Source organism: Leuresthes tenuis, unplaced genomic scaffold (genome assembly GCF_036924035.1).
Source record: "Leuresthes tenuis unplaced genomic scaffold, fLeuTen1.0.hap1 SCAF_23, whole genome shotgun sequence".
NCBI lineage: Eukaryota > Metazoa > Chordata > Actinopteri > Atheriniformes > Atherinopsidae > Leuresthes > Leuresthes tenuis.
In genome coordinates, this window is record NW_027325377.1 from 12,125,161 (window position 1) to 12,269,339 (window position 144,179).

Below are 144,179 nucleotides of genomic sequence, written 5' to 3' on the forward strand. Positions count from 1 at the left end.
CGCTGGGATCATTTTTGAAATATGATAGTCTGAGACGATAGGACTGCTTTTTAGTTTTTATTTGAATAAAAGAGGGTTTCCCGGTTGTGTCATTAGTGAGACAGAGATTTCATGGGTAAGTGAAACTTTTGAAGCAGTCCGAAGAAGTGTGAAGTACTCCGAAGAAGTGTGAGTACAGATTAAGGTCCTCATTGGAGACGTCCTTTGAGTGAAGGAATATATTTCCCCATTCCAAGTCTGAGAATTGGAAACAGTAGGTCTCAGACTTTTGACCCTACCGGGGGACCTAAGCATGATGAAATGAAAAAGACATATGGTCCAGAGGTTTTCCACCAGAAGGTTCTTTTAGTATGTTAGAAATAAGAAAATTAGAAGAAAAGTTTTGCAAATATGAGAAAGAGATGAAGCAAAAAAAAAGAAAATTAAGTTTAAATAAGAAGTAAGAAAGGTATAGAATTTTGGAAAAAATAAAGTGTATTAAGAGAAAGAAAGGAAAATGTTAAACAAATGCCATGACGGAATGATGATAATAATTTAGTATTACCTGTGCCGGATCTAGACCTGGACTCCTGCCCTCCACGACGCCTGCAACAACAACAGCCAGCCCTGCCACAAGCCTCTGGCTCTCGGGAAGAAGGGACTTCTTCCATCCTCCCTCGGGAAGAAATTCCATCATTCTCACAACATCAGCTACATAGGTCTGATGATGAGGAAAAGGAAGACGTTTGGTTCTCCAGCGTACCTGCCCAAGAACTTTTAACGCAAGTGACAAAAATCCTTTACCCACAATCTGGACTTCAGAGATCTAAACGTGAGAAAAAACAAAACCAGATTCAAACCATGCCTATGGTTAAAGTTGCAGTTCCCACTGGACCATTACTGGTTTATCGACCCTGGACTGAGACTGACATCATGGAAGCATAACAATGCTTACCAGATCCAGAGATTTCTGGACCCCATTTTGCTGACGAGTTGCGAGATTTCTGCGCACAATTCTGCCCGACTGGGGTTGAATTGCATCGCATATTGGCAAAAAAGTTCAAACCGTCCGACCTCTGCAAAATAGAGGCCAGTATGCTACAACTGGATTTGCGACCTACCAACAGTGAACGAGGACATAATGATAACGCTCAATATGAAGCAACCAACCAAAGACTGTGTCAAGCCATCACCACTCAATTTCCAACCAAAATCAATATGTCCCACATTTACACCTGCAAACAGAAACCCGGTGAAGGGACTGATGATTTTGTACACCGCCTCCTTGAGGAAGTCAGCAAGCACAGCGGTCATCAGAGACCAAGGGATTTGGGTAATGAATCAGGACCATGGGAGAGTATTGCATGCAATGCAATAATTAAAGGCCTCATGCCAGATGTCGCCACTGAAGTAAAGAACATTTACGTGGGATGGTGTGAGGGTCCTCGTTTGGCTGACGTTCGCCGATATGCTCGCCATGCTCATAACCAAGTTGAGACGCGTAAGACAACCAAAAGGGACAAGTGTGAAAAGGAGCTGCATTTGGCAGCCATGACCATGTATTACGCAGTTGGTGTAAACAGAGGACGAGGCCGAAGTCGAAGACGTGGACGTGTGGGATCAGAGCTATGATCCGAATATTTGTTTTTACTGTGGCCAGACTGGACACTGGAAGAAGGACTGTCCACAGCTGAAAAGTGATGAAATTTAGGAGGAAAGTTAGAAGAACAATCAACTATCAACCAAAGACAGATGACGTGATGAGCGGGCAATATAACTGTGTGTTTTTGCTTCAGTGGTCAGAGCAACTCTGTATTCTGTACTGTGTTGTTCTCTCTTTCAAGATATTATTTTTAAAGCCTCTTATCTCCTCAGAAGAAAATATGCCAGATGTCGCCACTGAAGTAAAGAACATTTACGTGGGATGGTGTGAGGGTCCTCGTTTGGCTGACGTTCGCCGATATGCTCGCCATGCTCATAACCAAGTTGAGACGCGTAAGACAACCAAAAGGGACAAGTGTGAAAAGGAGCTGCATTTGGCAGCCATGACCATGTATTACGCAGTTGGTGTAAACAGAGGACGAGGCCGAAGTCGAAGACGTGGACGTGTGGGATCAGAGCTATGATCCGAATATTTGTTTTTACTGTGGCCAGACTGGACACTGGAAGAAGGACTGTCCACAGCTGAAAAGTGATGAAATTTAGGAGGAAAGTTAGAAGAACAATCAACTATCAACCAAAGACAGATGACGTGATGAGCGGGCAACCAAAGAAATTGGGCAAAAGGCTGACTGAGGGTGGGAGGCAGGTTCTGGACGTCACGCGGCAGCGGAGCCTCCACTAATGGGTGATAGCACAAACACACTCACACATTTTTCCTGCTCTGTGTAGTGAAGAAACGCTTGCCGACTGTGATTCACGTAATAAAGTTTTGCATGCTATTTCCGTCCTAGAGCAAAGATATTTCTCTCAGAATATGGGAACTTATGTTCATCAGTAGTGACGTCAGGGGAGTTTTATTGTCCTCCAAAGTTAAGTGGAAACCACGTTTACTGTATGTCTGCCTCAGGCCAGGTTGTGAAGGAGAAAATGACAATGCCCATTGCGTGTTGTCACTCCCGATGAGCTCTCCTTCAAACACTCATTTTTGTTATCAGAGTTGTGTCCCATTAACCTGATGGGCTGTGATCTCATGTGTAAATTAGGCATTATTTTAAGTTCTACACCAGAGGGTGTTAAGGTTATGTTACAGCCTGACAAAGTTTTCACAGCAGTGCAGTTTGATTCATCGGCACTTACATATGCTTATGAGTGGAAACTTCCCAGCTCTCCTTTTTCACAACAACTAGTGGAAGAAGCAAAAGTGTTAGTTTCACCCCTTTCTGATTTCATGCAACCTACTGATTTGCACTGCACATCACACATTTCTTTGGGGCCTGACAATGACTATGAGAAGAAGTGAAAAAATATGTGCGCCTACTTTATTGGCTGTGTCGCTCACTCCAGAGCACTTCGATTTTTTTAATGTTTGTGGTACTCGCCCTCACATTTCCTTGGCCAAACGTACACACTGGCAGTGACAAGGTGTGGGAGAGTTTGTTGCTACATGTCAGAAATAAATGGAGTGGACTGTTTCACCTGCTGATCCAAATTTGATGTTTTCTGAACGATTGTCAGCATAGAAAAAAACATTTTTGAGTACAATGCATTGTCAAAGAACTGTGGACTTAATTCCTACCACAGAATCACATTTTGAAGCATGTTTTTTATCTGAAACAGATTTGTCTTCGATACCCATGTTGGCTGAAGTGCCCAATGATCTTTGGGCTAAGAGCAAATATGATGTGGGGTTGATAAAAGGCTGTGAACCAGTAATTGTCACCCCTAAATCAGACTTTTGTCCATGTAAAAAACAATACCCTTTTAAGCCTGAAGCAATTAAAGGGATTAAACCTGTTTTTCAATCTTTTCAGAAAACAGGCGTTATTGTTCCTTTTGAAAATTCACCTGTGCTTACTCCATTGTTTCCTGTTAAAAAGATTAAAGATGCTGGCCAGCCAGATGAATGGCGTTTTGTACAGGACCTCCAAGCGGTGAATGCTGCAGTTCAGCCACATGCTCCTACTGTGCCCAACCCACACACTATTTTGTCTCAAATTCCATCAGATGCACAGTTTTTCTCACCCTGATAGCCCATTTTGGTTTGCTTTTTAGTTTGAAGGGAGATCTTGGACTTTTACCCGGTTATGCCAGGGGTACTGTGAAAGTCCCACTATTTACAATGCTGCCCTCAAAGCTAGTCTGGATTAACTTCAATCAACCACAGGCTCTGCTCTTTTGCAGTATGTGGATGACATCCTTTTATGTGGTCCATCTAAACAACAGTGTGAAAAAGACAGTGAATCTGTTGAAACATCTTCCTTCTTATGGCCATAAAGCCAGCCTTTCTAATTTACAGTTTGTACAGGACGAAGTCACCTTTTTGGGTCATGTGATTTCTAAGGATGGGCGCTCACTTTCTCCTAAACATGTTGCTGCAGTTCAGATCATTCCTAAACCGGTTACTAAAAAACAGCTTATGTCATTCTTAGGTATAACATCTTACTGCAGGAACTTTATTCCTAACTACTCTTTTCTCGAAGCTCTCTTAGGTGCTCTTATCCATGGTAAAGGCAGCTGCAGTTCTGACATGCAGCTCCAGTCAGCTGATCGTGTTCCATGGACTCCTGAGGCTGAATCAGCCTTTAGTCAGCTTAAGCTGGCTCTTCAAACAGCACCAACACTTGGCATTCCAGATCCTCATAAACCTTTCATACAGGCAGTTGATGAGAAGCATGGTTGTATGACATCTGTTCTTATGCAGGAACATGGGGCAGGCAAAGGCCAGTGGCTCATTTCTCAGCAAAACTGGACTCTGTGGCTGCAGGCCTGCCTGGTTGTCTTCGTGCTGTTGCAGCTGCAGAGAAAGCTGTCCTGGCCTCCCAAGATATTGTGGGCTACGCTAATTTGACTGTTTTGGTTCCTCATGCTGTTGCCATTATTCTTCTCGAGCAGAAAACTTCACATCTTTCAACTGCTTGTTGGCTCAGATACACCTCTGTGCTCCGTGATATGCCAAATGTCACTGTTAAACATTGTACTGTTCTGAATCCTGCTACTTTGCTTCCGACTCCTGAGGATGGGGAGCCTCATGACTGTGAAGCTGTTTTGGAACAAGTTTGTACACCCCGACCTGATCTTTTAGAGACTCCTCTTCCAAACTCTGACATGATTCTTTTTGTAGATGGATCAGCTTTGCGTGATCCAGCCACAGGTACTAACTGTGTTTGGTTTGCAGTATGTTCTTCACATGACACTTTGTTGTCTGGTTCTCTTCCTAAACATTTCTCTGCTCAAACTACTGAGCTTATTGCACTTACTGAAGCTTGTAAGTTGGCAGCTGGTAAGTCTGTCACTATTTACACAGATTCCAGATATGCTTTTGGTGTTGTTCATGACTTTGGTGCGCTGTGGAAACACAGGCATTTCCTTAAATCAGATGGTAAAACTATTCTGAACTCCAAGCAGGTTTCTGATCTTCTTGATGCGATCCTTTTGCCTACAGCAATCTCGGTCTGTAAGTGTACGGCTCACACTAACTCAGACGATCCTGTTGCTTGTGGCAATGCCAGAGCTGATGCTGCAGCTAAGCAAGCAGCTAATTTTTTTCCTGTTTTCGCTTCCCTCTCTTTGCAGGCAGAAGACTCCCTCACAGATCTCCATGCTTTGCAAACTTTTGCCTCTGCAGATGAAATTTGGTCCTCTGGACGCATTTGGTCCTCTGTGGGTGCAACTCATATGGATGGTGTTTGGATGGGACCTGATGGTAAACCCTGTCTACCTAAACATTTTTTTCCTCATTTTTCAAAATTGACACATGGGTTGAACCATGTGTCAAAAGGGGGGATGCTGAATGCACTCACTGCTCAGTGGTTCACAAAAGGGTTCAGTTCATATGCGCAAAAATACTGTCAGTCATGTATGGTTTGTGCCACACATAATGTAGGAAAGGCATTACACACATCGCAAGTTGCACACCCTCCACCAGAGAAACCTTTTGAACATTTGATGATGGATTTTGTTGAACTCACACCAGCTGAAGGAAAGAAATATGCACTAGTAATAGTGGACGTGTTTAGTAAATGGGTTGAAGTTTTCCCTGCAAAACATGCAAACAGTAATGCAGTGACTAAAGCACTGCTAAACAGAAATCATTCCTAGATGGGGCATTCCAGAGAAGATCAGCAGTGATAATGGCACACATTTTGTAAACACTGCATTGACTGAGGTTGGTAAATTCCTGGGAATAAGCTTGCGCACACATTGTGCTTATCATCCACAGAGTGGAGGTGCTGTGGAAAGAGAAAATGGTACATTAAAGTCCAAGTTAGCCAAATGTTGTGAAGAAACAGGTCTGCCATGGACAAAAGCATTACCTATTGTGCTTACCTACATGAGAATGAGAATCAGAGCTCAAGTGAATCTCAGCCCATTTGAAATTTTATTTGGCAGACCTCCTAACCTGGGATTGGGACCTGTAACCAGACCCCTCCCTTCCACAACTGTTTGTGATGATGCTATGTTGTCTTACTGTCGAAACCTTTCCACTGTTCTATCTCAAGTTTCACAGGCAGTAAAAGCAGCCCTTCCAGCCACAGAAAACACACCACTCCAACCAGATGACAGGTGGTGAAGGAACTTCGCAGGAAACATTGGAAGTCCAAACGTTGGCAAGGCCCGTTCCAGGTGCTACTGGTCACTCACACAGCTGTTAAAGTTGCAGAGAGAGCAACCTGGATTCATGCCAGTCACTGTAAGAAGGTACCAGAACCAGTAGATGACTTCCACCCTGACATACATCAGCCTAACCAACACGCCCGGAAGGACAAAGATAAGAGTCAGCAGTAAAAGCTGTACTCCACCGGTGTGTTAAGTGCTAGTAACCTCTGACACCGAAGATTGAAACATCCTTACTGAGACCAGCGATGAAGATGATCATACACATGCTGTGAACCATGGAAGAAACTGTTTGTTGTTTGTATTTTCTTATTTGTAACCAGCATGTGCACATTGTATCTTGATTTCACAGGAAGCAATAATACAGGGCTGCTGTATTTCCCCACGACCCGAGTGACCACCAGACGCCCGAAGCCACAGAGCCCCCCCCAGCACACACCCAACCGCCCAGAGCGACGGGACAGCAACCCACCACCACCACTATGTGATCAAGCTAATCAGAAGGGACCAGAGAGAATTAAATTCAGCCAATTGATGTTTTGAGGAAGCAGACATTGTTTCCATGCTAATATAATCTAAAAGAAAATTTCTAAACTGGTTAATACACAGATTGTTCTTCGCTTTCCAGTTCATGAGAATAGTTTTCTTTGCTATACATAACACTGTGAGGATCATGTGTGCTAAGCTAAATTCCACATTGATGTTGTCTAAGTCACCCAGTATGCACAGTGTGGGGCATGCAGGAATGCTACACTTTAGTCATGTTGATAGGTCCGCACAGACTTCAAGCCAGAACCTCTGGACAGGCGCACAAAACCACAAAGCGTGTGCATAATCATCAGGTGTGTTATCTGTGCAATGTGAGCAGATGTTTGAGTGTGTTAGACCCATCCTGAACATCCTTTGTCCTGTATAGTGTGTTCTATGAAGAATTTTGTATTGTATGAGCTGTAAATTAGGATTTCGAGTCATTCTGAAGGTGTTCAAACATATATGTGGCCAGAAGCTATGACTAGAACTGATGGATAAATCTGCCTCCCATTTTGAGGACGGTAGAGACATTGTGTCATCTATCTTAGACAATAATTTATATATTTTTGATAGTAGTTTTGGGGTGCAGATGCTTAGAAATTCTACTACCCTAATCGGGAGTTGTAAGTCTGGTTGGTGGAGGATATATTTCTTTGTTATTATAGACTTAAGTTGTTGATATTCTAGGAATTTATTGCTGCCTATCTCATGTTGTGATATGAGCTCATCAAATGAAATAAAATGTCCATTTTGGATTATATGTTCCAGATGTTTGATTCCTTTGATCTTCCACAGAGTAAAGTTTAGCATTTTTTTGTTTTGCAGGATGTCAGGATTGTTCCAGATGGGTGTAAGCTTACACGGGACAAGTGAAGACTTTGTTATTTTAAGAAATTCCCACCAGGCTGTCAGAGAGGTGCTGATGTTAATGCTTTTGAAACATTTGTGATTTTTTACGTTTTGACTAATAAGTGGCAGGTCAGAGATTTCCAGATTATCACACAATGCTTGTTCTATATTTATCCATGTTCATCTATTGGGCTAGGTTTAAACCATTTTGATATATACCGTAACCTATTGGCTAAGGAATAGTGCTGAAAATTAGGTAAATCTAATCCACCACTGTCCTTGGTCTTCTGTAGGGTTTTTAAACTAATACGTGGTGGTTTGTTTTTCCACAGAAATTTGGAGATGCATGAATCTAGTGACTTAAACCAAGTAGCAGGTTGGTTTTATGGGGATCATTGAGAACAAATAGTTAACTTTTGGTAGTATCATCATTTTAATGGTTGTAACTCTCCCCATAAGTGATATAGGTAAGGACTTCCAACGAGAGAGATTGTCCTCTACTGTCTTTAATACTTGCACATAAATTAGCTTTGTTAGCTCTGAGAGCCTGGAGGAAATGTTTATGCCTAAATATCTAATATTTCCTGACTGTAAAGTGATCGCAGGTATATTCTGGACCCTACAGTTAATGGGCAGAACTGTGGTCTTAGACCAATTGATAGAGTAGTCAGAAAGTGCTGAGAATTTATTTATGAGTGTGATCGTGAGTGAGAGACGTCTGTGAGTTCTGAAGGAAAAGTAATACATCATCAGCATAAAGACTTATTTTATGCTCAATATTTTGGGGTTGGATGTCTTTAATATTTCTATCTTGTCTGATAGCAGCTGCTAAAGGTTTGATGAAAATAGCAAAAAGTGAGGGAGAAAGTGAGCAACCCTGTCTTGTACTTCTCTGCAGACTGAAGCTTGGAGAAGTTTGATCATTTGTCCTGACACTTGCATTTGGGGAGTCAGTTATTTTCTTGTGAGGAGATAAGAGGCTTTAATAATAATATCTTGCAAGAGAGAACAACACAGTACAGAATACAGAGTTGCTCTGACCACTGAAGCAAAAACACACAGTTATATTGCCCGCTCATCACGTCATCTGTTTTTGGGTATAATTGATTGTTCTTCTAACTTTCCTCCCCAACCATCAGTTGAGGTTACCCAGACACACTCGTAAATACCAGCCTAACCCTGTCCCCCCTAAAGTGCAGCTATCTCATTATAACAAGCCCACCATTGTAAAGAGGAATTTAAGAAAACAGGGCAGGGTGGTACCTTGCAGCTCGGTCATTTGCAGGTTATACACAGTAACACTCAATACAATGCATATAAGAATTATTTTCCATTACATTCCTCCCTTTTGATTATAATAATACCATTATATTAATCAACCCAAAAGAAACAAGGAAAATAATAACTTTATCTGTAAAACATCAGCCTGCATTTGCACACAACGTGAGTTTAAAATGCAGGCATCATAGTAATAAAGGGTCCAATGATAAACAATCAAAACATGAACAATTAAACATGATTATCTTCATCCCTCTCTAAGTCAGCGTCACTAGAGGAAAGATTTTGAAAGCAAGAAAGTTATTTGAGTCATTTGGTCTTTTTCACACTGTTGTTTAGATGGACTACATAAAAGGATGTCATCCACATACTGCAAAAGAGCAGAACCTGTGGTTGATTGAAGTTAATCCAGACTAGCTTTGAGGGCAGCATTGTAAATAGTGGGACTTTCACAGTACCCCTGGCATAACCGGGTAAAAGTCCAAGATCTCCCTTCAAACTAAAAAGCAAACCAAAATGGGCTATCAGGGTGCACTGGCGACAAGTCAACCACTGAGAAAAACTGTGCATCTGATGTAATTTGAGACAAAATAGTGTGTGGGTTGGGCACAGTAGGAGCATGTGGCTGAACTGCAGCATTCACCGCTTGGAGGTCCTGTACAAAACGCCATTCATCTGGCTGGCCAGCATCTTTAATCTTTTTAACAGGAAACAATGGAGTAAGCACAGGTGAATTTTCAAAAGGAACAATAACGTCTGTTTTCTGAAAAGATTGAAAAACAGGTTTAATCCCTTTAATTGCTTCAGGCTTAAAAGGGTATTGTTTTTTACATGGACAAAAGTCTGATTTAGGGGTGACAATTACTGGTTCACAGCCTTTTATCAACCCCACATCATATTTGCTCTTAGCCCAAAGATCATTGGGCACTTCAGCCAACATGGGTATCGAAGACAAATCTGTTTCAGATAAAAAACATGCTTCAAAATGTGATTCTGTGGTAGGAATTAAGTCCACAGTTCTTTGACAATGCATTGTACTCAAAAATGTTTTTTTCTATGCTGACAATCGTTCAGAAAACATCAAATTTGGATCAGCAGGTGAAACAGTCCACTCCATTTATTTCTGACATGTCGCAACAAACTCTCCCACACCTTGTCACTGCCAGTGTGTACGTTTGGCCAAGGAAATGTGAGGGCGAGTACCACAAACATTAAAAAAATCGAAGTGCTCTGGAGTGAGCGACACAGCCAATAAAGTAGGCGCACATATTTTTTCACTTCTTCTCATAGTCATTGTCAGGCCCCAAAGAAATGTGTGATGTGCAGTGCAAATCAGTAGGTTGCATGAAATCAGAAAGGGGTGAAACTAACGCTTTTGCTTCTTCCACTAGTTGTTGTGAAAAAGGAGAGCTGGGAAGTTTCCACTCATAAGCATATGTAAGTGCCGATGAATCAAACTGCACTGCTGTGAAAACTTTGTCAGGCTGTAACATAACCTTAACACCCTCTGGTGTAGAAGTTAAAATAATGCCTAATTTACACATGAGATCACAGCCCATCAGGTTAATGGGACACAACTCTGATAACAAAAATGAGTGTTTGAAGGAGAGCTCATCGGGAGTGACAACACGCAATGGGAATTGTCATTTTCTCCTTCACAACCTGGCCTGATGCAGACATACAGTAAACGTGGTTTCCACTTAACTTTGGAGGACAATCAAACTCCCCTGACGTCACTACTGATGAACATAAGTTCCCATATTCTGAGAGAAATATCTTTGCTCTAGGACGGAAATAGCATGCAAAACTTTACTACGTGAATCACAGTCGGCAAGCGTTGCTTCACTACACAGAGCAGGAAAAATGTGTGAGTGTGTTTGTGCTATCACCCATTAGTGGAGGCTCCGCTGCCGCGTGACGTCCAGAACCTGCCTCCCACCCTCAGTCAGCCTTTTGCCCAATTTCATCACTTTTTAGCTGTGGACAGTCCTTCTTCCAGTGTCCAGTCTGGCCACAGTAAAAACAAATATTCGGATCATAGCTCTGGCGTGGCCCATTTCGACCTCCTCTCCCACACGTCCACGTCTTCGACTTCGGCCTCGTCCTCTGTTTACACCAACTGCGTAATACATGGTCATGGTTGCCAAATGCAGCTCCTTTTCACACTTGTCCCTTTTGGTTGTCTTACGCGTCTCAACTTGGTTCTGAGCATGGCGAGCATATCGGCGAACGTCAGCCAAACGAGGACCCTCACACCATCCCACGTAAATGTTCTTTACTTCAGTGGCGACATCTATATAATATTGTCTGGGTCCCGTTAAAACATGTATTTTTCCCATCTAATTCCTTGTTTGCTTTAAAACAAGTATTCCCCATTTTCTATCCCTTCAGTAGCCAACCAGTTTGTATGGAGTACACTGGAGCAACTTGACTGATCAGTAAAACACTGCTTTTGTTGTCACCGCAAGGCTTCCCCCGTCGGTTGTTTCACTGAGACACTACTGAGTAACTATAACTCAACACAGTTTATACACATAACATTCATATACATACTAACAAACAAACAAACAATAATTTATCGCAATTTTCTCATCTCTGTTTGAACGTACACCCAGGTAAATATTCCTGTAGTCTTCTCAGACCGACTATGGACCCATTCATTGTTTAACTTCACTGTTTTGCAAATCCTAATTGAATATTACACATTGACATTGAACTTTACTGGATAAGCAGGTCTTCATTGCATTCAGCAGCCTATATGTGAGCATCTATGTGTAAGCTGTTCTTCTTTGCATTTATCAGCAGCAAGCAATTCTTCACTGCACATGCATATGTAAATAGTAAAACAATTCCAATGTGTTAGCGAAACCTTCTATATCACAGTGGTTTCTAAGATCTATTTTAAGTTCTTTGCCATCAGTGAGATGACATAGTTTACAAAGTGTGTCAAATTATCACTGAAGATCTTTTCAGGAATTTCAAATCTAGAAATGAGTTATTTTACGCGTGATTTTGCTACTGAGAGTGCATCTGCTTGTGCACATGGAAATATTTCAGACCATTTGGTAAAAACCTCTGTTGTCACTGAGCAGAATCGTTTCCCTTAACATTAATTTAGTTCAATGAAATCTACACAATAATGAAATAATGAAATCCAAACAAATATGTTGAAAAAGATACACTGGCTTAGGGAATTATCTTCGTTTTGGTCTTAGATTGCCCTGTGGAATGTATTTTGCACATATTTGACCTGCTAGACAAAACTTTATTCATTTATTTATTCTAAAAAAAAAAATTCAATAATTAGTAAAACCATATGCTGTAAAAACCTTGTTCATTATTGCTTCCATCCCTCCTGTTGAGACATGACATGGTCCGTGGCTCAATACTGCAGCATATTTAAACAAATTCTTTGGCAGTATGGTTTTCCTTCCGGTCATTCATACGAGTCTATTGTAGATGGCAATTGAATAACATCTAATAATGCTAAAATATTTGTAGTTTATACATTTAGCTGTGGATGTCAACATACCTGTTTTTCCAATGCTGTGTTAACACATGTACAGTTGAGAAGGCATACTGACTGTCAGTGTAAACGTTAACAACCTTTTTGTTATTTAATTTACAAGCTTCAGTTAAAGCTACCAATTCGACTGCTTGAACAGAGTAATTTTTTGGTAGTGGTTGTTTTAAGAAAACTTCAGTTTCTGTTACTACTGCAAATCCTGTAGCATTTGTGCCATCAGGGTTTTTTGCTTGACCTGTTGAATAAATATAGTTATTTCTGCATTTTCATAACGTATATCAGTTAAGTCTGGCCTGGGTAAAACACTGATGGTTATTTCTGACATGCAATCATGAGGCTTTCCATCTGTGGGGTAGGTAGCAGTGTGGATGGATTAAGTGTAGCACATCTCTCGACAACAAGGTGTGGCTGTGAAAGAAGAACTGTTATGTAGGAGAGATGTCTGGTAAAGATATTTTGTTAAGTAACCATATCACAGCCACTGCATGAGGTACCTTAAGTGTTAATGGGTGAAATAACACCATTATTGTTGATGCCTGCACTGCCAATGGCTTCTGGCCATTGATTCAAAAGTACGATCTCGTCCCTGTTTCCCCCTTTCAGTGGACACTGGCCCCTAATTACCGCAATTCAGCAGGGGGTCTTTCATTAGGAGTACTGGACTCCCCCGTGCACGGTTTCAGCTCCGACCCTGGAAAGCGGAAAAAACGTTGAGATCTGGTTTGAGGACCCAATTGTTGAGAAAAGTCTCTCAATGAGACTCAGAGTTGCTGGAGTCAGTTAATGCAAATGTTTAATCTTGCAGCAAGTTCAAGAATGTGTGTGTGTATGGGTGTATGTGTGCGAACGTGTGTGAGTTTGTGTGTGTGAGAGTTTAAAGAACCTGTTATCCACAGGCAGGTCTTAACTAGTATGGCACAGGTCCAGCCTGTCTCATCTTTTTTGGAAGGTCCAGCGCTCGGCCGTAACCCTTCTGTCTGTTTGGACTCTCACATACATTCGGTTAATCATAGAAAAACGAGAACAAAACTTTTTAGCCCCTTAAATTCATAAAACAGACATGGTGCAGTTATTTCCATTCTAGAAAATAAGAGTAATCACCACCATTCCTATAAATTCTGGATATTCTAACAATCTGAATCTTTTTTAAATGTTCGATGAAGCCCTTTGCTGTTCTGTTTAGAGACTCAGCTGATCATAAACCAAGTTTTGCTCTTGAACCAAGCTTCTAAACTCTTCACCTTTTTCATTTCTCAGTTAGTATTCACTTTAAAACTGATTAAAAGAAAAATTAAATGAATGCCTATCAACAAATGTGGGATCTAAACTCTAGTGCTTTCTCTAAAATAATTTCCTTTCTCAATTCAGAAATGTGTGTGTGTAAGTCACAACACCCGTGACACCAAAACGGCTTTCTTTTCTCTCTTTTCTCTACACTCTGCACTGTGAGCACACACACCAAATCAGAAAGGCTTTTTTCTCTCTTTTCTACATTATGGACTGTGGGGACACAAAACCGCTCTCTCTCTTTTTTTTTTTGATTGTGTGCCAGGGCGTTGTCTCACGTATTAGATTATGCTTAAGATACGAATGGGTTTATCAGTCACATCAGAATCCATACATACTGATCCTCCCGTAATAAAATGGTCGGATCTTATCAAACACACTTTGTTTCTTGTGACAAGTCAGCGAAACAGCGTATACACGTCAAGACACTGAATCAAGTTTGCCACAAGAACTCATAAGTTTGGCAGTATTGCTCTGCCGTCAGCAATCATACACCCATTTTATTTTCATGAGACATGTGCAGGCACCTGTTCATCTACTGTTCTATCACTATGAATTAGTTTATCTATTATCAATAAGGATACTTCTACAACTACTATCAAAGTATGTCCGGACTTCTTATGTTGTCAGTTGCTATATATGAATAAGTGGGTTGCTACTGAAAAGCATTAAGCATGTCACACAGCCCAAACATATAACATTTCAGGACACACCACACAGTTAACAACCACAGTGAAGCGTGTCAAAGCCCAAACATGTAACATTCAACAGGACACTTACACAACACATTCAAATCAAACAGTCAGACAACATACAAGAACATATACCCCAGCCGGCATTGCTCCCTGCCTATTTTCCTACAACTCACTATGTGTGCGCACACCTTTATTCACAAACTCTTCAACTTATACTCTTTTACCGAAGCTGCTACAGCTCGATTGGCCAAATACCCTTAGATCCTATTTCGGTGAATTTGACATCTGCCTTGTATGTAACAGATTAGCGGTTTAGCAGTTTTAATTTAGTTTGAGTGAAGGAATTCATTTTATAGCAAAATCCGAAATCGTGAAGAACTCATGAAAGTAAGCTTATTCTCGGATTCCTGAAACTTTAGATTTGCTCTTTCTTTTACTGCAAAGTACAACGTTGAGCAGCACTAATGAGTTGTTTCTATTTTTGGCAGGCTTTACCTTTGCGGATGAAGCCCTTTCTGTCTGTGCAAAAGAAATCTTGTTACTGTGCAGAGTGACTTCTCTGAGTAGAGTCGCCTTACTTGTTGCGACTGTGCCGATGTTCGAAGCTGGAGTGCAAAGTTGTTGCTTGAATGGTGCTCGCTGGAGCGTGTGGTAGTGTAAAGTTATACCATTTAAAAGGGCTGAAGAGTGCTCAGTGCAGCGGGTGGGCGGAGGTGCAAAGTGACACTATGGCCATAAAAAGAACACCGCTACAAGTGCGCATTGTGCCAGGAAGGGCCCTCGGACGTGAACCAGTGGACAGTTATCGCTTCTCGGCCTTTTGGCTAAGATCAAGTGTAGTATCTGTTCTTATCAGTTTAATGTCTGATATGTCCTCTATGCGAGACTACATATTAAATGGATTTGTATCGATAGGAGTTGAAAAAGGAGCTTGCTCCGTTCACTCCAAGCATCGACCCGGTACTGCAGTGCCGCTGGGAACGGTGCGCTCTCCTCTGCTCTTGTGAAAAAGCAAACAGCGGTGCAGGATGGAAGTTTCAGGGAGCCTAAGATGAAACTTTCTTTTAATCTGCTGATAAAAGAGAGTGAATGCGAAGCAGACTTTAACACGGTTCTGGGAGCGAGCCGAGTGCGGGCTAACTGGGAGAATTGCTTGAAAGAAACGCGACACCGAATGAGCAGTCAGATCAAAGCCTCAACACGGTGTTCCCGTGTTGTTTGTGGCTGCCTTGTCTTTTGCACAGAGTAAAAGACAAGGCAGCCATCGAATATGGCCCGATTGTTCCTACTTGGTCAGCCGAGGAGCAAGGGGGGGGAGCAAGCGTCTCAACCAAGCAAAGCTCACCATGGGGAAGGTGGCTATGCCAACTAGCCTGATGCCCTGCTCCCGCAGTGATGGATAATCATACACTGGTTTCTCTTCATAATGTACAAGTCTTTCGCCTTTTACTAAAGACTTCCGTGTAGAGCAGCACTAATGAATTGTTTCTATTTTTGGCAGGCTTTACCTTTGCGGGTGAAGCCCTTTCTGTCTGTGCAAAAGAAATCTTGTTACTGTGCAGAGTGACTTCTCTGAGTAGAGTCGCCTCACTTGTTGCGACTGTGCCGATGTTGCTTGAATGGTGCTCGCTGGAGCGTGCGGTAGTGTAAAGTTATACCATTTAAAAGGGTTGAAGAGTGCTCAGTGCAGCGGGTGGGCGGAGGTGCAAAGTGACACTATGGCCATAAAACGAACACCGCTACAAGTGCGCATTGTGCCAGGAAGGGCCCTCGGACGTGAACCAGTGGACAGTTATCGCTTCTCGGCATTTTGGCTAAGATCAAGTGTAGTATCTGTACTTATCAGTTTAATATGTTATATGTCTATGCAAGGACTACATATTAAATGGATTTTTATCAATAGGAGTTGAAAAAGGAGCTTGCTCCGTTCACTCCAAGCATCGACCCGGTACTGCAGTGCCGCTGGGAACGGTGTGCTCTCATCTGCTCTTGTGAAAAAGCAAACAGCGGTGCAGGATGGAAGTTTCTTTAATCTGCTGAGAAAAGAGAGTGAATGCGAAGCAGACTTTAACACGGCTCTGGGAGTGTGCCGAGTGCGGGCTAACCAGGAGAATTGCTTGAAAGAAACGCGACACCGAATGAGTGGTCAGAACAAAGCCTCAATACGGTGTTCCTGTGGTGTTTTTATAAAATGCGGTGTAAAAAAAGGTGTGAATGCCCCATAGAAAACTAAAAGGTGGAGCGGAAGTGTTCGGCTGCAAGAAGGTGTGAATGTCCGACTATATTTGGTGAAAAGCAGGTGAAGCAAGGTCTGAATGCCCAACCTTACATCATCAAAAGCGAGATCAGAGGTTTTTGGCTGCAAGAAGGCCATAGTTTGCCAAAAGCGTGTAAGGTGCGAATGATCGGCTAAATATCAACAAAAGTGGGGGCGGAGGTCTTCGGATGCAAGTGGGTGTGAATATCCCACCATACAAGTATGGTGGAGAGGAAGCTGTGAATGGCCGACCATAGTTTGCAAAAAGCGGGTGAGAAAAGGTGCGAATGTCCAACCATACATGATCAAAACAGGGAGCGGAGGTGTTTGGCTGCAAGAAGGTGTGAATGTCCACCCATAATTAATGAAAAGCGGGCAACAAGTAGGTTCGAATGCCCAACCATACATCATCAAAAGCAGGAGTGGATGTGTTCGGCTACAAGAAGGTTTGAATGTCCGAGCATAGTTTGTAAAAAGCGGGTAAGAAAAGGTTCGAATGCCCGAACATACACCATCAAAAGAGGGAGCGGAGGTGTTCCGCTGTAAGACGGTGTGAATGTCCGACCATAGTTGGTAAAAAGTGGGTATGAAAAGGTTCGAATGCCCAAATTCGGCCGGAAAAAAACTGTGTTCGGCTGCAAAAAGGTGTGAATGTTCGACTAAATTTTGTAAAAAGCGGGTAAGACAAGGTGCGAATGCCTGACAATCTATGATCAAAAGCGGGAGCGGAGGTGTTCAGCTGCAAGAAGGTCTAAATGTCCATTTTTAATTAATAGAAAACATGAAAGAAAATTTTCGAAAATCAATCCGCACATGATCATAAGTGGGAGAGGAGGTGTTCAGCTGCAAGAAGGTGTGAATGTCCTACCATAATTGCTGAAAAATGTGTTAGAAACGGTAAGAATGCCGGAATATACATCATCAAAAGCTAGAGAGGTGGTGTTCGGCTGCAAGTAGGTGTGAATGTCTGACTAAAGTTCAAATATATTAACAAAAGCGGGAGGAGAGGTCTTCGGATGAGTGGTTGAGAATTTCCAACCATAATCTATAAAATGCGGTGAAAAAAAAGGTGTGATAGATACCTAAAAGGTGGAGCGGAAGTGTTCGGCTGCAAGAAGGTGTGAATGTTATATATATAGTTGGTGAAAGGCAGGAAAAGCAAGGTCTGAATGCCCAATCTTACATCATCAAAAGCGAGATCAGAGGTGTTTGGCGGCAAGAAAACGGGTAAGGTGTGAATGATCGACTAAATATCAACAAAAGTGGGGGCGGAGGTCTTCGGATGCAAGTGGGTGTGAATATCCCACCATACAAGAATGGTGGAGAGGAAGCTGTGAATGGCCGACCATAGTTTGCAAAAAGCGGGTGAGAAAAGGTGCGAATGTCCAACCATACATGATCAAAACAGGGAGCGGAGGTGTTTGGCTGCGACAAGGTGTGAATGTCCACCCATAATTAATGAAAAGCGGGCAATAAGTAGGTTCGAATGCCCAACCATACATCAACAAAAGCAGGAGTGGATGTGTTTGGCTACAAGAAGGTTTGAATGTCCGAGCATAGTTTGTAAAAAGCGGGTAAGAAAAGGTGCGAATGCCCGACAAAGTATGATCAAAAGAGGGAGTGGAGGTTTTCGGCTACAAGAAGGTTTGAATGTACGACCATAGTTTGTAAAAAGCGGGTAAGAAAAGGTGCGAATGCCCGAACATACACCATCAAAAGAGGGAGCGGAGGTGTTCCGCTGAAAGACGGTGTGAATGTCCGACCATAGTTGGTAAAAAGCGGGTATGAAAAGGTTCGAATGCCCGAATATATACCATCAAAAGCGGAAGCGGAGGTGTTCGGCTGTAAGAAGTTGTGAACGTCCGACCAAAGTTTGTAAAAAGCAGTTAAGAAAAGGTTCGAATATCCAACCAAACATAATAAAAAGTGGGAGTAGAGCTGTTCGACTGCAAGTAGGTGTGAATGTCCAGCCATAATTCCTGAAAAATGGGTAAGAAAAGGTGCGAATGCCCAACCATACATCATCAAAAGAAGAAGTGGATGTGTTCTGCTACAAGAAGGTTTGAATGTCCGACCATAGTTTGTAAAAAGTGGGTAAGAAAAAGTTCGAATGCCCGAACATACACCATCAAAAGAGGGAGCGGAGGTGTTCCGCTGTAAGACGGTGTGAATGTCCGACCATAATTGGTAAAAAGCGGGTAAGAAAAGGTTAAAATACCCGACTGTACACAATCAATAGCGGGAGCGGAGTTGTTCAGCTACAAGAAGGTGTGAAAGTCCGACCATGGTTTGTAAAACGCGGGTAAGACAAGGTGCGAATGCCCGACAATGTATGATCAAAAGAGGGAGCGGAGGTGTTCGGCTGCAAGGTCTGAATTTCCAACCATAATTTGTAAACACCGTTGAAGAAAAGCCTCGAAAGCCCGACTATACACCATCAAAAGCGGGAGCAGAGGTGTTCAGCTGCACACAATCAGGTTTTTGCAAATTATGATCTGACATTCACACATGCTTTTGATGATGTATGGTTGGGCATTCGCACCTTTTTTTACCCATTTTTCAGGAATTATGGGTGTACATTCACACCTTCTTGCAGCTGAACACCTCCTCTCCCACTTATGATCATGTGCGGTTGGATATTCGAAAATTTTCTTTCATGTTTTCTAGCAATTATTGATGGACATTCAGAGCTTCTTGCAGCTGAACCCCTCTGCTCCCGCTTTTGATGGTGTATAGTCGGGCATTCGAGCCTTTTCTTCCCCGGTTTTTACAAATTATGGTTGGACATTCAGACCTTCTTTTAGCCGAAAACCTCCGCTCCCTCTTTTGATCATACATTGTCGGGCATTCGCACCTTTTCTTACCCGCTATTTACAAAAAATGGTCGGCCATTCACACCTTCTTGTAGCCGAACACATTCGCTCCCGCTATTGATTGTGTACAGTCGGGTATTTTAACCAACTACGGTCGGACATTCACACCTTCTTATGGCGGAACACCTCCGCTCCCTCTTTTGATGGTGTATGTTCGGGCATTCGAACCTTTTCTTACCCGCTTTTTACAAACTATGCTCGGACATTCAAACCTTCTTGTAGCCTAACACATCCAGTCCTGCTTTTGATGATGTATGGTTGGGCATTCGCACCTTTTTTTTTACCCATTTTTGAGGAATTATGGGTGGACATTCACACCTTCTTGCAGCTGAACACCACCTCTCCCACTTATGATCATGTGCGGTTGGATATTCGAAATTTTTTTTTCATGTTTTCTAGCAATTATTGATGGACATTCAGACCTTCTTGCAGCTGAACACCTCCGCTCCCGCTTTTGATGGTGTATAGTTGGGCTTCCGAGCCTTTTCTTACCCGGTTTTTACAAATTATGGTTGGACATTTAGACCTTCTTGCAGCCGAAAACCTCCGTTCCCTCTTTTGATCATACATTGTCGGGCATTCGCACCTTTTCTTACCCGCTTTTTACCAATTATGGTCGGATATTCACACCTTCTTACAGCGGAAAACCTCCGCTCCCTTTTTTGATCATTTATGGTCTGGCAAAACTACCTTTTCGTACCCGTTTTTGAGTAATTATGGCTGGACATTCACAGCTTCTTGCAGCCGAACACCTCTTCTTCCGCTTTTGATGATAAATGGTCCGGCATTCTTACCTTTTCTAACACATTTTTCAGCAATTATTGTCGGTCATTCACACCTTTCTCATCAGCTTTTTGCAAATTATGATCTGACATTCACACCTACTTGCAGCCGAACACCTCGGCTTCCGCTTTTGATGGTGTATATTTTGGCATTCGAACCTTTTCTTACCCGCTTTTTACCAACTATGGTCGGACATTCACACCTTCTTACAGCGGAACACCTCCGCTCCCTCTTTTGATGGTGTATGTTCTGGCATTCGAACCTTTTCTTACCCACTTTTTACAAACTATGCTCGGACATTCACACCTTCTTGTAGCGAAACACCTCCGCTCCCTCTTTTGATTGTGTATGTACAGGTATTCGAACCTTTTCTTACCTGCCTTTTACAAACTATGCTCGGACATTCAAACGTTCTTGTGGCCGAACACATCCACTTCTGCTTTTGATGATGTATAGTTGGGCATTCACACCTTTTCTTACCCATTTTTCAGTAATTATTGGTGGACTTTCACACCTTGTAGCTGAACAACTCCGCTTCCGCTATTGATTGTGTACAGTCGGGTTTTTTAACCTTTTCTTACCCGCTTTTTACCAACTATGGTCGGACATTCGCAGCATCTTACAGCGGAACACCTCCGCTCCCTCTTTTGATGGTGTATGTTCGGGCATTCGAACTTTTTCTTACCAACTTTTTACAAACTATGGTCGGACATTCAAACCTTCTTGTAGCAGAACACATCCACTTCTTCTTTTGATGATGTATGGTTGGGCATTCGCACCTTTTCTTACCCATTTTTCAGGAATTATGGGTGGACATTCACACCTACTTGCAGTCGAACAGCTCTGCTCCCACTTTTGATTATGTTTGGTTGGATATTCGAACCTTTTCTTAACTGCTTTTTACAAACTTTGGTCGGACGTTCACAAGTTCTTACAGCCGAACACCTCCGCTTCCGCTTTTGATGGTATATATTCGGGCATTCGAACCTTTTCTTACCCGCTTTTTACCAACTATGTTCGGACATTCACACCGTCTTTCAGCGGAACACCTCCGCTCCCTCTTTTGATGGTGTATGTTCAGGCATTCGCACCTTTTCTTACCCGCTTTTTACAAACTATGCTCGGACATTCAAACCTTCTTGTAGCCAAACACATCCACTCCTGCTTTTGTTGATGTATGGTTGGGCATTCGAACCTACTTGTTGCCCGCTTTTCATTAATTATGGGTGGATATTCACACCTTGTCGCAGCCAAACACCTCCGCTCCCTGTTTTGATCATGTATGGTTGGACATTCGCACCTTTTCTCACCCGCTTTTTGCAAACTATGGTCGGCCATTCACAGCTTCCTCTCCACCATACTTGTATGGTGGGATATTCACACCCACTTGCATCCGAAGACCTCCGCCCCCACTTTTGTTGATATTTAGTCGGTCATTCACACCTTACCCGTTTTCTTGCCGCCAAACACCTCTGATCTCGCTTTTGATTATGTAAGATTGGGCATTCAGACCTTGCTTTTCCTGCTTTTCACCAACTATATATATAACATTCACACCTTCTTGCAGCCGAACACTTCCGCTCCACCTTTTAGGTATCTATCACACCTTTTTTTTTCACCGCATTTTATAGATTATGGTTGGAAATTCTCGACCACTCATCCGAAGACCTCTCCTCCCGCTTTTGTTAATATATTTGAACTTTAGTCAGACATTCACACCTACTTGCAGCCGAACACCACCTCTTTAGCTTTTGATGATGTATGGTCCGGCATTCTTACCGTTTCTAACACATTTTTCAGCAATTATGGTAGGACATTCACACCTTCTTGCAGCTGAACACCTCCTCTCCCACTTATGATCATGTGCGGATTGATTTTCGAAAATTTTCTTTCATGTTTTCTATTAATTAAAAATGGACATTTAGACCTTCTTGCAGCTGAACACCTCCGCTCCCGCTTTTGATCATACATTGTCAGGCATTCGCACCTTGTCTTACCCGCTTTTTACAAAATTTAGTCGAACATTCACACCTTTTTGCAGCCGAACACAGTTTTTTGCAGCCGAATTTGGGCATTCGAACCTTTTCATACCCACTTTTTACCAACTATGGTCGGACATTCACACCGTCTTACAGCGGAACACCTCCGCTCCCTCTTTTGATGGTGTATGTTCGGGCATTCGAACCTTTTCTTACCCGCTTTTTACAAACTATGCTCGGACATTCAAACCTTCTTGTAGCCGAACACATCCACTCCTGCTTTTGATGATGTATGGTTGGGCATTCGAACCTACTTGTTGCCCGCTTTTCATTAATTATGGGTGGACATTCACACCTTCTTGCAGCGAAACACCTCCGCTCCCTCTTTTGATTGTGTATGTACAGGCATTCGAACCTTTTCTTACCTGCCTTTTACAAACTATGCTCGGACATTCAAACGTTCTTGTGGCCGAACACATCCACTTCTGCTTTTGATGATGTATAGTTGGGCATTCACACCTTTTCTTACCCATTTTTCAGTAATTATTGGTGGACTTTCACACCTTCTTGTAGCCGAACAACTCCGCTTCCGCTATTGATTGTGTACAGTCGGGTTTTTTAACCTTTTCTTACCCGCTTTTTACCAACTATGGTCGGACATTCGCAGCATCTTACAGCGGAACACCTCCGCTCCCTCTTTTGATGGTGTATGTTCGGGCATTCGAACTTTTTCTTACCAACTTTTTACAAACTATGGTCGGACATTCAAACCTTCTTGTAGCAGAACACATCCACTTCTTCTTTTGATGATGTATGGTTGGGCATTCGCACCTTTTCTTACCCATTTTTCAGGAATTATGGGTGGACATTCACACCTACTTGCAGTCGAACAGCTCTGCTCCCACTTTTGATTATGTTTGGTTGGATATTCGAACCTTTTCTTAACTGCTTTTTACAAACTTTGGTCGGACGTTCACAACTTCTTACAGCCGAACACCTCCGCTTCCGCTTTTGATGGTATATATTCGGGCATTCGAACCTTTTCTTACCCGCTTTTTACCAACTATGTTCGGACATTCACATCGTCTTTCAGCGGAACACCTCCGCTCCCTCTTTTGATGGTGTATGTTCAGGCATTCGAACCTTTTCTTACCCGCTTTTTACAAACTATGCTCGGACATTCAAACCTTCTTGTAGCCAAACACATCCACTCCTGCTTTTGTTGATGTATGGTTGGGCATTCGAACCTACTTGTTGCCCGCTTTTCATTAATTATGGGTGGATATTCACACCTTGTCGCAGCCAAACACCTCCGCTCCCTGTTTTGATCATGTATGGTTGGACATTCGCACCTTTTCTCACCCGCTTTTTGCAAACTATGGTCGGCCATTCACAGCTTCCTCTCCACCATACTTGTATGGTGGGATATTCACACCCACTTGCATCCGAAGACCTCCGCCCCCACTTTTGTTGATATTTAGTCGGTCATTCACACCTTACCCGTTTTCTTGCCGCCAAACACCTCTGATCTCGCTTTTGATTATGTAAGATTGGGCATTCAGACCTTGCTTTTCCTGCTTTTCACCAACTATATATATAACATTCACACCTTCTTGCAGCCGAACACTTCCGCTCCACCTTTTAGGTATCTATCACACCTTTTTTTTTCACCGCATTTTATAGATTATGGTTGGAAATTCTCGACCACTCATCCGAAGACCTCTCCTCCCGCTTTTGTTAATATATTTGAACTTTAGTCAGACATTCACACCTACTTGCAGCCGAAAACACCACCTCTTTAGCTTTTGATGATGTATGGTCCGGCATTCTTACCGTTTCTAACACATTTTTCAGCAATTATGGTAGGACATTCACACCTTCTTGCAGCTGAACACCTCCTCTCCCACTTATGATCATGTGCGGATTGATTTTCGAAAATTTTCTTTCATGTTTTCTATTAATTAAAAATGGACATTTAGACCTTCTTGCAGCTGAACACCTCCGCTCCCGCTTTTGATCATATATTGTCAGGCATTCGCACCTTGTCTTACCCGCTTTTTACAAAATTTAGTCGAACATTCACACCTTTTTGCAGCCGAACACAGTTTTTTGCAGCCGAATTTGGGCATTCGAACCTTTTCATACCCACTTTTTACCAACTATGGTCGGACATTCACACCGTCTTACAGCGGAACACCTCCGCTCCCTCTTTTGATGGTGTATGTTCGGGCATTCGAACCTTTTCTTACCCGCTTTTTACAAACTATGCTCGGACATACAAACCTTCTTGTAGCCGAACACATCCACTCCTGCTTTTGATGATGTATGGTTGGGCATTCGAACCTACTTGTTGCCCGCTTTTCATTAATTATGGGTGGACATTCACACCTTGTCGCAGCCAAACACCTCCGCTCCCTGTTTTGATCATGTATGGTTGGACATTCGCACCTTTTCTCACCCGCTTTTTGCAAACTATGGTCGGCCATTCACAGCTTCCTCTCCACCATACTTGTATGGTGGGATATTCACACCCACTTGCATCCGAAGACCTCCGCCCCCACTTTTGTTGATATTTAGCCGATCATTCGCACCTTACCCGCTTTTGGCAAACTATGGCCTTCTTGCAGCCAAAAACCTCTGATCTCGCTTTTGATTATGTAAGGTTGGGCATTCAGACCTTGCTTCACCTGCTTTTCACCAAATATAGTCGGACATTCACACCTTCTTGCAGCCGAACACTTCCGCTCCACCTTTTAGTTTTCTATGGGGCATTCACACCTTTTTTTACACCGCATTTTATAAAAACACCACAGGAACACCGTATTGAGGCTTTGTTCTGACCGCTCATTCGGTGTCGCGTTTCTTTCAAGCAATTCTCCTGGTTAGCCCACACTCGGCTCGCTCCCAGAGCCGTGTTAAAGTCTGCTTTGCATTCACTCTCTTTTCTCAGCAGATTAAAAGAAACTTCCATCCTGCACCGCTGTTTGCTTTTTCACAAGAGCAGAGGAGAGCGCACCGTTCCCAGCGGCACTGCAGTACCGGGTCGATGCTTGGAGTGAACGGAGCAAGCTCCTTTTTCAACTCCTATTGATAAAAATCCATTTAATATGTAGTCCTTGCATAGACATATCACATATTAAACTGATAAGAACAGATACTACACTTGATCTTAGCCAAAAGGCCGAGAAGCGATATCTGTCCACTGGTTCACGTCCGAGGGCCCTTCCTGGCACAATGCGCACTTGTAGCGGTGTTCTTTTTATGGCCATAGTGTCACTTTGCACCTCCGCCCACCCACTGCACTGAGCACTCTTCAGCCCTTTTAAATGGTATAACTTTACACTACCACACGCTCCAGCGAGCACCATTCAAGCAACAACTTTGCACTCCAGCTTCGAACATCGGCACAGTCGCAACAAGTAAGGCGACTCTACTCAGAGAAGTCACTCTGCACAGTAACAAGATTTCTTTTGCACAGACAGAAAGGGCTTCACCCGCAAAGTTAAAGCCTGCCAAAAATAGAAACAACTCATTAGTGCTGCTCTCCATGGAAGTCTTTAGCAAAAGGCGAAAGACTGGTACATTATGAAGAGAAACCAGTGTATGATTATCCATCACTGCAGGAGCAGGGCATCAGGCTAGTTGGCATAGCCACCTTCGCCATGGTGAGCTTTGCTTGGTTGAGACGCTTGCTCCCCCCCCTTGCTCCTCGGCTGACCAAGTAGGAACAATCAGGCCCTATTCGATGGCTGCCTTGTCTTTTAATCTGTGCAAAAGACAAGGCAGCCACAAACAACACGGGAACACCGTATTGAGGCTTTGTTCTGACTGCTCATTCGTATCTTAAGCATAATCTAATACGTGAGACAACGCCCTGGCACACAATCAAAAAAAAAAAGAGAGAGAGCGGTTTTGTGTCCCCACAGTCCATAATGTAGAAAAGAGAGAAAAAAGCCTTTCTGATTTGGTGTGTGTGCTCACAGTGCAGAGTGTAGAGAAAAGAGAGAAAAGAAAGCCGTTTTGGTGTCACGGATGTTGTGACTTACACACACACATTTCTGAATTGAGAAAGGAAATTATTTTAGAGAAAGCACTAGAGTTTAGATCCCACATTTGTTGATAGGCATTCATTTAATTTTTCTTTTAATCAGTTTTAAAGTGAATACTAACTGAGAAATGAAAAAGGTGAAGAGTTTAGAAGCTTGGTTCAAGAGCAAAACTTGGTTTATGATCAGCTGAGTCTCTAAACAGAACAGCAAAGGGCTTCATCGAACATTTAAAAAAGATTCAGATTGTTAGAATATCCAGAATTTATAGGAATGGTGGTGATTACTCTTATTTTCTAGAATGGAAATAACTGCACCATGTCTGTTTTATGAATTTAAGGGGCTAAAAAGTTTTGTTCTCGTTTTTCTATGATTAACCGAATGTATGTGAGAGTCCAAACAGACAGAAGGGTTACGGCCGAGCGCTGGACCTTCCAAAAAAGATGAGACAGGCTGGACCTGTGCCATACTAGTTAAGACCTGCCTGTGGATAACAGGTTCATTAAACTCTCACATACACAAACTCACACACGTTCGCACACATACACCCATTCACACACACATTCTTGAACTTGCTGCAAGATTAAACATTTGCATTAACTGACTCCAACAACTCTGAGTCTCATTGAGAGACTTTTCTCAACAATTGGGTCCTCAAACCAGATCTCAACGTTTTTTCCGCTTTCCAGGGTCGGAGCTGAAACCGTGCACGGGGGAGTCCAGTACTCCTAATGAAAGACCCCCTGCTGAATTGCGGTAATTAGGGGCAAGTGTCCACTGAAAGGGGGAAACAGGGACGAGATCGTAGTTTTGAATCAATGGCCAGAAGCCATTGGCAGTGCAGGCATCAACAATAATGGTGTTATTTCACCCATTAACACTTAAGGTACCTCATGCAGTGGCTGTGATATGGTTACTTAACAAAATATCTTTACCAGACATCTCTCCTACATAACAGTTCTTCTTTCACAGCCACACCTTGTTGTCGAGAGATGTGCTACACTTAATCCATCCACACTGCTACCTACCCCACAGATGGAAAGCCTCATGATTGCATGTCAGAAATAACCATCAGTGTTTTACCCAGGCCAGACTTAACTGATATACGTTATGAAAATGCAGAAATAACTATATTTATTCAACAGGTCAAGCAAAAAACCCTGATGGCACAAATGCTACAGGATTTGCAGTAGTAACAGAAACTGAAGTTTTCTTAAAACAACCACTACCAAAAAATTACTCGAATTGGTAGCTTTAACTGAAGCTTGTAAATTAAATAACAAAAAGGTTGTTAACGTTTACACTGACAGTCAGTATGCCTTCTCAACTGTACATGTGTTAACACAGCATTGGAAAAACAGGTATGCAGACATCCACAGCTAAATGTATAAACTACAAATATTTTAGCATTATTAGATGTTATTCAATTGCCATCTACAATAGACTCGTATGAATGACCGGAAGGAAAACCATACTGCCAAAGAATTTGTTTAAATATGCTGCAGTATTGAGCCACGGACCATGTCATGTCTCAACAGGAGGGATGGAAGCAATAATGAACCAGGTTTTTACAGCATATGGTTTTACTAATTATTGAATTTTTTTTTTAGAATAAATAAATTAATAAAGTTTTGTCTAGCAGGTCAAATATGTGCAAAATACATTCCACAGGGCAATCTAAGACCAAAACGAAGATAATTCCCTAAGCCAGTGTATCTTTTTCAACATATTTGTTTGGATTTCATTATTTCATTATTGTGTAGATTTCATTGAACTAAATAAATGTTAAGGGAAACGATTCTGCTCAGTGACAACAGAGGTTTTTACCAAATGGTCTGAAATATTTCCATGTGCACAAGCAGATGCACTCTCAGTAGCAAAATCACGCGTAAAATAACTCATTTCTAGATTTGAAATTCTTGAAAAGATCTTCAGTGATAATTTGACACACTTTGTAAACAATGTCATCTCACTGATGGCAAAGAACTTAAAATAGACCTTAGAAACCACTGTGATATAGAAGGTTTCGCTAACACATTGGAAATGTTTTACTATTTACATATGCATGTGCAGTCAAGAATTGCTTGCTGCTGATAAATGCAAAGAAGAACAGCTTACACATAGATGCTCACATATAGGCTGCTGAATGCAATGAAGACCTGCTTATCCAGTAAAGTTCAATGTCAATGTGTAATATTCAATTAGGATTTGCAAAACAGTGAAGTTAAACAATGAATGGGTCCATAGTCGGTATGAGAACACTACAGGAATATTTACCTGGGTGTACGTTCAAACAGAGATGAGAAAATTGCGATAAATTATTGTTTGTTTGTTTGTTAGTATGTATATGAATGTTATGTGTATAAACTGTGTTGAGTTATAGTTACTCAGTAGTGTCTCAGTGAAACAACCGACGGGGGAAGCCTTGCGGTGACAACAAAAGCAGTGTTTTACTGATCAGTCAAGTTGCTCCAGTGTACTCCATACAAACTGGTTGGCTACTGAAGGGATAGAAAATGGGGAATACTTGTTTTAAAGCAAACAAGGAATTAGATGGGAAAAATACATGTTTTAACGGGACCCAGACAATATTATATAGATGTCGCCACTGAAGTAAAGAACATTTACGTGGGATAGTGTGAGGGTCCTCGTTTGGCTGACGTTCGCCGATATGCTCGCCATGCTCAGAACCAAGTTGAGACGCGTAAGACAACCAAAAGGGACAAGTGTGAAAAGGAGCTGCATTTGGCAACCATGACCATGTATTACGCAGTTGGTGTAAACAGAGGACGAGGCCGAAGTCGAAGACGTGGACGTGTGGGAGAGGAGGTCAAAATGGGCCACGCCAGAGCTATGATCCGAATATTTGTTTTTACTGTGGCCAGACTGGACACTGGAAGAAGGACTGTCTCCAGCTAAAAAGTGATGAAATTGGGCAAAAGGCTGACTGAGGGTGGGAGGCAGGTTCTGGACGTCACACGGCAGCGGAGACTCCACTAATGGGTGATAGCACAAACACACTCACACATTTTTCCTGCTCTGTGTAGTGAAGCAACGCTTGCCGACTGTGATTCACGTAGTAAAGTTTTGCATGCTATTTCCGTCCTAGAGCAAAGATATTTCTCTCAGAATATAGGAACTTATGTTCATCAGTAGTGACGTCAGGGGAGTTTGATTGTCCTCCAAAGTTAAGTGGAAACCACGTTTACTGTATGTCTGCATCAGGCCAGGTTGTGAAGGAGAAAATGACAATGCCCATTGCGTGTTGTCACTCCCGATGAGCTCTCCTTCAAACACTCATTTTTGTTATCAGAGTTGTGTCCCATTAACCTGATGGGCTGTGATCTCATGTGTAAATTAGGCATTATTTTAACTTCTACACCAGAGGGTGTTAAGGTTATGTTACAGCCTGACAAAGTTTTCACAGCAGTGCAGTTTGATTCATCGGCACTTACATATGCTTATGAGTGGAAACTTCCCAGCTCTCCTTTTTCACAACAACTAGTGGAAGAAGCAAAAGCGTTAGTTTCACCCCTTTCTGATTTCATGCAACCTACTGATTTGCACTGCACATCACACATTTCTTTGGGGCCTGACAATGAAGAAGAATGAGAAGAAGTGAAAAAATATGTGCGCCTACTTTATTGGCTGTGTCGCTCACTCCAGAGCACTTCGATTTTTTTAATGTTTGTGGTACTCGCCCTCACATTTCCTTGGCCAAACGTACACACTGGCAGTGACAAGGTGTGGGAGAGTTTGTTGCTACATGTCAGAAAGAAATGGAGTGGACTGTTTCACCTGCTGATCCAAATTTGATGTTTTCTGAACGATTGTCAGCATACAAAAAAATATTTTTGAGTACAATGCATTGTCAAAGAACTGTGGACTTAATTCCTACCACAGAATCACATTTTGAAGCATGTTTTTTATCTGAAACAGATTTGTCTTCGATACCCATGTTGGCTGAAGTGCCCAATGATCTTTGGGCTAAGAGCAAATATGATGTGGGGTTGATAAAAGGCTGTGAACCAGTAATTGTCACCCCTAAATCAGACTTTTGTCCATGTAAAAAACAATACCCTTTTAAGCCTGAAGCAATTAAAGGGATTAAACCTGTTTTTCAATCTTTTCAGAAAACAGGCGTTATTGTTCCTTTTGAAAATTCACCTGTGCTTACTCCATTGTTTCCTGTTAAAAAGATTAAAGATGCTGGCCAGCCAGATGAATGGCGTTTTGTACAGGACCTCCAAGCGGTGAATGCTGCAGTTCAGCCACATGCTCCTACTGTGCCCAACCCACACACTATTTTGTCTCAAATTACATCAGATGCACAGTTTTTCTCAGTGGTTGACTTGTCGCCAGTGCACCCTGATAGCCCATTTTGGTTTGCTTTTTAGTTTGAAGGGAGATCTTGGACTTTTACCCGGTTATGCCAGGGGTACTGTGAAAGTCCCACTATTTACAATGCTGCCCTCAAAGCTAGTCTGGATTAACTTCAATCAACCACAGGCTCTGCTCTTTTGCAGTATGTGGATGACATCCTTTTATGTAGTCCATCTAAACAACAGTGTGAAAAAGACCAAATGACTCAAATAACTTTCTTGCTTTCAAAATTTTTCCTCTAGTAACGCTGACTTAGAGAGGGATGAAGATAATCATATTTAATTGTTCATGTTTTGATTGTTTATCATTGGACCCTTTATTACTATGATGCCTGCATTTTAAACTCACGTTGTGTGCAAATGCAGGCTGATGTTTTACAGATAAAGTTATTATTTTCCTTGTTTCTTTTGGGTTGATTAATATAATGGTATTATTATAATCAAAAGGGAGGAATGTAATGGAAAATAATTCTTATATGCATTGTATTGAGTGTTACTGTGTATAACCTGCAAATGACCGAGCTGCAAGGTACCACCCTGCCCTGTTTTCTTAAATTCCTCTTTACAATGGTGGGCTTGTTATAATGAGATAGGTGCACTTTAGGGGGGACAGGGTTAGGCTGGTATTTACGAGTGTGTCTGGGTAACCTCAACTGATGGTTGGGGAGGAAAGTTAGAAGAACAATCAATTATACCCAAAAACAGATGACGTGATGAGCGGGCAATATAACTGTGTGTTTTTGCTTCAGTGGTCAGAGCAACTCTGTATTCTGTACTGTGTTGTTCTCTCTTGCAAGATATTATTATTAAAGCCTCTTATCTCCTCACAAGAAAATAACTGACTCCCCAAATGCAAGTGTCAGGACAAATGATCAAACTTCTCCAAGCTTCAGTCTGCAGAGAAGTACAAGACAGGGTTGCTCACTTTCTCCCTCACTTTTTGCTATTTTCATCAAACCTTTAGCAGCTGCTATCAGACAAGATAGAAATATTAAAGACATCCAACCCCAAAATATTGAGCATAAAATAAGTCTTTATGCTGATGATGTATTACTTTTCCTTCAGAACTCACAGACGTCTCTCACTCACACGATCACACTCATAAATAAATTCTCAGCACTTTCTGACTACTCTATCAATTGGTCTAAGACCACAGTTCTGCCCATTAACTGTAGGGTCCAGAATATACCTGCGATCACTTTACAGTCAGGAAATATTAGATATTTAGGCATAAACATTTCCTCCAGGCTCTCAGAGCTAACAAAGCTAATTTATGTGCAATTATTAAAGACAGTAGAGGACAATCTCTCTCGTTGGAAGTCCTTACCTATATCACTTATGGGGAGAGTTACAACCATTAAAATGATGATACTACCAAAAGTTAACTATTTGTTCTCAATGATCCCCATAAAACCAACCTGCTACTTGGTTTAAGTCACTAGATTCATGCATCTCCAAATTTCTGTGGAAAAACAAACCACCGCGTATTAGTTTAAAAACCCTACAGAAGACCAAGGACAGTGGTGGATTAGATTTACCTAATTTTCAGCACTATTCCTTAGCCAATAGGTTACGGTATATATCAAAATGGTTTAAACCTAGCCCAATAGATGAACATGGATAAATATAGAACAAGCATTGTGTGATAATCTGGAAATCTCTGACCTGCCACTTATTAGTCAAAACGTAAAAAATCACAAATGTTTCAAAAGCATTAACATCAGCACCTCTCTGACAGCCTGGTGGGAATTTCTTAAAATAACAAAGTCTTCACTTGTCCCGTGTAAGCTTACACCAATCTGGAACAATCCTGACATCCTGCAAAACAAAAAAATGCTAAACTTTACTCTATGGAAGATCAAAGGAATCAAACATCTGGAACATATAATCCAAAATGGACATTTTATTTCATTTGATGAGCTCATATCACAACATGAGATAGGCAGCAATAAATTCCTAGAATATCAACAACTTAAGTCTATAATAACAAAGAAATATATCCTCCACCAACCAGACTTACAACTCCCAATTAGGGTAGCAGAATTTCTAAGCATCTGCACCCCAAAACTACTATCAAAAATATATAAATTATTGTCTAAGATAGATGACACAATGTCTCTACCGTCCTCAAAATGGGAGGCAGATTTATCCATCAGTTCTAGTCATAGCTTCTGGCCACAAATATGTTTGAACACCTTCAGAATGACTCAAAATCCTAATTTACAGCTCATACAATACAAAATTCTTCATAGAACACACTATACAGGACAAAGGATGTTCAGGATGGGTCTAACACACTCAAACATCTGCTCACATTGCACAGATAACACACCTGATGATTATGCACACGCTTTGTGGTTTTGTGCGCCTGTCCAGAAGTTCTGGCTTGAAGTCTGTGCGGACCTGTCAACATGGCTAAAGTGTAGCATTCCTGCATGCCCCACACTGTGCATACTGGGTGACTTAGACAACATCAACGTGGAATTTAGCTTAGCACACATGATCCTCACAGTGTTATGTATAGCAAAGAAAACTATTCTCATGAACTGGAAAGCGAAGAACAATCTGTGTATTAACCAGTTTAGAAATCGCTCTGGGCGGTTGGGTGTGTGCTGGGGGGGGCTGTGTGGCTTCGGGCGTCTGGTGGTCTCTCGGGTCGTGGGGACCGGGTTGGTCATTGTTGGGGGGGACTGTGTGTCGGGCTTGGAGGGCAGTTTTGGGGGCTTGCGGGTGGGGCTGTCTTGCGGTGTGGGGCGGGGTCCCTTAGGGGCCTTGGGGTGGTGGCTGCTGGCTCTGTACCGGGTGACCGGGCCGCTCTGGCGTGGGTGGTGGAGCTGGGCCTGGACCTGGTGGCTTGCCGCTGCCTTGCGCCCGGGGCGGGGCCCTGCCTGTGCCTGGGGGGTCTGGGTTGCCCTGGACATGCCACAGTATGCGTGGGTTGGTGCAGGTCCTGGTGCCGGCCTTGTTGCTCTGGGAACTCCAAGGTGTCCGCAGGTGGTTGTTTTTTTTAGGGTGTTGGGGCGTGCGGTGAGGAGGAGGGGGTCTGTATGGGGGTGTGCTTTTCCCCAGTTGGGGGGGGCCTGGGGGGGCCTGGGTGATGGTGGGTCTCAGGCCCGGGCTGCTGCGACTGGTGTAACCGGGTGATTTGTTTGTTTGTTTGTTTGATTTTTGTTGTTTTTTTGTTTTTGTAGAGGTCCTCCGGGGTGGGGTTGGGTTGAGTGGGGTGGGGCGGGATGGGTTCCTTCTGGGGGTACAGTAGCTCCCGGAATATGGTGACTGCAGGCCCCGAGCCTGGTGGACATCAGGCCCTCCTGCCCTGTGTTGGGTCCCAGGTAGCGGGGATGCCTATTGCAGCCAGTCTCTGGCTGCCCTCTCTGGGGTGGGAGGGACAAGGAGGATGAATTAATTATTCTACTAGTTTATATATTGTAAACATAAACAATAAACATTTATAAAACTTCCCTTGGCAAAGCAAATCTGTTTGGCATAAAGGTATTCAGACTACAATTCTAGTGCAGCAAGTTCAAGAATGTGTGTGTGTATGGGTGTATGTGTGCGAACGTGTGTGAGTTTGTGTGTGTGAGAGTTTAAAGAACCTGTTATCCACAGGCAGGTCTTAACTAGTATGGCACGGGTCCAGCCTGTCTCATCTTTTTTGGAAGGTTCAGCGCTCGGCCGTAACCCTTCTGTCTGTTTGGACTCTCACATACATTCGGTTAATCATAGAAAAACGAGAACAAAACTTTTTAGCCCCTTAAATTCATAAAACAGACATGGTGCAGTTATTTCCATTCTAGAAAATAAGAGTAATCACCACCATTCCTATAAATTCTGGATATTCTAACAATCTGAATCTTTTTTAAATGTTCGATGAAGCCCTTTGCTGTTCTGTTTAGAGACTCAGCTGATCATAAACCAAGTTTTGCTCTTGAACCAAGCTTCTAAACTCTTCACCTTTTTCATTTCTCAGTTAGTATTCACTTTAAAACTGATTAAAAGAAAAATTAAATGAATGCCTATCAACAAATGTGGGATCTAAACTCTAGTGCTTCCTCTAAAATAATTTCCTTTCTCAATTCAGAAATGTGTGTGTGTAAGTCACAACACCCGTGACACCAAAACGGCTTTCTTTTCTCTCTTTTCTCTACACTCTGCACTGTGAGCACACACAACAAATCAGAAAGGCTTTTTTCTCTCTTTTCTACATTATGGACTGTGGGGACACAAAACCGCTCTCTCTTTTTTTTTTTTTGATTGTGTGCCAGGGCGTTGTCTCACGTATTAGATTATGCTTAAGATACGAATGGGTTTATCAGTCACATCAGAATCCATACATACTGATCCTCCCGTAATAAAATGGTCGGATCTTATCAAACACACTTTGTTTCTTGTGAAAAGTCAGCCAAACAGCGTATACACGTCAAGACACTGAATCAAGTTTGCCACAAGAACTCATAAGTTTGGCAGTATTGCTCTGCCGTCAGCAATCATACACCCATTTTATTTTCATGAGACATGTGCAGGCACCTGTTCATCTACTGTTCTATCACTATGAATTAGTTTATCTATTATCAATAAGGATACTTCTACAACTACTATCAAAGTATGTCCGGACTTCTTATGTTGTCAGTTGCTATATATGAATAAGTGGGTTGCTACTGAAAAGCATTAAGCATGTCACACAGCCCAAACATATAACATTTCAGGACACACCACACAGTTAACAACCACAGTGAAGCATGTCAAAGCCCAAACATGTAACATTCAACAGGACACTTACACAACACATTCAAATCAAACAGTCAGACAACATACAAGAACCTATACCCCAGCCGGCATTGCTCCCTGCCTATTTTCCTACAACTCACTATGTGTGCGCACACCTTTATTCACAAACTCTTCAACTTATACTCTTTTACCGAAGCTGCTACAGCTCGATTGGCCAAATACCCTTAGATCCTATTTCGGTGAATTTGACATCTGCCTTGTATGTAACAGATTAGCGGTTTAGCAGTTTTAATTTAGTTTGAGTGAAGGAATTCATTTTATAGCAAAATCCGAAATCGTGAAGAACTCATGAAAGTAAGCTTATTCTCGGATTCCTGAAACTTTAGATTTGCTCTTTCTTTTACTGCAAAGTACAACGTTGAGCAGCACTAATGAGTTGTTTCTATTTTTGGCAGGCTTTACCTTTGCGAATGAAGCCCTTTCTGTCTGTGCAAAAGAAATCTTGTTACTGTGCAGAGTGACTTCTCTGAGTAGAGTCGCCTTACTTGTTGCGACTGTGCCGATGTTCGAAGCTGGAGTGCAAAGTTGTTGCTTGAATGGTGCTCGCTGGAGCGTGTGGTAGTGTAAAGTTATACCATTTAAAAGGGCTGAAGAGTGCTCAGTGCAGCGGGTGGGCGGAGGTGCAAAGTGACACTATGGCCATAAAAAGAACACCGCTACAAGTGCGCATTGTGCCAGGAAGGGCCCTCGGACGTGAACCAGTGGACAGTTATCGCTTCTCGGCCTTTTGGCTAAGATCAAGTGTAGTATCTGTTCTTATCAGTTTAATGTCTGATATGTCCTCTATGCGAGACTACATATTAAATGGATTTTTATCAATAGGAGTTGAAAAAGGAGCTTGCTCCGTTCACTCCAAGCATCGACCCGGTACTGCAGTGCCGCTGGGAACGGTGCGCTCTCCTCTGCTCTTGTGAAAAAGCAAACAGCGGTGCAGGATGGAAGTTTCAGGGAGCCTAAGATGAAACTTTCTTTTAATCTGCTGATAAAAGAGAGTGAATGCGAAGCAGACTTTAACACGGCTCTGGGAGCGAGCCGAGTGCGGGCTAACCGGGAGAATTGCTTGAAAGAAACGCGACACCGAATGAGCAGTCAGATCAAAGCCTCAACACGGTGTTCCCGTGTTGTTTGTGGCTGCCTTGTCTTTTGCACAGAGTAAAAGACAAGGCAGCCATCGAATAGGGCCCGATTGTTCCTACTTGGTCAGCCGAGGAGCAAGGGGGGGGAGCAAGCGTCTCAACCAAGCAAAGCTCACCATGGGGAAGGTGGCTATGCCAACTAGCCTGATGCCCTGCCCCGCAGTACACTGGTTTCTCTTCATAATGTACAAGTCTTTCGCCTTTTACTAAAGACTTCCGTGGAGAGCAGCACTAATGAATTGTTTCTATTTTTGGCAGGCTTTACCTTTGCGGGTGAAGCCCTTTCTGTCTGTGCAAAAGAAATCTTGTTACTGTGCAGAGTGACTTCTCTGAGTAGAGTCACCTTACTTGTTGCGACTGTGCCGATGTTGCTTGAATGGTGCTCGCTGGAGCGTGCGGTAGTGTAAAGTTATACCATTTAAAAGGGTTGAAGAGTGCTCAGTGCAGCGGGTGGGCGGAGGTGCAAAGTGACACTATGGCCATAAAAAGAACACCGCTACAAGTGCGCATTGTGCCAGGAAGGGCCCTCGGACGTGAACCAGTGGACAGTTATCGCTTCTCGGCCTTTTGGCTAAGATCAAGTGTAGTATCTGTACTTATCAGTTTAATATGTGATATGTCTATGCAAGGACTACATATTAAATGGATTTTTATCAATAGGAGTTGAAAAAGGAGCTTGCTCCGTTCACTCCAAGCATCTACAAGAAGGTGTGAATGGCCGACCATTTTTTGTAAATAGCGGGTAAGAAAAGGTGCGAATGCCCGACAATACACCATCAAAAGCGGGAGCAGAGGGGTTCAGCTGCAAGAAGGTCTGAATTTCCAACCATAATTTGTAAAAACCGGGGAAGAAAAGGCTTGAAAGCCCGACTATACACCATCAAAAGCGGGAGCAGAGGGGTTCAGCTGCAAGAAGGTCTGAATTTCCATCAATAATTGCTAGAAAACATGAAAGAAAATTTTCGAATATCCAACCGCACATGATCATAAGTGGGAGAGGAGGTGTTCAGCTGCAAGAAGGTGTGAATGTCCACCCATAATTCCTGAAAAATGGGTAAAAAAAGGTGCGAATGCCCAACCATACATCATCAAAAGCATGTGTGAATGTCAGATCATAATTTGCAAAAACCTGATTGTGTGCAGCTGAACACCTCTGCTCCCGCTTTTGATGGTGTATAGTCGGGCTTTCGAGGCTTTTCTTCAACGGTGTTTACAAATTATGGTTGGAAATTCAGACCTTGCAGCCGAACACCTACGCTCCCTCTTTTGATCATACATTGTCGGGCATTCGCACCTTGTCTTACCCGCGTTTTACAAACCATGGTCGGACTTTCACACCTTCTTGTAGCTGAACAACTCCGCTCCCGCTATTGATTGTGTACAGTCGGGTATTTTAACCTTTTCTTACCCGCTTTTTACCAATTATGGTCGGACATTCACACCGTCTTACAGCGGAACACCTCCGCTCCCTCTTTTGATGATGTATGGTCCGGCATTCTTACCGTTTCTAACACATTTTTCAGCAATTATGGTAGGACATTCACACCTTCTTGCAGCTGAACACCTCCTCTCCCACTTATGATCATTTGCGGATTGATTTTCGAAAATTTTCTTTCATGTTTTCTATTAATTAAAAATGGACATTTAGACCTTCTTGCAGCTGAACACCTCCGCTCCCGCTTTTGATCATACATTGTCAGGCATTCGCACCTTGTCTTACCCGCTTTTTACAAAATTTAGTCGAACATTCACACCTTTTTGCAGCCGAACACAGTTTTTTGCAGCCGAATTTGGGCATTCGAACCTTTTCATACCCACTTTTTACCAACTATGGTCGGACATTCACACCGTCTTACAGCGGAACACCTCCGCTCCCTCTTTTGATGGTGTATGTTCGGGCATTCGAACCTTTTCTTACCTGCTTTTTACAAACTATGCTCGGACATTCAAACCTTCTTGTAGCCGAACACATCCACTCCTGCTTTTGATGATGTATGGTTGGGCATTCGAACCTACTTGTTGCCCGCTTTTCATTAATTATGGGTGGACATTCACACCTTGTCGCAGCCAAACACCTCCGCTCCCTGTTTTGATCATGTATGGTTGGACATTCGCACCTTTTCTCACCCGCTTTTTGCAAACTATGGTCGGCCATTCACAGCTTCCTCTCCACCATACTTGTATGGTGGGATATTCACACCCACTTGCATCTGAAGACCTCCGCCCCCACTTTTGTTGATATTTAGCCGATCATTCGCACCTTACCCGCTTTTGGCAAACTATGGCCTTCTTGCAGCCAAAAACCTCTGATCTCGCTTTTGATGATGTAAGGTTGGGCATTCAGACCTTGCTTCACCTGCTTTTCACCAAATATAGTCGGACATTCACACCTTCTTGCAGCCGAACACTTCCGCTCCACCTTTTAGTTTTCTATGGGGCATTCACACCTTTTTTTACACCGCATTTTATAAAAACACCACAGGAACACCGTATTGAGGCTTTGTTCTGACCGCTCATTCGGTGTCGCGTTTCTTTCAAGCAATTCTCCTGGTTAGCCCGCACTCGGCTCGCTCCCAGAGCCGTGTTAAAGTCTGCTTTGCATTCACTCTCTTTTCTCAGCAGATTAAAAGAAAGTTTCATCTTAGGCTCCCTGAAACTTCCATCCTGCACCGCTGTTTGCTTTTTCACAAGAGCAGAGGAGAGCGCACCGTTCCCAGCGGCACTGCAGTACCGGGTCGATGCTTGGAGTGAATGGAGCAAGCTCCTTTTTCAACTCCTATTGATAAAAATAAAACTTCTCTGAGTAGAGTCGCCTTACTTGTTGTGACTGTGCCGATGTTCGAAGCTGGAGTGCAAAGTTGTTGCTTGAATGGTGCTCGCTGAAGCGTGCGGTAGTGTAAAGTTATACCATTTAAAAGGGCTGAAGAGTGCTCAGTGCAGCGGGTGGGCGGAGGTGCAAAGTGACACTATGTCCATAAAAAGAACACCGCTACAAGTGCGCATTGTGCCAGGAAGGGCCCTCGGACGTGAACCAGTGGACAGTTATCGCTTCTCGGCCTTTTGGCTAAGATCAAGTGTAGTATCTGTACTTATCAGTTTAATGTCTGATGTGTCCTCTATGCAAGGACTACATATTAAATGGATTTGTATCAATAGGAGTTGAAAAAGGAGCTTTCTCCGTTCACTCCAAGCATCGACCCGGTACTGCAGTGCCGCTGGGAACGGTGCGCTCTCCTCTGCTCTTGTGAAAAAGCAAACAGCGGTGCAGGATGGAAGTTTCTTTTAGTCTGCTGAGAAAAGAGAGTGAATGCGAAGCAGACTTTAACACGGCTCTGGGAGCGAGCCGTGTGCGGGCTAACCGGGAGAATTGCTTGAAAGAAATGCGACACCGAATGAGCGGTCAGAACAAAGCCTCAATACGGTGTTCCTGTGGTGTTTTTATAAAAAAAAAGGTGTGAATGCCCCATAGAAAACTAAAAGGTGGAGCGGAAGTGTTCGGCTGCAAGAAGGTGTGAATGTCCGACTATATTTGGTGAAAAGCAGGTGAAGCAAGGTCTGAATGCCTACCCTTACATCATCAAAAGCGAGATCAGAGGTTTTTGGCTGCAAGAAGGCCATAGTTTGCCAAAGGTGCGAATGACCGACTAAATATCAACAAAAGTGGGGGCGGAGGTCTTCGGATGCAAGTGGGTGTGAATATCCCACCATACAAGTATGGTGGAGAGGAAGCTGTGAATGGCCGACCATAGTTTGCAAAAAGCGGGTGAGAAAAGGTGCGAATGTCCAACCATACATGATCAAAACAGGGAGCGGAGGTGTTTGGCTGCGACAAGGTGTGAATGTCCACCCATAATTAATGAAAAGCGGGCAACAAGTAGGTTCGAATGCCCAACCATACATCATCAAAAGCAGGAGTGGATGTGTTCGGCTACAAGAAGGTTTGAATGTCCGAGCATAGTTTGTAAAAAGCGGGTAAGAAAAGGTTCGAATGCCCGAACATACACCATCAAAAGAGGGAGCGGAGGTGTTCCGCTGTAAGACGGTGTGAATGTCCGACCATATTTGGTAAAAAGTGGGTATGAAAAGGTTCGAATGCCCAAATTCGGCTGCAAAAAACTGTTCGGCTGCAAAAAGGTGTGAATGTTTGACTAAAGTTTGTAAAAAGCGGGTAAGACAAGGTGCGAATGCCTGACAATGTATGATCAAAAGCGGAAGAAGAGGTGTTCAGCTGCAAGAAGGTCTAAATGTCCATCATTAATTGCTAGAAAACATGAAAGAAAATTTTCGAAAATCAATCCGCACATGATCATAAGTGGGAGAGGAGGTGTTCAGCTGCAAGAAGGTGTGAATGTCCTACCATAATTGCTGAAAAATGTGTTAGAAACGGTAAGAATGCCGGACCATACATCATCAAAAGCTAGAGAGGTGGTGTTCGGTTGCAAGTAGGTGTGAGTGTCTGACTAAAGTTGAAATATATTAACAAAAGCGGGAGGAGAGGTCTTCGGATGAGTGGTTGAGAATTTTCAACTATAATCTATAAAATGCGGTGAAAAAAAAGGTGTGATAGAAACCTAAAAGGTGGAGCGGAAGTGTTCGGCTGCAAGAAGGTGTGAATGTCCGTCTATAGTTGGTGAAAAGCAGGAAAAGCAAGGTCTTATTGCCCAATCTTACATCATCAAAAGCGAGATCAGAGGTGTTTGGCTGCAAGAAAACGGGTAAGGTGTGAATGACCGACTAAATATCAACAAAAGTGGGGGCGGAGGTCTTCGGATGCAAGTGGGTGTGAATATCCCACCATACAAGTATGGTGGAGAGGAAGCTGTGAATGGCCGACCATAGTTTGCAAAAAGCGGGTGAGAAAAGGTGCGAATGTCCAACCATACATGATCAAAACAGGGAGCGGAGGTGTTTGGCTGCGACAAGGTGTGAATGTCCACCCATAATTAATGAAAAGCGGGCAACAAGTAGGTTCGAATGCCCAACCATACATCAACAAAAGCAGGAGTGGATGTGTTTGGCTACAAGAAGGTTTGAATGTCCGAGCATAGTTTGTAAAAAGCGGGTAAGAAAAGGTGCGAATGCCCGACAATGGATGATCAAAAGAGGGAGTGGAGGTTTTCGGCTACAAGAAGGTATGAATGTCCGACCATAGTTTGTAAAAAGCGGGTAAGAAAAGGTGCGAATGCCCGAACATACACCATCAAAAGAGGGAGCGGAGGTGTTTCGCTGTAAGATGGTGCGAATGTCCGACCATAGTTGGTAAAAAGCGGGTAAGAAAAGGTTCGAATGCCCGAATATATACCATCAAAAGCGGAAGCGGAGGTGTTCGGCTGCAAGAAGGTGTGAACGTCCGACCAAAGTTTGTAAAAAGCAGTTAAGAAAAGGTTCGAATATCCAACCAAACATAATCAAAAGTGGGAGGAGAGCTGTTCGACTGCAAGTAGGTGTGAATGTCCACCCATAATTCCTGAAAAATGGGTAAGAAAAGGTGCGAATATCCAACCATACATCATCAAAAGAAGAAATGGATGTGTTCTGCTACAAGAAGGTTTGAATGTCCGAACATAGTTTGTAAAAAGTGGGTAAGAAAAAGTTCGAATGCCCGAACATACACCATCAAAAGCGGAAGCGGAGGTGTTCGGCTGCAAGAAGGTGTCAACGTCCGACCAAAGTTTGTAAAAAGCAGGTAAAAAAAGGTGCGAATGCCAGAACATACACCATCAAAAGAGGGAGCGGAGGTGTTCCGCTTTAAGATGGTGTGAATGTCCGACCATAGTTGGTAAAAAGCGGGTAAGAAAAGGTTCGAATGCCCGAATATATACCATCAAAAGCGGAAGCGGAGGTGTTCAGCTGCAAGAAGGTGTGAACGTCCGACCAAAGTTTGTAAAAAGCAGTTAAGAAAAGGTTCGAATATCCAACCAAACATAATCAAAAGTGGGAGCAGAGCTGTTCGACTGCAAGTAGGTTTGAATGTCCACCCATAATTCCTGAAAAATGGGTAAGAAAAGGTGCGAATGCCCAACCATACATCATCAAAAGAAGAAGTGGTGGTGTTCTGCTACAAGAAGGTTTGAATGTCCGACCATAGTTTGTAAAAAGTGGGTAAGAAAAAGTTTGAATGCCCGAACATACACCATCAAAAGAGGGAGCGGAGGTGTTCCGCTGTAAGACGGTGTGAATGTCCAACCATAATTGGTAAAAAGCGGGTAAGAAAAGGTTAAAATACCCGACTCTACACAATCAATAGCGGGAGCGGAGTTGTTCGGCTAAAAGAAGGTGTGAAAGTCCGACCATGGTTTGTAAAAAGCGGGTAAGAAAAGGTTCGAATGCCAAAATATACACCATCAAAAGCGGAATCCGAGGTGTTCGGCTGCAAGTAGGTGTGAATGTCAGATCATAATTTGCAAAAAGCTGATGAGAAAGGTGTGAATGACCGACAATAATTGCTGAAAAATGTGTTAGAAAAGGTAAGAATGCCGGACCATTCATCATCAAAAGCGGGAGAAGAGGTGTTCCGCTGTAAGATGGTGTGAACATCCAACCAAAGTTTGTAAAAAGCATTTAAGAAAAGGTTCTAATATCCAACCAAACATAATCAAAAGAGGGAGCGGAGGTGTTCCGCTTTAAGATGGTGTGAATGTCCGACCATAGTTGGTAAAAAGCGGGTAAGAAAAGGTTCGAATGCCCGAATATATACCATCAAAAGCGGAAGCGGAGGTGTTCAGCTGCAAGAAGGTGTGAACGTCCGAAAAAAGTTTGTAAAACGCGGGTAAGAAAAGGTTCGAATATCCAACCAAACATAATCAAAAGTGGGAGCAGAGCTGTTCGACTGCAAGTAGGTTTGAATGTCCACCCATAATTCCTGAAAAATGGCTAAGAAAAGGTGCGAATGCCCAACCATACATCATCAAAAGAAGAAGTGGTGGTGTTCTGCTACAAGAAGGTTTGAATGTCCGACCATAGTTTGTAAAAAGTGGGTATGAAAAAGTTTGAATGCCCGAACATACACCATCAAAAGAGGGAGCGGAGGTGTTCCGCTGTAAAACGGTGTGAATGTCCGACCATAATTGGTAAAAAGCGGGTAAGAAAAGGTTAAAATACCCGACTGTACACAATCAATAGCGGGAGCGGAGTTGTTCGGCTACAAGAAGGTGTGAAAGTCCGACCATGGTTTGTAAAACGCGGGTAAGACAAGGTGCGAATGCCCGACAATGTATGATCAAAAGAGGGAGCGGAGGTGTTCGGCTGCAAGGTCTGAATTTCCAACCATAATTTGTAAACACTGTTGAAGAAAAGCCTCGAAAGCCCGACTATACACCATCAAAAGCGGGAGCAGAGGTGTTCAGCTGCAAGAAGGTCTGAATGTCCATCAATAATTACTGAAAAATGGGTAAGAAAAGGTGTGAATGCCCAACTATACATCATCAAAAGCAGAAGTGGATGTGTTCGGCCACAAGAAGGTTTGAATGTCCGACCATAGTTTGAAAAAGGCGGGTAAGAAAAGGTTCGAATGCCCGAACATACACAATCAAAAGAGGGAGTGGAGGTGTTTCGCTGCAAGAAGGTGTGACTGTCCGAGCATAGTTTGTAAAAAGTGGGTAAGAAAAGGTTCGAATGCCAGAACATACACCATCAAAAGAGGGAGCGGAGGTGTTCCGCTGTAAGAAGGTGTGAATGTCCGACCATAGTTTGTAAAAAGCGGGTAAGAAAAGGTTAAAATACCCGACTCTACACAATCAATAGCGAGAGCGGAGTTGTTCGGCTAAAAGAAGGTGTGAAAGTCCGACCATGGTTTGTAAAAAGCGGGTAAGAAAAGGTTCGAATGCCAAAATATACACCATCAAAAGCGGAAGCCGAGGTGTTCGGCTGCAAGTAGGTGTGAATGTCAGAGCATAATTTGCAAAAAGCTGATGAGAAAGGTGTGAATGACCGACAATAATTGCTGAAAAATGTGTTAGAAAAGGTAAGAATGCCGGACCATTCATCATCAAAAGCGGGAGAAGAGGTGTTCGGCTGCAAGAAGCTGTGAATGTCCAGCCATAATTACTGAAAAACGGGTAAGAAAAGGTAGTATTGCCAGACCATAAATGATCAAAACAGGGAGCGGAGGTGTTCCGCTGTAAGAAGGTGCTAATGTCCGACCATAATTGGTAAAAAGCGGGTAAGAAAAGGTTAAAATACCCGACTGTACACAATCAATAGCGGTAGCGGAGTTGTTTGGCTACTAAAAGGTGTGAAAGTCCGACCATGGTTTGTAAAAAGCGGGTAAGAAAAGGTGTGAATGCCGGACAATGTATGATCAAAAGAGGAAACAGAGGTTTTCGGCTGCAAGAAGGTCTAAATGTCCAACCGTAATTTGTAAAAACCGGGGAAGAAAAGGCTCGGAAGCCCGACTATACACCATCAAAAGCGGGTGCAGAGGGGTTCAGCTGCAAGAAGGTCTGAATGTCCATCAATAATTGCTAGAAAACATGAAAAAAAATTTTCGAATATCCAGCCGCACATGATCATAAGTGGGAGAGGAGGTGTTCAGCTGCAACAAGGTGTGAATGTCCACCCATAATTCCTCAAAAATGGGTAAAAAAAAAGGTGCGAATGCCCAACATACATCATCAAAAGCAGGACTGGATGTGTTCGGCTACAAGAAGGTTTGAATGTCCGAACATAGTTTGTAAAAAGCGGGTAAGAAAAGGTTCGAATGCCCGAACATACACCATCAAAAGAGGGAGCGGAGGTGTTCCGCCATAAGAAGGTGTGAATGTCCGACCATAGTTGGTAAAAAGCGGGTAAGAAAAGGTTAAAATACCCGACTGTACACAATCAATAGCGGGAGCGAATGTGTTCGGCTACAAGAAGGTGTGAAAGTCCGACCATGTTTTGTAAATAGCGGGTAAGAAAAGGTGCGAATGCCCGACAATGTATGATCAAAAGAGGGAGCGGAGGTTTTCGGCTAAAAGAAGGTCTGAATGTCCAACCATAATTTGTAAAAACCGGGGAAGAAAAGGCTCGAAAGCCCGACTATACACCATCAAAAGCGGGTGCAGAGGGGTTCAGCTGCAAGAAGGTCTGAATGTCCATCAATAATTGCTAGAAAACATGAAAGAAAATTTTCGAATATCAAACCGCACATGATCATAAGTGGGAGCGGAGGTGTTCAGCTGCAAGAAGGTGTGAATGTCCACCCATAATTCCTCAAAAATGGGTAAATAAAATGGTGCGAATGCCCAACCATACATCATCAAAAGCAGGACTGGATGTGTTCGGCTACAAGAAGGTTTGAATGTCCGAGCATAGTTTGTAAAAAGCGGGTAAGAAAAGGTTCGAATGCCCGAACATACACCATCAAAAGAGGGAGCGGAGGTGTTCCGCCATAAGAAGGTGTGAATGTCCGACCGTAGTTGGTAAAAAGCGGGTAAGAAAAGGTTAAAATACCCGACTGTACACAATCAATAGCGGGAAGGGATGTGTTCGGCTGCAAGAAGGTCTGAATGTCCAACCATAATTTGTAAAAACCGGGGAAGAAAAGGCTCGAAAGCCCGACTATACACCATCAAAAGCGGGAGCAGAGGTGTTCAGCTGCAAGAAGGTCTCAATGTCCATCAATAATTGCTAAAAAACATGAAAGAAAATTTTCGAATATCAAACCGCACATGATCATATGCGAGAGAGGAGGTGTTCAGCTGCAAGAAGGTGTGAATGTCCACCCATAATTCCTGAAAAATGGGTAAAAAAAGGTACGAATGCCCAACCATACATCATCAAAAGCCGGTGTGAATGTCAGATCATAATTTGCAAAAACCTGATGAGAAATGGTGAGAATGCCTGACTATACACCATCAAATGCGGGAGCGGAGGTGTTCGGCTGTGAGTAGGTGTGAATGTCCGACCATACTTGCTGAAAAATATGACAAAGCAGTTTTCACTTGGTTCTAGTGAAGGAATTCATTTTATATCAAAATCCGAAATTGTGTAGAACTCGTGGAAATAAGTTTATTCTTTGATTCCTAAAGGTTTAATGTTGTTCTTTGGTATACTGCAAAGTAATACTTTCTATTTTGTTGAAACCGATTCAGACATAGATGAATATGAAGGACAAAGCAGTTTTAACTTGGTTTGAGTGAAGGAATTCATTTTATATCAAAATCCGAAATTGTGTAGAACTTGTCAATCGACGCTTATTCTCGGATTCCTGAAAAGGTTTAGAGTTGTTCTTTCCTATCCTGCAAAGTACAACGTTCTTTTTTTGTTTAAAGCTATTTAGACATGGATAAATATGAAGGACAAAGCAGTTCCTTCTGTGGGTACAGTAGCTCCCGGAATATGGTGACTGCAGGCCCTGAGCCTGGTGGACATAAGGCCCTCCTGCCCTGTGTTGGGTTCCAGGTTGCGGGGATGCCTATTGCAGCCAGTCTCTGGCTGCCCTCTCCGGGGTGGGAGGGACCAGGCGGATGAATTAATTATTCTGCTAGTTTATATATTTTAAACATAAACAATAAACATTTATAAAACTTCCCTTGGCAAGGCAAATCTGTTTGGCATAAAAGGTATGCAGACTACAATTCTGCTGCCATAATGCACAACTCTGGATTTTGATATAAAATGAATTCCTTCACTCAAACCAAGTTAAAACTGCTTTGTCCTTCATATTTATCCATGTCATAATAGCTTTAAAGAAAAAAAGAACGTTGTACTTTGCAGGATAGGAAATAACAACACTAAACCTTTAGGAATCCGAGAATAATCTTATTTTCACGAGTTCTACACAATTTCGGATTTTGATATAAAATGAATTCCTTCACTCAAACCAAGTTAAAACTGCTTTGTCCTTCATATTTATCCATGTCTAAATAGCTTTAAACAAAAAAAGAACGTTGTGCTTTGCAGGATAGGAAAGAACAACTCTAAACCTTTTCAGGAATCCGAGAATATGCGTCGATTGACGAGTTCTTCACAATTTCGGATTTTGATATAAAATGAATTCCTTCACTCAAACCAAGTTAAAACTGCTTTGTCCTTCATATTTATCCATGTCTGAATAGGTTTCAACAAAAAAGAAAGTATTACTTTGCAGTATACCAAAGAACAACACTAAACCTTTAGGAATCCGAGAATAAGCTTCTTGTCACCAGTTCTACACAATTTCGGATTTTGATATAAAATGAATTCCTTCACTCAAACCAAGTTAAAACTGCTTTGTCCTTCATATTTACCCATGTCTAAATAGCTTTAAACAAAAAAGAACGTAGTACTTTGCAGGATAGGAAAGAACAACACTAATTTTTTTCATGAATCCGATAATAAGCTTCTTTTCACGAGTTCTACACAATTCCGGATTTTGATATAAAATGAATTCCTTCACTCAAACCAAGTTAAAACTGCTTTGTCCTTAATATTTATCCATGTCTGAATAGGTTTCAACAAAAAAGAAAGTATTACTTTGCAGTATACCAAAGAACAACACTAAACCTTTAGTAATCCGAGAATAAGCTTCTTTTCACCAGTTCTACACAATTTAGGATTTTGATATAAAATGAATTCCTTCACTCAAACCAAGTTAAAACTGCTTTGTCCTTCATATTTATCCATGTCTGAATCGGTTTCAACAAAATAGAAAGTATTACTTTGCAGTATACCAAAGAACAACACTAAACCTTTAGGAATCCGATAATAAACTTATTTCCACGAGTTCTACACAATTTCGGATTTTGATATAGAATGAATTCCTTCACTCAAACCAAGTGAAAACTGCTTTGTCATATTTTTCAGCAAGTATGGTCGGACATTCACACCTACTCACAGCTGAACACCTCCGCTCCCGCATTTGATGGTGTATAGTCGGGCATTCTCACCATTTCTCATCAGGTTTTTAAATTATGATCTGACATTCACACCTGCTTTTGATGTTGTATGGTTGGGCATTCGCACCTTTTTTTATCCATTTTTCAGGAATTATGGGTGGACATTCACACCTTCTTGCAGCTGAACACCTCCTCTCCCGCATATGATTGTGTGCGGTTTGATATTCAAAAAATTTTCTTTCATGTTTTCTAGCAATTATTGATGGACATTGAGACCTTCTTGCAGCTGAACACCTCTGCTCCCGCTTTTGATGGTGTATAGTCGGGCTTTCGAGCCTTTTTTTCCCCGGTTTTTACAAATTATGGTTGGACATTTAGACCTTCTTGCAGCCGAAAACTTCCGTTCCCTCTTTTGATCATACATTGTCCGGCATTCGCACCTTTTCTTACCCGGTTTTTACAAACCATGGTCGGACTTTCACACCTTTTAGTAGCCAAACAACTCCGCTCCCGCTATTGATTGTGTACAGTCGGGTATTTTAACGTTTTCTTACCCGCTTTTTACCAATTATGGTCGGACATTCACACCTTCTTACAGCGGAACACCTCCGCTCCCTGTTTTGATCATTTATGGTCTGGCAATACTACCTTTTCTTACCCATTTTTGAGTAATTATGGCTGGACATTCACAGCTTCTTGCAGCCGAACACCTCTTCTCCTGCTTTTGATGATGAATGGTCCGGCATTCTTACCTTTTCTAACACATTTTTCAGCAATTATTGTCGGTCATTCACACCTTTCTCATCAGCTTTTTGCAAATTATGATCTGACATTCACACCTACTTGCAGCTGAACACCTCGGCTTCCGCTTTTGATGGTGTATATTTTGGCATTCGAACCTTTTCTTACCCGCTTTTTACAAACCATGGTCGGACTTTCACACCTTCTTTTAGCCGAACAACTCCGCTCCCGCTATTGATTGTGTAGAGTCGGGTATTTTAACCTTTTCTTACCCGCTTTTTACCAACTATGGTCGGACATTCACACCTTCTTGCAGCGAAACACCTCCGCTCCCTCTTTTGATTGTGTATGTTCGGTCATTCGAACCTTTTCTTACCCGCCTTTTACAAACTATGGTCGGAAATTCAAACCTTGTTGTGGCCGAACACTTCCACTTCTGCTTTTGATGATGTATAGTTGGGCATTCACACCTTTTCTTACCCATTTTTCAGTAATTATTGGTGGACATTCAGACCTTCTTGCAGCTGAACACCTCCGCTCCCGCTTTTGATGGTGTATAGTCAGGCTTTCGAGGCTTTTCTTCAACGGTGTTTACAAATTATGGTTGGAAATTCAGACCTTGCAGCCGAACAACTCCGCTCCCTCTTTTGATCATACATTGTCGGGTATTCGCACCTTGTCTTACCCGCGTTTTACAAACCATGGTCGGACTTTCACACCTTCTTGTAGCCGAACAGCTCTGCTCCCACTTTTGATTATGTTTGGTTGGATATTCGAACCTTTTCTTAACTGCTTTTTACAAACTTTGGTCGGATGTTCACACCTTCTTGCAGCCGAACACCTCCGCTTCCTCTTTTGATGGTATATATTCGGGCATTCGCACCTTTTCTTACCCGCTTTTTACAAACTATGGTCGGACATTCAAACCTTCTTGTAGCCGAAAACCTCCACTCCCTCTTTTGATCATACTTTGTCGGGCATTCACACCTTTTCTTACCCGCTTTTTACAAACTATGCTCGGACATTCAAACCTTCTTGTAGCCAAACACATCCACTCCTGCTTTTGTTGATGTATGGTTGGGCATTCGAACCTACTTGTTGCCCGCTTTTCATTAATTATGGGTGGACATTCACACCTTGTCGCAGCCAAACACCTCCGCTCCCTGTTTTGATCATGTATGGTTGGACATTCGCACCTTTTCTCACCCGCTTTTTGCAAACTATGGTCGGTCATTCACAGCTTCCTCTCCACCATACTTGTATGGTGGGATATTCACACCCACTTGCATCCGAAGATCTCCGCCCCCACTTTTGTTGATATTTAGTCGGTCATTCACACCTTACCCGTTTTCTTGCCGCCAAACACCTCTGATCTCACTTTTGATGATGTAAGATTGGGCATTCAGACCTTGCTTTTCCTGCTTTTCACCAACTATAGATGGACATTCACACCTTCTTGCAGCCGAACACTTCCGCTCCACCTTTTAGGTTTCTATCACACCTTTTTTTTCACCGCATTTTATAGATTATGGTCGGAAATTCTCAACCACTCATCCGAAGACCTCTCCTCCCGCTTTTGTTAATATATTTGAACTTTAGTCAGACATTCACACCTACTTGCCGCCGAACACCACCTCTCTAGCTTTTGATGATGTATGGTCCGGCATTCTTACCGTTTCTAACACATTTTTCAGCAATTATGGTAGGACATTCACACCTTCTTGCAGCTGAACACCTCCTCTCCCACTTATGATCATGTGCGGATTGATTTTCGAAAATTTTCTTTCATGTTTTCTAGCAATTAATGATGGACATTTAGACCTTCTTGCAGCTGAACACCTCCGCTCCCGCTTTTGATCATACATTGTCAGGCATTCGCACCTTGTCTTACCCGCTTTTTACAAACTTTAGTCAAACATTCACACCTTTTTGCAGCCGAACACAGTTTTTTGCAGCCGAATTTGGGCATTCGAACCTTTTCATACCCACTTTTTACCAAATATGGTCGGACATTCACACAGTCTTACAGCGGAACACCTCCGCTCCCTCTTTTGATGGTGTATGTTCGGGCATTCGAACCTTTTCTTACCCGCTTTTTACAAACTATGCTCCGACATACAAACCTTCTTGTAGCCGAACACATCCACTCCTGCTTTTGATGATGTATGGTTGGGCATTCGAACCTACTTGTTGCCCGCTTTTCATTAATTATGGGTGGACATTCACACCTTGTCGCAGCCAAACACCTCCGCTCCCTGTTTGATCATGTATGGTTGGACATTCGCACCTTTTCTCACCCGCTTTTTGCAAACTATGGTCGGCCATTCACAGCTTCCTCTCCACCATACTTGTATGGTGGGATATTCACACCCACTTGCATCCGAAGACCTCCGCCCTCACTTTTGTTGATATTTAGTCGATCATTCGCACCTTACCCGCTTTTGGCAAACTATCGCCTTCTTGCAGCCAAAAACCTCTGATCTCGCTTTTGATGATGTAAGGTTGGGCATTCAGACCTTGCTTCACCTGCTTTTCACCAAATATAGTCGGACATTCACACCTTCTTGCAGCCGAACACTTCCGCTCCACCTTTTAGTTTTCTCTGGTTATTCACACCTTTTTTTTCAACGTATTTTTATAAAAACACCACAGGAACACCGTATTGAGGCTTTGTTCTGACCGCTCATTCGGTTCGCGTTTCTTTCAAGCAATTCTCCTGGTTAGCCCGCACTCGGCTCGCTCCCAGAGCCGTGTTAAAGTCTACTTCGCATTCACTCTCTTTTCTCAGCAGACTAAAAGAAACTTCCATCCTGCACCGCTGTTTGCTTTTTCACAAGAGCAGAGGAGAGCGCACCGTTCCCAGCGGCACTGCAGTACCGGGTCGATGCTTGGAGTGAACGGAGCAAGCTCCTTTTTCAAATCCTATTGATAAAAATCCATTTAATATGTAGTCCTTGCATAGACATATCACATATTAAACTGATAAAAACAGATACTACACTTGATCTTAGCCAAAAGGCCGAGAAGCGATATCTGTCCACTGGTTCACGTCCGAGGGCCCTTCCTGGCACAATGCGCACTTGTAGCGGTGTTCTTTTTATGGCCATAGTGTCACTTTGCACCTCCACCCACCCGCTGCACTGAGCACTCTTCAACCCTTTTAAATGGTATAACTTTACACTACCGCACGCTCCAGCGAGCACCATTCAAGCAACAACTTTGCACTCCAGCTTTGAACATCGGCACAGTCGCAACAAGTAAGGCGACTCTACTCAGAGAAGTCACTCTGCACAGTAACAAGATTTCTTTTGCACAGACAGAAAGGGCTTCACCCGCAAAGGTAAAGCCTGCCAAAAATAGAAACAATTCATTAGTGCTGCTCTCCACGGAAGTCTTTAGTAAAAGGCGAAAGACTTGTACATTATGAAGAGAAACCAGAGTACGATTATCCATCACTGCGGGAGCAGGGCATCAGGCTAGTTGGCATAGCCACCTTCCCCATGGTGAGCTTTGCTTGGTTGAGACGCTTGCCCCCCCCCCTTGCTCCTCGGCTGACCAAGTAGGAACAATCGGGCCCTATTCGATGGCTGCCTTGTCTTTTACTCTGTGCAAAAGACAAGGCAGCCACAAACAACATGGGAACACCGTATTGAGGCTTTGTTCTGACCGCTCATTCGGTGTCGCGTTTCTTTCAAGCAATTCTCCCGGTTAGCCCGCACTCGGCTCGCTCCCAGAGCCGTGTTAAAGTCTGCTTCGCATTCACTCTCTTTTCTCAGCAGATTAAAAGAAAGTTTCATCTTGGGCTCCCTGAAACTTCCATCCTGCACCACTGTTTGCTTTTACACAAGAGCAGAGGAGAGCGCACCGTTCCCAGCGGTACTGGAGTACCGGGTCGATGCTTGGAGTGAACGGAGCAAGCTCCTTTTTCAACTCCTATTGATAAAAATCCATTTAATATGTAGTCCTCGCATAGAGGACATATCAGACATTAAACTGATAAGAACAGATACTACACTTGATCTTAGCCAAAAGGCCGAGAAGCGATAACTGTCCACTGGTTCACGTCCGAGGGCCCTTCCTGGCACAATGGGCACTTGTAGCAGTGTTCTTTTTATGGCCATAGTGTCACTTTGCACCTCCGCCCACCCGCTGCACTGAGCTCTCTTCAGCCCTTTTAAATGGTATAACATTACACTACCGCATGCTCCAGCGAGCACCATTCAAGCAACAACTTTGCACTCCAGCTTCGAACATCGGCACAGTCGCAACAAGTAAGGCGACTCTACTCAGAGAAGTCACTCTGCACAGTAACAAGATTTCTTTTGCACAGACAGAAAGGGCTTCATCCGCAAAGGTAAAGCCTGCCAAAAATAGAAACAACTCATTAGTGCTGCTCAACGTTGTACTTTGCAGTAAAAGAAAGAGCAAATCTAAAGTTTCAGGAATCCGAGAATAAGCTTACTTTCTTCTTTCTTCTTCACGATTTTGGATTTTGCTATAAAATGAATTCCTTCACTCAAACTAAATTAAAACTGCTAAACCGCTAATCTGTTAAATGCAAGGCAGATGTCAAATTCACCGAAATAGGATCTAAGGGTATTTGGCCAATCGAGCTGTAGCAGCTTCGGTAAAAGAGTATAAGTTGAAGAGTTTGTGAATAAAGGTGTGCGCACACATAGTGAGTTGTAGGAAAATAGGCAGGGAGCAATGCCGGCTGGGGTATATGTTCTTGTATGTTGTCTGACTGTTTGATTTGAATATGTTGTGTAAGTGTCCTGTTGAATGTTACATGTTTGGGCTTTGACACGCTTCACTGTGGTTGTTAACTGTGTGGTGTGTCCTGAAATGTTATATGTTTGGGCTGTGTGACATGCTTAATGCTTTTCAGTAGCAACCCACTTATTCATATATAGCAACTGACAACATAAGAAGTCCGGACATCTTTGATAGTAGTTGTAGAAGTATCCTTATTGATAATAGATAAACTAATTCATAGTGATAGAACAGTAGATGAAGAGGTGCCTGCACATGTCTCATGAAAATAAAATGGGTGTATGATTGCTGACGGCAGAGCAATACTGCCAAACTTATGAGTTCTTGTGGCAAACTTGATTCAGTGTCTTGACGTGTATACGCTGTTTCGCTGACTTGTCACAAGAAACAAAGTGTGTTTGATAAGATCCGACCATTTTATTACGGGAGGATCAGTATGTATGGATTCTGATGTGACTGATAAACCCATTCGTATCTTAAGCATAATCTAATACGTGAGACAACGCCCTGGCACACAATCAAAAAAAAAAAGAGAGAGAGCGGTTTTGTGTCCCCACAGTCCATAATGTAGAAAAGAGAGAAAAAAGCCTTTCTGATTTGGTGTGTGTGCTCACAGTGCAGAGTGTAGAGAAAAGAGAGAAAAGAAAGCCGTTTTGGTGTCACGGGAGTTGTGACTTAAACACACACATTTCTGAATTGAGAAAGGAAATTATTTTAGAGGAAGCACTAGAGTTTAGATCCCACATTTGTTGATAGGCATTCATTTAATTTATCTTTTAATCAGTTTTAAAGTGAATACTAACTGAGAAATGAAAAAGGTGAAGAGTTTAGAAGCTTGGTTCAAGAGCAAAACTTGGTTTATGATCAGCTGAGTCTCTAAACAGAACAGCAAAGGGCTTCATCGGACATTTAAAAAAGATTCAGATTGTTAGAATATCCAGAATTTATAGAAATGGTGGTGATTACTCTTATTTTCTAGAATGGAAATAACTGCACCATGTCTGTTTTATGAATTTAAGGGGCTAAAAAGTTTTGTTCTCGTTTTTCTATGATTAACCGAATGTATGTGAGAGTCCAAACAGACAGAAGGGTTACGGCCGAGCGCTGGACCTTCCAAAAAAGATGAGACAGGCTGGACCCGTGCCATACTAGTTAAGACCTGCCTGTGGATAACAGGTTCTTTAAACTCTCACAAACTCACACACGTTCGCACACATACACCCATACACACACACATTCTTGAACTTGCTGCAAGATTAAACCTTTGCATTAACTGACTCCAGCAACTCTGAGTCTCATTGAGAGACTTTTCTCAACAATTGGGTCCTCAAACCAGATCTCAACGTTTTTTCCGCTGTCCAGGGTCGGAGCTGAAACCGTGCACGGGGGAGTCCAGTACTCCTAATGAAAGACCCCCTGCTGAATTGCGGTAATTAGGGGCCAGTGTCCACTGAAAGGGGGAAAAAGGGACGAGATCGTACTTTTGAATCAATGGCCAGAAGCCATTGGCAGTGCAGGCATCAACAATAATGGTGTTATTTCACCCATTAACACTTAAGGTACCTCATGCAGTGGCTGTGATATGGTTACTTAACAAAATATCTTTACCAGACATCTCTCCTACATAACAGTTCTTCTTTCACAGCCACACCTTGTTGTCGAGAGATGTGCTACACTTAATCCATCCACACTGCTACCTACCCCACAGATGGAAAGCCTCATGATTGCATGTCAGAAATAACCATCAGTGTTTTACCCAGGCCAGACTTAACTGATATACGTTATGAAAATGCAGAAATAACTATATTTATTCAACAGGTCAAGCAAAAAACCCTGATGGCACAAATGCTACAGGATTTACAGTAGTAACAAAAACTGAAGTTTTCTTAAAACAACCACTACCAAAAAATTACTCTGTTCAAGCGGTCGAATTGGTAGCTTTCACTGAAGCTTGTAAATTAAATAACAAAAAGGTTGTTAACGTTTACACTGACAGTCAGTATGCTAAGTGTGACCAAATTTCATCTGCAGAGGCAAAAGTTTGCAAAGCATGGAGATCTGTGAGGGAGTCTTCTGCCTGCAAAGAGAGGGAAGCGAAAACAGGAAAAGATTTAGCTGCTTGCTTAGCTGCAGCATCAGCTCTGGCATTGCCACAAGCAACAGGATCGTCTGAGTTAGTGTGAGCCGCACACTTACAGACCGAGATTGCTGTAGGCAAAAGGATCGCATCAAGAAGATCAGAAACCTGCTTGGAGTTCAGAATAGTTTTACCATCTGATTTAAGGAAATGCCTGTGTTTCCACAGCGCACCAAAGTCATGAACAACACCAAAAGCATATCTGGAATCTGTGTAAATAGTGACTTACCAGCTGCCAACTTACAAGCTTCAGTAAGTGCAATAAGCTCAGTAGTTTGAGCAGAGAAACGTTTAGGAAGAGAACCAGACAACAAAGTGTCATGTGAAGAACATACTGCAAACCAAACACAGTTAGTACCTGTGGCTGGATCACGCAAAGCTGATCCATCTACAAAAAGAATCATGTCAGAGTTTGGAAGAGGAGTCTCTAAAAGATCAGGTCGGGGTGTACAAACTTGTTCCAAAACAGCTTCACAGTCATGAGGCTCCCCATCCTCAGGAGTTGGAAGCAAAGTAGCAGGATTCAGAACAGTACAACGTTTAACAGTGACATTTGGCATATCACAGAGGTGTATCTGAGCCAACGAGCAGTTGAAAGATGTGAAGTTTTCTGCTCGAGAAGAATAATGGCAACAGCATGAGGAACCAAAACAGTCAAATTAGCGTAGCCCACAATATCTTGGGAGGCCAGGACAGCTTTCTCTGCAGCTGCAACAGCACGAAGACAACCAGGCAGGCCTGCAGCCACAGAGTCCAGTTTTGCTGAGAAATGAGCCACTGGCCTTTGCCTGCCCCATGTTCCTGCATAAGAACAGATGTCATACAACCATGCTTCTCATCAACTGCCTGTATGAAAGGTTTATGAGGATCTGGAATGCCAAGTGTTGGTGCTGTTTGAAGAGCCAGCTTAAGCTGACTAAAGGCTGATTCAGCCTCAGGAGTCCATGGAACACGATCAGACTGACTGGAGGCCTTTACCATGGATAAGAGCACCTAAGAGAGCTTCGAGAAAAGAGTAGTTAGGAATAAAGTTCCTGCAGTAAGATGTTATACCTAAGAATGACATAAGCTGTTTTTTAGTAACCGGTTTAGGAATGATCTGAACTGCAGCAACACGTTTAGGAGAAAGTGAGCGCCCATCCTTAGAAATCACATGACCCAAAAAGGTGACTTCGTCCTGTACAAACTGTAAATTAGAAAGGCTGGCTTTATGGCCATAAGAAGGAAGATGTTTCAACAGATTCACTGTCTTTTTCACACTGTTGTTTAGATGGACTACATAAAAGGATGTCATCCACATACTGCAAAAGAGCAGAGCCTGTGGTTGATTGAAGTTAATCCAGACTAGCTTTGAGGGCAGCATTGTAAATAGTGGGACTTTCACAGTACCCCTGGCATAACCGGGTAAAAGTCCAAGATCTCCCTTCAAACTAAAAAGCAAACCAAAATGGGCTATCAGGGTGCACTGGCGACAAGTCAACCACTGAGAAAAACTGTGCATCTGATGTAATTTGAGACAAAATAGTGTGTGGGTTGGGCACAGTAGGAGCATGTGGCTGAACTGCAGCATTCACCGCTTGGAGGTCCTGTACAAAACGCCATTCATCTGGCTGGCCAGCATCTTTAATCTTTTTAACAGGAAACAATGGAGTAAGCACAGGTGAATTTTCAAAAGGAACAATAACGCCTGTTTTCTGAAAAGATTGAAAAACAGGTTTAATCCCTTTAATTGCTTCAGGCTTAAAAGGGTATTGTTTTTTACATGGACAAAAGTCTGATTTAGGGGTGACAATTACTGGTTCACAGCCTTTTATCAACCCCACATCATATTTGCTCTTAGCCCAAAGATCATTGGGCACTTCAGCCAACATGGGTATCGAAGACAAATCTGTTTCAGATAAAAAACATGCTTCAAAATGTGATTCTGTGGTAGGAATTAAGTCCACAGTTCTTTGACAATGCATTGTACTCAAAAATGTTTTTTTGTACGCTGACAATCGTTCAGAAAACATCAAATTTGGATCAGCAGGTGAAACGGTCCACTCCATTTCTCTCTGACATGTAGCAACAAACTCTCCCACACCTTGTCACTGCCAGTGTGTACGTTTGGCCAAGGAAATGTGAGGGCGAGTACCACAAACATTAAAAAAATCGAAGTGCTCTGGAGTGAGCGACACAGCCAATAAAGTAGGCGCACATATTTTTTCACTTCTTCTCATAGTCATTGTCAGGCCCCAAAGAAATGTGTGATGTGCAGTGCAAATCAGTAGGTTGCATGAAATCAGAAAGGGGTGAAACTAACGCTTTTGCTTCTTCCACTAGTTGTTGTGAAAAAGGAGAGCTGGGAAGTTTCCACTCATAAGCATATGTAAGTGCAGATGAATCAAACTGCACTGCTGTGAAAACTTTGTCAGACTGTAACATAACCTTAACACCCTCTGGTGTAGAAGTTAAAATAATGCCTAATTTACACATGAGATCACAGCCCATCAGGTTAATGGGACACAACTCTGATAACAAAAATGAGTGTTTGAAGGAGAGCTCATCGGGAGTGACAACACGCAATGGGCATTGTCATTTTCTCCTTCACAACCTGGCCTGATGCAGACATAGAGTAAACGTGGTTTCCACTTAACTTTGGAGGACAATCAAACTCCCCTGACGTCACTACTGATGAACATAATTTCCTATATTCTGAGAGAAATATCTTTGCTCTAGGACGGAAATAGCATGCAAAACTTTACTACGTGAATCACAGTCGGCAAGCGTTTCTTCACTACACAGAGCAGGAAAAATGTGTGAGTGTGTTTATGCTATCACCCATTAGTGGAGGCTCCGCTGCCGCGTGACGTCCAGAACCTGCCTCCCACCCTCAGTCAGCCTTTTGCCCAATTTCATCACTTTTCAGCTGTGGACAGTCCTTCTTCCAGTGTCCAGTCTGGCCACAGTAAAAACAAATATTCGGATCATAGCTCTGGCGTGGCCCATTTCGACCTCCTCTCCCACACGTCCACGTCTTCGACTTCGGCCTCGTCCTCTGTTTACACACACTGCGTAATACATGGTCATGGCTGCCAAATGCAGCTCCTTTTCACACTTGTCCCTTTTGGTTGTCTTACGCGTCTCAACTTGGTTATGAGCATGGTGAGCATATCGGCGAACGTCAGCCAAACGAGGACCCTCACACCATCCCACGTAAATGTTCTTTACTTCAGTGGCGACATCTGGCATGAGGCCTTTAATTATTGCATCGCAAACTGTGGCCTTCTCTCAGCCAAACACCTCTGATCTCGCTTTTCATGATGTAAGTTCCTGCGTATGCTGCCGCTTACCTGGATGACGTCATCATCCATAGCAACAGCTGGGCGGAGCATGTTCAGCAGATGGCGGCAGTGCTGGAGTCACGGGGCTCACGGCCAAACCAAAGAAGTGTGCAGTTGGATGGAGGGAGGTACGGTATCTGGGGTACCACTTGGGCGGCGGACAGGTGCGTCCACAGGTAGACAAGACAGCAGCGATTGCAGCCTGCCCAAAACCTAAGACCAAGAAAGAGGTGAGGCGGTTTTTGGGGCTGGCCGGATATTACCGGCGATTTATTCCCAACTTCGCGGAGCTGACCAGCCCTTTGACCAACCTTACCCGAAAAGGTGCCTCTGATCCGGTCCGGTGGACGAAGCAGTGCCAGGTGTCACTTGAGAGGGTAAAGCAGACCCTCTGTGGGGAGCCTCTTCTCCACACACCTAACTCCTCTCTCCCATTTGTCCTGCAGACTGATGCATCGGGAAGGGGGTTGGGGGCTGTTCTGTCCCAGCAGGTGCGGGGCGTTGACCACCCAGTGCTTTACATCAGCCAGAAACTATCCGAGAGGGAGACCAGATACAACACGGTGGAGAGGGAGTGCCTGGCCATCCGGTGGGTGGTCGGCGCTCTGCGGTATTACTTGCTGGGGCGCCCATTCACCCTTTGCTCGGACCTTGCTCCCCTCCAGTGGCTCCACCGAATGAAAAATGTCAATGCACGGATCACCCGCTGGTATCTGGCACTACAGCCTTTTAAATTCAAAGTGGTCCATAGGCCGGGGGCACAGATGGCTGTGGCCGACTTCCTTTACAGCTCGCATGGCGAGGTGTGTGTGTGTGTGTGTGTGTGTGGGGGGGGGGGGGGGGGGGGGGGGGGGGTGAGGCCGGACCGCTCCCCGGCCAAGGTCAGGCGGTGGAGGTATGTGGAGGGGGCGTGGTGCATCAGCTGCAGGAGAGAGCTGTGGAGAGAGCTCTGGGGAGCAGGACTAGGTGAGTGATTAGTACACCGGCAGTCACTTGTCTAATCACTCTCCTCTTTAAAAAACTCAGAGCTGTAAGGAGGATTGAAGTGGAGTCGGCAGCACGAACCGGGAGGGAAGGCCTGCGAACGACTCCACATTCATGAAAAAGGGTTAAATAAACTATACGTTGAACCGTCCTCTGTCTCTGAGTCTCTCTGAAAGAACCCGCAGTGGCAACAGGCCGCCTCAATGTGGAATTATTAAAGACAGTAAAGGACGATCTCTCTCGTTGGAAGTCCTTACCTATATCACTTATGGGGAGAGTTACAACCATTAAAATGATGATACTACCAAAAGTTAACTATCTGTTCTCAATGATCCCCATAAAACCACCTGCTACTTGGTTTAAGTCACTAGATTCATGCATCTCTAAATTTCTGTGGAAAAACAAACCACCACGTATTAGTTTAAAAACCCTACAGAAGACCAAGGACAGGGTGGATTAGATTTACCTAATTTTCAGCACTATTCCTTAGCCAATAGGTTACAGTATATATCAAAATGGTTTAAACCTAGCCCAATAGATGAACATGGATAAGTATAGAACAAGCATTGTGTGATAATCTGGAAATCTCTGACCTGCCACTTATTAGTCAAATAGTGAAAAATCACAAATGTTTCAAAAGCATTAACATCAGCACCTCTCTGACAGCCTGGTGGGAATTTCTTAAAATAACAAAGTCTTCACTTGTCCCGTGTAAGCTTACACCCATCTGGAACAATCCTGACATCCTGCAAAACAAAAAAATGCTAAACTTTACTCTGTGGAAGATCAAAGGAATCAAACATCTGGAACATATAATCCAAAATGGACATTTTATTTCATTTGATGAGCTCATATCACAACATGAGATAGGCAGCAATAAATTCCTAGAATATCAACAACTTAAGTCTATAATAACAAAGAAATATATCCTCCACCAACCAGACTTACAACTCCCGATTAGGGTAGCAGAATTTCTAAGCATCTGCACCCCAAAACTACTATCAAAAATATATAAATTATTGTCTAAGATAGATGACACAATGTCTCTACCGTCCTCAAAATGGGAGGCAGATTTATCCATCAGTTCTAGTCATAGCTTCTGGCCACAAATATGTTTGAACACCTTCACAATGACTCGAAATCCTAATTTACAGCTCATACAATACAAAATTCTTCATAGAACACACTATACAGGACAAAGGATGTTCAGGATGGGTCTAACACACTCAAACATCTGCTCACATTGCACAGATAACACACCTGATGATTATGCACACGCTTTGTGGTTTTGTGCGCCTGTCCAGAAGTTCTGGCTTGAAGTCTGTGCGGACCTATCAACATGGCTAAAGTGTAGCATTCCTGCATGCCCCACACTGTGCATACTGGGTGACTTAGACAACATCAACGTGGAATTTAGCTTAGCACACATGATCCTCACAGTGTTATGTATAGCAAAGAAAACTATTCTCATGAACTGGAAAGCGAAGAACAATCTGTGTATTAACCAGTTTAGAAATTTTCTTTTAGATTATATTAGCATGGAAACAATGTCTGCTTCCTCAAAACATCAATTGGCTGAATTTAATTCTCTCTGGTCCCCTCTGATTAGCTTGATCACATAGTGTTGGTGGTGGGTTGATGTCCCGTCGCTCTGGGCGGTTGGGTGTGTGCTGGGGGGGGGCTGTGTGGCTTCGGGCGTCTGGTGGTCTCTCGGGTCGTGGGGACCGGGTTGGTCATTGCTGGGGGGGACTGTGTGTCGGGCTTGGAGGGCAGTTTTGGGGGCTTGCGGGTGGGGCTGTCTTGCGGTGTGGGGCGGGGTCCCTGAGGGCCTTGGGGTGGTGGCTGCTGGCTCTGTACCGGGTGACGGGGCCGCTCTGGCGTGGGTGGTGGAGCTGGGCCTGGACCTGGTGGCTTGCCGCTGCCTTGTGCCCGGGGCGGGGCCCTGCCTGTGCCTGGGGGGTCTGGGTTGCCCTGGACATGCCACAGTATGCGTGGGTTGGTGCAGGTCCTGGTGCCGGCCTTGTTGCTCTGGGAACTCCAAGGTGTCCGCAGGTGGTTGTTTTTTTTAGGGTGTTGGGGCGTGCGGTGAGGAGGAGGGGGTCTGTATGGGGGTGTGCTTTTCCCCTGTTGGGGGGGGCCTGGGGGGGCCTGGGTGATGGTGGGTCTCAGGCCCGGGCTGCTGCGACTGGTGTGACCGGGTGATTTGTTTGTTTGTTTGTTTGATTTTTGTTGTTGTTTGTTTGTTTTTGTAGAGGTCCTCTGGGGTGGGGTTGGGTTGAGTGGGGTGGGGCGGGATGGGTTCCTTCTGGGGGTACAGTAGCTCCCGGAATATGGTGACTGCAGGCCCCGAGCCTGGTGGACATCAGGCCCTCCTGCCCTGTGTTGGGTCCCAGGTAGCGGGGATGCCTATTGCAGCCAGTCTCTGGCTGCCCCCTCCGGGGTGGGAGGGACCAGGAGGATGAATTATTTATTCTGCTAGTTTATATATTGTAAACATAAACAATAAACAATTATAAAACTTCCCTTGGCAAAGCAAATCTGTTTGGCATAAAGGTATTCAGACTACAATTCTGCTGCCATAATGCACAATTCCGGATTTTGATATAAAATGAATTCCTTCACTCAAACCAAGTTAAAACTGCATTTTCCTTCATATTTATCCATGTCTAAATAGCTTTGAACAAAAAAGAACGTTGTACTTTGCAGGATAGGAAACAACAACACTAAACCTTTAGGAATCCGAGAATAAGCTTATTTTTACGAGTTCTACACAATTTCGGATTTTGATATAAAATGAATTCCTTCACTCAAACTAAGTTAAAACTTCTTTGTCCTTCATATTTATCCATGTCCAAATAGCTTTAAACAAAAAAGAACGTTGTACTTTGCAGGATAGGAGAGAACAACACTAAACCTTTTCAGGAATCCGAGAATAAGCGTCGTTTCACGAGTTCTACACAATTCCGGATTTTGATATAAAATTAATTCCTTCACTCAAACCAAGTTGTGATATGTCTATGCAAGGACCACATATTAAATGGATTTGTATCAATAGGAGTTGAAAAAGGAGCTTGCTCCGTTCACTCCAAGCATCGACCCGGTACTGCAGTGCCGCTGGGAACGGTGCGCTCTCCTCTGCTCTTGTGAAAAAGCAAACAGCGGTGCAGGATGGAAGTTTCAGGGACCCCAAGATGAAACTTTCTTTTAGTCTGCTGAGAAAAGAGAGTGAATGCGAAGTAGACTTTAACACGGCTCTGGGAGCGAGCCGAGTGCGGGCTAACCAGGAGAATTGCTTGAAAGAAATGCGACACCGAATGAGCGGTCAGAACAAAGCCTCAATATGGTGTTCCTGTGGTGTTTTTATAAAATGCGGTGAAAATAAAGGTGTGAATGCCCCATAGAAAACTAAAAGGTGGAGCGGAAGTGTTCGGCTGCAAGAAGGTGTGAATGTCCGACTATATTTGGTGAAAAGCAGGTGAAGCAAGGTCTGAATGCCCAACCTTACATCATCAAAAGCGAGATCAGAGGTTTTTGGCTGCAAGAAGGCCATAGTTTGCCAAAAGCGGGTAAGGTGCGAATGACCGACTAAATATCAAGTAAAAGTGAAGTAAAATATAAATAAAAGTGGGGGCGGAGGTCTTCGGATGCAAGTGGGTGTGAATATCCCACCATACAAGTATGGTGGAGAGGAAGCTGTGAATGGCCGACCATAGTTTGCAAAAAGCGGGTGAGAAAAGGTGCGAATGTCCAACCATACATGATCAAAACAGGGAGCGGAGGTGTTTGGGTGCGACAAGGTGTGAATGTCCACCCATAATTAATGAAAAGCGGGCAACAAGTAGGTTCGAATGCCATACCATACATCATCAAAAGCAGGAGTGGATGTGTTCGGCTACAAGAAGCTGTGAATGTCCAGCCATAATTACTCAAAAACGGGTAAGAAAAGGTAGTATTGCCAGACCATAAATGATCAAAACAGGGAGCGGAGGTGTTCCGCTGTAAGAAGGTGTGAATGTCCGACCATAATTGGTAAAAAGCGGGTAAGAAAAGGTTAAAATACCCGACTGTACACAATATATAGCGGGAGCGGAGTTGTTTGGCTACTAAAAGGTGTGAAAGTCCGACCATGGTTTGTAAAAAGCGGGTAAGAAAAGGTGCGAATGCCGGACAATGTATGATCAAAAGAGGGAACGGAGGTTTTCGGCTGCAAGAAGGTCTAAATGTCCAACCATAATTTGTAAAAACCGGGGAAGAAAAGGCTCGGAAGCCCGACTATACACCATCAAAAGCGGGAGCGGAGGTGTTCAGCTGCAAGAAGGTCTGAATGTCCATCAATAATTGCTAGAAAACATGAAAAAAAATGTTCGAATATCCAACCGCACATGATCATAAGTGGGAGAGGAGGTGTTCAGCTTCAAGAAGGTGTGAATGTCCACCCATAATTCCTCAAAAATGGGTAAAAAAAAAGGTGCGAATGCCCAACCATACATCATCAAAAAAAGGACTGGATGTGTTCGGTTACAAGAAGGTTTGAATGTCCGAGCATAGTTTGTAAAAAAATTTCCAGTTCACTCCATTAAATGCCTTTTCTGCATCTAGAGAGTCGATTGTGGTTTCCAAGTTGTTGATGGTAGAATAGTCTATGAGATTAATGATCCGGTTTGTGAACGAACTGTTGTGCCTACTGCTCTTCAGCCTGTCAAATGAAACGTAGAATTTAAAACGTGACAAATGAACGAAGACCCAAGGAGTTGAGTCGTAAACTAATCAATACACTTTCCTGTGCGAGGACCCGTCAGTCGAGGAGTTGAGTCATGAACGAATCAATACTGTTTCCTGTCCTGCTGACTGAGCTTATGAAGCTGCCGCCTGCCATGTGGTGAGGAAGGGTACTGCATGAAAATGAACGAATCACTCACTGAGACAACTCGTTACTCCCGAGTCATATAAAAAATTTGTTCACGTCGAACGAATTGCTCACGAACGACACATCACTATCTATTTGACGAGTTATGCATGAATTCGGATTTTGCAATAAAATTAATTCCTTCTCTCAAACCAAGTTCAAACTGCTTTGTCCTTCATATTTATCTACTTCTAATCTAGTTTCAACAATAAACAACCCCACATCATATTTGCTCTTCGCCCAAAGATCATTGGGCACTTCAGCCAACATGGGTATCGAAGACAAATCTTTTTCAGATTAAAAACATGCTTCAAAATGTGATTCTGTGGTAGGAATTAATTCCACAGTTCTTTGACAATGCATTGTACTCAAAAATATTTTTTTGTATGCTGACAATCGTTCAGAAAACATAAAATTTGGATCAGCAGGTGAAACGGTCCAATCCGTTTCTTTCTGACATGTAGCAACAAACTCTCCCACACCTTGTCAATGCCAGTGTGTAGGTTTGGCCAAGGAAATGTGAGGGCGAGTACCACAAACATTAAAAAAATCGAATTGCTCTGGAGTGAGCGACACAGCCAATAAAGCAGGCGCACATATTTTTTCACTTCTTCTCATAGTCATTGTCAGGCCCCAAAGAAATGTGTGATCTTCAGTGCAAATCAGCAGGTTGCATGAAATCAGAAAGGGGTGAAACTAACGCTTTTGCTTCTTCCACTAGTTGTTGTGAAAAAGGAGAGCTGGGAAGTTTCCACTCATAAGCATATGTAAGTGCAGATGAATCAAACTGCACTGCTGTGAAAACTTTGTCAGACTGTAACATAACGTTAATACCCTCTGGTGTAGAAGTTAAAATAATGCCTAATTTACACATGAGATCACAGCCCATTAGGTTAATGGGACACAACTCTGATAACAAAAATGAGTGTTTGAAGGAGAGCCCATCGGGAGTGACACACGCAATGGGCGATATCATTTTCTCCTTCACAACCTGGCCTGATGCAGACATAGAGTAAACGTGGTTTCCACTTAACTTTGGAGGACAATCAAACTCCCCTGACGTCACTACTGATGAACATGTTCCTATATTCTGAGAGAAATATCTTTGCTCTAGGACGGAACTAGCATGCAAAACTTTACTACGTGAATCACAGTCGGCAAGCGTTTCTTCACTACACAGAGCAGGAAAAATGTGTGAGTGTGTTTGTGCTATCACCCATTAGTGGAGGCTCCGCTGCCGCGTGACGTCCAGAACCTGCCTCCCACCCTCAGTCAGCCTTTGGCCAAATTTCATCACTTTTCAGCTGTGGACAGTCCTTCTTCCAGTGTCCAGTCTGGCCACAGTAAAAACAAATATTCGGATCATAGCTCTGGCGTGGCCCATTTCGACCTCCTCTCTCACACGTCCACGTCTTCGACTTCGGCCTCGTGCTCTGTTTACACCAACTGCGTAATACATGGTCATGGCTGCCAAATGCAGCTCCTTTTCACACTTGTCCCTTTTGGTTGTCTTACGCGTCTCAACTTGGTTCTGAGCATGGCGAGCATATCGGCGAACGTCAGCAAAACGAGGACCCTCATACCATCCCACGTAAATGTTCTTTACTTCAGTGGCGACATCTGGCATGAGGCCTTTAATTATTGCATCGCAAACTGTGGCCTTCTCTCAGCCAAACACCTCTGATCTCGCTTTTCATGATGTAAGGTTGGGCATGCCGAACACTTCCGCTCCACCTTTTAGTGTTCTATCACACCTTTTTTTTCACCGCATTTTATAGATTATGGTTGGAAATTCTAAACCACTCTCATCCGAAGACCTCTCCTCCCGCTTTTGATCATAGATTGTCAGGCATTCGCACCTTGTCTTACCCGCTTTTTACAAAATTTAGTCGAACATTCACACCTTTTTGCAGCCGAACACAGTTTTTTGCAGCCGAATTTGGGCATTCGAACCTTTTCATACCCACTTTTTACCAACTATGGTCGGACATTCACACCGTCTTACAGCGGAACACCTCCGCTCCCTCTTTTGATGGTGTATGTTCGGGCATTCGAACCTTTTCTTACCCGCTTTTTACAAACTATGCTTGGACATTCAAACCTTCTTGTAGCCGAACACATCCACTCCTGCTTTTGATGATGTATGGTTGGGCATTCGAACCTACTTGTTGCCCGCTTTTCATTAATTATGGGTGGACATTCACACCTTGTCGCAGCCAAACACCTCCGCTCCCTGTTTTGATCATGTATGGTTGGACATTCGCACCTTTTCTCACCCGCTTTTTGCAAACTATGGTCGGCCATTCACAGCTTCCTCTCCACCATACTTGTATGGTGGGATATTCACACCCACTTGCATCCGAAGACCTCCGCCCCCACTTTTGTTGATATTTAGCCGATCATTCGCACCTTACCCGCTTTTGGCAAACTATGGCCTTCTTGCAGCCAAAAACCTCTGATCTCGCTTTTGATGATGTAAGGTTGGGCATTCAGACCTTGCTTCACCTGCTTTTCACCAAATATAGTCGGACATTCACACCTTCTTGCAGCCGAACACTTCCGCTCCACCTTTTAGTTTTCTATGGGGCATTCACACCTTTTTTTACACCGCATTTTATAAAAACACCACAGGAACACCGTATTGAGGCTTTGTTCTGACCGCTCATTCGGTGTTGCGTTTCTTTCAAGCAATTCTCCTGGTTAGCCCGCACTCGGCTCGCTCCCAGAGCCGTGTTAAAGTCTGCTTCGCATTCACTCTCTTTTCTCAGCAGATTAAAGAAACTTCCATCCTGCACCGCTGTTTGCTTTTTCACAAGAGCAGAGGAGAGCGCACCGTTCCCAGCGGCACTGCAGTACCGGGTCGATGCTTGGAGTGAACGGAGCAAGCTCCTTTTTCAACTCCTATTGATAAAAATCCATTTAATATGTAGTCCTTGCATAGACATATCACATATTAAACTGATAAGTACAGATACTACACTTGATCTTAGCCAAAAGGCCGAGAAGCGATAACTGTCCACTGGTTCACGTCCGAGGGCCCTTCCTGGCACAATGCGCACTTGTAGCGGTGTTCTTTTTATGGCCATAGTGTCACTTTGCACCTCCGCCCACCCGCTGCACTGAGCACTCTTCAACCCTTTTAAATGGTATAACTTTACACTACCGCACGCTCCAGCGAGCACCATTCAAGCAACATCGGCACAGTCGCAACAAGTAAGGCGACTCTACTCAGAGAAGTCACTCTGCACAGTAACAAGATTTCTTTTGCACAGACAGAAAGGGCTTCACCCACAAAGGTAAAGCCTGCCAAAAATAGAAACAATTCATTAGTGCTGCTCTCCACGGAAGTCCTTAGTAAAAGGCGAAAGACTTGTACATTATGAAGAGAAACCAGTGTATGATTATCCATCACTGCGGGAGCAGGGCATCAGGCTAGTTGGCATAGCCACCTTCCCCATGGTGAGCTTTGCTTGGTTGAGACGCTTGCTCCCCCCCCTTGCTCCTCGGCTGACCAAGTAGGAACAATCGGGCCCTATTCGATGGCTGCCTTGTCTTTTACTCTGTGCAAAAGACAAGGCAGCCACAAACAACACGGGAACACCGTATTGAGGCTTTGATCTGACTGCTCATTCGGTGTCGCGTTTCTTTCAAGCAATTCTCCCGGTTAGCCCGCACTCGGCTCGCTCCCAGAGCCGTGTTAAAGTCTGCTTCGCATTCACTCTCTTTTATCAGCAGATTAAAAGAAAGTTTCATCTTAGGCTCCCTGAAACTTCCATCCTGCACCGCTGTTTGCTTTTTCACAAGAGCAGAGGAGAGCGCACCGTTCCCAGCGGCACTGCAGTACCGGGTCGATGCTTGGAGTGAACGGAGCAAGCTCCTTTTTCAACTCCTATTGATAAAAATCCATTTAATATGTAGTCTCGCATAGAGGACATATCAGACATTAAACTGATAAGAACAGATACTACACTTGATCTTAGCCAAAAGGCCGAGAAGCGATAACTGTCCACTGGTTCACGTCCGAGGGCCCTTCCTGGCACAATGCGCACTTGTAGCGGTGTTCTTTTTATGGCCATAGTGTCACTTTGCACCTCCGCCCACCCGCTGCACTGAGCACTCTTCAGCCCTTTTAAATGGTATAACTTTACACTACCACACGCTCCAGCGAGCACCATTCAAGCAACAACTTTGCACTCCAGCTTCGAACATCGGCACAGTCGCAACAAGTAAGGCGACTCTACTCAGAGAAGTCACTCTGCACAGTAACAAGATTTCTTTTGCACAGACAGAAAGGGCTTCATCCGCAAAGGTAAAGCCTGCCAAAAATAGAAACAACTCATTAGTGCTGCTCAACGTTGTACTTTGCAGTAAAAGAAAGAGCAAATCTAAAGTTTCAGGAATCCGAGAATAAGCTTACTTTCATGAGTTCTTCACGATTTCGGATTTTGCTATAAAATGAATTCCTTCACTCAAACTAAATTAAAACTGCTAAACCGCTAATCTGTTACATACAAGGCAGATGTCAAATTCACCGAAATAGGATCTAAGGGTATTTGGCCAATCGAGCTGTAGCAGCTTCGGTAAAAGAGTATAAGTTGAAGAGTTTGTGAATAAAGGTGTGCGCACACATAGTGAGTTGTAGGAAAATAGGCAGGGAGCAATGCCGGCTGGGGTATATGTTCTTGTATGTTGTCTGACTGTTTGATTTGAATGTGTTGTGTAAGTGTCCTGAAATGTTATATGTTTGGGCTGTGTGACATGCTTAATGCTTTTCAGTAGCAACCCACTTATTCATATATAGCAACTGACAACATAAGAAGTCCGGACATACTTTGATAGTAGTTGTAGAAGTATCCTTATTGATAATAGATAAACTAATTCATAGTGATAGAACAGTAGATGAACAGGTGCCTGCACATGTCTCATGAAAATAAAATGGGTGTATGATTGCTGACGGCAGAGCAATACTGCCAAACTTATGAGTTCTTTTGGCAAACTTGATTCAGTGTCTTGACGTGTATACGCTGTTTCGCTGACTTGTCACAAGAAACAAAGTGTGTTTGATAAGATCCGACCATTTTATTACGGGAGGATCAGTATGTATGGATTCTGATGTGACTGATAAACCCATTCGTATCTTAAGCATAATCTAATACGTGAGACAACGCCCTGGCACACAATCAAAAAAAAAAAGAGAGAGAGCGGTTTTGTGTCCCCACAGTCCATAATGTAGAAAAGAGAGAAAAAAGCCTTTCTGATTTGGTGTGTGTGCTCACAGTGCAGAGTGTAGAGAAAAGAGAGAAAAGAAAGCCGTTTTGGTGTCACGGGTGTTGTGACTTACACACACACATTTCTGAATTGAGAAAGGAAATTATTTTAGAGAAAGCACTAGAGTTTAGATCCCACATTTGTTGATAGGCATTCATTTAATTTTTCTTTTAATCAGTTTTAAAGTGAATACTAACTGAGAAATGAAAAAGGTGAAGAGTTTAGAAGCTTGGTTCAAGAGCAAAACTTGGTTTATGATCAGCTGAGTCTCTAAACAGAACAGCAAAGGGCTTCATCGAACATTTAAAAAAGATTCAGATTGTTAGAATATCCAGAATTTATAGGAATGGTGGTGATTACTCTTATTTTCTAGAATGGAAATAACTGCACCATGTCTGTTTTATGAATTTAAGGGGCTAAAAAGTTTTGTTCTCGTTTTTCTATGATTAACCGAATGTATGTGAGAGTCCAAACAGACAGAAGGGTTACGGCCGAGCGCTGGACCTTCCAAAAAAGATGAGACAGGCTGGACCTGTGCCATACTAGTTAAGACCTGCCTGTGGATAACAGGTTCATTAAACTCTCACATACACAAACTCACACACGTTCGCACACATACACCCATTCACACACACATTCTTGAACTTGCTGCAAGATTAAACATTTGCATTAACTGACTCCAGCAACTCTGAGTCTCATTGAGAGACTCTTCTCAACAATTGGGTCCTCAAACCAGATCTCAACGTTTTTTCCGCTTTCCAGGGTCGGAGCTGAAACCGTGCACGGGGGAGTCCAGTACTCCTAATGAAAGACCCCCTGCTGAATTGCGGTAATTAGGGGCAAGTGTCCACTGAAAGGGGGAAACAGGGACGAGATCGTACTTTTGAATCAATGGCCAGAAGCCATTGGCAGTGCAGGCATCAACAATAATGGTGTTATTTCACCCATTAACACTTAAGGTACCTCATGCAGTGGCTGTGATATGGTTACTTAACAAAATATCTTTACCAGACATCTCTCCTACATAACAGTTCTTCTTTCACAGCCACACCTTGTTGTCGAGAGATGTGCTACACTTAATCCATCCACACTGCTACCTACCCCACAGATGGAAAGCCTCATGATTGCATGTCAGAAATAACCATCAGTGTTTTACCCAGGCCAGACTTAACTGATATACGTTATGAAAATGCAGAAATAACTATATTTATTCAACAGGTCAAGCAAAAAACCCTGATGGCACAAATGCTACAGGATTTGCAGTAGTAACAGAAACTGAAGTTTTCTTAAAACACCAACTACCAAAAAATTACTCTGTTCAAGCAGTCGAATTGGTAGCTTTAACTGAAGCTTGTAAATTAAATAACAAAAAGGTTGTTAACGTTTACACTGACAGTCAGTATGCCTTCTCAACTGTACATGTGTTAACACAGCATTGGAAAAACAGGTATGTTGACATCCACAGCTAAATGTATAAACTACAAATATTTTAGCATTATTAGATGTTATTCAATTGCCATCTACAATAGACTCGTATGAATGACCGGAAGGAAAACCATACTGCCAAAGAATTTGTTTAAATATGCTGCAGTATTGAGCCACGGACCATGTCATGTCTCAACAGGAGGGATGGAAGCAATAATGAACAAGGTTTTTACAGCATATGGTTTTACTAATTATTGAATTTTTTTTTTTAGAATAAATAAATGAATAAAGTTTTGTCTAGCAGGTCAAATATGTGCAAAATACATTCCACAGGGCAATCTAAGACCAAAACGAAGATAATTCCCTAAGCCAGTGTATCTTTTTCAACATATTTGTTTGTATTTCATTATTTCATTATTGTGTAGATTTCATTGAACTAAATTAATGTTAAGGGAAACGATTCTGCTCAGTGACAACAGAGGTTTTTACCAAATGGTCTGAAATATTTCCATGTGCACAAGCAGATGCACTCTCAGTAGCAAAATCACGCGTAAAATAACTCATTTCTAGATTTGAAATTCCTGAAAAGATCTTCAGTGATAATTTGACACACTTTGTAAACTATGTCATCTCACTGATGGCAAAGAACTTAAAATAGATCTTAGAAACCACTGTGATATAGAAGGTTTCGCTAACACATTGGAATTGTTTTACTATTTACATATGCATGTGCAGTGAAGAATTGCTTGCTGCTGATAAATGCAAAGAAGAACAGCTTACACATAGATGCTCACATATAGGCTGCTGAATGCAATGAAGACCTGCTTATCCAGTAAAGTTCAATGTCAATGTGTAATATTCAATTAGGATTTGCAAAACAGTGAAGTTAAACAATGAATGGGTCCATAGTCGGTATGAGAAGACTACAGGAATATTTACCTGGGTGTACGTTCAAACAGAGATGAGAAAATTGCGATAAATTATTGTTTGTTTGTTTGTTAGTATGTATATGAATGTTATGTGTATAAACTGTGTTGAGTTGTAGTTACTCAGTAGTGTCTCAGTGAAACAACCGACGGGGGAAGCCTTGCGGTGACAACAAAAGCAGTGTTTTACTGATCAGTCAAGTTGCTCCAGTGTACTCCATACAAACTGGTTGGCTACTGAAGGGATAGAAAATGGGGAATACTTGTTTTAAAGCAAACAAGGAATTAGATGGGAAAAATACATGTTTTAACGGGACCCAGACAATATTATATAGATGTCGCCACTGAAGTAAAGAACATTTACGTGGGATGGTGTGAGGGTCCTCGTTTGGCTGACGTTCGCCGATATGCTCGCCATGCTCAGAACCAAGTTGAGACGCGTAAGACAACCAAAAGGGACAAGTTGAAAAGGAGCTGCATGTGGCAACCATGACCATGTATTACGCAGTTGGTGTAAACAGAGGACGAGGCCGAAGTCGAAGACGTGGACGTGTGGGAGAGGAGCCACGCCAGAGCTATGATCCGAATATTTGTTTTTACTGTGGCCAGACTGGACACTGGAAGAAGGACTGTCCACAGCTAAAAAGTGATGAAATTGGGCAAAAGGCTGACTGAGGGTGGGAGGCAGGTTCTGGACGTCACGCGGCAGCGGAGCCTCCACTAATGGGTGATAGCACAAACACACTCACACATTTTTCCTTCTCTGTGTAGTGAAGCAACGCTTGCCGACTGTGATTCACGTAGTAAAGTTTTGCATGCTATTTCCGTCCTAGAGCAAAGATATTTCTCTCAGAATATAGGAACTTATGTTCATCAGTAGTGACGTCAGGGGAGTTTGATTGTCCTCCAAAGTTAAGTGGAAACCACGTTTACTGTATGTCTGCATCAGGCCAGGTTGTGAAGGAGAAAATGACAATGCCCATTGCGTGTTGTCACTCCCGATGAGCTCTCCTTCAAACACTCATTTTTGTTATCAGAGTTGTGTCCCATTAACCTGATGGGCTGTGATCTCATGTGTAAATTAGGCATTATTTTAACTTCTACACCAGAGGGTGTTAAGGTTATGTTACAGCCTGACAAAGTTTTCACAGCAGTGCAGTTTGATTCATCGGCACTTACATATGCTTATGAGTGGAAACTTCCCAGCTCTCCTTTTTCACAACAACTAGTGGAAGAAGCAAAAGCGTTAGTTTCACCCCATTCTGATTTCATGCAACCTACTGATTTGCACTGCACATCACACATTTCTTTGGGGCCTGACAATGACTATGAGAAGAAGTGAAAAAATATGTGCGCCTACTTTATTGGCTGTGTCGCTCACTCCAGAGCATTTCGATTTTTTTAATGTTTGTGGTACTCGCCCTCACATTTCCTTGGCCAAACGTACACACTGGCAGTGACAAGGTGTGGGAGAGTTTGTTGCTACATGTCAGAAAGAAATGGAGTGGACTGTTTCACCTGCTGATCCAAATTTGATGTTTTCTGAACGATTGTCAGCATACAAAAAAACATTTTTGAGTACAATGCATTGTCAAAGAACTGCGGACTTAATTCCTACCACAGAATCACATTTCGAAGCATGTTTTTTATCTGAAACAGATTTGTCTTCGATACCCATGTTGGCTGAAGTGCCCAATGATCTTTGGGCTAAGAGCAAATATGATGTGGGGTTGATAAAAGGCTGTGAACCAGTAATTGTCACCCCTAAATCAGACTTTTGTCCATGTAAAAAACAATACCCTTTTAAGCCTGAAGCAATTAAAGGGATTAAACCTGTTTTTCAATCTTTTCAGAAAACAGGCGTTATTGTTCCTTTTGAAAATTCACCTGTGCTTACTCCATTGTTTCCTGTTAAAAAGATTAAAGATGCTGGCCAGCCAGATGAATGGCGTTTTGTACAGGACCTCCAAGCGGTGAATGCTGCAGTTCAGCCACATGCTCCTACTGTGCCCAACCCACACACTATTTTGTCTCAAATTACATCAGATGCACAGTTTTTCTCAGTGGTTGACTTGTCGCCAGTGCACCCTGATAGCCCATTTTGGTTTGCTTTTTAGTTTGAAGGGAGATCTTGGACTTTTACCCGGTTATGCCAGGGGTACTGTGAAAGTCCCACTATTTACAATGCTGCCCTCAAAGCTAGTCTGGATTAACTTCAATCAACCACAGGCTCTGCTCTTTTGCAGTATGTGGATGACATCATTTTATGTAGTCCATCTAAACAACAGTGTGAAAAAGACCAAATGACTCAAATAACTTTCTTGCTTTCAAAATTTTTCCTCTAGTGACGCTGACTTAGAGAGGGATGAAGATAATCATGTTTAATTGTTCATGTTTTGATTGTTTATCATTGGACACTTTATTACTATGATGCCTGCATTTTAAACTCACGTTGTGTGCAAATGCAGGCTGATGTTTTACAGATAAAGTTATTATTTTCCTTGTTTCTTTTGGGTTGATTAATATAATGGTATTATTATAATCAAAAGGGAGGAATGTAATGGAAAATAATTCTTATATGCATTGTATTGAGTGTTACTGTGTATAACCTGCAAATGACCGAGCTGCAAGGTACCACCCTGCCCTGTTTTCTTAAATTCCTCTTTACAATGGTGGGCTTGTTATAATGAGATAGCTGCACTTTAGGGGGGACAGGGTTAGGCTGGTATTTACGAGTGTGTCTGGGTAACCTCAACTGATGGTTGGGGAGGAAAGTTAGAAGAACAATCAATTATACCCAAAAACAGATGACGTGATGAGCGGGCAATATAACTGTGTGTTTTTGCTTCAGTGGTCAGAGCAACTCTGTATTCTGTACTGTGTTGTTCTCTCTTGCAAGATATTATTATTAAAGTCTCTTATCTCCTCACAAGAAAATAACTGACTCCCCAAATGCAAGTGTCAGGACAAATGATCAAACTTCTCCAAGCTTCAGTCTGCAGAGAAGTACAAGACAGGGTTGCTCACTTTCTCCCTCACTTTTTGCTATTTTCATCAAACCTTTAGCAGCTGCTATCAGACAAGATAGAAATATTAAAGACATCCAACCCCAAAATATTGAGCATAAAATAAGTCTTTATGCTGATGATGTATTACTTTTCCTTCAGAACTCACAGACGTCTCTCACTCACGATCACACTCATAAATAAATTCTCAGCACTTTCTGACTACTCTATCAATTGGTCTAAGACCACAGTTCTGCCCATTAACTGTAGGGTCCAGAATATACCTGCGATCACTTTACAGTCAGGAAAGATTAGATATTTAGGCATAAACATTTCCTCCAGGCTCTCAGAGCTAACAAAGCTAATTTATGTGCAATTATTAAAGACAGTAGAGGACAATCTCTCTCGTTGGAAGTCCTTACCTATATCACTTATGGGGAGAGTTACAACCATTAAAATGATGATACTACCAAAAGTTAACTATTTGTTCTCAATGATCCCCATAAAACCAACCTGCTACTTGGTTTAAGTCACTAGATTCATGCATCTCCAAATTTCCGTGGAAAAACAAACCACCACGTATTAGTTTAAAAACCCTACAGAAGACCAAGGACAGTGGTGGATTAGATTTACCTAATTTTCAGCACTATTCCTTAGCCAATAGGTTACAGTATATATCAAAATGGTTTAAACCTAGCCCAATAGATGAACATGGATAAATATAGAACAAGCATTGTGTGATAATCTGGAAATCTCTGACCTGCCACTTATTAGTCAAAACGTAAAAAATCACAAATGTTTCAAAAGCATTAACATCAGCACCTCTCTGACAGCCTGGTGGGAATTTCTTAAAATAACAAAGTCTTCACTTGTCCCGTGTAAGCTTACACCCATCTGGAACAATCCTGACATCCTGCAAAACAAAAAAATGCTAAACTTTACTCTGTGGAAGATCAAAGGAATCAAACATCTGGAACATATAATCCAAAATGGACATTTTATTTCATTTGATGAGCTCATATCACAACATGAGATAGGCAGCAATAAATTCCTAGAATATCAACAACTTAAGTCTATAATAACAAAGAAATATATCCTCCACCAACCAGACTTACAACTCCCGATTAGGGTAGCAGAATTTCTAAGCATCTGCACCCCAAAACTACTATCAAAAATATATAAATTATTGTCTAAGATAGATGACACAATGTCTCTACCGTCCTCAAAATGGGAGGCAGATTTATCCATCAGTTCTAGTCATAGCTTCTGGCCACAAATATGTTTGAACACCTTCAGAATGACTCAAAATCCTAATTTACAGCTCATACAATACAAAATTCTTCATAGAACACACTATACAGGACAAAGGATGTTCAGGATGGGTCTAACACACTCAAACATCTGCTCACATTGCACAGATAACACACCTGATGATTATGCACACGCTTTGTGGTTTTGTGCGCCTGTCCAGAAGTTCTGGCTTGAAGTCTGTGCGGACCTATCAACATGACTAAAGTGTAGCATTCCTGCATGCCCCACACTGTGCATACTGGGTGACTTAGACAACATCAACGTGGAATTTAGCTTAGCACACATGATCCTCACAGTGTTATGTATAGCAAAGAAAACTATTCTCATGAACTGGAAAGCGAAGAACAATCTGTGTATTAACCAGTTTAGAAATTTTCTTTTAGATTATATTAGCATGGAAACAATGTCTGCTTCCTCAAAAAATCAATTGGCTGAATTTAATTCTCTCTGGTCCCTTCTGATTAGCTTGATCACATAGTGGTGGTGGTGGGTTGCTGTCCCGTCGCTCTGGGCGGTTGGGTGTGTGCTGGGGGGGGCTGTGTGGCTTCGGGCGTCTGGTGGTCTCTCGGGTCGTGGGGAAATACAGCAGCCCTGTATTATTGCTTCCTGTGAAATCAAGATACAATGTGCACATGCTGGTTACAAATAAGAAAATACAAACAACAAACAGTTTCTTCCATGGTTCACAGCATGTGTATGATCATCTTCATCGCTGGTCTCAGTAAGGATGTTTCAATCTTCGGTGTCAGAGGTTACTAGCACTTAACACACCGGTGGAGTACAGCTTTTACTGCTGACTCTTATCTTTGTCCTTCCGGGCGTGTTGGTTAGGCTGATGTATGTCAGGGTGGAAGTCATCTACTGGTTCTGGTACCTTCTTACAGTGACTGGCATGAATCCAGGTTGCTCTCTCTGCAACTTTAACAGCTGTGTGAGTGACCAGTAGCACCTGGAACGGGCCTTGCCAACGTTTGGACTTCCAATGTTTCCTGCGAAGTTCCTTCACCACCTGTCATCTGGTTGGAGTGGTGTGTTTTCTGTGGCTGGAAGGGCTGCTTTTACTGCCTGTGAAACTTGAGATAGAACAGTGGAAAGGTTTCGACAGTAAGACAACATAGCATCATCACAAACAGTTGTGGAAGGGAGGGGTCTGGTTACAGGTCCCAATCCCAGGTTAGGAGGTCTGCCAAATAAAATTTCAAATGGGCTGAGATTCACTTGAGCTCTGATTCTCATTCTCATGTAGGTAAGCACAATAGGTAATGCTTTTGTCCATGGCAGAACTGTTTCTTCACAACATTTGGCTAACTTGGACTTTAATGTACCATTTTCTCTTTCCACAGCACCTCCACTCTGTGGATGATAAGCACAATGTGTGCGCAAGCTTATTCCCAGGAATTTACCAACCTCAGTCAATGCAGTGTTTACAAAATGTGTGCCATTATCACTGCTGATCTTCTCTGGAATGCCCCATCTAGGAATGATTTCTGTTTAGCAGTGCTTTAGTCACTGCATTACTGTTTGCATGTTTTGCAGGGAAAACTTCAACCCATTTACTAAACACGTCCACTATTACTAGTGCATATTTCTTTCCTTCAGCTGGTGTGAGTTCAACAAAATCCATCATCAAATGTTCAAAAGGTTTCTCTGGTGGAGGGTGTGCAACTTGCGATGTGTGTAATGCCTTTCCTACATTATGTGTGGCACAAACCATACATGACTGACAGTATTTTTGCGCATATGAACTGAACCCTTTTGTGAACCACTGAGCAGTGAGTGCATTCAGCATCCCTCCTTTTGACACATGGTTCAACCCATGTGTCAATTTTGAAAAATGAGGAAAAAAATGTTTAGGTAGACAGGGTTTACCCTCAGGTCCCATCCAAACACCATCCGTATGAGTTGCACCCACAGAGGACCAAATGCGTCCAGAGGACCAAATTTCATCTGCAGAGGCAAAAGTTTGCAAAGCATGGAGATCTGTGAGGGAGTCTTCTGCCTGCAAAGAGAGGGAAGCAAAAACAGGAAAAAAATTAGCTGCTTGCTTAGCTGCAGCATCAGCTCTGGCATTACCACAAGCAACAGGATCGTCTGAGTTAGTGTGAGCCGCACACTTACAGACCGAGATTGCTGTAGGCAAATGGATCGCATCAAGAAGATCAGAAACCTGCTTGGAGTTCAGAATAGTTTTACCATCTGATTTAAGGAAATGCCTGTGTTTCCACAGCGCACCAAAGTCATGAACAACACCAAAAGCATATCTGGAATCTGTGTAAATAGTGACAGACTTACCAGCTGCCAACTTACAAGCTTCAGTAAGTGCAATAAGTTCAGTAGTTTGAGCGGAGAAATGTTTAGGAAGAGAACCAGACAACAAAGTGTCATGTGAAGAACATACTGCAAACCAAACACAGTTAGTACCTGTGGCTGGATCACGCAAAGCTGATCCATCTACAAAAAGAATCATGTCAGAGTTTGGAAGAGGAGTCTCTAAAAGATCAGGTCGGGGTGTACAAACTTGTTCCAAAACAGCTTCACAGTCATGAGGCTCCCCATCCTCAGGAGTCGGAAGCAAAGTAGCAGGATTCAGAACAGTACAACGTTTAACAGTGACATTTGGCATATCACGGAGCACAGAGGTGTATCTGAGCCAACAAGCAGTTGAAAGATGTGAAGTTTTCTGCTCGAGAAGAATAATGGCAACAGTATGAGGAACCAAAACAGTCAAATTAGCGTAGCCCACAATATCTTGGGAGGCCAGGACAGCTTTCTCTGCAGCTGCAACAGCACGAAGACAACCAGGCAGGCCTGCAGCCACAGAGTCCAGTTTTGCTGAGAAATGAGCCACTGGCCTTTGCCTGCCCCATGTTCCTGCATAAGAACAGATGTCATACAACCATGCTTCTCATCAACTGCCTGTATGAAAGGTTTATGAGGATCTGGAATGCCAAGTGTTGGTGCTGTTTGAAGAGCCAGCTTAAGCTCACTAAAGGCTGATTCAGCCTCAGGAGTCCATGGAACACGATCAGCTGACTGGAGCTGCATGTCAGAACTGCAGCTGCCTTTACCATGGATAAGAGCACCTAAGAGAGCTTCGAGAAAAGAGTAGTTAGGAATAAAGTTCCTGCAGTAAGATGTTATACCTAAGAATGACATAAGCTGTTTTTTAGTAACCGGTTTAGGAATGATCTGAACTGCAGCAACACGTTTAGGAGAAAGTGAGCGCCCATCCTTAGAAATCACATGACCCAAAAAGGTGACTTCGTCCTGTACAAACTGTAATTTAGAAAGGCTGGCTTTATGGCCATAAGAAGGAAGATGTTTCAACAGATTCACTGTCTTTTTCACACTGTTGTTTAGATGGACCACATAAAAGGATGTCATCCACATACTGCAAAAGAGCAGAGCCTGTGGTTGATTGAAGTTAATCCAGACTAGCTTTGAGGGCAGCATTGTAAATAGTGGGACTTTCACAGTACCCCTGGCATAACCGGGTAAAAGTCCAAGATCTCCCTTCAAACTAAAAAGCAAACCAAAATGGGCTATCAGGGTGCACTGGCGACAAGTCAACCACTGAGAAAAACTGTGCATCTGATGTAATTTGAGACAAAATAGTGTGTGGGTTGGGCACAGTAGGAGCATGTGGCTGAACTGCAGCATTCACCGCTTGGAGGTCCTGTACAAAACGCCATTCATCTGGCTGGCCAGCATCTTTAATCTTTTTAACAGGAAACAATGGAGTAAGCACAGGTGAATTTTCAAAAGGAACAATAACGCCTGTTTTCTGAAAAGATTGAAAAACAGGTTTAATCCCTTTAATTGCTTCAGGCTTAAAAGGGTACTGTTTTTTACATGGACAAAAGTCTGATTTAGGGGTGACAATTACTGGTTCACAGCCTTTTATCAACCCCACATCATATTTGCTCTTAGCCCAAAGATCATTGGGCACTTCAGCCAACATGGGTATCGAAGACAAATCTGTTTCAGATAAAAAACATGCTTCAAAATGTGATTCTGTGGTAGGAATTAAGTCCACAGTTCTTTGACAATGCATTGTACTCAAAAATGTTTTTTTGTATGCTGACAATCGTTCAGAAAACATCAACTTTGGATCAGCAGGTGAAACAGTCCACTCCATTTATTTCTGACATGTAGCAACAAACTCTCCCACACCTTGTCACTGCCAGTGTGTACGTTTGGCCAAGGAAATGTGAGGGCGAGTACCACAAACATTAAAAAAATCGAAGTGCTCTGGAGTGAGCGACACAGCCAATAAAGTAGGCGCACATATTTTTTCACTTCTTCTCATAGTCATTGTCAGGCCCCAAAGAAATGTGTGATGTGCAGTGCAAATCAGTAGGTTGCATGAAATCAGAAAGGGGTGAAACTAACACTTTTGCTTCTTCCACTAGTTGTTGTGAAAAAGGAGAGCTGGGAAGTTTCCACTCATAAGCATATGTAAGTGCCGATGAATCAAACTGCACTGCTGTGAAAACTTTGTCAGGCTGTAACATAACCTTAACACCCTCTGGTGTAGAAGTTAAAATAATGCCTAATTTACACATGAGATCACAGCCCATCAGGTTAATGGGACACAACTCTGATAACAAAAATTAGTGTTTGAAGGAGAGCTCATCGGGAGTGACAACACGCAATGGGCATTGTCATTTTCTCCTTCACAACCTGGCCTGATGCAGACATAGAGTAAACGTGGTTTCCACTTAACTTTGGAGGACAATCAAACTCCCCTGACGTCACTACTGATGAACATAATTTCCTATATTCTGAGAGAAATATCTTTGCTCTAGGACGGAAATAGCATGCAAAACTTTACTACGTGAATCACAGTCGGCAAGCGTTTCTTCACTACACAGAGCAGGAAAAATGTGTGAGTGTGTTTATGCTATCACCCATTAGTGGAGGCTCCGCTGCCGCGTGACGTCCAGAACCTGCCTCCCACCCTCAGTCAGCCTTTTGCCCAATTTCATCACTTTTCAGCTGTGGACAGTCCTTCTTCCAGTGTCCAGTCTGGCCACAGTAAAAACAAATATTCGGATCATAGCTCTGGCGTGGCCCATTTCGACCTCCTCTCCCACACGTCCACGTCTTCGACTTCGGCCTCGTCCTCTGTTTACACACACTGCGTAATACATGGTCATGGCTGCCAAATGCAGCTCCTTTTCACACTTGTCCCTTTTGGTTGTCTTACGCGTCTCAACTTGGTTATGAGCATGGTGAGCATATCGGCGAACGTCAGCCAAACGAGGACCCTCACACCATCCCACGTAAATGTTCTTTACTTCAGTGGCGACATCTGGCATGAGGCCTTTAATTATTGCATCGCAAACTGTGGCCTTCTCTCAGCCAAACACCTCTGATCTCGCTTTTCATGATGTAAGTTCCTGCGTATGCTGCCGCTTACCTGGATGACGTCATCATCCATAGCAACAGCTGGGCGGAGCATGTTCAGCAGATGGCGGCAGTGCTGGAGTCACGGGGCTCACGGCCAAACCAAAGAAGTGTGCAGTTGGATGGAGGGAGGTACGGTATCTGGGGTACCACTTGGGCGGCGGACAGGTGCGTCCACAGGTAGACAAGACAGCAGCGATTGCAGCCTGCCCAAAACCTAAGACCAAGAAAGAGGTGAGGCGGTTTTTGGGGCTGGCCGGATATTACCGGCGATTTATTCCCAACTTCGCGGAGCTGACCAGCCCTTTGACCAACCTTACCCGAAAAGGTGCCTCTGATCCGGTCCGGTGGACGAAGCAGTGCCAGGTGTCACTTGAGAGGGTAAAGCAGACCCTCTGTGGGGAGCCTCTTCTCCACACACCTAACTCCTCTCTCCCATTTGTCCTGCAGACTGATGCATCGGGAAGGGGGTTGGGGGCTGTTCTGTCCCAGCAGGTGCGGGGCGTTGACCACCCAGTGCTTTACATCAGCCAGAAACTATCCGAGAGGGAGACCAGATACAACACGGTGGAGAGGGAGTGCCTGGCCATCCGGTGGGTGGTCGGCGCTCTGCGGTATTACTTGCTGGGGCGCCCATTCACCCTTTGCTCGGACCTTGCTCCCCTCCAGTGGCTCCACCGAATGAAAAATGTCAATGCACGGATCACCCGCTGGTATCTGGCACTACAGCCTTTTAAATTCAAAGTGGTCCATAGGCCGGGGGCACAGATGGCTGTGGCCGACTTCCTTTACAGCTCGCATGGCGAGGTGTGTGTGTGTGTGTGGGGGGGGGGGGGGGGGGGGTGAGGCCGGACCGCTCCCCGGCCAAGGTCAGGCGGTGGAGGTATGTGGAGGGGGCGTGGTGCATCAGCTGCAGGAGAGAGCTGTGGAGAGAGCTCTGGGGAGCAGGACTAGGTGAGTGATTAGTACACCGGCAGTCACTTGTCTAATCACTCTCCTCTTTAAAAAACTCAGAGCTGTAAGGAGGATTGAAGTGGAGTCGGCAGCACGAACCGGGAGGGAAGGCCTGCGAACGACTCCACATTCATGAAAAAGGGTTAAATAAACTATACGTTGAACCGTCCTCTGTCTCTGAGTCTCTCTGAAAGAACCCGCAGTGGCAACAGGCCGCCTCAATGTGGAATTATTAAAGACAGTAAAGGACGATCTCTCTCGTTGGAAGTCCTTACCTATATCACTTATGGGGAGAGTTACAACCATTAAAATGATGATACTACCAAAAGTTAACTATCTGTTCTCAATGATCCCCATAAAACCACCTGCTACTTGGTTTAAGTCACTAGATTCATGCATCTCTAAATTTCTGTGGAAAAACAAACCACCACGTATTAGTTTAAAAACCCTACAGAAGACCAAGGACAGGGTGGATTAGATTTACCTAATTTTCAGCACTATTCCTTAGCCAATAGGTTACAGTATATATCAAAATGGTTTAAACCTAGCCCAATAGATGAACATGGATAAGTATAGAACAAGCATTGTGTGATAATCTGGAAATCTCTGACCTGCCACTTATTAGTCAAATAGTGAAAAATCACAAATGTTTCAAAAGCATTAACATCAGCACCTCTCTGACAGCCTGGTGGGAATTTCTTAAAATAACAAAGTCTTCACTTGTCCCGTGTAAGCTTACACCCATCTGGAACAATCCTGACATCCTGCAAAACAAAAAAATGCTAAACTTTACTCTGTGGAAGATCAAAGGAATCAAACATCTGGAACATATAATCCAAAATGGACATTTTATTTCATTTGATGAGCTCATATCACAACATGAGATAGGCAGCAATAAATTCCTAGAATATCAACAACTTAAGTCTATAATAACAAAGAAATATATCCTCCACCAACCAGACTTACAACTCCCGATTAGGGTAGCAGAATTTCTAAGCATCTGCACCCCAAAACTACTATCAAAAATATATAAATTATTGTCTAAGATAGATGACACAATGTCTCTACCGTCCTCAAAATGGGAGGCAGATTTATCCATCAGTTCTAGTCATAGCTTCTGGCCACAAATATGTTTGAACACCTTCACAATGACTCGAAATCCTAATTTACAGCTCATACAATACAAAATTCTTCATAGAACACACTATACAGGACAAAGGATGTTCAGGATGGGTCTAACACACTCAAACATCTGCTCACATTGCACAGATAACACACCTGATGATTATGCACACGCTTTGTGGTTTTGTGCGCCTGTCCAGAAGTTCTGGCTTGAAGTCTGTGCGGACCTATCAACATGGCTAAAGTGTAGCATTCCTGCATGCCCCACACTGTGCATACTGGGTGACTTAGACAACATCAACGTGGAATTTAGCTTAGCACACATGATCCTCACAGTGTTATGTATAGCAAAGAAAACTATTCTCATGAACTGGAAAGCGAAGAACAATCTGTGTATTAACCAGTTTAGAAATTTTCTTTTAGATTATATTAGCATGGAAACAATGTCTGCTTCCTCAAAACATCAATTGGCTGAATTTAATTCTCTCTGGTCCCCTCTGATTAGCTTGATCACATAGTGTTGGTGGTGGGTTGATGTCCCGTCGCTCTGGGCGGTTGGGTGTGTGCTGGGGGGGGGCTGTGTGGCTTCGGGCGTCTGGTGGTCTCTCGGGTCGTGGGGACCGGGTTGGTCATTGCTGGGGGGGACTGTGTGTCGGGCTTGGAGGGCAGTTTTGGGGGCTTGCGGGTGGGGCTGTCTTGCGGTGTGGGGCGGGGTCCCTGAGGGCCTTGGGGTGGTGGCTGCTGGCTCTGTACCGGGTGACGGGGCCGCTCTGGCGTGGGTGGTGGAGCTGGGCCTGGACCTGGTGGCTTGCCGCTGCCTTGTGCCCGGGGCGGGGCCCTGCCTGTGCCTGGGGGGTCTGGGTTGCCCTGGACATGCCACAGTATGCGTGGGTTGGTGCAGGTCCTGGTGCCGGCCTTGTTGCTCTGGGAACTCCAAGGTGTCCGCAGGTGGTTGTTTTTTTTAGGGTGTTGGGGCGTGCGGTGAGGAGGAGGGGGTCTGTATGGGGGTGTGCTTTTCCCCTGTTGGGGGGGGCCTGGGGGGGCCTGGGTGATGGTGGGTCTCAGGCCCGGGCTGCTGCGACTGGTGTGACCGGGTGATTTGTTTGTTTGTTTGTTTGATTTTTGTTGTTGTTTGTTTGTTTTTGTAGAGGTCCTCTAGGGTGGGGTTGGGTTGAGTGGGGTGGGGCGGGATGGGTTCCTTCTGGGGGTACAGTAGCTCCCGGAATATGGTGACTGCAGGCCCCGAGCCTGGTGGACATCAGGCCCTCCTGCCCTGTGTTGGGTCCCAGGTAGCGGGGATGCCTATTGCAGCCAGTCTCTGGCTGCCCCCTCCGGGGTGGGAGGGACCAGGAGGATGAATTATTTATTCTGCTAGTTTATATATTGTAAACATAAACAATAAACAATTATAAAACTTCCCTTGGCAAAGCAAATCTGTTTGGCATAAAGGTATTCAGACTACAATTCTGCTGCCATAATGCACAATTCCGGATTTTGATATAAAATGAATTCCTTCACTCAAACCAAGTTAAAACTGCATTTTCCTTCATATTTATCCATGTCTAAATAGCTTTGAACAAAAAAGAACGTTGTACTTTGCAGGATAGGAAACAACAACACTAAACCTTTAGGAATCCGAGAATAAGCTTATTTTTACGAGTTCTACACAATTTCGGATTTTGATATAAAATGAATTCCTTCACTCAAACTAAGTTAAAACTTCTTTGTCCTTCATATTTATCCATGTCCAAATAGCTTTAAACAAAAAAGAACGTTGTACTTTGCAGGATAGGAGAGAACAACACTAAACCTTTTCAGGAATCCGAGAATAAGCGTCGTTTCACGAGTTCTACACAATTCCGGATTTTGATATAAAATTAATTCCTTCACTCAAACCAAGTTGTGATATGTCTATGCAAGGACCACATATTAAATGGATTTGTATCAATAGGAGTTGAAAAAGGAGCTTGCTCCGTTCACTCCAAGCATCGACCCGGTACTGCAGTGCCGCTGGGAACGGTGCGCTCTCCTCTGCTCTTGTGAAAAAGCAAACAGCGGTGCAGGATGGAAGTTTCAGGGACCCCAAGATGAAACTTTCTTTTAGTCTGCTGAGAAAAGAGAGTGAATGCGAAGTAGACTTTAACACGGCTCTGGGAGCGAGCCGAGTGCGGGCTAACCAGGAGAATTGCTTGAAAGAAATGCGACACCGAATGAGCGGTCAGAACAAAGCCTCAATATGGTGTTCCTGTGGTGTTTTTATAAAATGCGGTGAAAATAAAGGTGTGAATGCCCCATAGAAAACTAAAAGGTGGAGCGGAAGTGTTCGGCTGCAAGAAGGTGTGAATGTCCGACTATATTTGGTGAAAAGCAGGTGAAGCAAGGTCTGAATGCCCAACCTTACATCATCAAAAGCGAGATCAGAGGTTTTTGGCTGCAAGAAGGCCATAGTTTGCCAAAAGCGGGTAAGGTGCGAATGACCGACTAAATATCAAGTAAAAGTGAAGTAAAATATAAATAAAAGTGGGGGCGGAGGTCTTCGGATGCAAGTGGGTGTGAATATCCCACCATACAAGTATGGTGGAGAGGAAGCTGTGAATGGCCGACCATAGTTTGCAAAAAGCGGGTGAGAAAAGGTGCGAATGTCCAACCATACATGATCAAAACAGGGAGCGGAGGTGTTTGGGTGCGACAAGGTGTGAATGTCCACCCATAATTAATGAAAAGCGGGCAACAAGTAGGTTCGAATGCCATACCATACATCATCAAAAGCAGGAGTGGATGTGTTCGGCTACAAGAAGCTGTGAATGTCCAGCCATAATTACTCAAAAACGGGTAAGAAAAGGTAGTATTGCCAGACCATAAATGATCAAAACAGGGAGCGGAGGTGTTCCGCTGTAAGAAGGTGTGAATGTCCGACCATAATTGGTAAAAAGCGGGTAAGAAAAGGTTAAAATACCCGACTGTACACAATATATAGCGGGAGCGGAGTTGTTTGGCTACTAAAAGGTGTGAAAGTCCGACCATGGTTTGTAAAAAGCGGGTAAGAAAAGGTGCGAATGCCGGACAATGTATGATCAAAAGAGGGAACGGAGGTTTTCGGCTGCAAGAAGGTCTAAATGTCCAACCATAATTTGTAAAAACCGGGGAAGAAAAGGCTCGGAAGCCCGACTATACACCATCAAAAGCGGGAGCGGAGGTGTTCAGCTGCAAGAAGGTCTGAATGTCCATCAATAATTGCTAGAAAACATGAAAAAAAATGTTCGAATATCCAACCGCACATGATCATAAGTGGGAGAGGAGGTGTTCAGCTTCAAGAAGGTGTGAATGTCCACCCATAATTCCTCAAAAATGGGTAAAAAAAAAGGTGCGAATGCCCAACCATACATCATCAAAAAAAGGACTGGATGTGTTCGGTTACAAGAAGGTTTGAATGTCCGAGCATAGTTTGTAAAAAAATTTCCAGTTCACTCCATTAAATGCCTTTTCTGCATCTAGAGAGTCGATTGTGGTTTCCAAGTTGTTGATGGTAGAATAGTCTATGAGATTAATGATCCGGTTTGTGAACGAACTGTTGTGCCTACTGCTCTTCAGCCTGTCAAATGAAACGTAGAATTTAAAACGTGACAAATGAACGAAGACCCAAGGAGTTGAGTCGTAAACTAATCAATACACTTTCCTGTGCGAGGACCCGTCAGTCGAGGAGTTGAGTCATGAACGAATCAATACTGTTTCCTGTCCTGCTGACTGAGCTTATGAAGCTGCCGCCTGCCATGTGGTGAGGAAGGGTACTGCATGAAAATGAACGAATCACTCACTGAGACAACTCGTTACTCCCGAGTCATATAAAAAATTTGTTCACGTCGAACGAATTGCTCACGAACGACACATCACTATCTATTTGACGAGTTATGCATGAATTCGGATTTTGCAATAAAATTAATTCCTTCTCTCAAACCAAGTTCAAACTGCTTTGTCCTTCATATTTATCTACTTCTAATCTAGTTTCAACAATAAACAACCCCACATCATATTTGCTCTTCGCCCAAAGATCATTGGGCACTTCAGCCAACATGGGTATCGAAGACAAATCTTTTTCAGATTAAAAACATGCTTCAAAATGTGATTCTGTGGTAGGAATTAATTCCACAGTTCTTTGACAATGCATTGTACTCAAAAATATTTTTTTGTATGCTGACAATCGTTCAGAAAACATAAAATTTGGATCAGCAGGTGAAACGGTCCAATCCGTTTCTTTCTGACATGTAGCAACAAACTCTCCCACACCTTGTCAATGCCAGTGTGTAGGTTTGGCCAAGGAAATGTGAGGGCGAGTACCACAAACATTAAAAAAATCGAATTGCTCTGGAGTGAGCGACACAGCCAATAAAGCAGGCGCACATATTTTTTCACTTCTTCTCATAGTCATTGTCAGGCCCCAAAGAAATGTGTGATCTTCAGTGCAAATCAGCAGGTTGCATGAAATCAGAAAGGGGTGAAACTAACGCTTTTGCTTCTTCCACTAGTTGTTGTGAAAAAGGAGAGCTGGGAAGTTTCCACTCATAAGCATATGTAAGTGCAGATGAATCAAACTGCACTGCTGTGAAAACTTTGTCAGACTGTAACATAACGTTAATACCCTCTGGTGTAGAAGTTAAAATAATGCCTAATTTACACATGAGATCACAGCCCATTAGGTTAATGGGACACAACTCTGATAACAAAAATGAGTGTTTGAAGGAGAGCCCATCGGGAGTGACACACGCAATGGGCGATATCATTTTCTCCTTCACAACCTGGCCTGATGCAGACATAGAGTAAACGTGGTTTCCACTTAACTTTGGAGGACAATCAAACTCCCCTGACGTCACTACTGATGAACATGTTCCTATATTCTGAGAGAAATATCTTTGCTCTAGGACGGAACTAGCATGCAAAACTTTACTACGTGAATCACAGTCGGCAAGCGTTTCTTCACTACACAGAGCAGGAAAAATGTGTGAGTGTGTTTGTGCTATCACCCATTAGTGGAGGCTCCGCTGCCGCGTGACGTCCAGAACCTGCCTCCCACCCTCAGTCAGCCTTTGGCCAAATTTCATCACTTTTCAGCTGTGGACAGTCCTTCTTCCAGTGTCCAGTCTGGCCACAGTAAAAACAAATATTCGGATCATAGCTCTGGCGTGGCCCATTTCGACCTCCTCTCTCACACGTCCACGTCTTCGACTTCGGCCTCGTGCTCTGTTTACACCAACTGCGTAATACATGGTCATGGCTGCCAAATGCAGCTCCTTTTCACACTTGTCCCTTTTGGTTGTCTTACGCGTCTCAACTTGGTTCTGAGCATGGCGAGCATATCGGCGAACGTCAGCAAAACGAGGACCCTCATACCATCCCACGTAAATGTTCTTTACTTCAGTGGCGACATCTGGCATGAGGCCTTTAATTATTGCATCGCAAACTGTGGCCTTCTCTCAGCCAAACACCTCTGATCTCGCTTTTCATGATGTAAGGTTGGGCATGCCGAACACTTCCGCTCCACCTTTTAGTGTTCTATCACACCTTTTTTTTCACCGCATTTTATAGATTATGGTTGGAAATTCTAAACCACTCTCATCCGAAGACCTCTCCTCCCGCTTTTGATCATAGATTGTCAGGCATTCGCACCTTGTCTTACCCGCTTTTTACAAAATTTAGTCGAACATTCACACCTTTTTGCAGCCGAACACAGTTTTTTGCAGCCGAATTTGGGCATTCGAACCTTTTCATACCCACTTTTTACCAACTATGGTCGGACATTCACACCGTCTTACAGCGGAACACCTCCGCTCCCTCTTTTGATGGTGTATGTTCGGGCATTCGAACCTTTTCTTACCCGCTTTTTACAAACTATGCTTGGACATTCAAACCTTCTTGTAGCCGAACACATCCACTCCTGCTTTTGATGATGTATGGTTGGGCATTCGAACCTACTTGTTGCCCGCTTTTCATTAATTATGGGTGGACATTCACACCTTGTCGCAGCCAAACACCTCCGCTCCCTGTTTTGATCATGTATGGTTGGACATTCGCACCTTTTCTCACCCGCTTTTTGCAAACTATGGTCGGCCATTCACAGCTTCCTCTCCACCATACTTGTATGGTGGGATATTCACACCCACTTGCATCCGAAGACCTCCGCCCCCACTTTTGTTGATATTTAGCCGATCATTCGCACCTTACCCGCTTTTGGCAAACTATGGCCTTCTTGCAGCCAAAAACCTCTGATCTCGCTTTTGATGATGTAAGGTTGGGCATTCAGACCTTGCTTCACCTGCTTTTCACCAAATATAGTCGGACATTCACACCTTCTTGCAGCCGAACACTTCCGCTCCACCTTTTAGTTTTCTATGGGGCATTCACACCTTTTTTTACACCGCATTTTATAAAAACACCACAGGAACACCGTATTGAGGCTTTGTTCTGACCGCTCATTCGGTGTTGCGTTTCTTTCAAGCAATTCTCCTGGTTAGCCCGCACTCGGCTCGCTCCCAGAGCCGTGTTAAAGTCTGCTTCGCATTCACTCTCTTTTCTCAGCAGATTAAAGAAACTTCCATCCTGCACCGCTGTTTGCTTTTTCACAAGAGCAGAGGAGAGCGCACCGTTCCCAGCGGCACTGCAGTACCGGGTCGATGCTTGGAGTGAACGGAGCAAGCTCCTTTTTCAACTCCTATTGATAAAAATCCATTTAATATGTAGTCCTTGCATAGACATATCACATATTAAACTGATAAGTACAGATACTACACTTGATCTTAGCCAAAAGGCCGAGAAGCGATAACTGTCCACTGGTTCACGTCCGAGGGCCCTTCCTGGCACAATGCGCACTTGTAGCGGTGTTCTTTTTATGGCCATAGTGTCACTTTGCACCTCCGCCCACCCGCTGCACTGAGCACTCTTCAACCCTTTTAAATGGTATAACTTTACACTACCGCACGCTCCAGCGAGCACCATTCAAGCAACATCGGCACAGTCGCAACAAGTAAGGCGACTCTACTCAGAGAAGTCACTCTGCACAGTAACAAGATTTCTTTTGCACAGACAGAAAGGGCTTCACCCACAAAGGTAAAGCCTGCCAAAAATAGAAACAATTCATTAGTGCTGCTCTCCACGGAAGTCCTTAGTAAAAGGCGAAAGACTTGTACATTATGAAGAGAAACCAGTGTATGATTATCCATCACTGCGGGAGCAGGGCATCAGGCTAGTTGGCATAGCCACCTTCCCCATGGTGAGCTTTGCTTGGTTGAGACGCTTGCTCCCCCCCCTTGCTCCTCGGCTGACCAAGTAGGAACAATCGGGCCCTATTCGATGGCTGCCTTGTCTTTTACTCTGTGCAAAAGACAAGGCAGCCACAAACAACACGGGAACACCGTATTGAGGCTTTGATCTGACTGCTCATTCGGTGTCGCGTTTCTTTCAAGCAATTCTCCCGGTTAGCCCGCACTCGGCTCGCTCCCAGAGCCGTGTTAAAGTCTGCTTCGCATTCACTCTCTTTTATCAGCAGATTAAAAGAAAGTTTCATCTTAGGCTCCCTGAAACTTCCATCCTGCACCGCTGTTTGCTTTTTCACAAGAGCAGAGGAGAGCGCACCGTTCCCAGCGGCACTGCAGTACCGGGTCGATGCTTGGAGTGAACGGAGCAAGCTCCTTTTTCAACTCCTATTGATAAAAATCCATTTAATATGTAGTCTCGCATAGAGGACATATCAGACATTAAACTGATAAGAACAGATACTACACTTGATCTTAGCCAAAAGGCCGAGAAGCGATAACTGTCCACTGGTTCACGTCCGAGGGCCCTTCCTGGCACAATGCGCACTTGTAGCGGTGTTCTTTTTATGGCCATAGTGTCACTTTGCACCTCCGCCCACCCGCTGCACTGAGCACTCTTCAGCCCTTTTAAATGGTATAACTTTACACTACCACACGCTCCAGCGAGCACCATTCAAGCAACAACTTTGCACTCCAGCTTCGAACATCGGCACAGTCGCAACAAGTAAGGCGACTCTACTCAGAGAAGTCACTCTGCACAGTAACAAGATTTCTTTTGCACAGACAGAAAGGGCTTCATCCGCAAAGGTAAAGCCTGCCAAAAATAGAAACAACTCATTAGTGCTGCTCAACGTTGTACTTTGCAGTAAAAGAAAGAGCAAATCTAAAGTTTCAGGAATCCGAGAATAAGCTTACTTTCATGAGTTCTTCACGATTTCGGATTTTGCTATAAAATGAATTCCTTCACTCAAACTAAATTAAAACTGCTAAACCGCTAATCTGTTACATACAAGGCAGATGTCAAATTCACCGAAATAGGATCTAAGGGTATTTGGCCAATCGAGCTGTAGCAGCTTCGGTAAAAGAGTATAAGTTGAAGAGTTTGTGAATAAAGGTGTGCGCACACATAGTGAGTTGTAGGAAAATAGGCAGGGAGCAATGCCGGCTGGGGTATATGTTCTTGTATGTTGTCTGACTGTTTGATTTGAATGTGTTGTGTAAGTGTCCTGAAATGTTATATGTTTGGGCTGTGTGACATGCTTAATGCTTTTCAGTAGCAACCCACTTATTCATATATAGCAACTGACAACATAAGAAGTCCGGACATACTTTGATAGTAGTTGTAGAAGTATCCTTATTGATAATAGATAAACTAATTCATAGTGATAGAACAGTAGATGAACAGGTGCCTGCACATGTCTCATGAAAATAAAATGGGTGTATGATTGCTGACGGCAGAGCAATACTGCCAAACTTATGAGTTCTTTTGGCAAACTTGATTCAGTGTCTTGACGTGTATACGCTGTTTCGCTGACTTGTCACAAGAAACAAAGTGTGTTTGATAAGATCCGACCATTTTATTACGGGAGGATCAGTATGTATGGATTCTGATGTGACTGATAAACCCATTCGTATCTTAAGCATAATCTAATACGTGAGACAACGCCCTGGCACACAATCAAAAAAAAAAAGAGAGAGAGCGGTTTTGTGTCCCCACAGTCCATAATGTAGAAAAGAGAGAAAAAAGCCTTTCTGATTTGGTGTGTGTGCTCACAGTGCAGAGTGTAGAGAAAAGAGAGAAAAGAAAGCCGTTTTGGTGTCACGGGTGTTGTGACTTACACACACACATTTCTGAATTGAGAAAGGAAATTATTTTAGAGAAAGCACTAGAGTTTAGATCCCACATTTGTTGATAGGCATTCATTTAATTTTTCTTTTAATCAGTTTTAAAGTGAATACTAACTGAGAAATGAAAAAGGTGAAGAGTTTAGAAGCTTGGTTCAAGAGCAAAACTTGGTTTATGATCAGCTGAGTCTCTAAACAGAACAGCAAAGGGCTTCATCGAACATTTAAAAAAGATTCAGATTGTTAGAATATCCAGAATTTATAGGAATGGTGGTGATTACTCTTATTTTCTAGAATGGAAATAACTGCACCATGTCTGTTTTATGAATTTAAGGGGCTAAAAAGTTTTGTTCTCGTTTTTCTATGATTAACCGAATGTATGTGAGAGTCCAAACAGACAGAAGGGTTACGGCCGAGCGCTGGACCTTCCAAAAAAGATGAGACAGGCTGGACCTGTGCCATACTAGTTAAGACCTGCCTGTGGATAACAGGTTCATTAAACTCTCACATACACAAACTCACACACGTTCGCACACATACACCCATTCACACACACATTCTTGAACTTGCTGCAAGATTAAACATTTGCATTAACTGACTCCAGCAACTCTGAGTCTCATTGAGAGACTCTTCTCAACAATTGGGTCCTCAAACCAGATCTCAACGTTTTTTCCGCTTTCCAGGGTCGGAGCTGAAACCGTGCACGGGGGAGTCCAGTACTCCTAATGAAAGACCCCCTGCTGAATTGCGGTAATTAGGGGCAAGTGTCCACTGAAAGGGGGAAACAGGGACGAGATCGTACTTTTGAATCAATGGCCAGAAGCCATTGGCAGTGCAGGCATCAACAATAATGGTGTTATTTCACCCATTAACACTTAAGGTACCTCATGCAGTGGCTGTGATATGGTTACTTAACAAAATATCTTTACCAGACATCTCTCCTACATAACAGTTCTTCTTTCACAGCCACACCTTGTTGTCGAGAGATGTGCTACACTTAATCCATCCACACTGCTACCTACCCCACAGATGGAAAGCCTCATGATTGCATGTCAGAAATAACCATCAGTGTTTTACCCAGGCCAGACTTAACTGATATACGTTATGAAAATGCAGAAATAACTATATTTATTCAACAGGTCAAGCAAAAAACCCTGATGGCACAAATGCTACAGGATTTGCAGTAGTAACAGAAACTGAAGTTTTCTTAAAACACCAACTACCAAAAAATTACTCTGTTCAAGCAGTCGAATTGGTAGCTTTAACTGAAGCTTGTAAATTAAATAACAAAAAGGTTGTTAACGTTTACACTGACAGTCAGTATGCCTTCTCAACTGTACATGTGTTAACACAGCATTGGAAAAACAGGTATGTTGACATCCACAGCTAAATGTATAAACTACAAATATTTTAGCATTATTAGATGTTATTCAATTGCCATCTACAATAGACTCGTATGAATGACCGGAAGGAAAACCATACTGCCAAAGAATTTGTTTAAATATGCTGCAGTATTGAGCCACGGACCATGTCATGTCTCAACAGGAGGGATGGAAGCAATAATGAACAAGGTTTTTACAGCATATGGTTTTACTAATTATTGAATTTTTTTTTTTAGAATAAATAAATGAATAAAGTTTTGTCTAGCAGGTCAAATATGTGCAAAATACATTCCACAGGGCAATCTAAGACCAAAACGAAGATAATTCCCTAAGCCAGTGTATCTTTTTCAACATATTTGTTTGTATTTCATTATTTCATTATTGTGTAGATTTCATTGAACTAAATTAATGTTAAGGGAAACGATTCTGCTCAGTGACAACAGAGGTTTTTACCAAATGGTCTGAAATATTTCCATGTGCACAAGCAGATGCACTCTCAGTAGCAAAATCACGCGTAAAATAACTCATTTCTAGATTTGAAATTCCTGAAAAGATCTTCAGTGATAATTTGACACACTTTGTAAACTATGTCATCTCACTGATGGCAAAGAACTTAAAATAGATCTTAGAAACCACTGTGATATAGAAGGTTTCGCTAACACATTGGAATTGTTTTACTATTTACATATGCATGTGCAGTGAAGAATTGCTTGCTGCTGATAAATGCAAAGAAGAACAGCTTACACATAGATGCTCACATATAGGCTGCTGAATGCAATGAAGACCTGCTTATCCAGTAAAGTTCAATGTCAATGTGTAATATTCAATTAGGATTTGCAAAACAGTGAAGTTAAACAATGAATGGGTCCATAGTCGGTATGAGAAGACTACAGGAATATTTACCTGGGTGTACGTTCAAACAGAGATGAGAAAATTGCGATAAATTATTGTTTGTTTGTTTGTTAGTATGTATATGAATGTTATGTGTATAAACTGTGTTGAGTTGTAGTTACTCAGTAGTGTCTCAGTGAAACAACCGACGGGGGAAGCCTTGCGGTGACAACAAAAGCAGTGTTTTACTGATCAGTCAAGTTGCTCCAGTGTACTCCATACAAACTGGTTGGCTACTGAAGGGATAGAAAATGGGGAATACTTGTTTTAAAGCAAACAAGGAATTAGATGGGAAAAATACATGTTTTAACGGGACCCAGACAATATTATATAGATGTCGCCACTGAAGTAAAGAACATTTACGTGGGATGGTGTGAGGGTCCTCGTTTGGCTGACGTTCGCCGATATGCTCGCCATGCTCAGAACCAAGTTGAGACGCGTAAGACAACCAAAAGGGACAAGTGTGAAAAGGAGCTGCATGTGGCAACCATGACCATGTATTACGCAGTTGGTGTAAACAGAGGACGAGGCCGAAGTCGAAGACGTGGACGTGTGGGAGAGGAGCCACGCCAGAGCTATGATCCGAATATTTGTTTTTACTGTGGCCAGACTGGACACTGGAAGAAGGACTGTCCACAGCTAAAAAGTGATGAAATTGGGCAAAAGGCTGACTGAGGGTGGGAGGCAGGTTCTGGACGTCACGCGGCAGCGGAGCCTCCACTAATGGGTGATAGCACAAACACACTCACACATTTTTCCTTCTCTGTGTAGTGAAGCAACGCTTGCCGACTGTGATTCACGTAGTAAAGTTTTGCATGCTATTTCCGTCCTAGAGCAAAGATATTTCTCTCAGAATATAGGAACTTATGTTCATCAGTAGTGACGTCAGGGGAGTTTGATTGTCCTCCAAAGTTAAGTGGAAACCACGTTTACTGTATGTCTGCATCAGGCCAGGTTGTGAAGGAGAAAATGACAATGCCCATTGCGTGTTGTCACTCCCGATGAGCTCTCCTTCAAACACTCATTTTTGTTATCAGAGTTGTGTCCCATTAACCTGATGGGCTGTGATCTCATGTGTAAATTAGGCATTATTTTAACTTCTACACCAGAGGGTGTTAAGGTTATGTTACAGCCTGACAAAGTTTTCACAGCAGTGCAGTTTGATTCATCGGCACTTACATATGCTTATGAGTGGAAACTTCCCAGCTCTCCTTTTTCACAACAACTAGTGGAAGAAGCAAAAGCGTTAGTTTCACCCCATTCTGATTTCATGCAACCTACTGATTTGCACTGCACATCACACATTTCTTTGGGGCCTGACAATGACTATGAGAAGAAGTGAAAAAATATGTGCGCCTACTTTATTGGCTGTGTCGCTCACTCCAGAGCATTTCGATTTTTTTAATGTTTGTGGTACTCGCCCTCACATTTCCTTGGCCAAACGTACACACTGGCAGTGACAAGGTGTGGGAGAGTTTGTTGCTACATGTCAGAAAGAAATGGAGTGGACTGTTTCACCTGCTGATCCAAATTTGATGTTTTCTGAACGATTGTCAGCATACAAAAAAACATTTTTGAGTACAATGCATTGTCAAAGAACTGCGGACTTAATTCCTACCACAGAATCACATTTCGAAGCATGTTTTTTATCTGAAACAGATTTGTCTTCGATACCCATGTTGGCTGAAGTGCCCAATGATCTTTGGGCTAAGAGCAAATATGATGTGGGGTTGATAAAAGGCTGTGAACCAGTAATTGTCACCCCTAAATCAGACTTTTGTCCATGTAAAAAACAATACCCTTTTAAGCCTGAAGCAATTAAAGGGATTAAACCTGTTTTTCAATCTTTTCAGAAAACAGGCGTTATTGTTCCTTTTGAAAATTCACCTGTGCTTACTCCATTGTTTCCTGTTAAAAAGATTAAAGATGCTGGCCAGCCAGATGAATGGCGTTTTGTACAGGACCTCCAAGCGGTGAATGCTGCAGTTCAGCCACATGCTCCTACTGTGCCCAACCCACACACTATTTTGTCTCAAATTACATCAGATGCACAGTTTTTCTCAGTGGTTGACTTGTCGCCAGTGCACCCTGATAGCCCATTTTGGTTTGCTTTTTAGTTTGAAGGGAGATCTTGGACTTTTACCCGGTTATGCCAGGGGTACTGTGAAAGTCCCACTATTTACAATGCTGCCCTCAAAGCTAGTCTGGATTAACTTCAATCAACCACAGGCTCTGCTCTTTTGCAGTATGTGGATGACATCATTTTATGTAGTCCATCTAAACAACAGTGTGAAAAAGACCAAATGACTCAAATAACTTTCTTGCTTTCAAAATTTTTCCTCTAGTGACGCTGACTTAGAGAGGGATGAAGATAATCATGTTTAATTGTTCATGTTTTGATTGTTTATCATTGGACACTTTATTACTATGATGCCTGCATTTTAAACTCACGTTGTGTGCAAATGCAGGCTGATGTTTTACAGATAAAGTTATTATTTTCCTTGTTTCTTTTGGGTTGATTAATATAATGGTATTATTATAATCAAAAGGGAGGAATGTAATGGAAAATAATTCTTATATGCATTGTATTGAGTGTTACTGTGTATAACCTGCAAATGACCGAGCTGCAAGGTACCACCCTGCCCTGTTTTCTTAAATTCCTCTTTACAATGGTGGGCTTGTTATAATGAGATAGCTGCACTTTAGGGGGGACAGGGTTAGGCTGGTATTTACGAGTGTGTCTGGGTAACCTCAACTGATGGTTGGGGAGGAAAGTTAGAAGAACAATCAATTATACCCAAAAACAGATGACGTGATGAGCGGGCAATATAACTGTGTGTTTTTGCTTCAGTGGTCAGAGCAACTCTGTATTCTGTACTGTGTTGTTCTCTCTTGCAAGATATTATTATTAAAGTCTCTTATCTCCTCACAAGAAAATAACTGACTCCCCAAATGCAAGTGTCAGGACAAATGATCAAACTTCTCCAAGCTTCAGTCTGCAGAGAAGTACAAGACAGGGTTGCTCACTTTCTCCCTCACTTTTTGCTATTTTCATCAAACCTTTAGCAGCTGCTATCAGACAAGATAGAAATATTAAAGACATCCAACCCCAAAATATTGAGCATAAAATAAGTCTTTATGCTGATGATGTATTACTTTTCCTTCAGAACTCACAGACGTCTCTCACTCACGATCACACTCATAAATAAATTCTCAGCACTTTCTGACTACTCTATCAATTGGTCTAAGACCACAGTTCTGCCCATTAACTGTAGGGTCCAGAATATACCTGCGATCACTTTACAGTCAGGAAAGATTAGATATTTAGGCATAAACATTTCCTCCAGGCTCTCAGAGCTAACAAAGCTAATTTATGTGCAATTATTAAAGACAGTAGAGGACAATCTCTCTCGTTGGAAGTCCTTACCTATATCACTTATGGGGAGAGTTACAACCATTAAAATGATGATACTACCAAAAGTTAACTATTTGTTCTCAATGATCCCCATAAAACCAACCTGCTACTTGGTTTAAGTCACTAGATTCATGCATCTCCAAATTTCCGTGGAAAAACAAACCACCACGTATTAGTTTAAAAACCCTACAGAAGACCAAGGACAGTGGTGGATTAGATTTACCTAATTTTCAGCACTATTCCTTAGCCAATAGGTTACAGTATATATCAAAATGGTTTAAACCTAGCCCAATAGATGAACATGGATAAATATAGAACAAGCATTGTGTGATAATCTGGAAATCTCTGACCTGCCACTTATTAGTCAAAACGTAAAAAATCACAAATGTTTCAAAAGCATTAACATCAGCACCTCTCTGACAGCCTGGTGGGAATTTCTTAAAATAACAAAGTCTTCACTTGTCCCGTGTAAGCTTACACCCATCTGGAACAATCCTGACATCCTGCAAAACAAAAAAATGCTAAACTTTACTCTGTGGAAGATCAAAGGAATCAAACATCTGGAACATATAATCCAAAATGGACATTTTATTTCATTTGATGAGCTCATATCACAACATGAGATAGGCAGCAATAAATTCCTAGAATATCAACAACTTAAGTCTATAATAACAAAGAAATATATCCTCCACCAACCAGACTTACAACTCCCGATTAGGGTAGCAGAATTTCTAAGCATCTGCACCCCAAAACTACTATCAAAAATATATAAATTATTGTCTAAGATAGATGACACAATGTCTCTACCGTCCTCAAAATGGGAGGCAGATTTATCCATCAGTTCTAGTCATAGCTTCTGGCCACAAATATGTTTGAACACCTTCAGAATGACTCAAAATCCTAATTTACAGCTCATACAATACAAAATTCTTCATAGAACACACTATACAGGACAAAGGATGTTCAGGATGGGTCTAACACACTCAAACATCTGCTCACATTGCACAGATAACACACCTGATGATTATGCACACGCTTTGTGGTTTTGTGCGCCTGTCCAGAAGTTCTGGCTTGAAGTCTGTGCGGACCTATCAACATGACTAAAGTGTAGCATTCCTGCATGCCCCACACTGTGCATACTGGGTGACTTAGACAACATCAACGTGGAATTTAGCTTAGCACACATGATCCTCACAGTGTTATGTATAGCAAAGAAAACTATTCTCATGAACTGGAAAGCGAAGAACAATCTGTGTATTAACCAGTTTAGAAATTTTCTTTTAGATTATATTAGCATGGAAACAATGTCTGCTTCCTCAAAACATCAATTGGCTGAATTTAATTCTCTCTGGTCCCTTCTGATTAGCTTGATCACATAGTGGTGGTGGTGGGTTGCTGTCCCGTCGCTCTGGGCGGTTGGGTGTGTGCTGGGGGGGGCTGTGTGGCTTCGGGCGTCTGGTGGTCTCTCGGGTCGTGGGGAAATACAGCAGCCCTGTATTATTGCTTCCTGTGAAATCAAGATACAATGTGCACATGCTGGTTACAAATAAGAAAATACAAACAACAAACAGTTTCTTCCATGGTTCACAGCATGTGTATGATCATCTTCATCGCTGGTCTCAGTAAGGATGTTTCAATCTTCGGTGTCAGAGGTTACTAGCACTTAACACACCGGTGGAGTACAGCTTTTACTGCTGACTCTTATCTTTGTCCTTCCGGGCGTGTTGGTTAGGCTGATGTATGTCAGGGTGGAAGTCATCTACTGGTTCTGGTACCTTCTTACAGTGACTGGCATGAATCCAGGTTGCTCTCTCTGCAACTTTAACAGCTGTGTGAGTGACCAGTAGCACCTGGAACGGGCCTTGCCAACGTTTGGACTTCCAATGTTTCCTGCGAAGTTCCTTCACCACCTGTCATCTGGTTGGAGTGGTGTGTTTTCTGTGGCTGGAAGGGCTGCTTTTACTGCCTGTGAAACTTGAGATAGAACAGTGGAAAGGTTTCGACAGTAAGACAACATAGCATCATCACAAACAGTTGTGGAAGGGAGGGGTCTGGTTACAGGTCCCAATCCCAGGTTAGGAGGTCTGCCAAATAAAATTTCAAATGGGCTGAGATTCACTTGAGCTCTGATTCTCATTCTCATGTAGGTAAGCACAATAGGTAATGCTTTTGTCCATGGCAGAACTGTTTCTTCACAACATTTGGCTAACTTGGACTTTAATGTACCATTTTCTCTTTCCACAGCACCTCCACTCTGTGGATGATAAGCACAATGTGTGCGCAAGCTTATTCCCAGGAATTTACCAACCTCAGTCAATGCAGTGTTTACAAAATGTGTGCCATTATCACTGCTGATCTTCTCTGGAATGCCCCATCTAGGAATGATTTCTGTTTAGCAGTGCTTTAGTCACTGCATTACTGTTTGCATGTTTTGCAGGGAAAACTTCAACCCATTTACTAAACACGTCCACTATTACTAGTGCATATTTCTTTCCTTCAGCTGGTGTGAGTTCAACAAAATCCATCATCAAATGTTCAAAAGGTTTCTCTGGTGGAGGGTGTGCAACTTGCGATGTGTGTAATGCCTTTCCTACATTATGTGTGGCACAAACCATACATGACTGACAGTATTTTTGCGCATATGAACTGAACCCTTTTGTGAACCACTGAGCAGTGAGTGCATTCAGCATCCCTCCTTTTGACACATGGTTCAACCCATGTGTCAATTTTGAAAAATGAGGAAAAAAATGTTTAGGTAGACAGGGTTTACCCTCAGGTCCCATCCAAACACCATCCGTATGAGTTGCACCCACAGAGGACCAAATGCGTCCAGAGGACCAAATTTCATCTGCAGAGGCAAAAGTTTGCAAAGCATGGAGATCTGTGAGGGAGTCTTCTGCCTGCAAAGAGAGGGAAGCAAAAACAGGAAAAAAATTAGCTGCTTGCTTAGCTGCAGCATCAGCTCTGGCATTACCACAAGCAACAGGATCGTCTGAGTTAGTGTGAGCCGCACACTTACAGACCGAGATTGCTGTAGGCAAATGGATCGCATCAAGAAGATCAGAAACCTGCTTGGAGTTCAGAATAGTTTTACCATCTGATTTAAGGAAATGCCTGTGTTTCCACAGCGCACCAAAGTCATGAACAACACCAAAAGCATATCTGGAATCTGTGTAAATAGTGACAGACTTACCAGCTGCCAACTTACAAGCTTCAGTAAGTGCAATAAGTTCAGTAGTTTGAGCGGAGAAATGTTTAGGAAGAGAACCAGACAACAAAGTGTCATGTGAAGAACATACTGCAAACCAAACACAGTTAGTACCTGTGGCTGGATCACGCAAAGCTGATCCATCTACAAAAAGAATCATGTCAGAGTTTGGAAGAGGAGTCTCTAAAAGATCAGGTCGGGGTGTACAAACTTGTTCCAAAACAGCTTCACAGTCATGAGGCTCCCCATCCTCAGGAGTCGGAAGCAAAGTAGCAGGATTCAGAACAGTACAACGTTTAACAGTGACATTTGGCATATCACGGAGCACAGAGGTGTATCTGAGCCAACAAGCAGTTGAAAGATGTGAAGTTTTCTGCTCGAGAAGAATAATGGCAACAGTATGAGGAACCAAAACAGTCAAATTAGCGTAGCCCACAATATCTTGGGAGGCCAGGACAGCTTTCTCTGCAGCTGCAACAGCACGAAGACAACCAGGCAGGCCTGCAGCCACAGAGTCCAGTTTTGCTGAGAAATGAGCCACTGGCCTTTGCCTGCCCCATGTTCCTGCATAAGAACAGATGTCATACAACCATGCTTCTCATCAACTGCCTGTATGAAAGGTTTATGAGGATCTGGAATGCCAAGTGTTGGTGCTGTTTGAAGAGCCAGCTTAAGCTCACTAAAGGCTGATTCAGCCTCAGGAGTCCATGGAACACGATCAGCTGACTGGAGCTGCATGTCAGAACTGCAGCTGCCTTTACCATGGATAAGAGCACCTAAGAGAGCTTCGAGAAAAGAGTAGTTAGGAATAAAGTTCCTGCAGTAAGATGTTATACCTAAGAATGACATAAGCTGTTTTTTAGTAACCGGTTTAGGAATGATCTGAACTGCAGCAACACGTTTAGGAGAAAGTGAGCGCCCATCCTTAGAAATCACATGACCCAAAAAGGTGACTTCGTCCTGTACAAACTGTAATTTAGAAAGGCTGGCTTTATGGCCATAAGAAGGAAGATGTTTCAACAGATTCACTGTCTTTTTCACACTGTTGTTTAGATGGACCACATAAAAGGATGTCATCCACATACTGCAAAAGAGCAGAGCCTGTGGTTGATTGAAGTTAATCCAGACTAGCTTTGAGGGCAGCATTGTAAATAGTGGGACTTTCACAGTACCCCTGGCATAACCGGGTAAAAGTCCAAGATCTCCCTTCAAACTAAAAAGCAAACCAAAATGGGCTATCAGGGTGCACTGGCGACAAGTCAACCACTGAGAAAAACTGTGCATCTGATGTAATTTGAGACAAAATAGTGTGTGGGTTGGGCACAGTAGGAGCATGTGGCTGAACTGCAGCATTCACCGCTTGGAGGTCCTGTACAAAACGCCATTCATCTGGCTGGCCAGCATCTTTAATCTTTTTAACAGGAAACAATGGAGTAAGCACAGGTGAATTTTCAAAAGGAACAATAACGCCTGTTTTCTGAAAAGATTGAAAAACAGGTTTAATCCCTTTAATTGCTTCAGGCTTAAAAGGGTACTGTTTTTTACATGGACAAAAGTCTGATTTAGGGGTGACAATTACTGGTTCACAGCCTTTTATCAACCCCACATCATATTTGCTCTTAGCCCAAAGATCATTGGGCACTTCAGCCAACATGGGTATCGAAGACAAATCTGTTTCAGATAAAAAACATGCTTCAAAATGTGATTCTGTGGTAGGAATTAAGTCCACAGTTCTTTGACAATGCATTGTACTCAAAAATGTTTTTTTGTATGCTGACAATCGTTCAGAAAACATCAACTTTGGATCAGCAGGTGAAACAGTCCACTCCATTTATTTCTGACATGTAGCAACAAACTCTCCCACACCTTGTCACTGCCAGTGTGTACGTTTGGCCAAGGAAATGTGAGGGCGAGTACCACAAACATTAAAAAAATCGAAGTGCTCTGGAGTGAGCGACACAGCCAATAAAGTAGGCGCACATATTTTTTCACTTCTTCTCATAGTCATTGTCAGGCCCCAAAGAAATGTGTGATGTGCAGTGCAAATCAGTAGGTTGCATGAAATCAGAAAGGGGTGAAACTAACACTTTTGCTTCTTCCACTAGTTGTTGTGAAAAAGGAGAGCTGGGAAGTTTCCACTCATAAGCATATGTAAGTGCCGATGAATCAAACTGCACTGCTGTGAAAACTTTGTCAGGCTGTAACATAACCTTAACACCCTCTGGTGTAGAAGTTAAAATAATGCCTAATTTACACATGAGATCACAGCCCATCAGGTTAATGGGACACAACTCTGATAACAAAAATTAGTGTTTGAAGGAGAGCTCATCGGGAGTGACAACACGCAATGGGCATTGTCATTTTCTCCTTCACAACCTGGCCTGAGGCAGACATAGAGTAAACGTGGTTTCCACTTAACTTTGGAGGACAATAAAACTCCCCTGACGTCACTACTGATGAACATAAGTTCCCATATTCTGAGAGAAATATCTTTGCTCTAGGACGGAAATAGCATGCAAAACTTTACTACGTGAATCACAGTCGGCAAGCGTTTCTTCACTACACAGAGCAGGAAAAATGTGTGAGTGTGTTTGTGCTATCACCCATTAGTGGAGGCTCCGCTGCTGCGTGACGTCCAGAACCTGCCTCCCACCCTCAGTCAGCCTTTTGCCCAATTTCATCACTTTTCAGCTGTGGACAGTCCTTCTTCCAGTGTCCAGTCTGGCCACAGTAAAAACAAATATTCGGATCATAGCTCTGATCCCACACGTCCACGTCTTCGACTTCGGCCTCGTCCTCTGTTTACACCAACTGCGTAATACATGGTCATGGCTGCCAAATGCAGCTCCTTTTCACACTTGTCCCTTTTGGTTGTCTTACGCGTCTCAATTTGGTTATGAGCATGGCGAGCATATCGGCGAACGTCAGCCAAACGAGGACCCTCACACCATCCCACGTAAATGTTCTTTACTTCAGTGGCGACATCTGGCATGAGGCCTTTAATTATTGCATTGCATGCAATACTCTCCCATGGTCCTGATTCATTACCCAAATCCCTTGGTCTCTGATGACCGCTGTGCTTGCTGACTTCCTCAAGGATGCGGTGTACAAAATCATCAGTCCCTTCACCAGGTTTCTGTTTGCAGGTGTAAATGTGGGACATATTGATTTTGGTTGGAAATTGAGTGGTGATGGCTTGACACAGTCTTTGGTTGGCTGCTTCATATTGAGCGTTATCATTATGTCCTCGTTCACTGTTGGTAGGTCGCAAATCCAGTTGTAGCATACTGGCCTCTATTTTGCAGAGGTCGGACGGTTTGAACTTTTTTGCCAATATGCGACGCAATTCAACCCCAGTCGGGCAGAATTGTGCGCAGAAATCTCGCAACTCGTCAGCAAAATGGGGTCCAGAAATCTCTGGATCTGGTAAGCATTGTTATGCTTCCATGATGTCAGTCTCAGTCCAGGGTCGATAAACCAGTAATGGTCCAGTGGGAACTGCAACTTTAACCATAGGCATGGTTTGAATCTGGTTTTGTTTTTTCTCACGTTTAGATCTCTGAAGTCCAGATTGTGGGTAAAGGATTTTTGTCACTTGCGTTAAAAGTTCTTGGGCAGGTACGCTGGAGAACCAAACGTCTTCCTTTTCCTCATCATCAGACCTATGTAGCTGATGTTGTGAGAATGATGGAATTTCTTCCCGAGGGAGGATGGAAGAAGTCCCTTCTTCCCGAGAGCCAGAGGCTTGTGGCAGGGCTGGCTGTTGTTGTTGCAGGCGTTGTGGAGGGCAGGAGTCCAGGTCTGGATCCGGCACAGCTAATACTAAATTATTATCATCATTCCGTCATGGCATTTGTTTAACATTTTCCTTTCTTTCTCTTAATACACTTTATTTTTTCCAAAATTCTATACCTTTCTTACTTCTTATTTAAACTTAATTTTCTTTTTTTTTGCTTCATCTCTTTCTCATATTTGCAAAACTTTTCTTCTAATTTTCTTATTTCTAACATACTAAAAGAACCTTCTGGTGGAAAACCTCTGGACCATATGTCTTTTTCATTTCATCATGCTTAGGTCCCCCGGTAGGGTCAAAAGTCTGAGACCTACTGTTTCCCATTCTCAGACTTGGAATGGGGAAATATATTCCTTCACTCAAAGGACGTCTCCAATGAGGACCTTAATCTGTACTCACACTTCTTCGGAGTACTTCACACTTCTTCGGACTGCTTCAAAAGTTTCACTTACCCATGAAATCTCTGTCTCACTAATGACACAACCGGGAAACCCTCTTTTATTAAAATAAAAACTAAAAAGCAGTCCTATCGTCTCAGACTATCATGTCTGTTTTATGAATTTAAGGGGCTAAAAAGTTTTGTTCTCGTTTTTCTATGATTAACCGAATGTATGTGAGAGTCCAAACAGACAGAAGGGTTACGGCCGAGCGCTGGACCTTCCTACCCGGCTGGGGTATATGTTCTTGTATGTTGTCTGACTGTTTGATTTGAATGTGTTGTGTAAGTGTCCTGTTGAATGTTACATGTTTGGGCTTTGACACGCTTCACTGTGGTTGTTAACTGTGTGGTGTGTCCTGAAATGTTATATGTTTGGGCTGTGTGACATGCTTAATGCTTTTCAGTAGCAACCCACTTATTCATATATAGCAACTGACAACATAAGAAGACATACTTTGATAGTAGTTGTAGAAGTATCCTTATTGATAATAGATAAACTAATTCATAGTGATAGAACAGTAGATGAACAGGTGCCTGCACATGTCTCATGAAAATAAAATGGGTGTATGATTGCTGACGGCAGAGCAATACTGCCAAACTTATGAGTTCTTGTGGCAAACTTGATTCAGTGTCTTGACGTGTATACGCTGTTTCGCTGACTTGTCACAAGAAACAAAGTGTGTTTGATAAGATCCGACCATTCTATTACGGGAGGATCAGTATGTACGGATTCTGATGTGACTGATAAACCCATTCGTATCTTAAGCATAATCTAATACGTGAGACAACGCCCTGGCACACAATCAAAAAAAAAAAGAGAGAGAGCGGTTTTGTGTCCCCACAGTCCATAATGTAGAAAAGAGAGAAAAAAGCCTTTCTGATTTGGTGTGTGTGCTCACAGTGCAGAGTGTAGAGAAAAGAGAGAAAAGAAAGCCGTTTTGGTGTCACGGGTGTTGTGACTTACACACACACATTTCTGAATTGAGAAAGGAAATTATTTTAGAGAAAGCACTAGAGTTTAGATCCCACATTTGTTGATAGGCATTCATTTAATTTTTCTTTTAATCAGTTTTAAAGTGAATACTAACTGAGAAATGAAAAAGGTGAAGAGTTTAGAAGCTTGGTTCAAGAGCAAAACTTGGTTTATGATCAGCTAAGTCTCTAAACAGAACAGCAAAGGGCTTCATCGAACATTTAAAAAAGATTCAGATTGTTAGAATATCCAGAATTTATAGGAATGGTGGTGATTACTCTTATTTTCTAGAATGGAAATAACTGCACCATGTCTGTTTTATAAATTTAAGGGGCTAAAAAGTTTTGTTCTCGTTTTTCTATGATTAACCGAATGTATGTGAGAGTCCAAACAGACAGAAGGGTTACGGCCGAGCGCTGGACCTTCCAAAAAAGATGAGACAGGCTGGACCCGTGCCATACTAGTTAAGGCCTGCCTGTGGATAACAGGTTCTTTAAACTCTCACACACACAAACTCACACACGTTCGCACACATACACCCATACACACACACATTCTTGAACTTGCTGCAAGATTAAACCTTTGCATTAACTGACTCCAGCAACTCTGAGTCTCATAAAGAGACTTTTCTCAACAATTGGGTCCTCAAACCAGATCTCAACGTTTTTTCCGCTGTCCAGGGTCGGAGCTGAAACCGTGCACGGGGGAGTCCAGTACTCCTAATGAAAGACCCCCTGCTGAATTGCGGTAATTAGGGGCCAGTGTCCACTGAAAGGGGGAAAAAGGGACGAGATCGTACTTTTGAATCAATGGCCAGAAGCCATTGGCAGTGCAGGCATCAACAATAATGGTGTTATTTCACCCATTAACACTTAAGGTACCTCATGCAGTGGCTGTGATATGGTTACTTAACAAAATATCTTTACCAGACATCTCTCCTACATAACAGTTCTTCTTTCACAGCCACACCTTGTTGTCGAGAGATGTGCTACACTTAATCCATCCACACTGCTACCTACCCCACAGATGGAAAGCCAGAAATAACCATCAGTGTTTTACCCAGGCCAGACTTAACTGATATACGTTATGAAAATGCAGAAATAACTATATTTATTCAACAGATCAAGGAAAAAAACCCTGATGGCACAAATGCTACAGGATTTGCAGTAGTAACAGAAACTGAAGTTTTCTTAAAACAACCACTACCAAAAAATTACTCTGTTCAAGCAGTCGAATTGGTAGCTTTAACTGAAGCTTGTAAATTAAATAACAAAAAGGTTGTTAACGTTTACACTGACAGTCAGTATGCCTTCTCAACTGTACATGTGTTAACACAGCATTGGAAAAACAGGTATGTTGACATCCACAGCTAAATGTATAAACTACAAATATTTTAGCATTATTAGATGTTATTCAATTGCCATCTACAATAGACTCGTATGAATGACCGGAAGGAAAACCATACTGCCAAAGAATTTGTTTAAATATGCTGCAGTATTGAGCCACGGACCATGTCATGTCTCAACAGGAGGGATGGAAGCAATAATGAACCAGGTTTTTACAGCATATGGTTTTACTAATTATTAAAAACATTTTTTTAGAATAAATAAATGAATAAAGTTTTGTCTAGCAGGTCAAATATGTGCAAAATACATTCCACAGGGCAATCTAAGACCAAAACGAAGATAATTCCCTAAGCCAGTGTATCTTTTTCAACATATTTGTTTGGATTTCATTATTTCATTATTTTGTAGATTTCATTGAACTAAATTAATGTTAAGGGAAACGATTCTGCTCAGTGACAACAGAGGTTTTTACCAAATGGTCTGAAATATTTCCATGTGCACAAGCAGATGCACTCTCAGTAGCAAAATCACGCGTAAAATAACTCATTTCTAGATTTGAAATTCCTGAAAAGATCTTCAGTGATAATTTGACACACTTTGTAAACAATGTCATCTCACTGATGGCAAAGAACTTAAAATAGACCTTAGAAACCACTGTGATATAGAAGGTTTCGCTAACACATTGGAATTGTTTTACTATTTACATATGCATGTGCAGTGAAGAATTGCTTGCTGCTGATAAATGCAAAGAAGAACAGCTTACACATAAATGCTCACATATAGGCTGCTGAATGCAATGAAGACCTGCTTATCCAGTAAAGTTCAATGTCAATGTGTAATATTCAATTAGGATTTGCAAAACAGTGAAGTTAAACAATGAATGGGTCCATAGTCGGTATGAGAAGACTACAGGAATATTTACCTGGGTGTACGTTCAAACAGAGATGAGAAAATTGCGATAAATTATTGTTTGTTTGTTTGTTAGTATGTATATGAATGTTATGTGTATAAACTGTGTTGAGTTGTAGTTACTCAGTAGTGTCTCAGTGAAACAACCGACGGGGGAAGCCTTGCGGTGACAACAAAAGCAGTGTTTTACTGATCAGTCAAGTTGCTCCAGTGTACTCCATACAAACTGGTTGGCTACTGAAGGGATAGAAAATGGGGAATACTTGTTTTAAAGCAAACAAGGAATTAGATGGGAAAAATACATGTTTTAACGGGACCCAGACAATATTAAATACTCAGACAGATGGGAGAAGAAGTGTAGTTTTGTAGGAAATCACAAAATTATTACATAAAATGAGTGAAATCAATTGAAGGGTTAGGGGTTTCCTTCACTCAAACCAAGTTAAAACTGCTTTGTCCTTGATATTTATCCATGTCTGAATCGGTTTCAACAAAATAAAAAGTATTACTTTGCAGTATACCAAAGAACAACACTAAACCTTTAGGAATCCGAGAATAAACTTATTTCCACGAGTTCTACACAATTTCGGATTTTGATATAAAATGAATTCCTTCACTCAAACCAAGTTAAAACTGCTTTTTCCTTGATATTTATCCATGTCTGAATCGGTTTCAACAAAATAAAAAGTATTACTTTGCAGTATACCAAAGAACAACACTAAACCTTTAGGAATCCGAGAATAAACTTATTTCCACGAGTTCTACACAATTTCGGATTTCTATATAAAATGAAATCCTTCACTCAAACCAAGTGAAAACTGCTTTGTCATATTTTTCAGCAAGTATGGTCGGACATTCACACCTACTCACAGCCGAACACCTCCGCTCCCGCATTTGATGGTGTATAGTCGGGCATTCTCACCATTTCTCATCAGGTTTTTGCAAATTATGATCTGACATTCACACCTGCTTTTGATGATGTATGGTTGGGCATTCGCACCTTTTTTTACCCATTTTTCAGGAATTGTGGGTGGACATTCACACCTTCTTGCAGCTGAACACCTCCTCTCCCACATATGATCATGTGCGGTTTGATATTCGAAAATTTTCTTTCATGTTTTTTAGCAATTATTGATGGACATTGAGACCTTCTTGCAGCTGAACACCTCTGCTCCCGCTTTTGACGGTGTATAGTCGGGCTTCCGAGCCTTTTCTTCCCCGGTTTTTACAAATTATGGTTGGACATTCAGACCTTCTTGCAGCAGAAAACCTCCGCTCCCTCTTTTGATCATACATTGTCGGGCATTCACACCTTTTCTTAACCGCTTTTTACAAAACATGGTCGGACTTTCACACCTTCTTGTAGCCGAACACATCCCTTCCCGCTATTGATTGTGTACAGACGGCCATTTTAACCTTTTCTTACCCGCTTTTTACCAACTACGGTCGGACATTCACACCTTCTTATGGCGGAACACCTCCGCTCCCTCTTTTGATGGTGTATGTTCGGGCATTCGAACCTTTTCTTACCCGCTTTTAACAAACTATGCTCGGACATTCAAACCTTGTAGCCGAACACATCCAGTCCTGCTTTTGATGATGTATGGTTGGGCATTCGCACCTTTTTTTTTACCCATTTTTGAGGAATTATGGGTGGACATTCACACCTTCTTGCAGCTGAACACCTCCTCTCCCACTTATGATCATGTGCGGTTGGATATTCGAACATTTTTTTTCATGTTTTCTAGCAATTATTGATGGACATTCAGACCATCTTGCAGCTGAACACCTCCGCTCCCTCTTTTGATGGTGTATGTTCGGGCATTCGAACCTTTTCTTACCCGCTTTTAACAAACTATGCTCGGACATTCAAACCTTGTAGCCGAACACATCCAGTCCTGCTTTTGATGATGTATGGTTGGGCATTCGCACCTTTTTTTTTACCCATTTTTGAGGAATTATGGGTGGACATTCACACCTTCTTGCAGCTAAACACCTCCGCTCCCACTTATGATCATGTGCGGTTTGATATTCGAAAATTTTCTTTCATGTTTTCTAGCAATTATTGATGGACATTCAGACCTTCTTGCAGCTGAACCCCTCTGCTCCCGCTTTTGATGGTGTATAGTCGGGCTTTCGAGCCTTTTCTTCCCCGGTTTTTACAAATTATGGTTGGACATTCAGACTTTCTTTTAGCCGAAAACCTCCGCTCCCTCATTTGATCATACATTGTCGGGCATTCGCACCTTTTCTTACCCGCTATTTACAAAACATGGTCGGACTTTCACACCTTCTTGTAGCCGAACACATTCGCTCCCGCTATTGATTGTGTACAGTCGGGTATTTTAACCTTTTCTTACCCACTTTTTAGCAACTACGGTCGGACATTCACACCTTCTTATGGCGGAACACATCCGCTCCCTCTTTTGATGGTGTATGTTTGGGCATTCGAACCTTTTCTTACCCGCTTTTTACAAACTATGGTCGGACATTCAAACCTTCTTGTAGCCGAACACATCCAGTTCTGCTTTTGAGGATGTATGGTCGGACTTTCACACCTTTTAGTAGCCAAACAACTCCGCTCCCGCTATTGATTGTGTACAGTCGGGTATTTTAACCTTTTCTTTCCCGCTTTTTACCAATTATGGTCGGACATTCACACCTTCTTACAGCGGAACACCTCCGCTCCCTGTTTTGATCATTTATGGTCTGGCAATACTACCTTTTCTTAACCGTTTTTGAGTAATTATGGCTGGACATTCACAGCTTCTTGCATCCGAACACCTCTTCTCTGCTTTTGATGATGAATAGTCCGGCATTCTTACCTTTTCTAACACATTTTTCAGTAATTATTGTCGGTCATTCACACCTTTCTCATCAGCTTTTTGCAAATTATGATCTGACATTCACACCTACTTGCAGCCGAACACCTCGGCTTCCGTTTTTGATGGTGTATATTTTGGTATTCAAACCTTTTCTTACCCACTTTTTACAAACTATGCTCGGACATTCACACCTTCTTGCAGCGAAACCCCTCCGCTCCCTCTTTTGATTGTGTATGTTCGGGCATTCGAACCTTTTCTTACCCGCTTTTTACAAACTATGGTCGGACATTCAAACCTTCTTGTGGCCGAACACATCCACTTCTGCTTTTTATGATGTATAGTTGGGCATTCACACCTTTTATTACCCATTTTTCAGTAATTATTGGTTGGAAATTCAGACCTTGCAGCCGAACACCTCCGCTCCCTCTTTTGATCATACATTGTCGGGCATTCGCACCTTGTCTTACCCGCGTTTTACAAACCATGGTCGGACTTTCACACCTTCTTGTAGCCGAACAACTCCGCTCCCGCTATTGATTGTGTAGAGTCGGGTATTTTAACCTTTTCTTACCCGCTTTTTACCAATTATGGTCGGACTTTCACACCGTCTTACAGCGGAACACCTCCGCTCCCTCTTTTGATGGTGTATGTTCGGGCATTCAAACTTTTTCTTACCCACTTTTTACAAACTATGGTCGGACCTTCAAACCTTCTTGTAGCAGAACACATCCACTTCTTCTTTTGATGATGTATGGTTGGGCATTCGCACCTTTTCTTACCCATTTTACAGGAATTATGGGTGGACATTCACACCTACTTGCAGTCGAACAGCTCTGCTCCCACTTTTGATTATGTTTGGTTGGATATTCAAACCTTTTCTTAACTGCTTTTTACAAACTTTGGTCGGACTTTCACACCTTCTTGCAGCCGAACACCTCCGTTTCCGCTTTTGATGGTATATATTCGGGCATTCGAACCTTTTCTTACCCGCTTTTTACCAACTATGGTCGGACATTCACACCTTCTTACAGCGGAAAACCTCCGCTCCCTCTTTTGATTGTGTATGTTCGGGCATTTAAACCTTTTCTTACCCGCCTTTTACAAACTATGGTCGGACATTCAAACCTTCTTGTGGCCGCACACATCCACTTCTGCTTGTGATGATGTATAGTTGGGCATTCACACCTTTTCTTACCCATTTCTCAGTAATTATTGGTGGACATTCAGACCTTCTTGCAGCTGAACACCTCTGCTCCCGCTTTTGAATGTGTATAGTCGGGCTTTCGAGGCTTTTCTTCAACGGTGTTTACAAATTATGGTTGGAAATTCAGACCTTGCAGCCGAACACCTCCGCTCCCTCTTTTGATCATACATTGTCGGGCATTCGCACCTTGTCTTACCCGCGTTTTACAAACCATGGTCGGACTTTCACACCTTCTTGTAGCCGAACAACTCCGCTCCCGCTATTGATTGTGTACAGTCGGGTATTTTAACCTTTTCTTACCCGCTTTTTACCAATTATGGTCGGACATTCACACCGTCTTACAGCGGAACACCTCCGCTCCCAATTTTGATGGTGTATGTTCGAGCATTCGAACTTTTTCTTACCCACTTTTTACAAGCTATGGTCGGACATTCAAACCTTCTTGTAGCAGAACACATCCACTTCTTCTTTTGATGATGTATGGTTAGGCATTCGCACCTTTTCTTACCCATTTTTCAGGAATTATGGGTGGAAATTCACACCTACTTGCAGTCGAACAGCTCTGCTCCCACTTTTGATTATGTTTGGTTGGATATTCGAACCTTTTCTTAACTGGTTTTTACAAACTTTGGTCGGACATTCGCACCATCTTACAGCGGAACACCTCCGCTCCCTCTTTTGATGGTGTATTTTCGGGCATTCGCACCTTTTCTTACCCGCTTTTTACAAACTATGGTTGGACATTCAAACCTTCTTGTAGCCGAAAACCTCCACTCCCTCTTTTGATCATACATTGTCGGGCATTCGCACCTTTTCTTACCCGCTTTTTACAAACTATGCTCGGACATTCAAACCTTCTTGTAGCCAAACACATCCACTCCTGCTTTTGTTGATGTATGGTTGGGCATTCGAACCTACTTGTTGCCCGCTTTTCATTAATTATGGGTGGACATTCAGACCTACTTGCAGCCGAACACCTCGGCTTCCGCTTTTGATGGTGTATATTTTTGCATTCGAACCTTTTCTTACCCGCTTTTTACAAACCATGGTCGGACTTTCACACCTTCTTTTAGCCGAACAACTCCGCTCCCGCTATTGATTGTGTAGAGTCGGGTATTTTAACCTTTTCTTACCCGCTTTTTACCAACTATGGTTGGACATTCACACCTTCTTACAGCGGAAAACCTCCGCTCCCTCTTTTGATGGTGTATGTTCTGGCATTCGAACCTTTTCTTACCCACTTTTTACAAACTATGGTCGGACATTCACACCTTCTTGCAGCGAAACACCTCCGCTCCCTCTTTTGATTGTGTATGTTCGGGCATTCAAACCTTTTCTTACCCACTTTTTACAAGCTATGGTCGGACATTCAAACCTTCTTGTAGCAGAACACATCCACTTCTTCTTTTGATGATGTATGGTTAGGCATTCGCACCTTTTCTTACCCATTTTTCAGGAATTATGGGTGGAAATTCACACCTACTTGCAGTCGAACAGCTCTGCTCCCACTTTTGATTATGTTTGGTTGGATATTCGAACCTTTTCTTCACTGGTTTTTACAAACTTTGGTCGGACATTCGCACCATCTTACAGCGGAACACCTCCGCTCCCTCTTTTGATGGTGTATTTTCGGGCATTCGCACCTTTTCTTACCCGCTTTTTACAAACTATGGTTGGACATTCAAACCTTCTTGTAGCCGAAAACCTCCACTCCCTCTTTTGATCATACATTGTCGGGCATTCGCACCTTTTCTTACCCGCTTTTTACAAACTATGCTCGGACATTCAAACCTTCTTGTAGCCAAACACATCCACTCCTGCTTTTGTTGATGTATGGTTGGGCATTCGAACCTACTTGTTGCCCGCTTTTCATTAATTATGGGTGGACATTCAGACCTACTTGCAGCCGAACACCTCGGCTTCCGCTTTTGATGGTGTATATTTTTGCATTCGAACCTTTTCTTACCCGCTTTTTACAAACCATGGTCGGACTTTCACACCTTCTTTTAGCCGAACAACTCCGCTCCCGCTATTGATTGTGTAGAGTCGGGTATTTTAACCTTTTCTTACCCGCTTTTTACCAACTATGGTTGGACATTCACACCTTCTTACAGCGGAAAACCTCCGCTCCCTCTTTTGATGGTGTATGTTCTGGCATTCGAACCTTTTCTTACCCACTTTTTACAAACTATGGTCGGACATTCACACCTTCTTGCAGCGAAACACCTCCGCTCCCTCTTTTGATTGTGTATGTTCGGGCATTCAAACCTTTTCTTACCCGCCTTTTACAAACTATGGTCGGACATTCAAACCTTCTTGTGGCCGAACACATCCACTTCTGCTTGTGATGATGTATAGTTGGGCATTCACACCTTTTCTTATCCATTTCTCAGTAATTATTGGTGGACATTCAGACCTTCTTGCAGCTGAACACCTCTGCTCCCGCTTTTGATGGTGTATAGTCGGGCTTTCGAGGCTTTTCTTCAACGGTGTTTACAAATTATGGTTGGAAATTCAGACCTTGCAGCCGAACACCTCCGCTCCCTCTTTTGATCATACATTGTCGGGCATTCGCACCTTGTCTTACCCGCGTTTTACAAACCATGGTCGGACTTTCACACCTTCTTGTAGCCGAACAACTCCGCTCCCGCTATTGATTGTGTACAGTCGGGTATTTTAACCTTTTCTTACCCGCTTTTTACCAATTATGGTCGGACATTCACACCGTCTTACAGCGGAACACCTCCGCTTCCAATTTTGATGGTGTATGTTCGAGCATTCGAACTTTTTCTTACCCACTTTTTACAAGCTATGGTCGGACATTCAAACCTTCTTGTAGCAGAACACATCCACTTCTTCTTTTGATGATGTATGGTTGGGCATTCGCACCTTTTCTTACCCATTTTTCAGGAATTATGGGTGGAAATTCACACCTACTTGCAGTCGAACAGCTCTGCTCCCACTTTTGATTATGTTTGGTTGGATATTCGAACCTTTTCTTAACTGCTTTTTACAAACTTTGGTCGGACGTTCACACCTTCTTGCAGCCGAACACCTCCGCTTCCGCTTATGATGGTATATATTCGGGCATTCGAACCTTTTCTTACCCGCTTTTTACCAACTATGGTCGGACATTCGCACCATCTTACAGCGGAACACCTCCGCTCCCTCTTTTGATGGTGTATGTTCGGGCATTCGCACCTTTTCTTACCCGCTTTTTACAAACTATGGTTGGACATTCAAACCTTCTTGTAGCCGAAAACCTCCACTCCCTCTTTTGATCATACATTGTCGGGCATTTGCACCTTTTCTTACCCGCTTTTTGCAAACTATGCTCGGACATTCAAACCTTCTTGTAGCCAAACACATCCACTCCTGCTTTTGTTGATGTATGGTTGGGCATTCGAACCTACTTGTTGCCCGCTTTTCATTAATTATGGGTGGACATTCAGACCTACTTGCAGCCGAACACCTCGGCTTCCGCTTTTGATGGTGTATATTTTTGCATTCGAACCTTTTCTTACCCGCTTTTTACAAACCATGGTCGGACTTTCACACCTTCTTTTAGCCGAACAACTCCGCTCCCGCTATTGATTGTGTAGAGTCGGTTATTTTAACCTTTTCTTACCCGCTTTTTACCAACTATGGTTGGACATTCACACCTTCTTACAGCGGAACACCTCCGCTCCCTCTTTTGATGGTGTATGTTCGGGCATTGGAACCTTTTCTTACCCGCTTTTTACAAACTATGCTCGGACATTCACACCTTCTTGCAGCGGAACACCTCCGCTCCCTCTTTTGATGGTGTATGTTCGGGCATTCGAACCTTTTCTTACCCGCTTTTTACAAACTATGCTCGGACATTCACACCTTCTTGCAGCGAAACACCTCCGCTCCCTCTTTTGATTGTGTATGTTCGGGCATTCAAACCTTTTCTTACCCGCCTTTTACAAACTATGGTCGGACATTCAAACCTTCTTGTGGCCGAACACATCCACTTCTGCTTTTGATGATGTATAGTTGGGCATTCACACCTTTTCTTACCCATTTTTCAGTAATTATTGGTGGACATTCAGACCTTCTTGCAGCTGAACACCTCTGCTCCCGCTTTTGATGGTGTATAGTCGGGCTTTCGAGGCTTTTCTTCAACGGTGTTTACAAATTATGGTTGGAAATTCAGACATTGCAGCCGAACACCTCCGCTCCCTCTTTTGATCATACATTGTCGGACATTCGCACCTTGTCTTACCCGCGTTTTACAAACCATGGTCGGACATTCACAGCTTCCTCTCCACCATACTTGTATGGTGGGATATTCACACCCACTTGCATCCGAAGACCTCCGCCCCCACTTTTGTTGATATTTAGTCGGTCATTCACACCTAACCCGTTTTCTTGCAGCCAAACACCTCTGATCTCGCTTTTGATGATGTAAGATTGGGCATTCAGACCTTGCTTTTCCTGCTTTTCACCAACTATAGACGGACATTCACACCTTCTTGCAGCCGAACACTTCCGCTCCACCTTTTAGGTTTCTATCACACCTTTTTTTTCACCGCATTTTATAGATTACGGTTGGAAATTCTCAACCACTCATCCGAAGAGCTCTCCTCCCGCTTTTGTTAATATATTTGAACTTTAGTCAGACATTCACACCTACTTGCAGCCGAACACCACCTCTCTAGCTTTTGATGATGTATGGTCCGGCATTCCTACCGTTTCTAACACATTTTTCAGCAATTATGGTAGGACATTCACACCTTCTTGCAGCTGAACACCTCCTCTCCCACTTATGATCATATGCAGATTGATTTTCGAAAATTTTCTTTCATGTTTTCTAGCAATTAATGATGGACATTTAGACCTTCTTGCAGCTGAATACCTCCGCTCCCGCTTTTGATCATACATTGTCAGGCATTCGAACCTTGTCTTACAAACTTTAGTCAAACATTCACACCTTTTTGCAGCCGAACACAGTTTTTTTCAGCCGATTTTGGGCATTCGAACCTTTTCATACCCACTTTTTACCAACTATGGTCGGACATTCAAACCTTCTTGTAGCCGAACACATCCAGTCCTGCTTTTGATGATGTATGTTCAGGCATTCGAACCTTTTCTTACCCGCTTTTTACAAACTATGCTCGGACATTCAAACCTTCTTGTAGCCGAACACATCCACTCCTGCTTTTGATGATGTATGGTTGGGCATTCGAACCTACTTGTTGCCCGCTTTTCATTAATTATGGGTGGACATTCACACCTTGTCGCAGCCAAACACCTCCGCTCCCTGTTTTGATCATGTATGGTTGGACATTCGCACCTTTTCTCACCCGCTTTTTGCAAACTATGGTCGGCCATTCACAGCTTCCTCTCCACCATACTTCTATGGTGGGATATTCACACCCACTTGCATCCGAAGACCTCCGCCCCCACTTTTGTTGATATTTAGTCGGTCATTCGCACCTTACCCACTTTTGGCAAACTATGGCCTTCTTGCAGCCAAAAACCTCTGATCTCGCTTTTGATGATGTAAGGTTGGGCATTCAGACCTTGCTTCACCTGCTTTTCACCAAATATAGTCGGACATTCACACCTTCTTGCAGCCGAACACTTCCGCTCCACCTTTTAGTTTTCTATGGGGCATTCACACCTTTTTTTTCACCGCATTTTATAAAAACACCACAGGAACACCGTATTGAGGCTTTGTTCTGACCGCTCATTCGGTGTCGCGTTTCTTTCAAGCAATTCTCCTGGTTAGCCCGCACTCGGCTCGCTCCCAGAACCGTGTTAAAGTCTACTTCGCATTCACTCTCTTTTCTCAGCAGACTAAAAGAAAGTTTCATCTTGGGCTCCCTGAAACTTCCATCCTGCACCGCTGTTTGCTTTTTCACAAGAGCAGAGGAGAGCGCACCGTTCCCAGGGGCACTACAGTACCGGGTCGATGCTTGGAGTGAACGGAGCAAGCTCCTTTTTCAACTCCTATTGATACAAATCCATTTAATATGTAGTCCTCGCATAGAGGACACATCAGACATTAAACTAATAAGAACAGATACTACACTTGATCTTAGCCAAAAGGCCGAGAAGCGATAACTGTCCACTGGTTCACGTCCGAGGGCCCTTCCTGCCACAATGCGCACTTGTAGCGGTGTTCTTTTTATGGCCATAGTGTCACTTTGCACCTCGGCCCACCCGCTGCACTGAGCACTCTTCAGCCCTTTTAAATGGTATAACTTTACACTACCGCACGCTCCAGCGAGCACCATTCAAGCAACAACTTTGCACTCCAGCTTCGAACATTGGCACAGTCGCAACAAGTAAGGCGACTCTACTCAGAGAAGTCACTCTGCACAGTAACAAGATTTCTTTTGCACAGACAGAAAGGGCTTCATCCGCAAAGGTAAAGCCTGCCAAAAATAGAAACAACTCATTAGTGCTGCTCAACGTTGTACTTTGCAGTAAAACAAAGAGCAAATCTAAAGATTCAGGAATCCGAGAATAAGCTTACTTCCATGAGTTCTTCACGATTTCGGATTTTGCTATAAAATGAATTCCTTCACTCAAACTAAATTAAAACTGCTAAACCGCTAATCTGTTACATGCAAGGCAGATGTCAAATTCACCGAAATAGGATCTAAGGGTATTTGGCCAATCGAGCTGTAGCAGCTTCGGTAAAAGAGTATAAGTTGAAGAGTTTGTGAATAAAGGTGTGCGCACACATAGTGAGTTGTAGGAAAATAGGCAGGGAGCAATGCCGGCTGGGGTATAGGTTCTTGTATGTTGTCTGACTGTTTGATTTGAATGTGTTGTGTAAGTGTCCTGTTGAATGTTACATGTTTGGGCTTTGACACGCTTCACTGTGGTTGTTAACTGTGTGGTGTGTCCTGAAATGTTATATGTTTGGGCTGTGTGACATGCTTAATGCTTTTCAGTAGCAACCCACTTATTGATATATAGCAACTGACAACATAAGAAGTCCGGACATACTTTGATAGTAGTTGTAGAAGTATCCTTATTGATAATAGATAAACTAATTCATAGTGATAGAACAGTAGATGAACAGGTGCCTGCACATGTCTCATGAAAATAAAATGGGTGTATGATTGCTGACGGCAGAGCAATACTGCCAAACTTATGAGTTCTTGTGGCAAACTTGATTCAGTGTCTTGACGTGTATACGCTGTTTCGCTGACTTGTCACAAGAAACAAAGTGTGTTTGATAAGATCCGACCATTTTATTACGGGAGGATCAGTATGTATGGATTCTGATGTGACTGATAAACTCATTCGTATCTTAAGCATAATCTAATACGTGAGACAACGCCCTGGCACACAATCAAAAAAAAAAAAAAGAGAGAGCGGTTTTGTGTCCCCACAGTCCATAATGTAGAAAAGAGAGAAAAAAAGCCTTTCTGATTTGTTGTGTGTGCTCACAGTGCAGAGTGTAGAGAAAAGAGAGAAAAGAAAGCCGTTTTGGTGTCACGGGTGTTGTGACTTACACACACACATTTCTGAATTGAGAAAGGAAATTATTTTAGAGGAAGCACTAGAGTTTAGATCCCACATTTGTTGATAGGCATTCATTTAATTTTTCTTTTAATCAGTTTTAAAGTGAATACTAACTGAGAAATGAAAAAGGTGAAGAGTTTAGAAGCTTGGTTCAAGAGCAAAACTTGGTTTATGATCAGCTGAGTCTCTAAACAGAACAGCAAAGGGCTTCATCGAACATTTAAAAAAGATTCAGATTGTTAGAATATCCAGAATTTATAGGAATGGTGGTGATTACTCTTATTTTCTAGAATGGAAATAACTGCACCATGTCTGTTTTATGAATTTAAGGGGCTAAAAAGTTTTGTTCTCGTTTTTCTATGATTAACCGAATGTATGTGAGAGTCCAAACAGACAGAAGGGTTACGGCCGAGCGCTGGACCTTCCAAAAAAGATGAGACAGGCTGGACCCGTGCCATACTAGTTAAGGCCTGCCTGTGGATAACAGGTTCTTTAAACTCTCACACACACAAACTCACACACGTTCGCACACATACACCCATACACACACACATTCTTGAACTTGCTGCAAGATTAAACCTTTGCATTAACTGACTCCAGCAACTCTGAGTCTCATTGAGAGACTTTTCTCAACAATTGGGTCCTCAAACCAGATCTCAACGTTTTTTCCGCTGTCCAGGGTCGGAGCTGAAACCGTGCACGGGGGAGTCCAGTACTCCTAATGAAAGACCCCCTGCTGAATTGCGGTAATTAGGGGCCAGTGTCCACTGAAAGGGGGAAAAAGGGACGAGATCGTACTTTTGAATCAATGGCCAGAAGCCATTGGCAGTGCAGGCATCAACAATAATGGTGTTATTTCACCCATTAACACTTAAGGTACCTCATGCAGTGGCTGTGATATGGTTACTTAACAAAATATCTTTACCAGACATCTCTCCTACATAACAGTTCTTCTTTCACAGCCACACCTTGTTGTCGAGAGATGTGCTACACTTAATCCATCCACACTGCTACCTACCCCACAGATGGAAAGCCAGAAATAACCATCAGTGTTTTACCCAGGCCAGACTTAACTGATATACGTTATGAAAATGCAGAAATAACTATATTTATTCAACAGATCAAGGAAAAAAACCCTGATGGCACAAATGCTACAGGATTTGCAGTAGTAACAGAAACTGAAGTTTTCTTAAAACAACCACTACCAAAAAATTACTCTGTTCAAGCAGTCGAATTGGTAGCTTTAACTGAAGCTTGTAAATTAAATAACAAAAAGGTTGTTAACGTTTACACTGACAGTCAGTATGCCTTCTCAACTGTACATGTGTTAACACAGCATTGGAAAAACAGGTATGTTGACATCCACAGCTAAATGTATAAACTACAAATATTTTAGCATTATTAGATGTTATTCAATTGCCATCTACAATAGACTCGTATGAATGACCGGAAGGAAAACCATACTGCCAAAGAATTTGTTTAAATATGCTGCAGTATTGAGCCACGGACCATGTCATGTCTCAACAGGAGGGATGGAAGCAATAATGAACCAGGTTTTTACAGCATATGGTTTTACTAATTATTAAAAACATTTTTTTAGAATAAATAAATGAATAAAGTTTTGTCTAGCAGGTCAAATATGTGCAAAATACATTCCACAGGGCAATCTAAGACCAAAACGAAGATAATTCCCTAAGCCAGTGTATCTTTTTCAACATATTTGTTTGGATTTCATTATTTCATTATTTTGTAGATTTCATTGAACTAAATTAATGTTAAGGGAAACGATTCTGCTCAGTGACAACAGAGGTTTTTACCAAATGGTCTGAAATATTTCCATGTGCACAAGCAGATGCACTCTCAGTAGCAAAATCACGCGTAAAATAACTCATTTCTAGATTTGAAATTCCTGAAAAGATCTTCAGTGATAATTTGACACACTTTGTAAACAATGTCATCTCACTGATGGCAAAGAACTTAAAATAGACCTTAGAAACCACTGTGATATAGAAGGTTTCGCTAACACATTGAAATTGTTTTACTATTTACATATGCATGTGCAGTGAAGAATTGCTTGCTGCTGATAAATGCAAAGAAGAACAGCTTACACATAAATGCTCACATATAGGCTGCTGAATGCAATGAAGACCTGCTTATCCAGTAAAGTTCAATGTCAATGTGTAATATTCAATTAGGATTTGCAAAACAGTGAAGTTAAACAATGAATGGGTCCATAGTCGGTATGAGAAGACTACAGGAATATTTACCTGGGTGTACGTTCAAACAGAGATGAGAAAATTGCAATAAATTATTGTTTGTTTGTTTGTTAGTATGTATATGAATGTTATGTGTATAAACTGTGTTGAGTTGTAGTTACTCAGTAGTGTCTCAGTGAAACAACCGACGGGGGAAGCCTTGCGGTGACAACAAAAGCAGTGTTTTACTGATCAGTCAAGTTGCTCCGGTGTACTCCATACAAACTGGTTGGCTACTGAAGGGATAGAAAATGGGGAATACTTGTTTTAAAGCAAACAAGGAATTAGATGGGAAAAATACATGTTTTAACGGGACCCAGACAATATTAAATACTCAGACAGATGGGAGAAGAAGTGTAGTTTTGTAGGAAATCACAAAATTATTACATAAAATGAGTGAAATCAATTGAAGAATGCCTTTCTGAAGAGCTGTTTACCACAGATGAGCAGCTTTGCGACCAAGCACATTGTAGATCGCTTTACTGCCAAAATGATCTAGTTTAATGGATTGGTTTAGACATGCATAACAGCATTTTAAGAACAAAGAGAGAAACAAAAAGGGACAACGCTTCATGGTGGAAGGTGATGTATAAATAACTGTGTATATGATGAAGGAGAGACCATTTGAGCAGCACAGCCATTTCGCAGCACAGGGACAGCAGTCCAAGTTAAAGGATCTCCCATGTGGTATCACCTGTCACACTGTGTCAAGGCATCAAAAGAAGAAAAAATCACCAAACTCAAGGACAAAGAGACGAAGACTCCGGTGAACGAAGAGAGAGGACTTACAAACCAGAAATACAAAAGGATGCTCGATATCAAGATCCAGAAGAAGAGGCTAACAATGCCACGAACACTTACGATGCTGGGAATGATGCCAGCAATGAACAGAGAAGAAGATTCAGTGTCATCAATCTGCAACACGTGCCTCTAATGAGGGGGTGAATATAGAATCCTCAACGATTACAACGTCTCTGGGAACTGTGACAACAACAAGGTTTAAACCATTTTGATATATATTGTAACCTATTGGCTAAGGAATAGTGCTGAAAATGAGGTAAATCTAATCCACCACTGTCCTTGGTCTTCTGTAGGGTTTTTAAACTAATACGTGGTGGTTTGTTTTTCCACAGAAATTTGGAGATGCATGAATCTAGTGACTTAAACCAAGTAGCAGATGGTTTTATGGGGATCATTGAGAACAAATAGTTAACTTTTGGTAGTATCATCATTTTAATGGTTGTAACTCTCCCCATAAGTGATATAGGTAAGGACTTCCAACGAGAGAGATCGTCCTCTACTCTCTTTACTAATTGCACATAATCCATCTGTACTTATCAGTTTAATATGTGATATGTCTATGCAAGGACTACATATTAAATGGATTTTTATCAATAGGAGTTGAAAAAGGAGCTTGCTCCGTTCACTCCAAGCATCGACCCGGTACTGCAGTGCCGCTGGGAACGGTGCGCTCTCCTCTGCTCTTGTGAAAAAGCTAACAGCGGTGCAGGATGGAAGTTTCTTTTAGTCTGCTGAGAAAAGAGAGTGAATGCGAAGTAGACTTTAACACGGCTCTGGGAGCGAGCCGAGTGCGGGCTAACCAGGAGAAATGCTTGAAAGAAACGCGACACCGAATGAGCGGTCAGAACAAAGCCTCAATACGGTGTTCCTGTGGTGTTTTTATAAAATGCGGTGAAAAAAAAGGTGTGAATGCCCCATAGAAAACTAAAAGGTGGAGCGGAAGTGTTCGGCTGCAAGAAGGTGTGAATGTCCGACTATATTTGGTGAAAAGCAGGTGAAGCAAGGTCTGAATGCCCAACCTTACATCATCAAAAGCGAGATCAGAGGTTTTTGGCTGCAAGAAGGCCATAGTTTGCCAAAAGCGGGTAAGGTGCGAATGACCGACTAAATATCAACAAAAGTGGGGGCGGAGGTCTTCGGATGCAAGTGGGTGTGAATATCCCACCATACAAGTATGGTGGAGAGGAAGCTGTGAATGGCCGACCATAGTTTGCAAAAAGCAGGTGAGAAAAGGTGCGAATGTCCAACCATACATGATCGAAACAGGGTGTTTGGCTGCGACAAGGTGTGAATGTCCACCCTTAATTAATGAAAAGCGGGCAACAAGTAGGTTCGAATGCCATACCATACATCATCAAAAGCAGGAGTGGATGTGTTCGGCTACAAGAAGGTTTGAATGTCCGAGCATAGTTTGTAAAAAGCGGGTAAGAAAAGGTTCGAATGCCCGAACATACACCATCAAAAGAGGGAGCGGAGGTGTTCCGCTGTAAGACGGTGTGAATGTCCGACCATAGTTGGTAAAAAGTGGGTATGAAAAGGTGCGAATGCCCAAATTCGGCTGCAAAAAACTGTGTTCGGCTGCAAAAAGGTGTGAATGTTCGACTAAAGTTTGTAAGACAAGGTTCGAATGCCTGACAATGTATGATCAAAAGCGGGAGTGGAGGTGTTCAGCTGCAAGAAGGTCTAAATGTCCATAATTAATTGCTAGAAAACATGAAAGAAAATTTTCGAAAATCAATCCGCACATGATCATAAGTGGGAGAGGAGGTGTTCAGCTGCAAGAAGGTGTGAATATCCTACCATAATTGCTGAAAAATGTGTTAGAAACGGTAAGAATCCCGGACCATACCTCATCAAAAGCTAGAGAGGTGGTGTTCGGCTACAAGTAGGTGTGAATGTCTGACTAAAGTTCAAATATATTAACAAAAGCGGGAGGAGAGGTCTTCGGATGAGTGGTTGAGAATTTCCAACCATAATCTATAAAATGCGGTGAAAAAAAAGGTGTGATAGAAACCTAAAAGGTGGAGCGGAAGTGTTCGGCTGCAAGAAGGTGTGAATGTCCATCTATAGTTGGTGAAAAGCAGGAAAAGCAAGGTCTGAATGCCCAATCTTACATCATCAAAAGCGAGATCAGAGGTGTTTGGCGGCAAGAAAACAGGTAAGGTGTGAATGACCGACTAAATATCAACAAAAGTGGGGGCGGAGATCTTCGGATGCAAGTGGGTGTGAATATCCCACCATACAAGTATGGTGGAGAGGAAGCTGTGAATGGCCGACCATAGTTTGCAAAAAGCGGGTGAGAAAAGGTGCGAATGTCCAACCATACATGATCAAAAGAGGGAGCGGAGGTGTTTGGCTGTGACAAGGTGTGAATGTCCACCCATAATTAATGAAAAGCGGGCAACAAGTAGGTTCGAATGCCCAACCATACATCAACAAAAGCAGGAGTGGATGTGTTTGGATACAAGAAGGTTTGAATGTCCGAGCATAGTTTGTAAAAAGCGGGTAAGAAAAGGTGCGAATGCCCGACAAAGTATGATCAAAAGAGGGAGTGGAGGTTTTCGGCTACAAGGTTTGAATGTACGACCATAGTTTGTAAAAAGCGGGTAAGTAAAGGTGCGAATGCCCGAACATACACCATCAAAAGAGGGAGCGGAGGTGTTTCACTGCAAGAAGGTGTGAATGTCCGAGCATAGTTTGTAAAAAGTGGGTAAGAAAAGGTTCGAATGCCATAACATACACCATCAAAAGAGGGAGCGGAGGTGTTCCGCTGTAAGAAGGTGTGAATGTCCGACCATAGTTGGTAAAAAGCGGGTAAGAAAAGGCTAAAATACCCAACTCTACACAATCAATAGCGGGAGCGGAGTTGTTCGGCTAAAAGAAGGTATGAAAGTCCGACCATGGTTTGTAAAAAGCGGGTAAGAAAAGGTTCGAATGCCAAAATATACACCATCAAAAGCGGAAGCCGAGGTGTTCGGCTGCAAGTAGGTGTGAATGTCAGATCATAATTTGTAAAAAGCTGATGAGAAAGGTGTGAATGACCAACAATAATTGCTGAAAAATGTGTTAGAAAAGGTAAGAATGCCGGACCATTCATCATCAAAAGCGGGAGAAGAGGTGTTCGGCTGCAAGAAGCTGTGAATGTCCAGCCATAATAACTCAAAAACGGGTAAGAAAAGGTAGTATTGCCAGACCATAAATGATCAAAACAGGGAGCGGAGGTGTTCCGCTGTAAGAAGGTGTGAATGTCCCACCATAATTGGTAAAAAGCGGGTAAGAAAAGGGTAAAATACCCGACTGTACACAATCAATAGCGGGAGCGGAGTTGTTTGGCTACTAAAAGGTGTGAAAGTCCGACCATGGTTTGTAAAAAGCGGGTAAGAAAAGTTGCGAATGCCGGACAATGTATGATCAAAAGAGGGAACGGAGGTTTTCGGCTGCAAGAAGGTCTAAATGTCCAACCATAATTTGTAAAAACCGGGGAAGAAAAGGCTCGAATGCCCGACTATACACCATCAAAAGCGGGAGCGGAGGTGTTCAGCTGCAAGAAGGTCTGAATGTCCATCAATAATTGCTAGAAAACATGAAAAAAAATGTTCGAATATCCAACCGCACATGATCATAAGTGGGAGAGGAGGTGTTCAGCTGCAAGAAGGTGTGAATGTCCACCCATAATTCCTCAAAAATGGGTAAAAAAAAAGGTGCGAATGCCCAACCATACATCATCAAAAGCAGGACTGGATGTGTTCGGCTACAAGAAGGTTTGAATGTCCGAGCATAGTTTGTAAAAAGCGGGTAAGAAAAGGTTCGAATGCCCGAACCTACACCATCAAAAGAGGGAGCGGAGGTGTTCCGCCATAAGAAGGTGTGAATGTCCGACCGTAGTTGGTAAAAAGCGGGTAAGAAAAGGTTAAAATACCCGACTGTACACAATCAATAGCGGGAAGGGATGTGTTCGGCTACAAGAAAGTGTGAAAGTCCAACCATGTTTTGTAAAAAGTGGTTAAGAAAAGGTGCGAATGCCCGACAATGTATGATCAAAAGAGGGAGCGGAGGTTTTCGGCTGCAAGAAGGTCTGAATGTCCAACCATAATTTGTAAAAACCGGGGAAGAAAAGGCTCGAAAGCCCGACTATACATCATCAAAAGCGGGAGCGGAGGTGTTCAGCTGCAAGAAGGTCTCAATGTCCATCAATAATTGCTAGAAAACATGAAAGAAAATTTTCGAATATCAAACTGCACATGATCATATGCGGGAGAGGAGGTGTTCAGCTGCAAGATGGTGTGAATGTCCACCCATAATTCCTGAAAAATGGGTAAAAAAAAGGTGCGAATGCCCAACCATACAACATCAAAAGCAGGTGTGAATGTCAGATCATAATTTGCAAAAACCTGATGAGAAATGGTGAGAATGCCCGACTATACACCATCAAATGCGGGAGCGGAGGTGTTCGGCTGTGAGTAGGTGTGAATGTCCGACCATACTTGCTGAAAAATATGACAAAGCAGTTTTCATTTGGTTTGAGTGAAGGAATTCATTTTCTATCAAAATCCGAAATTGTGTAGAACTCGTGGAAATAAGTTTATTCTCGGATTCCTAAAGGTTTAGTGTTGTTCTTTGGTATACTGCAAAGTAATACTTTCTATTTTGTTGAAACCGATTCAGACATGGATAAATATGAAGGACAAAGCAGTTTTAACTTGGTTTGAGTGAAGGAATTCATTTTATATCAAAATCCAAAATTGTGTAGAACTGGTGAAAAGAAGCTTATTCTCGGATTCCTAAAGGTTTAGTGTTGTTCGTTGGTATACTGCAAAGTAATACTTTCTTTTTTGTTGAAACCTATTCAGACATGGATAAATATTAAGGACAAAGCAGTTTTAACTTGGTTTGAGTGAAGGAATTCATTTTATATCAAAATCCGAAATTGTGTAGAACTGGTGATAAGAAGCTTATTTTCGGATTTCTAAAGGTTTAGTGTTGTTCTTTGGTATACTGCAAAGTAATACTTTCTTTTTTGTTGAAACCTATTCAGACATGGATAAATATGAAGGACAAAAGCAGTTTTAACTTGGTTTGAGTGAACGAATTCATTTTATATCAAAATCCGAAATTGTGTAGAACTCGTCAATCGACGCTTATTCTCGGATTCCTGAAAAGGTTTAGAGTTGTTCTTTCCTATCCTGCAAAGTACAACGTTCTTTTTTGTTTAAAGCTATTTAGACATGAATAAATATGAAGGACAAAGCAGTTTTAACTTGGTTTGAGTGAAGGCATTCATTTTATATCAAAATCCGAAATTGTGTAGAACTCGTGAAAAGAAGATTATTCTCGGATTCCTAAAGGTTTAGTGTTGTTCTTTCCTATCCTGCAAAGTACAACGTTCTTTTTTGTTTAAAGCTATTATGACATGGATAAATATGAAGGACAAAGCAGTTTTAACTTAATCGGTTTCAACAAAATAGAAAGTATTACTTTGCAGTATACCAAAGAACAACACTAAACCTTTAGGAATCCGAGAATAAACTTATTTCCACGAGTTCTACACAATTTCGGATTTTGATATAAAATGAATTCCTTCACTCAAACCAAGTTAAAACTGCTTTTTCCTTGATATTTATCCATGTCTGAATCCGTTTCAACAAAATAAAAAGTATTACTTTGCAGTATACCAAAGAACAACACTAAACCTTTAGGAATCCGAGAATAAACTTATTTCCACGAGTTCTACACAATTTCGGATTTCTATATAAAATGAAATCCTTCACTCAAACCAAGTGAAAACTGCTTTGTCATATTTTTCAGCAAGTATGGTCGGACATTCACACCTACTCACAGCCGAACACCTCCGCTCCCGCATTTGATGGTGTATAGTCGGGCATTCTCACCATTTCTCATCAGGTTTTTGCAAATTATGATCTGATATTCACACCTGCTTTTGATGATGTATGGTTGGGCATTCGCACCTTTTTTTACCCATTTTTCAGGAATTATGGGTGGACATTCACACCTTCTTGCAGCTAAACACCTCCGCTCCCACTTATGATCATGTGCGGTTTGATATTCGAAAATTTTCTTTCATGTTTTCTAGCAATTATTGATGGACATTCAGACCTTCTTGCAGCTGAACCCCTCTGCTCCCGCTTTTGATGGTGTATAGTCGGGCTTTCGAGCCTTTTCTTCCCCGGTTTTTACAAATTATGGTTGGACATTCAGACCTTCTTTTAGCCGAAAACCTCCGCTCCCTCTTTTGATCATACATTGTCGGGCATTCGCACCTTTTCTTACCCGCTATTTACAAAACATGGTCGGACTTTCACACCTTCTTGTAGCCGAACACATTCGCTCCCGCTATTGATTGTGTACAGTCGGGTATTTTAACCTTTTCTTACCCACTTTTTAGCAACTACGGTCGGACATTCACACCTTCTTATGGCGGAACACCTCCGCTCCCTCTTTTGATTGTGTATGTTCGGGCATTCAAACCTTTTCTTACCCGCCTTTTACAAACTATGGTCGGACATTCAAACCTTCTTGTGGCCGAACACATCCACTTCTGCTTGTGATGATGTATAGTTGGGCATTCACACCTTTTCTTACCCATTTCTCAGTAATTATTGGTGGACATTCAGACCTTCTTGCAGCTGAACACCTCTGCTCCCGCTTTTGATGGTGTATAGTCGGGCTTTCGAGGCTTTTCTTCAACGGTGTTTACAAATTATGGTTGGAAATTCAGACCTTGCAGCCGAACACCTCCGCTCCCTCTTTTGATCATACATTGTCGGGCATTCGCACCTTGTCTTACCCGCGTTTTACAAACCATGGTCGGACTTTCACACCTTCTTGTAGCCGAACAACTCCGCTCCCGCTATTGATTGTGTACAGTCGGGTATTTTAACCTTTTCTTACCCGCTTTTTACCAATTATGGTCGGACATTCACACCGTCTTACAGCGGAACACCTCCGCTCCCAAATTTGATGGTGTATGTTCGAGCATTCGAACTTTTTCTTACCCACTTTTTACAAGCTATGGTCGGACATTCAAACCTTCTTGTAGCAGAACACATCCACTTCTTCTTTTGATGATGTATGGTTGGGCATTCGCACCTTTTCTTACCCATTTTTCAGGAATTATGGGTGGAAATTCACACCTACTTGCAGTCGAACAGCTCTGCTCCCACTTTTGATTATGTTTGGTTGGATATTCGAACCTTTTCTTAACTGCTTTTTACAAACTTTGGTCGGATGTTCACACCTTCTTGCAGCCAAACACCTCCGCTTCCGCTTATGATGGTATATATTCGGGCATTCGAACCTTTTCTTACCCGCTTTTTACCAACTATGGTCGGACATTCGCACCATCTTACAGCGGAACACCTCCGCTCCCTCTTTTGATCATACATTGTCGGGCATTCGCACCTTTTCTTACCCGCTTTTTACAAACTATGCTCGGACATTCAAACCTTCTTGTAGCCAAACACATCCACTCCTGCTTTTGTTGATGTATGGTTGGGCATTCGAACCTACTTGTTGCCCGCTTTTCATTAATTATGGGTGGACATTCACACCTACTTGCAGCCGAACACCTCGGCTTCCGCTTTTGATGGTGTGTATTTTTGCATTCGAACCTTTTCTTACCCGCTTTTTACAAACCATGGTCGGACTTTCACACCTTCTTTTAGCCGAACAACTCCGCTCCCGCTATTGATTGTGTAGAGTCGGGTATTTTAACCTTTTCTTACCCGCTTTTTACCAACTATGGTCGGACATTCACACCTTCTTACAGCGGAAAACCTCCGCTCCCTCTTTTGATGGTGTATGTTCTGGCATTCGAACCTTTTCTTACCCACTTTTTACAAACTATGCTCGGACATTCACACCTTCTTGCAGCGAAACACCTCCGCTCCCTCTTTTGATTGTGTATGTTCGGGCATTCAAACCTTTTCTTACCCGCCTTTTACAAACTATGGTCGGACATTCAAACCTTCTTGTGGCCGAACACATCCACTTCTGCTTGTGATGATGTATGGTTGGGCATTCACACCTTTTCTTACCCATTTCTCAGTAATTATTGGTGGACATTCAGACCTTCTTGCAGCTGAACACCTCTGCTCCCGCTTTTGATGGTGTATAGTCGGGCTTTCGAGGCTTTTCTTCAACGGTGTTTACAAATTATGGTTGGAAATTCAGACCTTGCAGCCGAACACCTCCGCTCCCTCTTTTGATCATACATTGTCGGGCATTCGCACCTTGTCTTACCCGCTTTTTACAAACCATGGTCGGACTTTCACACCTTCTTGTAGCCGAACAACTCCGCTCCCGCTATTGATTGTGTACAGTCGGGTATTTTAACCTTTTCTTACCCGCTTTTTACCAATTATGGTCGGACATTCACACCGTCTTACAGCGGAACACCTCCGCTCCCAAATTTGATGGTGTATGTTCGAGCATTCGAACTTTTTCTTACCCACTTTTTACAAGCTATGGTCGGACATTCAAACCTTCTTGTAGCAGAACACATCCACTTCTTCTTTTGATGATGTATGGTTGGGCATTCGCACCTTTTCTTACCCATTTTTCAGGAATTATGGGTGGAAATTCACACCTACTTGCAGTCGAACAGCTCTGCTCCCACTTTTGATTATGTTTGGTTGGATATTCAAACCTTTTCTTAACTGCTTTTTACAAACTTTGGTCGGACGTTCACACCTTCTTGCAGCCGAACACCTCCGCTTCCGCTTATGATGGTATATATTCGGGCATTCGAACCTTTTCTTACCCGCTTTTTACCAACTATGGTCGGACATTCGCACCATCTTACAGCGGAACACCTCCGCTCCCTCTTTTGATGGTGTATTTTCGGGCATTCGCACCTTTTCTTACCCGCTTTTTACAAACTATGGTTGGACATTCAAACCTTCTTGTAGCCAAACACATCCACTCCTGCTTTTGTTGATGTATGGTTGGGCATTCGAACCTACTTGTTGCCCGCTTTTCATTAATTATGGGTGGACATTCAGACCTACTTGCTGCCGAACACCTCGGCTTCCGCTTTTGATGGTGTATATTTTTGCATTCGAACCTTTTCTTACCCGCTTTTTACAAACCATGGTCGGACTTTCACACCTTCTTTTAGCCGAACAACTCCGCTCCCGCTATTGATTGTGTAGAGTCGGGTATTTTAACCTTTTCTTACCCGCTTTTTACCAACTATGGTTGGACATTCACACCTTCTTACAGCGGAACACCTCCGCTCCCTCTTTTGATGGTGTATGTTCGGGCATTCAAACCTTTTCTTACCCGCCTTTTACAAACTATGCTCGGACATTCAAACCTTCTTGTGGCCGAACACATCCACTTCTGCTTTTGATGATGTATAGTTGGGCATTCACACCTCTTCTTACCCATTTTTCAGTAATTATTGGTGGACATTCAGACCTTCTTGCAGCTGAACACCTCTGCTCCCGCTTTTGATGGTGTATAGTCGGGCTTTCGAGGCTTTTCTTCAACGGTGTTTACAAATTATGGTTGGAAATTCAGACCTTGCAGCCGAACACCTCCGCTCCCTCTTTTGATCATACATTGTCGGACATTCGCACCTTGTCTTACCCGCGTTTTACAAACCATGGTCGGACATTCACAGCTTGCTCTCCACCATATTTGTATGGTGGGATATCCACACCCACTTGCATCCGAAGACCTCCGCCCCCACTTTTGTTGATATTTAGTCGGTCATTCACACCTTACCCGTTTTCTTGCAGCCAAACACCTCTGATCTCGCTTTTGATGATGTAAGATTGGGCATTCAGACCTTGCTTTTCCTGCTTTTCACCAACTATAGACGGACATTCACACCTTCTTGCAGCCGAACACTTCCGCTCCACCTTTTAGGTTTCTATCACACCTTTTTTTTCACCGCATTTTATAGATTATGGTTGGAAATTCTCAACCACTCATCCGAAGACCTCTCCTCCCGCTTTTGTTAATATATTTGAACTTTAGTCAGACATTCACACCTACTTGCAGCCGAACACCACCTCTCTAGCTTTTGATGATGTATGGTCCGGCATTCTTACCGTTTCTAACACATTTTTCAGCAATTATGGTAGGACATTCACACCTTCTTGCAGCTGAACACCTCCTCTCCCACTTATGATCATGTGCAGATTGATTTTCGAAAATTTTCTTTCATGTTTTCTAGCAATTAATGATGGACATTTAGACCTTCTTGCAGCTGAACACCTCCGCTCCCGCTTTTGATCATACATTGTCAGGCATTCGAACCTTGTCTTACAAACTTTAGTCAAACATTCACACCTTTTTGCAGCCGAACACAGTTTTTTTCAGCCGAACTTGGGCATTCGAACCTTTTCATACCCACTTTTTACCAACTATGGTCGGACATTCAAACCTTCTTGTAGCCGAACACATCCAGTCCTGCTTTTGATGATGTATGTTCAGGCATTCGAACCTTTTCTTACCAGCTTTTTACAAACTATGCTCGGACATTCAAACCTTCTTGTAGCCGAACACATCCACTTCTGCTTGTGATGATGTATGGTATGGCATTCGAACCTACTTGTTGCCCGCTTTTCATTAATTATGGGTGGACATTCACACCTTGTCGCAGCCAAACACCTCCGCTCCCTGTTTTGATCATGTATGGTTGGACATTCGCACCTTTTCTCACCCGCTTTTTGCAAACTATGGTCGGCCATTCACAGCTTCCTCTCCACCATACTTCTATGGTGGGATATTCACACCCACTTGCATCCGAAGACCTCCGCCCCCACTTTTGTTGATATTTAGTCGGTCATTCGCACCTTACCCACTTTTGGCAAACTATGGCCTTCTTGCAGCCAAAAACCTCTGATCTCGCTTTTGATGATGTAAGGTTGGGCAGTCAGACCTTGCTTCACCTGCTTTTCACCAAATATAGTCGGACATTCACACCTTCTTGCAGCCGAACACTTCCGCTCCACCTTTTAGTTTTCTATGGGGCATTCACACCTTTTTTTTCACCGCATTTTATAAAAACACCACAGGAACACCGTATTGAGGCTTTGTTCTGACCGCTCATTCGGTGTCGCGTTTCTTTCAAGCAATTCGCCTGGTTAGCCCGCACTCGGCTCGCTCCCAGAGCCGTGTTAAAGTCTACTTCGCATTCACTCTCTTTTCTCAGCAGACTAAAAGAAAGTTTCATCTTGGGCTCCCTGAAACCTCCATCCTGCACCGCTGTTTGCTTTTTCACAAGAGCAGAGGAGAGCGCACCGTTCCCAGGGGCACTACAGTACCGGGTCGATGCTTGGAGTGAACGGAGCAAGCTCCTTTTTCAACTCCTATTGATACAAATCCATTTAATATGTAGTCCTCGCATAGAGGACACATCAGACATTAAACTGATAAGAACAGATACTACACTTGATCTTAGCCAAAAGGCCGAGAAGCGATAACTGTCCACTGGTTCACGTCCGAGGGCCCTTCCTGGCACAATGCGCACTTGTAGCGGTGTTCTTTTTATGGCCATAGTGTCACTTTGCACCTCGGCCCACCCGCTGCACTGAGCACTCTTCAGCCCTTTTAAATGGTATAACTTTACACTACCGCACGCTCCAGCGAGCACCATTCAAGCAACAACTTTGCACTCCAGCTTCGAACATTGGCACAGTCGCAACAAGTAAGGCGACTCTACTCAGAGAAGTCACTCTGCACAGTAACAAGATTTCTTTTGCACAGACAGAAAGGGCTTCATCCGCAAAGGTAAAGCCTGCCAAAAATAGAAACAACTCATTAGTGCTGCTCAACGTTGTACTTTGCAGTAAAAGAAAGAGCAAATCTAAAGATTCAGGAATCCGAGAATAAGCTTACTTCCATGAGTTCTTCACGATTTCGGATTTTGCTATAAAATGAATTCCTTCACTCAAACTAAATTAAAACTGCTAAACCGCTAATCTGTTACATGCAAGGCAGATGTCAAATTCACCGAAATAGGATCTAAGGGTATTTGGCCAATCGAGCTGTAGCAGCTTCGGTAAAAGAGTATAAGTTGAAGAGTTTATGAATAAAGGTGTGCACACACATAGTGAGTTGTAGGAAAATAGGCAGGGAGCAATGCCGGCTGGGGTATAGGTTCTTGTATGTTGTCTGACTGTTTGATTTGAATGTGTTGTGTAAGTGTCCTGTTGAATGTTACATGTTTGGGCTTTGACACGCTTCACTGTGGTTGTTAACTGTGTGGTGTGTCCTGAAATGTTATATGTTTGGGCTGTGTGACATGCTTAATGCTTTTCAGTAGCAACCCACTTATTCATATATAGCAACTGACAACATAAGAAGTCCGGACATACTTTGATAGTAGTTGTAGAAGTATCCTTATTGATAATAGATAAACTAATTCATAGTGATAGAACAGTAGATGAACAGGTGCCTGCACATGTCTCATGAAAATAAAATGGGTGTATGATTGCTGACGGCAGAGCAATACTGCCAAACTTATGAGTTCTTGTGGCAAACTTGATTCAGTGTCTTGACGTGTATACGCTGTTTCGCTGACTTGTCACAAGAAACAAAGTGTGTTTGATAAGATCCGACCATTTTATTACGGGAGGATCAGTATATATGGATTCTGATGTGACTGATAAACTCATTCGTATCTTAAGCATAATCTAATACGTGAGACAACGCCCTGGCACACAATCAAAAAAAAAAAAAGAGAGAGCGGTTTTGTGTCCCCACAGTCCATAATGTAGAAAAGAGAGAAAAAAGCCTTTCTGATTTGTTGTGTGTGCTCACAGTGCAGAGTGTAGAGAAAAGAGAGAAAAGAAAGCCGTTTTGGTGTCACGGGTGTTGTGACTTACACACACACATTTCTGAATTGAGAAAGGAAATTATTTTAGAGGAAGCACTAGAGTTTAGATCCCACATTTGTTGATAGGCATTCATTTAATTTTTCTTTTAATCAGTTTTAAAGTGAATACTAACTGAGAAATGAAAAAGGTGAAGAGTTTAGAAGCTTGGTTCAAGAGCAAAACTTGGTTTATGATCAGCTGAGTCTCTAAACAGAACAGCAAAGGGCTTCATCGAACATTTAAAAAAGATTCAGATTGTTAGAATATCCAGAATTTATAGGAATGGTGGTGATTACTCTTATTTTCTACAATGGAAATAACTGCACCATGTCTGTTTTATGAATTTAAGGGGCTAAAAAGTTTTGTTCTCGTTTTTCTATGATTAACCGAATGTATGTGAGAGTCCAAACAGACAGAAGGGTTACGGCCGAGCGCTGGACCTTCCAAAAAAGATGAGACAGGCTGGACCCGTGCCATACTAGTTAAGGCCTGCCTGTGGATTACAGGTTCTTTAAACTCTCACACACACAAACTCACACACGTTCGCACACATACACCCATACACACACACATTCTTGAACTTGCTGCAAGATTAAACCTTTGCATTAACTGACTCCAGCAACTCTGAGTCTCATTGAGAGACTTTTCTCAACAATTGGGTCCTCAAACCAGATCTCAACGTTTTTTCCGCTGTCCAGGGTCGGAGCTGAAACCGTGCACGGGGGAGTCCAGTACTCCTAATGAAAGACCCCCTGCTGAATTGCGGTAATTAGGGGCCAGTGTCCACTGAAAGGGGAAAAAGGGACGAGATCGTACTTTTGAATCAATGGCCAGAAGCCATTGGCAGTGCAGGCATCAACAATAATGGTGTTATTTCACCCATTAACACTTAAGGTACCTCATGCAGTGGCTGTGATATGGTTACTTAACAAAATATCTTTACCAGACATCTCTCCTACATAACAGTTCTTCTTTCACAGCCACACCTTGTTGTCGAGAGATGTGCTACACTTAATCCATCCACACTGCTACCTACCCCACAGATGGAAAGCCTCATGATTGCATGTCAGAAATAACCATCAGTGTTTTACCCAGGCCAGACTTAACTGATATACATTATGAAAATGCAGAAATAACTATATTTATTCAACAGATCAAAGAAAAAAACCCTGATGGCACAAATGCTACAGGATTTGCAGTAGTAACAGAAACTGAAGTTTTCTTAAAACAACCACTACCAAAAAATTACTCTGTTCAAGCAGTCGAATTGGTAGCTTTAACTGAAGCTTGTAAATTAAATAACAAAAAGGTTGTTAACGTTTACACTGACAGTCAGTATGCCTTCTCAACTGTACATGTGTTAACACAGCATTGGAAAAACAGGTATGTTGACATCCACAGCTAAATGTATAAACTACAAATATTTTAGCATTATTAGATGTTATTCAATTGCCATCTACAATAGACTCGTATGAATGACCGGAAGGAAAACCATACTGCCAAAGAATTTGTTTAAATATGCTGCAGTATTGAGCCACGGACCATGTCATGTCTCAACAGGAGGGATGGAAGCAATAATGAACCAGGTTTTTACAGCATATGGTTTTACTAATTATTAAAAACATTTTTTTAGAATAAATAAATGAATAAAGTTTTGTCTAGCAGGTCAAATATGTGCAAAATACATTCCACAGGGCAATCTAAGACCAAAACGAAGATAATTCCCTAAGCCAGTGTATCTTTTTCAACATATTTGTTTGGATTTCATTATTTCATTATTTTGTAGATTTCATTGAACTAAATTAATGTTAAGGGAAACGATTCTGCTCAGTGACAACAGAGGTTTTTACCAAATGGTCTGAAATATTTCCATGTGCACAAGCAGATGCACTCTCAGTAGCAAAATCACGCGTAAAATAACTCATTTCTAGATTTGAAATTCCTGAAAAGATCTTCAGTGATAATTTGACACACTTTGTAAACAATGTCATCTCACTGATGGCAAAGAACTTAAAATAGACCTTAGAAACCACTGTGATATAGAAGGTTTCGCTAACACATTGGAATTGTTTTACTATTTACATATGCATGTGCAGTGAAGAATTGCTTGCTGCTGATAAATGCAAAGAAGAACAGCTTACACATAAATGCTCACATATAGGCTGCTGAATGCAATGAAGACCTGCTTATCCAGTAAAGTTCAATGTCAATGTGTAATATCCAATTAGGATTTGCAAAACAGTGAAGTTAAACAATGAATGGGTCCATAGTCGGTATGAGAAGACTACAGGAATATTTACCTGGGTGTACGTTCAAACAGAGATGAGAAAATTGCGATAAATTATTGTTTGTTTGTTTGTTAGTATGTATATGAATGTTATGTGTATAAACTGTGCTGAGTTGTAGTTACTCAGTAGTGTCTCAGTGAAACAACCGACGGGGGAAGCCTTGCGGTGACAACAAAAGCAGTGTTTTACTGATCAGTCAAGTTGCTCCAGTGTACTCCATACAAACTGGTTGGCTACTGAAGGGATAGAAAATGGGGAATACTTGTTTTAAAGCAAACAAGGAATTAGATGGGAAAAATACATGTTTTAACGGGACCCAGACAATATTATATAGATGTCGCCACTGAAGTAAAGAACATTTACGTGGGATGGTGTGAGGGTCCTCGTTTGGCTGACGTTCGCCGATATGCTCGCCATGCTCAGAACCAAGTTGAGACGCGTAAGACAACCAAAAGGGACAAGTGTGAAAAGGAGCTGCATGTGGCAACCATGACCATGTATTACGCAGTTGGTGTAAACAGAGGACGAGGCCGAAGTCGAAGACGTGGACGTGTGGGAGAGGAGCCACGCCAGAGCTATGATCCGAATATTTGTTTTTACTGTGGCCAGACTGGACACTGGAAGAAGGACTGTCCACAGCTAAAAAGTGATGAAATTGGGCAAAAGGCTGACTGAGGGTGGGAGGCAGGTTCTGGACGTCACGCGGCAGCGGAGCCTCCACTAATGGGTGATAGCACAAACACACTCACACATTTTTCCTGCTCTGTGTAGTGAAGCAACGCTTGCCGACTGTGATTCACGTAGTAAAGTTTTGCATGCTATTTCCGTCCTAGAGCAAAGATATTTCTCTCAGAATATAGGAACTTATGTTCATCAGTAGTGACGTCAGGGGAGTTTGATTGTCCTCCAAAGTTAAGTGGAAACCACGTTTACTGTATATCTGCATCAGGCCAGGTTGTGAAGGAGAAAATGACAATGCCCATTGCGTGTTGTCACTCCCGATGAGCTCTCCTTCAAACACTCATTTTTGTTATCAGAGTTGTGTCCCATTAACCTGATGGGCTGTGATCTCATGTGTAAATTAGGCATTATTTTAACTTCTACACCAGAGGGTGTTAAGGTTATGTTACAGCCTGACAAAGTTTTCACAGCAGTGCAGTTTGATTCATCGGCACTTACATATGCTTATGAGTGGAAACTTCCCAGCTCTCCTTTTTCACAACAACTAGTGGAAGAAGCAAAAGCGTTAGTTTCACCCCTTTCTGATTTCATGCAACCTACTGATTTGCACTGCACATCACACATTTCTTCGGGGCCTGACAATGACTATGAGAAGAAGTGAAAAAATATGTGCGCCTACTTTATTGGCTGTGTCGCTCACTCCAGAGCACTTCGATTTTTTTAATGTTTGTGGTACTCGCCCTCACATTTCCTTGGCCAAATGTACACACTGGCAGTGACAAGGTGTGGGAGAGTTTGTTGCTACATGTCAGAAAGAAATGGAGTGGACCGTTTCACCTGCTGATCCAAATTTGATGTTTTCTGAACGATTGTCAGCATACAAAAAAACATTTTTGAGTACAATGCATTGTCAAAGAACTGTGGACTTAATTCCTACCACAGAATCACATTTTGAAGCATGTTTTTTATCTGAAACAGATTTGTCTTCGATACCCATGTTGGCTGAAGTGCCCAATGATCTTTGGGCTAAGAGCAAATATGATGTGGGGTTGATAAAAGGCTGTGAACCAGTAATTGTCACCCCTAAATCAGACTTTTGTCCATGTAAAAAACAATACCCTTTTAAGCCTGAAGCAATTAAAGGGATTAAACCTGTTTTTCAATCTTTTCAGAAAACAGGCGTTATTGTTCCTTTTGAAAATTCACCTGTGCTTACTCCATTGTTTCCTGTTAAAAAGATTAAAGATGCTGGCCAGCCAGATGAATGGCGTTTTGTACAGGACCTCCAAGCGGTGAATGCTGCAGTTCAGCCACATGCTCCTACTGTGCCCAACCCACACACTATTTTGTCTCAAATTACATCAGATGCACAGTTTTTCTCAGTGGTTGACTTGTCGCCAGTGCACCCTGATAGCCCATTTTGGTTTGCTTTTTAGTTTGAAGGGAGATCTTGGACTTTTACCCGGTTATGCCAGGGGTACTGTGAAAGTCCCACTATTTACAATGCTGCCCTCAAAGCTAGTCTGGATTAACTTCAATCAACCACAGGCTCTGCTCTTTTGCAGTATGTGGATGACATCATTTTATGTAGTCCATCTAAACAACAGTGTGAAAAAGACCAAATGACTCAAATAACTTTCTTGCTTTCAAAATTTTTCCTCTAGTGACGCTGACTTAGAGAGGGATGAAGATAATCATGTTTAATTGTTCATGTTTTGATTGTTTATCATTGGACCCTTTATTACTATGATGCCTGCATTTTAAACTCACGTTGTGTGCAAATGCAGGCTGATGTTTTACAGATAAAGTTATTATTTTCCTTGTTTCTTTTGGGTTGATTAATATAATGGTATTATTATAATCAAAAGGGAGGAATGTAATGGAAAATAATTCTTATATGCATTGTATTGAGTGTTACTGTGTATAACCTGCAAATGACTGAGCTGCAAGGTACCACCCTGCCCTGTTTTCTTAAATTCCTCTTTACAATGGTGGGCTTGTTATAATGAGATAGCTGCACTTTAGGGGGGACAGGGTTAGGCTGGTATTTACGAGTGTGTCTGGGTAACCTCAACTGATGGTTGGGGAGGAAAGTTAGAAGAACAATCAATTATACCCAAAAACAGATGACGTGATGAGCGGGCAATATAACTGTGTGTTTTTGCTTCAGTGGTCAGAGCAACTCTGTATTCTGTACTGTGTTGTTCTCTCTTGCAAGATATTATTATTAAAGTCTCTTATCTCCTCACAAGAAAATAACTGACTCCCCAAATGCAAGTGTCAGGACAAATGATCAAACTTCTCCAAGCTTCAGTCTGCAGAGAAGTACAAGACAGGGTTGCTCACTTTCTCCCTCACTTTTTGCTATTTTCATCAAACCTTTAGCAGCTGCTATCAGACAAGATAGAAATATTAAAGACATCCAACCCCAAAATATTGAGCATAAAATAAGTCTTTATGCTGATGATGTATTACTTTTCCTTCAGAACTCACAGACGTCTCTCACTCACGATCACACTCATAAATAAATTCTCAGCACTTTCTGACTACTCTATCAATTGGTCTAAGACCACAGTTCTGCCCATTAACTGTAGGGTCCAGAATATACCTGCGATCACTTTACAGTCAGGAAAGATTAGATATTTAGGCATAAACATTTCCTCCAGGCTCTCAGAGCTAACAAAGCTAATTTATGTGCAATTATTAAAGACAGTAGAGGACAATCTCTCTCGTTGGAAGTCCTTACCTATATCACTTATGGGGAGAGTTACAACCATTAAAATGATGATACTACCAAAAGTTAACTATTTGTTCTCAATGATCCCCATAAAACCAACCTGCTACTTGGTTTAAGTCACTAGATTCATGCATCTCCAAATTTCCGTGGAAAAACAAACCACCACGTATTAGTTTAAAAACCCTACAGAAGACCAAGGACAGTGGTGGATTAGATTTACCTAATTTTCAGCACTATTCCTTAGCCAATAGGTTACAGTATATATCAAAATGGTTTAAACCTAGCCCAATAGATGAACATGGATAAATATAGAACAAGCATTGTGTGATAATCTGGAAATCTCTGACCTGCCACTTATTAGTCAAAACGTAAAAAATCACAAATGTTTCAAAAGCATTAACATCAGCACCTCTCTGACAGCCTGGTGGGAATTTCTTAAAATAACAAAGTCTTCACTTGTCCCGTGTAAGCTTACACCCATCTGGAACAATCCTGACATCCTGCAAAACAAAAAAATGCTAAACTTTACTCTGTGGAAGATCAAAGGAATCAAACATCTGGAACATATAATCCAAAATGGACATTTTATTTCATTTGATGAGCTCATATCACAACATGAGATAGGCAGCAATAAATTCCTAGAATATCAACAACTTAAGTCTATAATAACAAAGAAACATATCCTCCACCAACCAGACTTACAACTCCCGATTAGGGTAGCAGAATTTCTAAGCATCTGCACCCCAAAACTACTATCAAAAATATATAAATTATTGTCT

The 144,179-nt window shown here is 42.6% G+C and overlaps 19 non-coding genes and 5 pseudogenes across 19 annotated transcripts; 10 read left to right on the forward strand and 14 right to left on the reverse strand.

Moving 5' to 3' along the window:
* Positions 1-15,225: 15,225 nt before the first annotated feature.
* LOC140283274 (U2 spliceosomal RNA) lies at positions 15,226-15,415 on the forward strand. The gene has a single exon (XR_011909985.1). It is a non-coding gene; the product is annotated as a U2 spliceosomal RNA (small nuclear RNA).
* A 411-nt stretch (positions 15,416-15,826) lies between these two features.
* Positions 15,827-15,940, forward strand: LOC140283531 (U5 spliceosomal RNA). Its single transcript, XR_011910128.1, has one exon. It is a non-coding gene; the product is annotated as a U5 spliceosomal RNA (small nuclear RNA).
* A 275-nt stretch (positions 15,941-16,215) lies between these two features.
* On the forward strand, positions 16,216-16,403 carry LOC140283369 (U2 spliceosomal RNA). Its single transcript, XR_011910071.1, has one exon. It is a non-coding gene; the product is annotated as a U2 spliceosomal RNA (small nuclear RNA).
* An 8,915-nt stretch (positions 16,404-25,318) lies between these two features.
* LOC140283322 (U2 spliceosomal RNA) lies at positions 25,319-25,506 on the reverse strand. Its single transcript, XR_011910028.1, has one exon. It is a non-coding gene; the product is annotated as a U2 spliceosomal RNA (small nuclear RNA).
* Positions 25,507-25,804: 298 nt separating this feature from the next.
* LOC140283547 (U5 spliceosomal RNA) lies at positions 25,805-25,918 on the reverse strand. The gene has a single exon (XR_011910143.1). It is a non-coding gene; the product is annotated as a U5 spliceosomal RNA (small nuclear RNA).
* Positions 25,919-36,240: 10,322 nt separating this feature from the next.
* On the forward strand, positions 36,241-36,430 carry LOC140283413 (U2 spliceosomal RNA). Its single transcript, XR_011910083.1, has one exon. It is a non-coding gene; the product is annotated as a U2 spliceosomal RNA (small nuclear RNA).
* A 397-nt stretch (positions 36,431-36,827) lies between these two features.
* LOC140283527 (U5 spliceosomal RNA) lies at positions 36,828-36,941 on the forward strand. Its single transcript, XR_011910125.1, has one exon. It is a non-coding gene; the product is annotated as a U5 spliceosomal RNA (small nuclear RNA).
* A 275-nt stretch (positions 36,942-37,216) lies between these two features.
* Positions 37,217-37,384, forward strand: LOC140283378 (U2 spliceosomal RNA; annotated as a pseudogene).
* Positions 37,385-39,362: 1,978 nt separating this feature from the next.
* Positions 39,363-39,527, reverse strand: LOC140283489 (U2 spliceosomal RNA; annotated as a pseudogene).
* Positions 39,528-39,709: 182 nt separating this feature from the next.
* On the forward strand, positions 39,710-39,900 carry LOC140283331 (U2 spliceosomal RNA). The gene has a single exon (XR_011910036.1). It is a non-coding gene; the product is annotated as a U2 spliceosomal RNA (small nuclear RNA).
* Positions 39,901-52,047: 12,147 nt separating this feature from the next.
* On the reverse strand, positions 52,048-52,235 carry LOC140283350 (U2 spliceosomal RNA). Its single transcript, XR_011910054.1, has one exon. It is a non-coding gene; the product is annotated as a U2 spliceosomal RNA (small nuclear RNA).
* Positions 52,236-52,533: 298 nt separating this feature from the next.
* On the reverse strand, positions 52,534-52,647 carry LOC140283509 (U5 spliceosomal RNA). The gene has a single exon (XR_011910107.1). It is a non-coding gene; the product is annotated as a U5 spliceosomal RNA (small nuclear RNA).
* Positions 52,648-53,058: 411 nt separating this feature from the next.
* Positions 53,059-53,249, reverse strand: LOC140283578 (U2 spliceosomal RNA). Its single transcript, XR_011910171.1, has one exon. It is a non-coding gene; the product is annotated as a U2 spliceosomal RNA (small nuclear RNA).
* Positions 53,250-63,405: 10,156 nt separating this feature from the next.
* On the forward strand, positions 63,406-63,555 carry LOC140283483 (U2 spliceosomal RNA; annotated as a pseudogene).
* Positions 63,556-68,149: 4,594 nt separating this feature from the next.
* On the reverse strand, positions 68,150-68,337 carry LOC140283336 (U2 spliceosomal RNA). Its single transcript, XR_011910041.1, has one exon. It is a non-coding gene; the product is annotated as a U2 spliceosomal RNA (small nuclear RNA).
* A 275-nt stretch (positions 68,338-68,612) lies between these two features.
* On the reverse strand, positions 68,613-68,726 carry LOC140283535 (U5 spliceosomal RNA). Its single transcript, XR_011910132.1, has one exon. It is a non-coding gene; the product is annotated as a U5 spliceosomal RNA (small nuclear RNA).
* Positions 68,727-69,137: 411 nt separating this feature from the next.
* On the reverse strand, positions 69,138-69,327 carry LOC140283426 (U2 spliceosomal RNA). The gene has a single exon (XR_011910084.1). It is a non-coding gene; the product is annotated as a U2 spliceosomal RNA (small nuclear RNA).
* Positions 69,328-86,627: 17,300 nt separating this feature from the next.
* Positions 86,628-86,777, forward strand: LOC140283484 (U2 spliceosomal RNA; annotated as a pseudogene).
* A 4,594-nt stretch (positions 86,778-91,371) lies between these two features.
* LOC140283337 (U2 spliceosomal RNA) lies at positions 91,372-91,559 on the reverse strand. Its single transcript, XR_011910042.1, has one exon. It is a non-coding gene; the product is annotated as a U2 spliceosomal RNA (small nuclear RNA).
* Positions 91,560-91,834: 275 nt separating this feature from the next.
* LOC140283537 (U5 spliceosomal RNA) lies at positions 91,835-91,948 on the reverse strand. The gene has a single exon (XR_011910134.1). It is a non-coding gene; the product is annotated as a U5 spliceosomal RNA (small nuclear RNA).
* A 411-nt stretch (positions 91,949-92,359) lies between these two features.
* On the reverse strand, positions 92,360-92,549 carry LOC140283438 (U2 spliceosomal RNA). Its single transcript, XR_011910085.1, has one exon. It is a non-coding gene; the product is annotated as a U2 spliceosomal RNA (small nuclear RNA).
* Positions 92,550-120,181: 27,632 nt separating this feature from the next.
* Positions 120,182-120,372, reverse strand: LOC140283284 (U2 spliceosomal RNA). The gene has a single exon (XR_011909994.1). It is a non-coding gene; the product is annotated as a U2 spliceosomal RNA (small nuclear RNA).
* A 4,973-nt stretch (positions 120,373-125,345) lies between these two features.
* LOC140283410 (U2 spliceosomal RNA) lies at positions 125,346-125,522 on the forward strand (annotated as a pseudogene).
* Positions 125,523-136,106: 10,584 nt separating this feature from the next.
* LOC140283570 (U2 spliceosomal RNA) lies at positions 136,107-136,297 on the reverse strand. The gene has a single exon (XR_011910164.1). It is a non-coding gene; the product is annotated as a U2 spliceosomal RNA (small nuclear RNA).
* Positions 136,298-144,179: the final 7,882 nt, after the last annotated feature.